Raw genomic sequence first — 144179 nt, forward strand, 5'->3', positions numbered from 1 at the left:
TACCTCATCTAGTGCACCAAATGCCCTGATGGAAAATATGTAGGAGAAACCAAACAACAACTGTACACCAGAATGAATGCACATTGAAAATCTATCAATGACAAGAATATCCAATTACCTTTGCGTGCACATTTCTCACAAGAAAACCACTGTATCTGAAATCTCTCAGTTCTAATCCTGAAAGGGAATTTACAAAATACCTTTAACAGATGAGCCTATGAACTTCATTTCATCAATCTACTGGATACAAAAAATTATGCACTAAGTATTAGGGCTGTGTGAAACTTTGGTTGCTGATTCGAGTTGGAGGAGATTCGGCCTGATTCGGTGGCTGAATCTCCATATATGAATTGAATGAGGAGACCAATAAAAAGGTCTGAATTGATTTGGAGAAGATTTGAAGATTCAGGCAGTTCCTGATTGCCACCTCAAGGTGCTGGACCCGGGCTCTGTGCTGGTAAATAGGGAGTGGGGTGGGGTGGAGCTGAAGGAGAGGGGAGGGGACCATGGGGGCACCCCTGCCAGGCCCCATCCTGTGCCTGCTCCCCCTCAGTGCCCTTGACCCTCATCTGCTCTCCCAGCCCCATGAATGGCTGCCCCGCCTGGCCCCAGCATCCTGGCACTTCAAACAAACAAACAAACAAACAAACAAACAAACAAACAAAAAAGCCCTGCACTCACTGGCTGCTGCAGAGGCTGTCAGGGTCTCTAGGGGCTCATGGCAGAGCCGCTCCATGCAGCACAGCGCAGTGTGGACCAGCGCGGGGCAGTGGGAATCACCCTCCCCCACCCCATGCCTGGCAGGAGCCAGTGAGTGTGGGGCTTTATTGTTTTCTAAGTGATGGGATGCTGGGGTTGGGTGGGGCAGATTTAACAGGGCTGGGAGAGTGGGCAGGGAATGGAGCCTATTCGATTTGGAGATTCATCTGATTCGTCAGCGGCCGAATCTCTGAATCATATTCAGCCGAATCAATTCAGGACAGTGATTCAAACTACTGAATCGAATCACTGTCCTCCATATCGGCCAAATCCAAATCTGAAGCAAATACTAGCTGCTTCGCATAGGCCTACTGAATATAGACACTGGATTTATGACACATTATAACTTGCCTAACATCTGATTCCCCAGGTAAATTCTGCACTTTTTACCAGCTCTTCTCATTCCCTTCCCACCCACACTCCTGTCTCTCATCCTTTGACTACAGCTACATTCATTCTCCCTTCCTCTCCCCCACACCTCTCTCTCACCTACTCGCCATCCCAATTTACATTTTAACTGATTGGCTTTCTTGAATATGTACTGGCCTCTGGCTGCTTTACCACGCCATCCAAGAAGAGCACTGACCATCTGCAGATACTTCCTCAGCCTGCTAAAAGGTGTTTGTGCCTGAAAGCTTGCTAAGAATATTTTTTCCAGCTATTTGAGTTGGCCTAATAAAAGATATTGGATTTACCCAAAGAACCTTGTCTGAATTTACACTAGCCTTTCTTATATATAAGCAGAGGCAGAAACTTTGATCATGTAGGGTGGCCTCTGTCACAAGTTAAACCTCAACTTTCAATTTAGATGCTGATAGAGTAGTTGCAGATATCATTTCTCACACCAATCCAACAGCAACATTAATATTACTATAGTATGTTCCATTGCTCTTCACAAGAAGCCATCCTATTGACAGAATATCTTTCGTAGATAAGATACCATGTAGAAGCTAATTCATATATCATATATGAGGACAGGAAGTGAATTTATCAATCCAAGAATTGCAATTTTGGGGGGACAGACTTCAATACAATAAATAGTTTCAACATCCACCGTGCATATATTTCCATTGCCACATTATGAAGACCCATATCTTTCAACTATATAATCTGAAAGTTTTGTTTGCTGGTTTTCATCTGTTCATTAAGTACCTATTGCAAGTCAATGTCTCTGTTTTTTCACCTCTTTAACTACTGTTTGGCTACTTTCCACTAGCAAGAAAAAAGAAGAATCTCATTTTACAAATGTTGTTGTTGGCCTTTGAATTTTAGCCCAAAACAATTTCCAGAATTATTTCCAAAGCAGGATGCGTAATCAATACCTAAAATACCAAATGGATTTTACCTGCAGTTTAGATCATGATTTTCTACTGCTTATCTCTTAACTATGTACCTTTGAAGATGCCAGAAAGATGCCTTACACTTTGTAAGCAAGTTGGTGCACTGGCCCCTGTGCAGGCAGACTTTTCCCCTTTAAAAGTCCTTCCAAAAGTCTAAACAATAGACTGTAAGCAATAGTGCCTGCAGCCTTGCTGTCTGAGTTTTCTCCCTGGGCAGCCCCCCACTTATCATAATATTAAACAATAACCCATCAGCCAAACAAACAAGTAAATGAATAAATATAACCTTTAGCTTTTACACAGGTGGCAGGAGAGGGCCCTTTTGCTCTAGCCCTTCCTAAATGCAAGTTCCTCTAGGTTTCAGTCTACTTAGAACCAGCAAACTAGTCTTTTCCTAGGTCAGGCTGTTTGATATTTCTCCCCTTGAGCTTTCAGCTGCCTACTAATCACTTACAGTTGGGTACCTACTTCAGGCCAATCTGCTTCCCTTAGTGGGCCACACCACCCTGTCATACACATGTGAAAACCAGTACATAAAATTTAATGAATCAACCCTATACATAGGTCTTAGTAGCATGTTATGACCTAGTTTAAGCACTAGATGGCATGTAAGTCCCCTATTTGGTACTCTATGAAACTCATAATTTAACTTGTCAGGGCTCTGCAAGATAATTTGAGATCACAAATTGGAACTTGCTTTATTTGTGATTTAACTTAAATGTCTACTTTACCAACAAAACCCTATGGAAGAAGATTATTTTTTCACATTTTTGATGCTAAAATTAACGCAGAAGTTAAAATGAACAGGAATGATCCAGGGGTGGGGTTTTTCACTTGGTACCTGGAGTAATCATGTTCCAAGGCATCTGATCATACCTTAGGCAAGTTACATCTCTCAAGTTACTTATTTTCAGTTCCCAACAGTAAAACGGGAAGTAACCCTGTATTTCATTTATAAATAGCTTGTGTAATTCTTGTTGGTTAAGACATTCTTAAAGATATAAAGAGATAGTTAAGAATATAAACAATGCCTCTACACCACAGAAATTATGCCCCAATATCAAGTTCTAAAAGCAAACCCAAAAAGAAAAATGGCCATTATAGTCATTACTAAGAGGGCTTGTCAGTGTCTTGTGATTAAAAATGCTTTACACTGATCTTAATAACAAAACTGAAAACAGGACCAAGACCCTAAAATAGGTGTCTGTCGCTCAACTGTTTAACTTTGTAGATAAGACCTATCTTCTCTTGTATGTAAGTGCTGATTTTCAAAGTAATGGGCTTTTATTATCTTACCACCCTTAAAGTCAAGCCATGTTTCTGAATTGTTACCTTTTGTGGTGTATTATGTGTTGTTTCTAAATTCATAAATCCCAGAAATAAAAATCTAGGTCAATGCACACATTCAAGATTCAATACCTCAGAATGAACACACATCTCAACTGAATCTAGCTGAGCCTGGCAGAAGCCTATCCAGTTTCTGTCCAGTTACAAGAACTGACTGCATTTCTCAGGGTTTTTTTTTTTTAATATTTCAAAGTCTTGCAAAACTGTATATAAATATTTTGCATAGATTTAATTAAATTTGCATCCAAATAAACCAATGCTTGATCTATGGTACTGACTATGCCTGTCTTTATCCTGTACTTCAGCTCTGAAACTTTTTGGCTCTGTTTACAGTTATGTTGGCTACAAATGTCCAACTTGGGATCCTTAAAATTCTAGTTTATTAGGCAGATTGAAACACTGTAATCATAAACCTTGGGGCTGGTCCCCACACACACACACATGCACACATGCACACACATACATACACACAGTAGCAGGCTACAGAGTTAGGTATACCTATCCTACAAGCACTGGAGTCTGTCGTTGAGGCTTCTTTCAGCATGGTGTTATCTTCCAGAAGGGGGTCGCCGGCTGGTCCTTCTGGCTGCACAGGTCTGGTTGAGTTGGAGATCGAGAGGGCGCTACTGAGGGTCACTTTTCACTGCCTTTTATCTGTCCTTGGCAGACTTTGGTGACTCCCCAGTTTTCAGGTTTGCCCAATCCAGGGGTCATTGACCCTCGTGGGACTTCCCCCCCCCCCCCCTCGGTGGCTACTGGACGGCATCTGTCAGCCCCAGGGGTCATCCACATGTACATGCAGGTTTGGGAGTCCATTGATGAATTTAGAATAGGGCTCTGGGAGTGGTTGATATGGAGATATTCAGCCCAAAAGTTGGTCTCTGGCATTGATTAACTCAGGCCAGGGCTTCTAGCCCTTGATGAGTGACGTTTAGAGATTTCCCAGTTGTTACATTGTCTTCTATTGAGTTCTTCCATTGGTTGATCTGCAGCTTCCAGGTGATAATTGCTGTCTGCTGCTACTGTGTTCCACATTCAATCAGGATACACATTCAATCACTGATTCACTCACTCTTTCAGGGGCCAGCCTGATACAAGGAAGAGCAGTTTGATTCCTGCCCTTGTTAACATTGTTACAATGTATAATTTACTTATGAAACTAAACACATTCGGTTGAAAGTTGAAAGGTGAGGAGTATAAAATATAAGCTACAAATGCCATGGCACACAAATAGATAAAAATACCAAACTACAAGGGGAGATACAAAATGCACACATACACATTTTAAAACGCAATTCCTTATCTTAAAGTGAAAGAGAGAGGAAGGAAGAAAAGGTAGAAAAAGAGAAACATATCCAAAGAGGGGAGAGCAAATGCAGGCAAGAGAAAAAGGGGGCTTTATGCTACAGTTACACAGTATCCACGGTTAACCTAACACTGGTGTATACTTTGAGTCTTCAAGTTGCTGAATCCACATAAGCCCTAAGCAAGGAAATGAATAAATATAACCTTTAGCTTTTAAAATATAAAGCCACCATTCATAGTTAATATTGCTAGAAGCCAGACACAGATTGGTCCCCATCTATAGTATGGACAAGGTTACAGATGGAACCCAGTTAACTTGTCACTGTATTCATACAACTCCTACTGTACTCACTAGCAACTGTACAAACTAATTATTCCATCAATCATACTCCCTGACTTTTTGTATTCAGTTTTGGGCATCACATTAGCAGAAAGATATTGCAAAAGAGAAGATGCTGCGTCCAGTTCTGGGTGCCACACTTCAAGAGGGATGTGGCTAGCATTGAGAGGGTCCAGAGGAGGGCCACTTGCATGGTAAAGGGGCAGCGGGTCAGGACCTATGAAGAGAGGCTAAAGGGCCTGAATCTATGCAGCCTCCACAAGAGAAGGCTGAGAGGGGATCTGGTGGCCATTTATAAACTCACCAGGGGGGACCAGCAGAAATTGGGTGAAGCCCTGTTTTCTCGGGCACCACTGGGGGTTACTAGGAATAATGGCCACAAACTGTTAGAGAGAAGGTTCATCAGGAGACATTACTTTATGGTTAGGGCTGCCAGGCTCTGGAACGGACTCCCAAGGGACGTGGTACAATCTCCTCCCCTGGGGATCTTCAAGAGGAGGCTAGACAGAGATTTGACTGGGGTGTTATGACCCCGGCACTCATTCCTGCCCAGGGCAGGGGGTCAGACCTGATGATCTGTTTAGGTCCCTTCCGACCCTAAGCACCATGATACTATGAAACTAAGGGTAAGCAAGCGATTACTAGACAGCGGAAAGAAACTGATAGATAAGAAAAGTTACAGGTCATCACAGAAGTAGAGTTCCATATAGTGATTATGAAGGGATAGCTAGAAATATGTAACAATATAAAGATATCCAACTGGTGTAAAAAACAAGGATTCTTTAGTGTGCGTTGTATTAATGTTTGTAACATAGAATAAAGGGGATTACATTAAGAAAGGGAAAATTATGACAAATTCAAAAAACCCTTCAAGTCAGATGCAACTGAGGATGGAACAGTGGAGGAAGAGCGGAGGAAGATCTGTTAGTTGGAGAGTATTAAAACTAAATTGGTCAAAAGAAAAAAGACAAAATGTCCAACTCTGTAGGGTTGTGGAGTTTTACTTCATGTTAATTTAAAGATTTATGAGCTTCATGTGTGCAATGAGACAGCTCTGGAAAAATGAAAATGTAAACCAATGTGTTGTGGAAAAAGTCATTATGAAAGCAGTTAGACATGAGTTCCATCTTCCAATAAGGTCCATCCACGATGTAATCTTCTGCCTTCCTCAGACAGGAAAGAGAGGGTGGAAAGTGTTAATGCTTTTTTAACCCTGAAGAGCGTGGGCAGTATGGGCTTCCTTTTTGAACTGTCAGCTCCAAAACACTAAGAATCTCAAGTACTATTTAAACCAGTGTAGCTATAACCAATGGGCAATTTCATTGTTAGCCTATATTTGTAAGTACTTGAAGAGTTACCCTCTAAAGTGAAGTTCATTATCAGTGGAGGTTTTTCAGATAAAAAGCTATAAAATTATCTCAGTCTAGTAACCAGTAATAGTTACTATGAGTAAATTGGTTACGTTCCCACTCCAAGAAGAATACTACTACTGGTGAAATATCCAGTAGTAACCAATTAACACAGTGGTGATGTGATTATCAGGAGCTGATACTAGGGATGGGAGGGTGGGGTTGCGGGGACAAGGTTTCTGGCAGGGAACTGAAACAATGCCAAATTAAACTGTAGTGGTGAATTATCCGACAGGCTAATTAACTAGAGTTTACTGTATTTCTCACTTTTAAGGGACTGCAGGTCTTCACAAAAGGGTGACATTCTGAGATGCAAAATTCATGCAACATAGCATACTGTGAAAGGGATGTTATCTTGTACTCTCCTCTCCTGAAGACTTCACATGCCTTTTTCCTTCTTTTTTGAAGGTTCTTCACTTCTCTTTGCTTGTGGACATACAAAATTTGAGTGGGTTTGGGGATGTGACTGATCAACTCTATTTCCCCTTCTACTGCTTTCTACTTGCCCCATCTCATTCATCCACCCACTATTGTTTCCACAGCTATCGCTCGGACTACCTCTCTCAAGGATCAGTCTATGCTCCTTCCTACCAGTTAAGCCCTCCAAGCTGCCTTAGCCACCAACCCCTCTGGGCCTGCTTAGATCCTTCAACCTTTCCTTCTCTTCCCAGTACTTAAATCCACTCTTTAAATCTCCTCTTTAATCCTTATTTTGGTTACAATATCCTGCCATCATGGAACTCAACCTGGTCTACTCACCTTTTCACTAAGGTCCAAAGATAAAGACGAGTCAGATAGGTGAGGTGAAAGGGGAAGAATTATTATTGTGAGGAACAACAGTGACTACAGAGAAATAGGGAGAGAAGACAACAAAGTAGCTATGGAAATGGTGAGAGGGCAGAAATTATGAGTAATTAACTGAAATCTAAAGCTGGAAATAAAGGAAAAAATATATCTTTTATTTCAGTTACCACGTGACTGAATACCCTGTCCCACATTGTAATGGTGGGCAGTTGACACACACACACACACAGACACACTGTTCACACTGGGCGGGCAACCTTTTTATCTGAGCAAGTGACCAACATTTTCCACTGATAAAATACAACAGGAAATTGCATGATAAACAATTACATTAATGCAAAAATTTGGATGAAAATTTCAACAGGAAATTCAATATTATGTTTCCCCAGCAGCCTGTATTTGTCTATGATGTCGTATGCATTTATCAAAACGAACAAACCACTATTCAAAGAAAAAAACCCAGACATCTTTACACAGATCAGGTGTAACATTTTTTCAAAATGTGTGAAGTGTGCAGGTATACATGACAGAGGTATACTGTATAGCAAACACTATTCCTACTCAGGCCCATAAACTACCAGACCTCATCCCTGTCACTAAACCATGACTGGATAATACTTCTACAGCACCTTGTATCAGCATGACTTTGGGAGGAAATTCTGTTTTGGGGCAAGGGGAAGGGAGAATAAAGTAAATTTTCTCAAAGTATCTTTTTAATGGAATGTGTTTAAAGCCGCTAGGAAGTTTGGATTATCAGTCTCAGTAAGGAAGCTGAAAGTGGGAAGTGTAGATGAGTTAAAGGAACACAGTAGGATCAATTTATCATAACTCTGGGGTCTGTCACATAACCCCTATCATCTCATGCAGAGGTATAATGGGACAGTTTTGCACCCTGGGCAGCAGTAGCATACAAGGCAGAAGCTACAACTGAGCTGCTAGCAATATAACAACCTAGAGAGCAGCAGCAATGGCTGCTGTTTTTGCACACTCCTGAAGTCAATACCTCAGGTTGGTTCCCTGGTTGCCCGCTTTTAATTAGGCTACCAATCTCAGAATTCAATACTTTATTGCTCAGGCTCAGGGTGGTGACCACTAGGCCTGCATATAAAATGCAGGAGAAATCATTACAATTTAATTTTAAAAATTCATTTAAACCTGGAACTTCTAAATATTTCCTCCGGTTCTAATTATGACTTTATATCACTGAGGTACTGTTTATGTATTGACTCCATAACTATATCTGAGCATCTATCCTCATGCACAAATGTAACACTAACTTGGTACTGTACCCTTGTGTATAAAAAATACCATACGCTCAGACTATGTACATATGATTGTAGAAAATACATGGAACTATTTCAGAGACTACTGCTAAGAGCTTGCATAACTGCATGAGCCAGAGGAATTTGTTTTATGTGTTATTTTACATGTTATTATTTTTACACGTTAGAAAGGTAAGGGAGTATTTATTAATATAAGTAGTTAATCTGTCATCTGGGGTGACAAGAAATGCAAAAGAAAGTTCCTTTATGTAGGTATTTCCTCATTTTTTTAGGTATCGCATGGCTACATTTGCACTTAAGCAAATTTAACTCAAAAGCAACAGTCTTTTTCAGGAATCCTCATGTATATACATGCACACAATACAGAGTCTAGGTACCAGTATATTTATATGGGTATCTCATGTAAATACACAACCCTTCCCACTTAAATTCAGATGAAAAGGGCTCATACAGATTTCACTTACATGCAGCAGGCAGAATATTTTAAACATGTTATTGCGCTTCCTTGTTTACTTATTTAGATTCACATATAAAGGAAGTGGTAAGCCTGACTAGCTGACAAGTTTTCTGAGAAGAGACCATTTTGTACTGAGAGGAAGCAGGGGCTCTCTTGAATGCTCTTACACCATAATTCAGAAATAAGAAGTCAGTATTTAACAAAAGAAGTTCTGAGCATGTATTAGGCAAGGAGATTATTAAACTTGCTGGAAGTGGTCTCAGACAAGAAGTCTATGCTGTTTCATCAATACTCTTGGCATGAAAATTCTGTAACCTCCTAGGAAATTAAAACTAAAATGGATTTGCGAAACATTCCTTATCGCTCAGATGTGGCTGCTTGGAACCCAGATGAACTAGCAGAGTACTTTAAAACAGTAAGTTTCACTGTGTTTTGCCCTCGAATAGTTGAAAAACAAATGACTGTAACATACTTTAAGCATGTGTGTGTGTGTACATACACACACACACATATATATAGTATGTATATGTATAGATATAGATATAGAACCCTGGGGAATCCTTCTTGATACCTCCTCTCAACTAGACATAACAAGTCTATAGATATAGATATAACCTGTCTATATATATAGATATATATGTATTACATGTTATGTCTAGTTGAGAGGAGGTATCAAGAAGGATTCCCCAGGGTTCTATCCTGGGTCTGGTATTGTTTAATATCTTCATTAATGATTTGGATGACAGGACTGAGTGTGTGCTTAGCAAATTTATGGATAACACCAAGCTTTGGGTGGAATTTCAGACACTCTGGAGGGCAAAGCTAGAATCCAGGATGACCTGGACAGACTGGAGAAATGGTACAGAATCAGTCAGATGAAACTGAACAGGGACAAGTGCAATGTCCTACACTTGGGACAGAATAACTGCATGCACAAATACAGACTTCATTACTGTAGGCTTCAGTAGTGCAGAGGCTTCAGTACTGCAGAGAAAGACCTGTGGATTACAGTAGACCATAAACTGAATATAAAGCAACAATGCGCCCTCATTACAAAACAATCCAACAGTATCCTGGGTTTGTATAAACTGGAGTATCACTTGGAAATCAAGAAAAGGGATTCTTCCACTCTATTCAGCAATAGTGAGAGGATTTACATAAATTAGTGTGCCTAGTTTTGGGCCCTGCACTTCAAGAAGGATATGGACAGTTTGAAAAGAGTCCAGCGCAGGGCAACAAAATTGATCGGGGCCTTGACAGACCAGACTTATGAGAAAAGATTGAAAAAAGTAGGGTTACTTAGCCTGAAGAAGAGGAGCCTGAGGTGGGATGGGGTGGGAGGGAGGGGGTGAAATTTGATCACAGTCATGGAATATCAGAAGGGCGATTATAGAGAGGATGGATGTAAATGGGCTCTTCTCTGGGGCTGTAGGGGACAGGACTTGGAGCAATGACCCCAAATTGCAGCAGGGGAAATTTAAGTTGGAGATTAGGAGGAACTTTTTGAGTACAGGGGTGTTCAGGCTTTGGAACAGGCTACCTAGAGAAGTCATGGAATCTCCATCCTTGGAAATGTCAAAAGCAGGTTAGACAGACACTTGGCAGAGATAGTTTAGTCAGAGATGATCCTATTTTGTGCAGGAGTCTAGCCTAGATTACCTTATGAGGTCCTTTCCAGCTCTACTTTCCTATGAGCCTACTCAGATGCACAAACGCACATTATTTAAAACAAGAGCACAATCTGTGGCACAAATAATTTCAAATGATCTTTTAGAAATCAAAACATGCCCCATAAAAAGTCATTGTATTCTATATTGATCTCATGAAGACTTTTTTAAATTCTGAAAATATATATGTTAAATTAATAGCAAAGAAACTAATAGCTTCTAAAGGAAGCAAGAAAAAAATGCTTTGTAAGGATGTCTCATTTAGTTTGGTGCTGTAAAAATTATACGCTTAACACAGTAACTCTAGTTTTAAAGGTAGAAAAGTGTTAAATGTTGGTCATATATGGTGTCTCCAGTAAGCTAATTCCTGTATCTAAATATCTTCAGTTTTAGGACCCACTATAAACTTGAGTGCATTATAAAACTGTGTTATAGCCTAGAGCTCAATTTAAAGCTATAGTACCTTGTGTTTGCTGGACTATAGGGAAAACCTGACAGGAACCCTGACACAAAGTGTTTCAGTATTTGTACTGCGATTTTTGGAAGCCTACAGAGTGTTAGATTCTTAAATTCACTAAGGATTTGCTACTCAGATCACTTATGCTCCTTTAAAAAGCCAGCCTGGAAATCCACATACCTAGCCTTTTAATGACCATAAAATGAAGCCTGCTTCTTTGTCAGGCAACACTCCCAATTAGTTCCGTAAACTTCCTTGGGACTTTCCATATGAATAAGTACTGCTCTGTCTAAGCAAGGGCGGCAGACTATTTGCCCTAGAGATTTATTCCAGTGCTTTCAGTAGATATTAATTCCCAAAGACAAATATATTTTGCTGTCTCACAACAGAACAATTCATAACTATATTTCCGCTGCTTTTTTATAAAAAAATGGAAGAAAAATTCTTGGAAGTTTTGATTCAAATAAAAAGGAGGGCAGCTTCAGGATCCAAGTGGACCTGTTCCTCACCCCAGTTCCCCCACGTATCATGTTCTCCACACTATTTCCTTAAGAGAGAGGGCCTTCCTCAGAATTCCTAGGCAGAATTTTTTAGCTACAGTAGCATTTCCTGTAATGCACTAGGCCAAAGGAGTGGAAGCCTCAAACCCCTCATTGCTTATGACCTCTTTCAGCTTAGCACTCTATAAAAAAAATTATAACATAATGGGCCAAATTCACTGCTGCTTTACATTCTGTGGAATCTTCCTGGCACTGGTGAGTTTGAACAGGGATCATATGAGTAGAGAATTTGGTTCATTCATGTTAAAAATTATATCTTTTCTCTTCCACGTATTTATTTCTCTATAGCTCTACAACGTTCCCTAATTTTTAATATTCAGCAGAAATATCCATCTGTGCTTCCATTTTAGCTAAGAATTACATTTACAAAAAAAATGAAATAAAAATCCAAAAACTTCCATCTGAAATTATAAACCAGATTGACCTAAATGTTTCTAAGGAGTTTCAAACCATATCAGCATACCTGGTCCAGTTTCAAGTGGACACGGACTAAGCTTGAAGAAATCTGTGCCAACTTAAAGTTGGTATCATGCAAAATTCATGGTTTCAATAGCTTTCATAGGTTGTCATTTGGGAAATTGGGGCAAGTTAGAAACTAAAATGCAAAACAAGCTTCAAGTGTAGTAGCCAAGAAACACAGATGAAAATTAAAGTAAATGTTTACAGGACCTCCTGAGAAGTGAAACTGCTAACTTGTTGCAAAGCTTTAGTTTCAAGTGTAGTTTTCTTCTGCTTGGCTGCATGAAAAAATATAACCAAGATCTTGAGATATTTTATATGTAATTCTAACCAAGAACTGGATTTAAATTTAGGTTCAACAGATTAATAAGGCGCCTCTATACATGCAGGTAAAGGCTCAATGGTCTCTAAGGCATGATTCATGCAATCATGCCTTCTGTCATTCGACACATGCATGGCAGGAAGCACAGTTGTGGGATTGTGCATTAGATCTTATTGAGCCTTATTGCTAGTGCAGGGGGAGCCTGAACTGGTCTGCCCCTGCACTGGCAAGAAGCAAGGTCCTGTGGCTGGGAGCCACACACCCCAGTTAGGATCGCAATCTCCCCACCCCAGAAGCTTACTTCCTCCGGGTGATTTCACCTGCCCCAGGGGTTCAGGAAACCCCTAAGGCAGGGGGAAATAGTTCCTGCAGCGATCCCCCAGCAACAGGTGTTTCCTGCACTCCCAACCCCTAGGAATCATGGCAACCATGATCCCCAGGGCCCAGGGGTTTCACGGTAGGCATGGTACACCTCTACAGTTGAGAGCCCTATCAGCTAACAGGGCTCCCAGCCACAGAAAAGACCCTGCTACACATGCAAATTAAAGATCAGTAACAACCAGCTATAAACTAGTACACATTTTTGAGGTCTAACTTTATAGATGACTGGAGTTTTTTATTGCGTGAGAGCTACTTTGCATGTGTAGCTGGTCCCCAGGTAATTGCACAATTAATCCATTAATTACACAATACTTGTAATATGTCGAGGGGCCTAAGAAAAACATACTGGTCCATGGCATGTTATATGATGATTCACTGAAGGCTATAGTAAAAAGGCTAATTGCGTTATGCACAGAAGTGTAAAGATGTTTTTGATATTTATACTAATTATTTGGCCAATATTACCATAGTATCTGAACATCTCACAATCTTTGATGCATTTATCTATAAAACACCTCTGGAGGAATGTGAATTATAATATTGCCAGGCCCCACTACAAAAGGAAGTAGTAAATGGGATATTTACTACTCGTTTGACTCGTTGCAGAAAAAAGAGAAACATTCATGTTTGTAAATTTAAAATTTAATATTTAACAAGGAAATGGATTTTTAGTTAAAGGAAATACCTTTAGGAATATAAGTTTAAGTTCCAGGCCTACAAATACTTCCTACCATGTGCACTACACATTTAAAGCCTTAAGCAATATCACTGTAGCCTGTGTCATGACAGTAAACACAATGCCAAGGAGTAATTATTTGAGGAACTGAGTCCTTAAATTATATAGAGTTTATATAATAACATGAACCTCAAAATGCTTTATAAGATCAGGGTACCACTTCTGCAAACCCTTACATATACAAGTAACTGGAACTCACTCACAAAGGTAAAAACTCTTCCATGGGTAAGTATTTTGAGTATTAGCTCTTGTAAAGGTGGTGTTACAGGCTACCTTTAAACCATGCTAAAGGCACTTAAAATGAAGAGTCCATGTATTAAAGGGTGTAAAGCTGTGCTAAGTACCCTCTAAGGATTTTAAGGTTACACCACTTTGTGTTGTCTTTGAACTGTTCTATCTAGCCAGAGCTAGGGTATTGTTAGTCTGCTCCAGTGAGATAAAGGCCATTTACAGATGAGTTCAACATTTTCTAAATTGTGTTAACTGATTTGCATCACACAGTTTGAATCAAATTTCAATTCAAATTAAGGGTTAATGGCTGAACATTGACCATCACATCAGGGAGCACTGGCCATACACAGTCTAAACACTTAACAGTCCCTTAACAGAGGTTGGAAATAATTAGGAGATAATAATTAGCCTGCTACATTATTGCAATTATGTGCTGTCTCAGAAGCTGTAATTGACCTGATACTTAGCTGGGTGAGGTGTTATTGGCACATTTGACTTTATAAAGGTGTTACTTTTGTGTCTGATAGTCAGGGACCCAAGTATTTTTTTGCCCTGGAAAAATGTGGTAAAACTTGGATTTTCTCATTTTAAGAAGAAAAACCTGAAGAAAAACATGGGAAATGGTGGGTTTCCCAATTTGCAGGCTGGCAGAGGTTTCAAGTGGGAGGAGTGTGGTCAGGCAGGGGATGGCATACACATGTGCACATCCACACATGCATATGGCCACCTGGCAGCCTGGAGAGCAGGTCCCTGCAGGTAAGTCTGGTGGCGGGGAGGTGTGGAAGATTGGGGCCCACATCGTGAGAGAGGGAGGGAGTTGGACAGAGCAGGGCAGGACTAGGGATAGGGCTGTATGCATGGACTTGGGGCCCAGGCCATGTGTGGCTGCAGAGCTCGTGTGGGGAGCAGGATGGGGCCATGGGTGGCTTCTTTGGGGGGTGGGAAGGGCTGGCTCCCCACCACTGTACACTCTCCCAGGGGAGACATGGGGGGGCATGTGCCCCCCAGATATGTGCATAGTGCAGGGACAGGTGCAGACTAGCCCCTGCGGGCTTGGGGCTCCCTGTCTGTACGATCCAGTGGGCAGGACCCAGCATGGCAGGGCAGAGTAAAGTGAGGAAGTTCAGTGCTGCTGCCATGAGTTCTGCGTTGCCATGATGAGGCACCCCTCTGCCCACAGCAGTGGGGCTGGCAACATGGAGTTGTGTTCTCCATGGCTGCTGGGTGGTCAGGGTGCACCTTGCAATGGTATTACAGAGATCCCAGCAGCGGCACAGTGCTTCCCTACCCGGCCCCACTCTGCCCTGCCATGCCAGGGGGCCACAGAAGCCCTGCCTGCGGGGCCACAGAAGCCCTGGGATGGGCAGCAGGGTGGACAGCTCGAGTCTGCAGCAGGCAGGCCACACTCACCCCCACCTTCACAGACTCTGCTCTAGGCATGCTGGCCACGGGGGAGGGGGAGCCAGGCTCCACACTCCACTCTGCTATAGCAGCTGGTGCCTCCTTCAGCTGGCAGCCAGAGCTCAGGTGCTGCTGCAGGGGCCAGGGGGCTGTGGACCCGGGTCCCTGGCCCTGTAGCTCTGGTAGCTGGGGCCCCCTGCTGCATGGCTGGGGAGCTGTGGGTGGGGAGGGAGGAGCACCAGCAGGGCCAGGGGGTTGTGGCTTGGAAGTGAGGGGCTGGGACCTGTGTCCTGGTGAGCGAAGGGAGCAGGGAGATAAAAAACCATGGTAAAAAACCCGAAATCAAATGCTAAAATTTATAGGTATTTAGAATTAATTTTATTATAGTGATTGAGGCACTGGTAAGCTATCAAATTGCTTTAAAATTGTAAATATATCAATAAAACATTGTGTTCAACTGGTAACTATATATATTAGACTAATCTAATGTACAGTAAAGTGTCACCATCTACATGTGCACTGGACTTACTGCATATTAAATTAGAATGGCATGTATTACATACATGCCATTTGCTAATACCAACACATACAGCGGTGCATTAGGTAATGCACAGTAGTGCACAGGTAGATAATGACGAGAAACAAAATTGTCACTGGTCAGCACAAGCAGCAGGATGCCACTGCTGCCTGGCTAAGTCCTGATGTGGTGGTAGCTGTGCTGGCTGCAGGGGCAGTTGTCTCCTAATCCCATGCACATTGGGACCCATCCTGATGTGCATGGTACTAGGAGAGCTGTGCTGGCTGTAGGGGCCTCCCAGCTCTGTGCTCATCAGGACCCATCTGACGTACATGAGGGTGGAAGACAGCTGCCCCTGCAGCTGGCACAGCTCTCCTGGCCCTGTGTACATAGGGACTGGCCCCCATTCACTCTGTCAGCTCCTGGGCTGGCACCTGAGGGAGCCTGGACCCCCTACCCTGGCTACTTTAGAGGGGCACAGCAAGGCAGGAGCAGTCCTGGACAAGGCTACACCCCTTGGGTGAAAATCTGTGCCTGACATGGTATATGTGTAGATGCGTTCATGGCCACATCTTATTGCACCTTGTTTTACTGCATAGTAACCTTACTGAGCATTAATTGCATATGTAGACACACTGATTGGGTATGATCCTAGCCCACGTGGTCCCATACTACTGACTCGAAGGACCCCTGAAGGCCCAATCCAGTCTCCTGAACTGGGGGGCAGGCATGTACTCCTTCCCTCAAAGGGCTAATCCTCTGCTCCAGATCCAGGCAGCTGTCCCCCAGCCAGGAGAGTATGGTGGGGGGGGGGGGGCAGGGAGAAGAGTGGCCTTCCTCCCCAGTTTCCTCCTGTATTCTTGGATGGGAAGAGGAAAAGGGATCCTACTGCTGAGCATGGTGAGAGCATAGAGCCCAGGGAGGCATGCTTCTACAGGGTCCACATGGACAGGATCCGTGCTGTCACCAGAGTTAATCACCAGCAGCAGAGCCAGTGGCAGTGCGAGTAATGGAGTTCAGATAGGCATTCTTCCCTGGACTCCGTGCTCTTGCTGTTTAACCTCCAGAGCTCCACTCCTAGAAGAGGGATAGAGTCCTGGCTTCTGGCCACACCCTTGCTCACTAGGGCTGTGCAAAACAGCACCGTTCTATTTTGACTTGCGTTTCAACATTTCGATGGAACAGAATTTCGTTTTGAATTTCATTTTGATTTGAAACCGTGGTTCCCTTTTGTTTCATTGAAACAGTGATGCTGTTTCAATGCTTTTTCAAGTTTCACCCATTGGCTATAATGGGGAAGCTCGAAACAGCCTCTCTTATCTGGCAGGCTGATCTGGGGCCCACAACCCTGGGAGGGCTGCGGGGACTGTGACAGTCCACCCAGGGTTGGGGGTCCCCGATCTTCCTGCCAGATGAGGGATGGAACCCAGGTGCTGCTGCCTGGGACTGGTGCCAGCATGTCACTGGTCCCAGGCAGAAGTGCATGCCTTCTCTCATCTGGCAGGCAGATCTGGGGCCGCAACCCCAGGAGGGCTGCGGGTGCTGTGCAATTGGGCTCAGTTCCCTTCCCCAGCCTGATGGATCGCAGCATTGGGGAGGGGAACTGAGCAATCTGGCTTGGTTCCCTTCCACACCCCAGTGGATCGTAGTGCTAGGGAAGGGAACTGAGTGATCAGGCTCAGTTCCCTTCCCCAGCCCAATGGGTCATAGCGTTGGGGAGGGGAACTGAGTGATTGGGCTGAGTTCCCTTCCCCAGCCTAATCCTAGTGCTGGGGAGAGGAACTCAGCTGGATCACTTCGAAACTCGAAACGTTTTGAAACTTTCAAAACATTTTGACTGGCCTTGTTTTGCTTCAAGGCTGTTTCGGGGCCCTTTGTTTAATTTTGATTTCACTGTTTCAAGTTTGAACTGAGTCTAAATAGTATTGAAATGATACAGCTGGCAAAATTCCTCACAGCCCTACTGCTCCCTAGGCCCTCTAGTAGAAAGTCACAGTTGTGCAGGTCACAGATGGCATTAAACCATAACCTGTGAGTGCTCTGAAACTATTTCAACACAGTCCATGGGTGACTGGTGCCTCCTGGGTCTGTGGGGGCACCAGATCACCAATGGAGGGGGGATCCCCCAGAGGCCAATTGCCGACCAGGGTGAGGTCCCCCAGAGGCCAATTGCCGACTGGGGGTGTGTGGGGGATGGGGAGTCCCCCAACGGCCGATCACCAAGTCAGCAGTGAAACGGGTGAAACCGGAAGTGCGCTTCTGGTTTTGTAGCTGGAGCTTCCAGGGGGTGCATGGCTGATCTCTGGGGTGCATGTGCACTTGCATGTACTCCCTACACATCAACAGTGACACAGCCTAACACACCACAGATTTAGAGTGGTTTAAAGATAACATGTAACAGCACCATAGCAATATATTAGTATATGGCTTAACTATGTTTCTTACAATGGATCTACATTAAGAAGTCCTTCTAGGAACTTAGTAGCTGGGTAATCCCAGCCACACAGGGCAAAATAGGTGGTTGTTCAAAGGAATTGTTATCTGAATGATTTGCTATGGTCTGGACAAACCCCTAGCCATGCAAGGATTTAGAGTTCAAAGGCAAGCGATGATCATATATGGGCCTGTTGCAATGTTCAGATAGGAAAGCTCCCTATCTGTTAAAATGAGAACAGTGTTTAACCATATAAAGTGCTTCTCTCACAATATGACAGTTCTGTTCAAATATAATGTTTTGGGCACCATCTATAAATATACACAGTCACTACATTATCCTCGTTCTCATCTCATCTCAAACGCTTCTTTGTCATCATGCTTACAAAATATTCAACACTGGGTAGACAGCTGGTACACACAGGTGCTGCTTTGATCACAACCATTCTTTGTTACCTTGTATTTCCTACCGCACCTGACTTTTGTACTCTCATCGATTTTCTCACCTTCTGGTTAAATTGTAAACTGTTTTGCATGGAAACTACCACAACAGAGTCTAGAACCATGCCCCAAACATTACCATGAAAGATGTCATAATGAAGAAGAAATTAAGGATGTTTACAAATAATTTATATGTTCTATTTCAGCTGTCACTGTATTCATACAACTTCTACTGTGTTCATTTGAAACTGAAGGTTTTGTTATAAGGGTGCTGAATGTTTATGGTAGCTATCAGAATATACTTTTTCCACACTTTTCAGGGTTTGAGCATACTTCCCTGCACTGGCCTAAGAGAAACACAGTCTTCTCAGAGCATCAAGGTTTTGTCAGACAAAATTATTGGTAGTAGTGTAATGAGAGCATGGCAACCAGGGCAGCTGCTCCAGATGCTGACTTAAGGTAAGGTAAGGGGCATAAAAATATCAGCACTACCACCCTAGCCATATGATTATGCTGGAAGCACCGCAGCAGCCAAGAGTCACTGCTGCCCCCCACATCCAACAGCTTCAGGTACTATGGCTGCTTTATTATGCCTCTGTTATTGGAGACTCTTTAAGTGGGCATGGAAAGTAGTTGCTTCTGTTTTAAAATCTGTAAACACAATCAGTCTAGGTAGCCTTTTCGTACAAAACTATATGCATGTCTGGGTATACTATTTAAGCACAGACCATGATAGGTGCAGCACAAATCTTCACTATTCAAACTGGGAGCAGAAGAACCCATTGTCTGCAGTTCTGCCTGGCCTTTAGTGGTTTGTCTTGGTTGGGATTTAAAGGTTACTTTCCAATTTACACGTTCTAACCAACATCTTTATTATAGACAAAGCAATGCACACTGCTGCATGTGCTGAAGAACTTCACCAAATACAAAGGAAACAAAACATTTCCTTGAACATGTGCACAGCTACTAGTGCTTTGCTGCATTTGTGCTTTAAACCATTCTCAGATTAATTCTCAGACATTTTTTTCTTCCTTCATAGTTAAAGTACAAGGACTGTGAGAAAGTTGTCAGAAAGTACAACATAAATGGACAAAGATTTTTGGTAAGTAAGACTATTCAGTATCATGAGAAAAATGTCACATGGTTTTCCTTGGGATTTGTATTGGGAGTGCTTTTGTTGGGATGATCTCTGCATTAGGTCTTGCCCATGTCCCATGGGGATGGGCCCCAGAAGTAACTCATCACATGGCCATATATCTACTATGCTCAGCTGCTTTCTGGCAGTGAAACTGCTGATTAAAATCCACCAAAGATTCTTCTTTGAAAACAGGACATTGAGTATCAAGAACCCAATAATAGTGCTTAGCTTACAAATGTGTTGAAACTAAAACTGATGGTGCACAGCTTCAATATTTTCCTTTCCAGAACATAATTGCTTTTCATATATTGGCAATAATAATCTGCAGTTTATCAGATTTCCAATAGCTACCATTATACAGAATTAGGTGGTAGTGGACTGCACAAGTTAGCATTCTTTTGGAGACATATATGCCAAGGGCTTCTACTTATGTCATGATAGTTAAAAAAAAAGTATTATTTCCCCAAACAGTATGCATACTCAATGCTTTGTTAAAATCATAACAAACTAACAGATAAGATCCAAATCAGTATGGTTGCATAGGGATTAATGATTTTTACCTCCTAAGGGCCTAGCTTAATATTTTTTTTTAAATGGCAAACCATTTTTCTCATTTGTACACCTATCATGGTCTAGTCTGAATTCCAACTCGCTGATATGTAGCTTAGCATTTTTATTTTAATGAAAACTCTCTGTGGTGCAGTTTAGAAACCAGAATACCCTTGAACCCCTGTCTCCCTGGGAAGGGAAAAAAAAGACAGCAGAATTTCCAAGCCAAAACTGATTCTACACTTCTGTAAATGCCCACATAAAAAAGACAGTAATATAGAAAGGAAGCTATTCTGCCCATTGATCAAACAACCTACAGAATCTAAACCCCCATTACTTTTGAATATCTGTTGCTACCATAAACATAGGGATTATTTAATCAGGAAATCTACAATCTCTAGAAATGGTAGTATCCCTTGTGGTGATATTTTTATTTGAGAGAGAGAAACAATAGAGATTTGACAGCAGGATCTAACTGTCATTGACTATCTTCTAGAGAAAAGTTTATACTCAAGATATCATACATTTCTAAACGAATTGTTGGCAGCCTCTACTTCAGGGGCAGGCAATTATGTTGGCTGGACGGCCACTTATGAGTTCTGGTGAGCTGTTGAGCCCCACCCTTGGCAGTTGCCCTCCCTCCTGGTTGCCACCTTGGGACCAAAAGTCCTGCCCCTAACTCCTGACCTTTGTCATCACAAGTCCCTCCCCTTGCTCCCCAGAAGTACGCCTTTTGGGAGGGGTGGGTTGCCATCTTGGAACCAGGAAAAAAACCAAATCATACACTAAAAGTCAAACACCTACTATAACATATTTTTAATTTCATTACAAAAAATATTTGCCATAATTTGTGTTTGTATAGTGGCTATACAGATGATTGCATAATAGCTCAAAATAGTCTTACTTTTGTATATTGTGTGTGAGAGTTGTGGGGATGGGGGGTGTATGGTGGTGTGTAGGGGGTTGTGAGGTGGTGTGGCTGTGTGGGCGGAAAATAGGGTATCTTGGGGGGTTTATATGAGGGAGGGTTGTGGGGGCAGGGTGTGGGTGTGTGAGGTTTGTGGGATGTGAGGGAGGGTGGAGGGCTGTGGGGACCCTCCTCAGCTCCTCCATGGCATACAGCCCCCACTGGTAGCAGCAGCAGCAGATGTGGACACTCAAGGCTCCAGCCACCACTGCACATGGGGGTGAGGAGTGCAGCCTTGCTGTCCACCTCTATCACAGGGGTTCCTCGCATGCATGTGCAGCTCCATGCTGTGCATGTCCCAGGTCTGCAGGGAAGCAGGGGTTGGGGCTCCCCTCCACTTCTACCAGAGTCCCAGGACCTCCACAGTGGTGGGGAGGAGGGGTGGGAAAAGGCAGCCAGCTTCTGTCCGGAGCTTCCCTTGGAGCTTCCCGCGAGTGCAGAAGCTGAGCATGTGTGTGGGGAACTCCCACAATAGAAGCAGCCCTACCAGGCTGCACTCCTCGCCAAAATGTGCAGCACTGGTCAAAGCTGTGCACTGCTGGGCGCCATCACCTGCACGGGGCATAAGCACCCTGAGCACCCATTGCCTACTGCTGCTGCTGGGAGTGGGGGCTACGTGCCACGGAGGGAGTGTGTGGGGGGGGCCCTACACCTCCCTCACACTTACACCCTGCCGAGATGAGCTCCACACTGCTGCCAGACCCCTGGGTGTGGACTCTGTACTGTCACCAGCCCCAGCCCCATTCTTCCTGCCCCCACTTTGATTCCATTAAAGTATTCAGTCAAAGGATAACTAAAAATCCTGTATTTAAAAAAATACTTTTGCAATAAAAACTTATGTTTTGTAGGTTTCAGCTAGTATTGCATAAATCTCCCTGGTTTCAGAATTTGTTGCAAGCATACAACTCCTACCTCAAGCAAAGCTCAGCCTTCTTAAGGGTTTCACATTGAAACTGTGCAAACTTCACATCTTCACATGAGTTTGCTGTGTAACCACAAGAAATGTCACATTAATTTAGCTTGGAGCTTTAAAATTTGTTCAAATTTCAGATTCATAGCAAAACTAAATGGTGTAAGCCTATGTGGAGCAAATTGGGGTGAACCCCTGAGGACCTAAACCACCAGGTGTAGTACACCTCTACCTCCCAAAACCAAGCATTGCTCTTTGTTTAGCACACTGATTTATTGCTAGTAAAATGTGTGACTGATTTAAAAAGTGTTAAAAAAGGCATTTCCTATTCTTCAGCATTCTTTGGAAGAAGCAGAAAGTTCATATATTGCCAGAAGGAATGCCATAGACCTTCACTTGCTATGTGAATTGAGCCCACAAAGATGGGGGTACCATCTAAAACAGGGGCGGGCAATTATTTCAGCTGGCAGCCCACTTACTGAATGTTGGTAAGCTGTTGAGGGCCACATGCATAAATTTTTTTATAAGAGATCATTTTAACAAATTATAGTTAAAAACCAAATCATATACTAAAAATCAAACATCTACTATTAACATATTTTACAAAAAATATTTTTGCCCTGATTTATGTTTTTTTGAGTAGTATATATAAAGGTGAATGCATAATAGCTCAGAATAGTTTTACTTTTGTATATTGTATGTGGGGGTGTGTGTGGTGGAGGATATATGTGTGTTTGTGTAGGGGGTTGGGGTGTGTGGGGGGGTTGTGTGGTGTGTGTGTATGTGTTTCGGGGGAGGTGGGAGGTGGGGTGTGGTGGGGTGTGCATGTGTGGGGGAAGCTACCCACATGCTAGGTACTGGGAGCTGGCCAGGGTAGAGGGAGAGAGGAAAGGAGGGGGATCTAGGGGGTGCATGCAGCAGAGCTCATCTGGGCAGTGCAAGTGCAAATGTGGTCCACCTTCCGCCATCTGGCTCATGACTGCCCCCGTGGTGCTCTGCATGGGGCTGAGCCCCACCTGCTCCAGTCCGAGGTATCCCATAGTGTGCTTCTGCTCACACCCACCCCCAGCCCAGGTCAGTGCACACAGCTTCCCAGCAAAGGTGTTTTCAGTGTAGCCTTTCAGGTACTGCTCAACTTCCGCTACCTCAAGTGGTTCCTCCTCCTCCGTCTGCCCCTACTGCACCACTCCAGGCAGTGGGTAATAATAGGAAATGGCAGCGATGGCTATGGGGACATGTGCTTGGGACCACATGCCCAGCCAGGCAGGGGGGAGGAGGGGAAACTTCAGTCAGGCAGCTCCTGCCCCAGTGCATGGGGCTCCCACTCCAGCTCCTGGCTGCCTTCCACTCACTTGGCTTCTCACAAGTGCCTGCTCATTGTGCCTGGTGGGCAGAATGGGTGGAAAGCAACCACAAGCCAGAGCTAGAGTCCTATATGCTGGGGTAGGAGCTGTCAGGTTGCATCTTCTTCCTGCACCCCACATGGCCACTGCTGCTTCCCATCATTACCTCTTGTCCAGAGCAGTGCAGCATGGGCAGGAGGAGGAGCTGCAGGGGAGCTGAGCAGTATCTGGGAAGCTGCAGCCTCACTGGGAACAGCTCCATTGGGAAGCTATGCATGCTGGCCAGGGGCTGGGATTGGGAAGCTATGCATGCTGGCCAGGGGCTGGGGCTGGGACTGAGGCCAGCAGGGGCCACAGGCATGAGCACAGTGTGGGTTGCTCCTGGATGGATACAATCAATTGTGGGCATTTGCCTGTGGGCCAGATCCAATCAGTTGGTGGGCTGCGTCCAGCCTGCTGGCGGTATTTTGCCCACCCCAATCTAAAATGGTATTTAGCTTTTTATATTTTAATATTAAATACACTGGAGATTAATGAAACCAGTACACTGCCCAGGTATATCACTGACTGAGGACCAACCTCCAGCAAACAAGAGACAAGAAGGGAGAGGAAAGGAAACAATAAACATGATTTAGTATTAAAATGCTCATTTTTGTTTTGAGTTGAGTTGCCTGTATAAGCCCGGGGGTAATTTGGAAGTAGTTTCCAGTATGTTTGTAATTTTTTTCTTTGCCCTATGTTAACTTTGCAGTGTTCAGGGAGAGTTTTTATTTCATGTTCTTAGGTTCATCAGGCTCAGGTGTGGGGTGAGGCACCATTTTAAATCACAAACAAAGTAACAACAGATGGTCAATTCAGCAGAGCACCAGCACGGACACTATTCAACAAATTACCTAAGCACATGCCTAAATTTGAGCATTCACATAGATGTGCCGATTTCATATGAATACTTAAAAGTTTGGCACAATAATATTCTTAAATTTAGTTTCTAAGCACTGAACAGAAACTTAAATACATATCTGCTCTGTATTAGTTTCTTGCCTACAGAACAAACTATTAACTATAACTTATTTAAAGCTTCCATAATTCATAAGCTGTTTCACAGACAAGTTTGTAAAAAACTATTGTGTTTCTTTTTCAGAACATGTCTGAAAATGATATTCAGAAATTTCCCAAACTGCGAGTGCCGTAAGTAAAATTCAAAACAGTTACCCTCTTTCAAAACAGATATTAAACTGAAAGGATTGGAAATATACCATCATTTATTCTGAACAATATGCACCCAAATAAAACATTCACTTTGTTTTCAGAAGGCAGAATGTAGAAAGAAAGATTTTTTTTCCAGAGTCACAGCTGACTGCATAACAGAGTAACCTGTTCCTTGGAACATAGCGTGTCCAGGAAGCGTGGCATCCCAGGACACAACCTTAAGCCCCAGATCCTTGCAAGAGTAATAGTTAGATTATTACTTCTCTACTGTTTCTGATTCTTAAATAATTCCTGTAAATAAGATGTTGTTCCCAAAGTACAAGCCTCATCAAGATATTACCAACAGTGCACTTGCTCTTCAAGCACAACCGACAGTGCTCAGTCACTAGCTGTGGCTGTTAGCAGGTTAATGCAGGACTCCACCCCTTCAGCTTTCTGAGCCAGCACAAGTGGCACCCATCTTGGTATCTGCATGGCAAAAACAGTGTCTCCAGACTTGCTTCTTTCCCCTTGCCCATGGCAGGGGGTTGGACTTCATGATCTGCTCAGGTCCCTTCCAACCCTACCAACTATGAAACAGTTTCCCCTCTTAATACATGCATCCTGTTATGTGTGGTTGATTAGGGTGTAAAATTGCATATGCATGCAAGAAAATATGGTAACTCATAGATAAGCATGAGGTTTTAAAATTATATTTTTATTAGAAAAAAGGTATCAATGAATTCTGCTGTTTGTAGAATTTAATTATGAAAAATAAATGGTTCTATTGTGAAAAATAAATTATTCTATTGAGACTGTTATGTAAGATACCTCCTTTTTTTAGTTTGATAAAATAGTTTTGTTATTTGATCATTTTTTCCTCTCTCGCTGTTTTGATCACCTTGGCTTGCATTCTTTTTGTTTTTCTTATTTTACTTCTTTACTGAGGATGTTTGCAAAGGGGTTATTCTTTTCAAAGTCTATATCACAACACTATGCAGTAAGACAGAGTTTAAAAAAACCACTCAGTGTAGACAAAGATATATGACTGTCTTATGTGAATAATATATAGTCCATTGGTTCTGAGAGGGTAAATTATGTCAGTTGTGTTTTCTTTGCCCATTTTTCTCATTGTGTTTAGTGTGGCTACTTTCTGCTGCTCACAAAGGTATTAAGAACTAGAAACCCTGCAAAAGAACTCTAAAGCTCTGTACTCAGCTTGGAAAATTGAATAAAGATGATGATGATGATGAAAAAGTCAAAATAAATCTAACAGAAAACAAATGTATGTTTAAATACATCATTCTACACGGTACATTCTAATTCATCCCTTCACTCATACATCTTTTTTTTCTCCATTTAGATCACAAGTCTGTTATGGCCTTGCCATCTTACCTGACTGTTCACTGTATAATAAAATATAGAAATAATAAGATATTAGAATAATAATCCCAAAGTGTTCTTTTGACAAACACACAGAGAAAAGCTAAAGGAGACAAATATGTTCTAGCCATATTAATGCTAGAGCAAGTGTGTTAGGTCATTATCAATTCTGATTGTCCATCAAACAGGCTATAAAGTTTCTTTTCTGGGTTCAGTAACATATCAAAAAGGGACAGGAATCATTTCCTACCTTTTAAGTCATGAAAAAAAATCAAAAAGAAGACTGAGTCATCTAGCTATTTCAGCTCCATTATCGTTATAAATATGCTCTCTGAACCCCACTGACATAGTGTGCAAGTGTTTAATGGTTTTCAACGTGTTTATTTTCAAGTGAAGTCAACCACTGATGCACAGAGAGCTGTGTACTATGCTAAGTGTCTCAAAGGAATCATGAGATAGATGAGGGAATTGAAACTGGGTCTCTCAGAACATTGATTTAATTATTAGACTATCCTTTCTCCAAACCTACCTGTTTTTTGTTGGGGGGTTTTTTTAACAAAATGCCCCCAGGATCAGTGCAAGCCAGAGATAAATGCATCAGCAGTCAGAGGATAGGTAGAAGTTAATCCCATGCAAAGAATTGTCTCGGATGTTAATTTTTTTTTTCCACACACCAATTTTAGGCAGCCATTGCTCAGTTCAAAAGGATTCTTCATTTCTTCAATATGTGTTTCATAAAGCATAAGAACATACAATACAGTATTGCTAGTAAGCACTTGAAACTGATCTTAATGAATGGTATTGTCTTGAGAGAGATGATTGATTCAGGGACTTCAGCTGTGTAGGTCACCTCAGAAAGAAAGAAGAGTATACACTCGTATATAACTATGCCAGTTTATAGAATCATGGAATCATAGAAAATTAAGGTTAGACGAGACCTCGGGAGGTCATCTAGTATTCTAGTCCAATCCCTTGCTCAAAGCAGGACCATTCCCAACTAGATCATCCCAGCCAAGGCTTTCTATAGCCAGGTCTTAAAAACCTCTACGGATGGAGTGTCCACAACCTCACTGGGTAACTAGTTTCAGTGTTTTATTAACTTTCTAGTGAGAAAGTTTTTCTTAATATCTAACCTAAACTTCCCTTGCTGCAGCTTGAGACCATTGATCCTTGTTCTGTTGTCTGCCACCATTGAAAACAGTCCAGCTCCATCCTCTTTAGAACCACCTGTTAGGTACAATTGAAGCCTGCTATTAACTCCCCCCTCAGTCTTCTCTTCTCCAGAATAAATATGCCCAGTTCCCTCATCCTCTCCTTATAAGGCATGTGCTCAAACCCCTTAACCATTTTTGTTGCTACACACTGAATTCTCTCCAATTTGTCCACATTCTTTCTGGGCAGGGAAGGACGGACTGGATACAGTACTCCTGATGTGGCCTCAACCAGTGCAGAATAGAGGGAAATAATCACTTGCCCAGTCTGCTGGCAATGCTCCAACTAATGAAGCCCAGTATGCTGTTAGCCTTCTTCACAACAAGGGCATGCTGTTGGCTCATATTCAGCTTAATGTCCATTGTAACCCCAAATCCTTTTCAGCAGAGCTCCTGCTTAGCCAGTCAGTCCTCTGCCTGTAGTGGTGCATGGCATTTTTCTGTCCTATGTGCAGGGCTTTGCACTTGTCCTTACTGAAGCTCATGAGATCTTTTTTGGTTCAATCCTCTACTTTCTCTAGGTCTTTCTGAATCCTAACCCTATCCTTCAGTATATCTACTACTACCCCCCTCTCCCCCCACAGTTTGGTGTCATCTGGAACTTGCTGAGGGTGTACTCTATCCCATCTTTTCTATGATTCTATGATCTTGCAAGGTCACTAATGAAAATATTGAACAAACCAGGCTCCAGGACTGACCCCTGTGGCACTCCACTTGATACCAGCTGACAATTAGACAATGAGCCATTAACTACTACCCTCTGAGCCTGATGATCCAGCCAGTTTTCTAGCCAGTTTAAGTCAATTCATCCAACCCATACTTCCTTAGCTTGCTTGCGAGAATGTTTTCAGAGACCACATCAAAAGCCTTGTAAAGTTAAGGTATATCATGTCTAGTGCTCTCCCCACATCCACAGAGCCAATCATCACATCATAGAAGGCAATCAAGTTGGCCAGGCATGACTTGCCCTTGGTGAATCTATCCTGACTGTTCCTAATGACCTTCTTCTCCTCCAAGTGCTAAAACACAGATTTCTTGAGGGCCTGCTATATGATTGATATATAAGAGCCAGACTGCACTGACATATAAATGAATGTTTACATGCTAAACTAAAAATTGTGGAATGAAGGTAGCCAGGGTACTCAATCATGTATATAAAACAGTTTGATTCCAAAAATATTACATTTAGTTAATTCTTCCAAGTTAAACAAGCTTACCTCTCATACTGTGAATTTCCTTAGTGTGGTTTTCCCAAGACAGAAAGCTGTATCCCACTGTGCTGTTCTTGTATTTGAACAACGATACTCATGATTATACTGAGTTTGGAAGTCTCCAAAGGGTTAAGGGAAACAATGTAAAACTAGATAATGGTGCTTACCAGAGGGACAAGGCTAGTTCTCAACATTGTAATGAAGCTTATGAGTTGCTTGTTTTTTATATTAATATTCATTGGATTTAATTGTTCAAAACCTATTTGTTCTGAGTAAAAGGACTGGGAATTTTGTTAACACATTTCACAGAACTAGAATCAAACCCTAATCATTCAGACCACAATTGAAATCCAACTCTCATTAAGATTACTTCTTTTTCTGCAGACAGAATTTTTTATTAGCATCCTAAAATTAGGTGCCAATTTGCCTCATTGCTTTGTTAACCTTGCATTTTTTTGCTAGCCTACAAACTTGTAGGCTGACTGCTAAAAGTGAGCTAGTTTCTCTTGTAGTATGTATTGAGGTAGCTCTTTTAACATTAAGCTGAGGTTGCTTTGCACCAGCTGGAAACATGGCCTAGCATTTTGAACCGTACTAAGTTTATTAACCACAGGCCACATCCATGAGCTGATCTTGTGTTTTTTTCTAAATACACTTGTGTGAGGGAACTTGTGTAATCAAGGTTTACAAATAATGAAGACAGTACTTTTGGATATTTCTCTAATTTTTTGCAGAAACTACTGAAGTGACTAATTTGATCATGGAAATCTTTTTCTGAGTATAATGCACATTTGTTTTAAACTGGTTATAAAATCACTCTATTATTTCAAAGAAAGACTTATACCAGTTGTGTCAAAAGCACATATTCATGTGCCATTTTGTCTGTCTTCAAATGTAAAAATGAATCTTGTTAATGTAATTATGAAAGCTTAACTATTTACTAAATATATACATGAATTTGTATGAAAACTATTGCAATGTACTGGTAGTATGTTTGAAAACTACCTTTGAATACTACCTTTTGATGGAGTTAAATTACTCACCTGTACATCATAGCACCTATTCTGTTAATAGAAACTCTGCTTTAAAGTTGTAGTGGTCTGTGAGGTCTGAAGTACAGCCACAGTTCTGTCCTCAGTCATTTTACATTCCCAGTGTTCAGTGTAAAGAGAACAATATACCATACTTTCTTGCATACAGCATGCCCCAGAATATAAAACATACTTTGGTTTTGAAAGGCAAAATAAAGAAAAACAGATTTTTTCAGGGTTATGGTTGCATAGAGCAGGGAGAGGGCCTAAACTTCAGCTCATTCACCCTCCCTTTTCTGCTTAACCAAAACTGAAACCCTAAATGCTACTGAAGATGGTCTCCATCCATCTATGATTTCGAAGAGCACTAAAGGATCTCCAAGGCTATGAAACAGGAGACCAGGGGCAGCTATCTGACAGCAAAATTGCCCTAAGGAAGGTTACCTCATTTAGTGGAACATCAAGACTATTAAAAAGGAGAAATGATTGTTATGACCTCTAGAGTGAAGAACAATGAGATGTTAAGTCAACTGACTCCCTTAGCTGCCTGAATAGTCATGTAACAACTGCTGCACAGTGGAGCAGGAATCAAAGCAGGGTGCTTCTATTCCAGTCAGAAAACCTTTTTCCCCTCTTAATACATACCCCCCAATTTTGGGGGAACTATTTTGGGGGGAAAGATGCAGGTTGTATGGAAGAAAATATGGTACCTGAGGTGGCAAAGGATTTGTTAGAATATTCAGCTGCAGTATTCTGATATCATACAGCAGACTGATAAGGGAGGTACTACTTTTGTTATGGACAAAACAATGTACATGCAGGAAGCTGAGAGAACTTTCCAACACAGAGTTTTACAAATTCCTGGCAGAGAATCCTATGGCACAATACAAGGAGGAAGTAGATAAACTCTTAAAGAATATACCTTGGGAAACACAGGAGAAGATTACTGCTTCCACCTCCCAGGAGTTCAGGCCAGCAACTTTGGCTTATTACCCCAAATCCACAAACCTGGCACCCCATGACACCCCATTGTTTCTGGAACTGGAACCATCATGGAGGGCTTTCTGGCTATATGGGCTCTATCCTGTTGCCAAATACCAGTGGTTCTCAAACTTTTTTGTACCAGGACCCATTTGTAAACATTGATGGGTAGTTTTGACCCACTAAATAATTTAATTAGAAAACAGTCCCCTGGCCCTGTTAGTGCTCCTCACTCCAAACTGGCTGACCCCACACCTCCAGGCCCCAGCTTCTCAGTGTGTGGGGCAGGAGGTGGGTGTGTAGGGCAGGGTGGATGTGTGTGGGGTAGGGAGGCCCCAACCAGTCCCAGCCAGGTGCTTGCAGGCTGAAATGCTGCCAGCAAAACTCACAATTTCCCAAGTTTTTCTCCTTTAAAGGAGAATCCATTTTTAAAGTTTGTTTGCAACTCTTTCACATATTCTTGCAACCCACTTTTGGGTTGCAGTTCACTGGTTGAGAAATGCTGCCATATGCCATTGAAGCTGCCAGCTATTTGAAAGACAAGGCAGCTTTCTTAAAAGTAACTGGCCTCCATTAACACGCTTCTAGCTAAAACCCTATTAGAATACATGGATGTCAGTATATACACCAGTATCTCCCATGAGACTGGATTGCAAGCCATAAAGAACATTTATCCCAGACGAGGAAACTGCTTCCATTTCCATCGTATTCTCCCACTTCCTTCTCTCACACAACTATTTCAAGTTTGGGGTCTCCTTGTATCTAGAAACAAATGGCACTCCCACAGGCATACATATGGACTCCCAATATGCCAGTATATTTATGACACAACTTAAAGTCCATTACCTCTGCAGCTGCCCTCTCAGCTTCCTAATACATCAGTGTACATCAGTGACATATTCATTGTATAGTCACATGGGAAGGAATCTCTAGAGAAATTTCATCAGGGCTTTAATAACTTCCACCCCCTACATCCACCTAACCAGAATACTCCACCCAGCAAAATCATTTCCTAGGCACTAGAGCAGGGGTGGGCAAAATGGCAGATCCAGATGACAGCCGGATTCCATTTTCCAGCAGCCCCTGCCTACATGGCTAACCAGTCTCCATGGAGACCCCAGCTGCAGCTGCACTGTGATAGTGCAAGGCTGGGGTTGCCATGGAAACCAGGCCTAGCCACGCTGGCAGGGTGTGTGGCAAGGCAGGGCAGGAGGCTGCTTCAGAGCCACTGGAATCTCACAGCGGGGGCAGCTTGGTTGGGGTCAGGACAAAGCCATGATCTGCAAGCTGTATGCTCCAGGCAGGGGCACACAGGCAGCAGATCATGGCTCTGCCCCACCTTGGGACCAGGCTGTCACTGCTGCAAGGAGCCAGGGCAGAGCCGCAATCTGCAACCTGCATGTCCCTGCCCAGAGCATGCAGGCTGCAGATTGCAGCTGTGTCCTGGACCCAAACCAAGCTGCCCCCACCACAAGATCCCCATGGCTCTGGAGCAGCCCCCTGCCCTGCTGGGCACCCTGCCAGTGCAGCTGGGGCTGGTCTCCATGGCAACCCCAGCCTTGCACTATCACAGCCCAGCTGCATCTGGGGTCTCCAGGAAGACCGGCCCCAGCTATGCAGGCACAGGCAGCTGGGAAATGGAGTCCACTGCTGGTTGGATCCAGCCCACAGGCCAGACTTTTCCCACCCCTGCACTACAGGGAAGGTTTGCAATGGCCACATTGCCATCACATTGTATCAGAACACAAATGACCACCATAGCTACCTTCATGCCACCAGCTTTCATCCCAAGCATGCCACTAGATCTGTTGTCTACAGACAAGCTCCACCTTACAGCCATATCTTCTCTGATTACACTAACTGGGATGTACACCTTTAGGGACTGAAGGAGGGATTTCTAAAATTATAATAAAATCCCAAATGTGTAGTCACTCAAATAAAAAAAGTCAGATATAGACCTCATTTCTATATACTACAATACCAACCCCAAGACAAGGACAGAGTCCCTCTGGTTATTTTACCACCTACAGCCCCCATCTTGAACACCTTAGACCATTAATGTCTTCCAACCCCTCTTGGGAAAGAATGACAATCTCAGGGTAGCCACATAGGGCAAACCTGTCTTCGCTCATAGGCAACCCTCCAACCTCAATTGCTAACTTTTAAGCAACAGGCTACCTAGCTCCCCGTCTCTTCAGGGTACCAGGCCTTACAATGAACCCAGATGCTTGTTGTGCCCCCACATCAGTATAGACCACATCATCATTGCTGAGCTAAATAACATGGAATACAACTTCCAAGGTTAATTCACCTGCAACTCTAACAATATCATATACACTATCACTTGCCATCACAGTGCCCCTACCCTTTCTACACTAGCCAGGCAGGAAAGTAACTGTGTGCGCTAATTAATGAACACCAATCTGAAATCAGGTCCAGGAAGTCATAAAGGCCTGTAGCAGAACACTTTAACCTCTGGGGCATTCCATCACTAACCTCAGAATAACTATTCTTGGGCAGAAAACCTTTAAAAACTAACTTGAACAGGAAGATGAGGAACAAGAAATCATCCACGGATTTGATTTGTTAAATACAGCTTAAATGGGAACTATGGGTTCTTATCTCATTACCTGGATTAGCTTTTGTGATCCCTTCGTCCCTATGGGTTCTTTCATGTTTGCCTCTCTCAACACTGCCTCCCACACCCTCCTACCTTCCTGCTTTTTGGATTCAGATCACTCTCTTCATTCTATACACTACTGCATGCTTGTTCTTCTGCAGTATCTGATGAAGTTAGCCTCACTTTAAGACAGTTTATGTTAATTTAGTTAGTCTATAAGGTGTAGATCTACCCTGCCTTCTAGTATAATACAGGACATCTTGCCAGCCTTGTTTTATCTGTGGCTGGTGTATTGTAGGGAAGAGGATGCAGATGCTTACTCCTAGAGGATCTTCATGGAAACTATTTTTGGCTGAGTGATCACTAAATTGTCTGGCCCATCCTACTCAGAGCTGCTATCTCCTCATTGTTGATGGTGGCTTGGCCAGCACCCAAAACCGCTTGGATGGATGATAGGGTGTGATAGTACTGTGTTTACTAGAATATAAAGCTAGGTTTTTTCTCTCAATCAGCACTAGGGAAAAAGCCTTTCATCTTATATTTGCGTACAAGGATTCAATGATTCCTGTTTCTTCATTAGCCTTAAATATTTGGCAAACATCACAAAATGGAGCTGCAAACAGTTCATCCAGAATCTTTGTTGCCCCTTCTCTCAGCCTGTTGCATATGATTAATGTGGCCCCACCCTTTTGGACTAGGTTGCCCTGTGCCTCATCTATGTACAAATTTTTGCAGGATCCCAGGGTTCCTGAAACAATATCCAGTTCCAGTCATGAGCAGAGGGCTAATTAGCACATGAATCCTTTGTGGGGTGTATCCGGAGTGCACACACATACTGAGCACTGCTGAGCTGTAGGGTCATGATGGCTTGAAATGCTGTTGACTCTGCAATGACCCAGCCCAATTAACTAAATTGTAAATCATGGGCTTTGTACTAATACTGCACATAGTTTATACCATATATAAGTAGGTGCCAAAGTGCTACTTAAAAGTGTTTTTATGCAGTGTTAAATCTTCCTGCAGTTTCAAAAAAGATAAAATGTACCAATTCAGGATTAATTAAGTTGGTACTATATGCAAATTACTACATCTATGTTTATTTCAAGGTCTTTTATTCAAATTTGTACATCTCTTCTATGTGCTAAGGGAAAGTATGGTATGACAGTAAGGATGTGGCAAAGAAGTTGGCAGGGCAGAGAGTAAAGGGGCTACCTGTTCCCCCATATGTTTTTTCTCTACTGTAGCAGTGGGAGGGGGACAAATTCAAGACAAACCTTCAGTTCTATACCTGGAAAATTGTATCAATAATGAGGAATGGCATAATGGGACTGTACATTGGTAACACATAGGGGATGTATGCGGGTGCACGTGCACCCCCTGAGATTGGTGGTGCACCCCCTGAGAGAAGCACTGCCAATGCTGCCGACAATCACTGGTGGTCACCGCAGCTGCCTGCAGAAGCTCCCTGCTCGCTGTCACCACACCTTGGCCTGCAGGCAGTCACCGTGCCCTCCTAGCCTCCGGGGGTGTGTGTTATTCATGGGACTGTTAATGGATTACCTAGCCTGCTGGTTTCTGTAGGGAGATTTTACTCCCTGTGGAGATTGTCAGTCAGTCCTCTCAAACCAAGGGCAGGCAAAATTTGGCCTGTGGGCCACATCCAGCCCACCAAGCATTTTCATCTGGCCTACAGCACCCACCAAAAAATTGTGCCCTGCCCAGCCCTTCCTCCTACAAGGGGCAGAGCAATGCACTTTAGCAGTAGAGGAAGAGTGGCAATTTATTGGTTGGATTACCTCTTATGTCACTCTGGTGTCACTTAAGACCTGTTCATATGGCAATGGCTATAGCCTATATAACCCTAAAAGTTAGCTAAACAATCATTAATAATTTAGCTGAGTTGTAACCTATTTAAAAAAAAAAATCATATGATTTTAAGTAAAATGTGCAATTTCATTATTCCATTCTGAGTTAGATGTTACATTTCTTAAGAGACCCATTTTAAATAATTAAAAGTAAAATATATTAGATACTATAGAAAATATATTTAAATATTTTAAACAAAACTTTTTTATTTTGTAAATTCTCAGAAAATTGCATTTTGTGTTCAAAGAGCAAGTTCTGTAAATGTGTGAGCATGTGGGAAGGGAAATATTCTCCATTTTATGGAGAATGCTGCAAGATGCCGCATTTCTGGTTAAGTGTAAAATGGAACTCAACTTTAATCATGCTTCTATAAATTCAGTAGAACAAGTACAGAACCTATTCACACCATAAACTAACAATCACAAAAGCAGTACCACCAATTTTTATGCTAATGTTTTATTTTTGCTAAACTGTATCTCTGTACTGATACATCATAATCCATGCTGTTTCTTCAGCAAATGTAAATGAACCCATCATAATATTTTCCAGCACTTTCAGAAAACTTGGTTAGATAACATGGTCAGAATATAAACAGCAATCTCAACAGCTACATACTGCTAAATCTGTCAAGTAGAATCTGTTTCCCAGGGCTGGAGTGCAATATAGGCAGAAATAGACTACAGTCTCTACACCATTAAAAGGTTGCGTCACTTGAGGGAAGGGTTTTTCATCAGTATTCCTCATTCATCTTCCCTCTCTGCCACCATTTCTATCAGGACTTTCCTTGTGCCTTTAACATTTGAAGTTAAACAAACAAAGCTAGTGTGAGAATATCTTTTTTAAACTTCTTGACAACCTGCCAATTTTCAAATGAGGAGCTGGTGGAGGAAGCAGAGAAAGAGATGTCTATGAGTAACATTTTCTGCAAATGTTGTTGCATCGTCTTATCCTGTCCTATAACTCATTCCTCCATCTCACAAAGCAATGTGGTTTAGAGACTTCCTTCCTTCCTTACCTAGTTTAAGACTATGTTATCTCAGTGAACAAATGTTCTGTAAAACATTTATTGCTAAAGGCACATACTTCTAAGCAAAGATTGCATTCTTTTTTTAATATCATACCCTCAAACTCTTGGCCTCAAGCATTTTAAACACTGATGAAGCAAAGGTGGTTTGTGGATATTAGATGTAGGGAAAGACTTTTATTTTGAGAAGAATAATATAGCTGTAAGTGTTTGAGGCGACAAATGGTTAATTCATTCCAACACGATCAAATGAGCAAATTGTTTACTTTCAGTCCCTCACAGACTGTCCTGCAGTCCTGGCTTAATGAAAGATCCCATGGTTGCCAGTGCAGATTCTGTTTTGCAAGACTCCATTTACACAATTCTTGTTAACATCCCAATTCATGGGATTGTTAAAACTAGAAGATGTACAGTGAATTTTGCTACTTAAACCAATTCAAGACCCTTCCTATATCCTTCCCCTGTTCCTACTTGAATTTGCCCATGGATGTATTTCCTAACCCTGATTCTCCCCCAGGTATAACATATATGAGTCCAATTTTGATGTTTTAACTAAGGTTCTACATAGGGAAAGGCATGTGCTGGGCGTAGTGTATTTCCTTATCAACTGCAACAGACGGAAGTTTTTTGCGATGATGAAGACTTTGTTGTTACTGGTGCTGACAGACTACGTGATCTAGAAGAGTTAAGAAGTGCCCTATAATTTGGTGTTCGTACGCCTTCTAGAATTTGTTCTCAGAAAGATGTCAGCCTCAACCAACTCAAATCTCTTAAATAAATTTGTGTTATCAAATTTTTTAAGGGGCAAATGTGTTGAAATTGCACAAAATCAGAGAATTCTAAACTGCTGGAGGTAAAAAAGAAAGTTGAAAAACTATTAAACTCTTTCCTCCATCTTTCTTCTCTGGAGCATACTTGTTGCGAAGACAAGGGTGCCCTTGACTTCAAAGTACTCAGCTTTGTAATTTTCAGACTGCATATTCATTGGTATTGCAAATTATTGTTACTTTTTTTACATTTGCTTAAAGTATGCTGTGTCTTCATAGAACATTGTATAGCAAATAAATGCCATTTTGCCCCTGAATAATAAGTAATTTAATTTAAGTGTAAGATAAGAAAAGATTAGGAGAGATAACAAGGAATACATAAAATGACATTAAGATTCTTTGGGTGGTACAGGATACAACATATTAGTTCCTTTTTAATACTAAGGTGTTCCAACTTTGCACTTATCTTTGTTAAGCCCCAGTGCACTAAAATACTTAAACATAACTGCATGTAAAATGATGTATGTGTTAAAATCTTTTCAAATCCAGGGTATCAGAGAAATAAATAGTTATTTCCCCGAAGAGTTCACATGACTGGTGTTGTTTTTTAAATTTGGAAGCAATTGCAGGATACTTGTTTAATGAACTATAGAAAAGGGAGAAGAACATGAAAAAATAGTCAATTATTAAATCTTACTAGCTGGTGTAATCAATGACTGTAATACGGATATGCTCCAAAGCCTGAGTGCCTTGTTTAAGTTTCATGGTGCAACTACACGGCAATAAATAGTGCTAGAATACTAGAAAATTCATAAAGTTTAATACTGTTGTCAAGCACAGATGAATAGGATCTTTAGTTTCTTGATATTTCCAGTAATAAGTTTATTTGCACCTGCTTTTTAGTGAGGTCTAAAGTTATATGTTTAAAAGTTTTTCAGTATTCATCAGATTTTTCTAACGGGACTTTCCTTGGGTTATTTCCTGACAAAATCATAATATGAATTAAGAATCAGACCTTGACTCATCACAGATCTGGGGTGCTGGGGAGAGTGGGTAGGGGGAAGTGGGCCCAATCTGGGCCAGCAAGGGAGGAGCGGGGTGAGGTGTTTACACTAACATGTAGCCTAGAGTGTAGCCTACACGTTAGTGTAGCACAAGCTGGGGAACATGGACCAGAGATAGTCCTGCCCTGGAGAGACATAACTTTGAGCTGTTTAAAGACTGCTTAAAACTAGTTTCAGACCTGGTGAAAGTTTCTCCACAGATCTACCATAAACAGCCATCCAGCTGGCCACAAATTCAAATCTCTGCAGTCAACAAATTTATTTACCACAAGGGGGCCTCAAAGGGGTTAAACAGATTGAAAAAAATAATCATTGACATAAAAGTACAAGAGAAGATAAATGTTTAAAGGTGATTAAATTTGTTTTTAAAAGCCATTTTTCTTTTAACAGAATTATAAGCAAATTAAGTCAGGAAATAAACAGGAACGAAGGCAGAATTAGTTTCTTTCCAAAACGGTAAGTAAATATTTTAGTCCTCTTTAATCTATTCCAACCTTTACAAACTAGGCTTTAGCAACTTATATCCCTGCTGGGATGTTTGCAAGCACACCCTGATAACCCATTCCTACACACACACTCCAATCTCATAACTACATCAGTAAACATGCTCCAAGGTCATACCCAGTTGTTGCTCTCAATCATGTTGGAATTGGAGATGTGAAGGATGGCTGCCAAGAACTACTCCAGAACAACTTCCCCGGGGGCTTCTGGATTTGGAGGATTTGTGTGGGAGTCAACAAAGAAGGGAATATTGGGAACAATCTAGATCAGTGGTGCTCAACCTCCAGCCAGTGAGCCAGATCCAGCCTACAGAGCCATGTCTCTGCAGGGCTCTCCACAGGTACATAAATATGGTGATAGGGTAGCAGAGGCAGAAATAATTTTTGCTTCTCTGCTGCCATATTTCTAGACCTGTGGAGAGCTCCACAGACTAGATAACATGCCCTGGGTGCATTTACACAAGACATTTACTATGCAATTGACTATTAACTAAGCAGTAAACACCTCAGGGTCTACACATGTTCCATGGAGGAGGGGGAAGGGGACCATGGGGGAACCCCCTCCAGGCCCCATCCTCTGCCTGCTCCCCCAGCCCCTTTGAGTGCCCCCTGGACCCCCACCTGCTTTCCCAGCCCCGTCAATGGCTGCCCTGCCCAGCCCCAGGATCCTGGAGCTTTAAAAAAAAAAAAAAGCCCCACACTCACAGAGGCCTCTGGGGGCCCATGGAAGAGCCCTCACACATAGCACAGGGCAGTGGGAGGCAGTGGGAATTGCCCCTCCACCTGGCAGGAGGCGGTGAGTGCAGGGCTTTTTTTTTTTCTTCCAAGTGCCAGGATGCTGGGGCTGGGTGGGACAGCCTTTGATAGGGCTGGGAGAGCAGGTGGGGGATGGGCCCTGTTTAATTCAGAGATTCAGCCCATTCAATGGCAGTGGAATCTCCAAATCAGATTCGACTGAATCGATTTGGGACTGTGATTTGAATCACCGAATTGAATCACTGCCCCCCACCAAAGCAGCCGAATCCGAAGGAAATACTAGTGGCTTAGCACAGGCCTATGAGCCAGCAGGCACTTGAAGCACTGTTGTGCCTCAGCCAGCTGCTCTGCAGCACTTGGAGTCCAATTTGAGCAGCTCTAGGCTGGCAGGCTGACCTGGGTCCCTCGCCAGCCTGGGCTGCTCCAACTGGGCTTTGAGTGATGTGCATAAATAAACTCTAGAGCAATATGCAATATTGCAATATTATTGCAATATCCATAGTTTTTTGATCCTGAGTACATGTTCAAACAGCATGCCTAGAAGCAAAAATCTCCGGAGCAAAAAGCTCCAGAGTTTATTCATGTGCATTAATCACATGTGTAGATGTGCCCCCTGAGCATTAGATCAGATCAGTGTGTGGTTGGATCAATGCACAGCCAAATTTGGGCACACAGGGTTGGGCCACATGCTGAGTTGGTCTGTGGATGCAATCTAGTGATCTGGCCCAACTGTACATGTGTCCCAGCCTTGCATGCCTGGATCCAGTTGTGCACTGGTCTGATCAAGTACAATCTAATGCATAGGGCCCATGGGGCTCCCCAAAGACCAGGGCATCCAGTCCAACAAACCAACCCCATGCCACTCATCTGGCCCCTGGGGCCAGAAGGTTGGACACCATTAGTCGGGCTGGAATATACTGCTGTCATGGTGTAGATAAGGAGCTCCAGATATTGGCAAGATTCATACTGTATTTTTGCAAAGGCAATCCAATTTCAATTATTACTACTATTCATATACCAACAGAGGTATGCTTTATAGGCATGCTAATCTAATGTGTAAAATTTCATATTTATAATACTTTATATGATGGTAAATGTACTGAATATAGTATATATTTTGTGTATTTTGTATAGTATATTTTTGTACAATATTTACAGTAATGTAAGATTTTTCTATAGGATTTTGCTATGAACTCTGTGCAAAGGAATGGCTACATTACACCTGTTTACTTTGAAGATTTGAGTGAGATTTGAAAGTGTGATTTTACTTTCAAATAGCTATTCCCATGATTTGAGGCAGTACTTTTTTTGTGTTGAACCGAATTATAATTAAAAGCCATCAGAATGTACTTCAGTCTTCCAAAAACAAAACAAAAATACACACTTGACTTAACTTCAGTAAGCAGCCCCCCCCGCCCTAATTTTAATGGAGTTACTTCCTAAGTGTGTGGTAGTATTGACGATTTTGAAGGCCAGGGATCAAAAAATAATTAAGTGTTTGAATAAGAATGAGGTCATATAGTGAAAGACAAACTTAACTTTGAAATACTGAACAATGCCAAAGATTGTATTAAACTTTACTTAATTTTTAAGAAATAATATTTGAAGGAATTTACTTTTTTGTTATCTTGTTACAGTCCTCCAACACAGAAATTTGCTGACCAGATGGGTAAATATGTGCTTGCTCTTATAAATTTATGTTGTTTAAAAAGATAAACTACTTTATTTCATGTTTATACTTTATTTGATAACTGCATGTCTTAACTCAGTAACAAAAATATGTTATCTATTTCAGTTTATTGATCGAAGTTTTCTTATTTACCTTGAGTTCAGCTTTACAAAATATAAAAGCTGTAACTCAGCTTGTATAACCAATCCATCCAGGGGCCCCTGGAGCCCCTGGTTCTGGGCTCCACACAGACGGAGCCCCTGGCTCTCAGCTGTGGGGGCTGCCTGTCCCTTTTTCAGGCTCTGGGGCCTGGGAGCATGGTTACCTCCCCTTGTGGGGTCTGCTCCCTTTTGGGGTCTCTGGCGCACCAGCTGGAGGAGCTCCAGGCCACAGTCCAGAGACTGCGTGCCATCAGGGACTGCGAGCAGGAGATAGACTCCTACTGCCAGGCCTTTCTCCCCCAGGAGGCGGAGGGTAGACCACAGTCTCCCTCCAGGCCAAAGGAGGACTCCAGGACCTCCCGCTCTGTCCAGCCAGGAGCATGGACCAAGGTGGTCAAGGGCCCTAAGGCCCACCGCACCAAGGCCCCTGCCCCGCCAGAGCTGAGCAACAGGTACGCACCTCTTGCTGCTCCAGCAGAGCCTGCTGAGTTGCCGGCTCCCACAGGCAACATGGGCCCAACTGCAGCTACCGCCCCTGCTCTCCCCAAGACAAAACATAAAGTGTTTGTTGTGGGAGACTCCCTCCTGAGGGGGACTGAGGGGGCAATCTGCCGCCCCGACCTCTTAGCCCGGGAAGTCTGCTGCTTCCCAGGGGCCTGTATCCAGGACATTGTGGAGAAGATCCCAAAGCTCCTCCAACCCACAGACCACTATCCAATGCTCCTTATTCATGTGGGCACCAATGACACGGCTCGGAGCGCTCCCAGCCAGGTCATGAGGCACTACAGGGATTTGGGAGCGGGGCTAAAGGGTCTGGGGGCACAGGTGGTGTTCTCGTCGATCCTCCCAGTCTCAGGCTATGGGCTGAGGAGGGAGAGGAGGATCCACGTGGTCAACCAAAGACTGCAGTGCTGGTGTCATCGGGAAGGCTTTGGCTTCCATGACCACAGCCCGCTCTTTGGTGAGAGAGGCAGTGAGCTGCTGGGAAGAGATGGCCTCCACCTCTCTCCCCTAGGGAAGAAGCTCTTCTCAGCCAGTGCTCCACTGGGCTTTAAACTAAGCCCGCTGGGGGACAGGGGGACTACCGCCACTGCTGGCCCACTGAGCAATCGTTGCAAAGCCAGTGGGTCAAGGCACTTAAGGGAGCCCACCCCTGCTCCAGCCCTGGTAAAATCTGTGGACAAGGAAGGAGCCCCCCAGGGAACACTTGCCTGCCTGTACACAAATGCCAGGAGCTTGGGGAACAAGCAGGAGGAGCTCATCCTCCTGCTCAATGCAAATAATTATGATGTCATAGGGATAACGGAGACCTGGTGGGACTCCACCCATGACTGGACCATGGGTATAGATGGCTATACCCTGTACAGGAGGGATCGTTTAGATAAAAGGGGGGGGGGTGTAGCTCTCTATGTTAAGAAAAGCTACACGTCCCTGCAAGCTGATATTGGCAACCAGGGTGGATGACTGGAGACCCTCTGGGTTAAAATCCGTGGGGAACACGGCACAGGGGACACAATGGTGGGAGTCTACTACAGACCTCCCACCCAAAGTCCTGAGCTTGACCAGGAGTTTGCCCAGGAACTGGCTGAGTCCTCATGCTCCAGGACCATGGTTGTCATGGGTGACTTCAATTACCCAGACATCTCGTGGGAGGATCGCTCAGCAAAATCCGAGCGGTCTCAAAGCTTCCTTTTGTGCGTGGATGACCTCTACCTGACTCAAGAAGTCTATGGGCCAACGAGAGGCAAAGCGCTGCTCTACCTGGTACTGGCTACTGGGGATGTCCTAGTCGGCGACCTAGTGATCGATGGGAAGCTGGGTGACAGCGACCACGAGCTGATCACCTTCACCATCCGCCAAAAAGCTGGCAAGTCAGTCAGCAACACGGAAGTCCTTGACTTCAGGAAAGCTGACTTTGACAAGCTCAGGAGGCTTGTCAGTGAGGCCCTAAGGGACCATGACCCCAGGGAGAGGGGAGTTCAAGAAGAGTGGTTGCTCCTCAAGGGAGCGATCCTCAATGCACAAACTAAGTCTATTCCATCTCAGAGGAAAGGCAGCAAGAAGGCACAGCAGCCCCCCTGGCTCTCCAGGGACCTAGCAGACCTCCTGAGGCTAAAAAGGAAGGCCTACAAAGGATGGAGGTTGGGAGTCACCTCCAAGGAGGATTATTCTGCACTGGTCCAGTCCTGCAGGGAGCATACCAGGAAAGCCAAGGCTGCAACTGAACTCAACTAGCTTCGAGCATCAAGGACAATAAAAAGTCCTTTTTCAGATATGTGGGAAGCCAGAGGAAAAGCAGGGGCACCATTGGACCCCTGCTGAACCAGATGGGGCAACTGACAACTGAAGCCCAGGAAAAAGCCAACCTATTAAATAGGTACTTTGCGTCGGTCTTTCATCAGTCCCATGGGACGCCCATGCCCGCTACGGGACAGGGAAGTCCGGTTGAGGGTGATTCCCTGCCCTCCATTAATGCTGACCTCGTGAAGGAACATCTTGAGAAGCAGGATACCTTCAAGTCAGCTGGCCCTGACAATCTACACCCCAGGGTACTCAAAGAGCTGGCGAGCATCATAGCCCAGCCTCTAGCATAGATCTTTGAAAACTCTTGGCGCTCTGGTGTAGTGCCCGAAGACTGGAAGAAGGCCAATGTGGTGCCTATCTTCAAGACAGGGAGGAAAGTGGATCCAGCTAAGTATAGTCCCATCAGCCTGACTTCTATCCCAGGGAAGATCTTAGAAAAGTTTATTAAAGAGGCCATCCTTAATGGACTGGCCAACGCTAACATCTTAAGGGATAGCCAGCACGGGTTTGTTGCAGGTAGGACTTGCTTTACCAATCTAATTTCCTTCTATGACCAGGTGACCTATCACCTGGACAAGGGAGAAGAGATTGATGTCATATATCTTGACTTCAAAAAAAGCCTTCGATCTGGTATCCCATGATCACCTCTTGGTGAAACTGGCCAATTGTCGCCTTGGGTCCACCATGATCCACTGGCTGGAAAATTGGCTCCGCGGTCAGACCCAGAGGGTAGTAATTGATGGAAGTCACTCATTATGGTGTCCTGTGACTAGTGGGGTCCCCCAAGGCTCTGTCCTTGGACCCATATAGTTCAACATCTTCATTAATGATGTGGACACTGGAGTCAGAAGCGGACTGGCCAAGTTCGCCTATGACACCAAACTTTGGGGCAAAGCATCCACACCAGAAGACAGGCGGGTGATCCAGGCTAACCTGGACAGACTCAGCAAGTGGGCGGACGAGAATCTGATGGTGTTCAATGCCGATAAATGCAAGGTTCTCCATCTTGGGAAGAAAAACCTGCAGCATCCTTATAGGCTTGGCAGTGCTATGCTGGCTAGCACTATGGAAGAAAGAGACTTGGGGGTCATGATTGACCACAAGATGAACATGAGCCTGCAATGCGATGCTGCGGCTAGTAAAGTGACCAAAACGCTGGCTTGCATCCATAGATGCTTCTCAAGCAAATCCCAGGACGTCATTCTCCCCTTGTACTCGGCTTTGGTGAGGCTGCAGCTGGAGTATTGCGTCCAGTTTTGGGCTCCACAATTCAAAAAGGATGTGGAGAAGCTTGAGAGAGTCCAGAGAAGAGCCACGCACATGATCAGAGGTCAGGGAAGCAGACCCTACGATGACAGGCTGAGAGCCATGGGGCTCTTTAGCCTGGAAAAGCGCAGGCTCAGGGGTGATCTGATGGCCACCTATAAGTTTATCAGGGGTGACCACCAGTATCTGGGGGAACGTTTGTTCACCAGAGCGCCCCAAGGGATGACGACTAGGTCGAATGGTCATAAACTACTACAAGACCGTTTCAGGCTGGACATAAGGAAGAATTTCTTTACTGTCCAAGCCCCCAAGGTCTGGAACAGCCTGTCACCGGAGGTGGTTCAAGCGCCTACCTTGAACACATTTAAGAGCAAACTGGATGTTTATCTTGCTGGGATCCTATGACCCCAGCTGACTTCCTGCCCTTTGGGCAGGGGGCTGGACTCGATGATCTTCCAAGGTCCCTTCCAGCCCTAATGTTTATGAAATCTATGAAATCTATGAACTTCCATGATTAAACTACAACAAAATTATCTAAGCTAGTGTTGATTTTCAGAGATGAGCATGAACCAAACCTCATTTCCCAGTTAGAAATGCCCTCATTTGTGTTACCAAGCCAAGCATGTTATGCTAGTCAATACTTAAATTTTATAAGGTTCTTATCTCAGAGTTATGGTTAAAAGAAGGTTTCATCAATAAGCACTTGAGTAAGAAGATACTTGGCAGGGAGAATCTCCAAAGGGTCTCATGCATTCCACCCATGAGACTAGAAGCACATTCATGTTGGCCTTGCTATGTTGATGTGTTTCTTGAACATGTATATGAGAAGATCATAAATAACAATAGGGGGAAGACAGATAAGAGTGTGTGTGTGAAAGAAGTAGGAAAGAGAAAATGTGAAAAGCAGGAGGAGAAAGTGGAAAGGGACTGAAAGAAGGTAAAGTAGCAGGTGAAGGGCAAGAAGAAGCAATAGGCCATGAATGAGTTGGGAAAGACAAGAAGTGAAAATTGCAAAAAGTGATAAAGTGTATGAAAGGAAAGCAAAAGGAAAAGAAGTAAACAAAAGGGTTTTAAGAGTAAAAATAAGTGTGAGGGAGGAAAAGGAAGTAGGGAGATAGCTACATGAATGCTTCCCCATTGTACCTATGTCCTGCTTCTTGCAACAGTTGCTCATTATTGGCTAGACAGTCTCTCACTCAGATTTTACTTCAAGTATTTTATTAAATGGGCCAAGAGCACCTGCGTTTCCACAGAGCCACCTGTCCTTCCCCCCCTACCAAAGATTAGGCCTGCTGAAAACAGACAAAAAAGGACACATACAAAAGCTGAGTCAGTTTTGAAAACACTTCAGCTAGCATTTAAATCCAGAAGAGCAGGGCACATTTTAGGTAATAGCATGTATCATGTTACATAAAGGTTGCTAAACCAACTACTATCTTTGAGAACATGCCTGTTAAATTGTGTACAAAATGCCTGTTGGCATCTATGGGAACTGCGTGCACGCTTTCATTTGGATAACATGGCCTGTTATTGTGGCATATTAATGGCAGCTCAGCTGCTGTTTGGATCTCTTTTTTATCAGATGAAACTTTAATACTTTAAAGCCAACATGATGTGCTAATGAGGGACCACCAATATGTTTCCTTACACAGGATACAGTCAAGAAGAGGATGGGGGCTGGTCTTCATTTGTAAGTATTATTATTTTCATACACTTAACCCCCCAAAGCAGATCCTGTGGTCTAAATTTTATCATAAGTTCTATCATTTCCTGCCTCTCCCTCCCCTCCTTCCCAGCAGAAGTAGAAGCAAAGGAAAATTCTGAGGTTGTTTGGGGACAGGGAAGGGAGAACGGAAGGCAGAGAGGACTGGAGCTCTCTTATACCTAATACTCTGACATCAGCAATGAAAAACACAACCCCCTCCCCCCCCCCCCCCCCCCAAAAAAAAAAAAAAAAAAGCTTTGTGATTGTAGCCCTAATTCTAGGTTCAGTTTGGATCAAGAGAACACAGCCTGCGCTTTGCTCAGATGGATTTATAGCCATATTTTATAGTTATATTTCACTCCTTTGGAAACAATGATTAGTAAAGAAAGTGTGGCTTTGTAGCTTAAAAGAAAAAAAAAATGTTGCCATTCTGGCCATTATGATCTGCATCTTTAGAAGTTGAAGGAAACATTTTCCAGCTGAAAACATTGCCACCCTTACATGCTTCTCTTCATGTACAAAAGTGAGTCATTGTCTCTATCATAAATCATTTGTATCTGTTCTCTCCATTTTTTGTTCCCCATCATGGAAAAAAACATCTAGACTGAAAGTATGCATTTAACCTTGTTTTTGTATGGAAAATGTAACAGGAAGATAACAGGAAGAAACCTCAGTTGGTTGGCTGAATATAAACAAATTGAGAAACATACACTCTTACTTTGTGCAATACTGACTAGCCCTGGAGCCAGCACCAGTGTTTTGAGACATTATGACACAGCTTTAAAAATGTTCAGTGCTGATGCAATTCTCTCCCTTGAAACAAGTGGCAGTTTTACCACTGCCTTCAGGAGAATCAAAGGTTGGTCAATGCTGAGCATTTTTGCAACTCCCACTCTAGAAGCTTGTCAGAAGCTTAATATCATGGCCTTTTTATATCAGTAACAAGTTACACTGACTCTGATATAGCTAGAGTCATGTCACCATGGGCTGAAATTCTGTTATAAATTACAGAATATACAAATTAGACTGGGTTAATACAGGGCTATAAGACTCCAAACAAAATCCTAGTTGCTTTAGGAAATGATGTTAACAAGATGAACAGCCTACTGATCATGCCACCACTGAATGAATGCCTCAGCTTGCTCCCAAGAGGTACTATTACTTTCAAATACCACCATTTGGATGAGATGTAAAAGTGAGGTCCTGTACCTGTACCGTTTTATGCCATTCTTTCTAAGAATTAAAATATTAATCTATGTGATTCCAATGCTAAGGTGGTGGAAATTGTATAAGAACAAAGGAAAGAAAAAATTCAAATGGATAACTTTTCTATCTCAAACTTCAGCTAATGCTGCTATTGTGAAAAGATACAACAGTTTAAGACAAAAAGCGTTATATGCTTTTTGTAAATAATTACCACTGGCTAATTCCATCAGTGCATCCCATCACTGCATTTCAGTAAAGAATCAAATCGTTCCTGTGTGATTTGGTATCTTCTACGGCAGTGGTTCCCAACTTTTTTATATTGCAGTCTGGCACGGGAATGGGACAGGCTGCATGGAGTCGGCTGTCTCCCACCCAGAGCTGCACTGCTGCCCAACTTTAACCCCACACATGACTGTTGGCAACAGAAGCTGCTTGCTCAGGTGGACAGATGAGTGTCCGAGCGGGGGTGGGGCATGCCATGACCCAGCAGCCAACCCTTCACAGCCTGGTACCAGGCTGCAGCCTGGTGCTTGGGAACCTTTTTTCTATGGTGAAGGGCAACACCTTATAGAGATTTTTATTAAGCCATGCAGTATCCAATGGTTACATCAGGTTTTCACTCACATATGACAGGATGAAGAAGAAGATGACTATGAGAGCCCAGACAATGAAAATGAACAGGATGATGGAGCTGACTATGAGTCTCCAAGTGAAGAACCAGGTGAAGCAGGACCTGATAGTGATGATTATGAACCTCCTCCGTCCAATGACGCAGCACACCATAATGTAATATTTCCTGCCAAATCAATTCCAAGCAACACCGACTATATAGGTAAGTAAAACAAAGTGCTATTATGCAAGTGACTGGATGTCTTATGGGGTTGGTAATGGAATTTAAAGGGTATCATCTCACAAGCAACAGTACAACTCATGCCAACGTTTGTAACAACACTGACTTACTAGAACCTGAAGGTTGTCTGGCCTAATGGACTGCTTACAGACATTAAAAAAAAACCCCAAATGCCGCTTTATTTGAAACTCCGTGTGCCCCATACTGAGTCCAGCGCATGCCCAGAAGAGGCATCATGTTAGTTGAACCCAGCTCACCCAGTGACTGTATAGATCAGGCACTCTAGTGCAGGGTTTTGGTGCTTTTATCTAATAGATGACTGAATCAGCTCTAGATAAAAGCGCCAAAAAGCCCTGCTGAAGTACTTGATCTATAAAGCTGCTGCAGAGCCAGGTCAAACTAATGCTCTTTTTCTTCCAGTCAAGCCCTTTTTTTTAATGTCTGTAAGCAGCCATGAAGCTTAGCTCACCATTTCAGCCAATGTCCATGCATGTAATTGGGAAGGTTAACAAATACTGTGCATGTCACAAAACTCACCATGCTTCCAGCTGGCAGTCATAGAAGACAGCCCAAAGAGTGATCAAAGATTAAAAGTGAAACATCCTCTTATTCCTGATCTCAGTGGTGTGCTATATGGGTACAGTGTTCAGCAGCATCACCTATGCACATAAGTACTTTCACTGAATACGCATATACAGCAAAATGTCAGGTAAGCAACATGTAACAATTATTTTGGAACCTGCATAGAATTAAACACACTTACTTTCTTTACTTGTTTTGGTATTCAACTCCTGGATAGTCAGTTATAACAAAAGAGTTGTAAGCATCCACTGAAAACAGGTCTAAGTGGGATCACTTTTCTGCAGTTATAATTTCTTGGAGCTGATTCTCCATTGACCCACAACTTATTTATATCCCTGCAAAACACTTCTGTTTGGACTGAGTAGTACATGTGCACGGTAGAAAATTGGGCTTAACATTTTTATCCATCAGGACTGAAGAGGACTTGGTAAATAAAGCAACCATATATTTAGTTTATAGTACATTAAGAGAAAGCATGAGAGTTGATATGAGGCCTCTTTTTTCATAAGACTGAGTAGCAGATACATGAAATAACCCTTTTGTGTAGTTGTTTAGTTTATATATTTTTCTTTTTAGATAGACCTACGACTGCTAGATCATCTCTCCAGCCTCCTATTCCACCACAACGCCCTGGTTCATCTCCCACACCATCACCCTATGGAGGGAGAGGCCTTCCTGTATGTTTCTTTTCCTTTTATTAGCTCCCTTACTCAGCACCTCATATAAGGTCCAGGTATATTATCATATCCAACATGAAAGATTATGCACTTAATTTCTATAAAAATTATAATTTTTGTGGGAAAAATCAGAACTGGTTGCCAGTAGAGCTTTGCCATTTACATTGTGAGAATTTTGTCAGTTCTCAAGGAAATTTCAGCCTTGAATAGATTCTTCTGGATTACCCCAGTAGCAGATTTGCAGACTCAACCCTATATACTCTTATTCAAATCCCAGGGAATTCCATGGAACTATATAGAGGTATAAGTGTTTCTAAGATCTGGTCCTTAATGATATTCAAGAAGTGAGAATTGAACTGATCTGCAAAGAAGCAGGCAAAGATAAGAAAGATGTGAGAGGTAACAGTCCCTTCATTGCTTTTCCTCTGCTGAAGACTGGACAATTTTCTCATATTGTTCAAATCCACTAACAGCCATTGCGGTAACAGAACTTTTGACACCATTTTTTTCTGCATAAATCTGGCCGTGCAGTATCTCAGTATTCTAGCCCAAGTGTAAATGAAAGCCACAATGGACACAAGTTAATTACTAAACATGGAAGCTCCTAACAAGTGGTATGAATTGTCAAGCCTTCTGTTCTATACCTCTGCTGTATTACTTGAAATCCATATAAAACTGGGGCACAGAATAGGTGTCTGAAGATACCCAGGCTTAATTGCAAGCAACTTCCACAGCAGCTCCCTCAATGTCCTATAGATTCCTATGCCCCCTCTAGGCTGCTTAGTAGGGGTGTGCAAAACAGGCTGTCTTCAATTCAGATTTGGATTCTACCTGAATCGGGGCAGTGATTTGATTTGTTGATTCAGATCACTGTCCCCCATTTGATTTGGCTGAATCTGAAGATTTGGACATAGACACAGCTTTAAAGATTTTTTCTACGTACCTCGAGGTACTAGGTACGGCTCGTGAACGCTGCGGTGGTGGGGTGGATGGAGCATGGAGGGAGGGAGGGGGGCAGCTCGCTTGGCAGCAGACCCAGAAGTGGACTGGAAGTGCTTCAGGTCTGCTGCCAAGCATGCTGGGGACCACCCCATGCTCCTGTGGGACATCATCTGCCCCAGAATCTAAGCATTCACAAGCCACCTGGTACCTTGAGGTATGTATAAAAAACATTTAAAACTGAGTCTATGTCCAAATCGTTGAATATTTCAAATCTCTCTGAATCATTTCAGAGGCTCTGATTTGATTTGGAGAGATTAAAGGGTCGCCTGACTCAATTTGGATTTGGAGATTTGGCCACTGAATCAGGCCAAATCTCCTCCGAATTGAATCAGTGACTGAAGCTTGACACATCCCTACTGCTTAGCCCTCCTGGCCCTGCATTTCTCTCCTCAAAATTCTATTACCAGAAATACAAAGTGTACTATCTATCATATACCCCAGCTGCATTAAGGCAAAATTGCAAGATGTAAGACTATTCTCTCTGTTCTTCCCTACTGGCCCTGGCTTGCTCACGCCTATCTTTGAAGGTACCTTGCACTGTGTTTTCTGCATCCAGCACATAGATAGATGTACAGCTGCCAAAAAGGAATTCCACCAGATAGCCTTCTGCAGCAGAGCACAAGGGGCCTTTAGGTCCTAAAGAACACAAAGGGTGACAGCTGTGATGTGGTGGGTTTGAGAATGACTTATACATAGAATGGGAATGCTGAGACTAACTTTAACCATTTATAAAACAATTTATTTTAGATGCCATCTTTCCCTCCTCCATCAAGCAATAACGATGTGACTAGAGATAGAAGCACCAAACCTTTAAAACGTAAGTGCAAACTTGTCTCAGGTTAAGCTATGGCCTAGCACACATTTAAACTGTCTCCAGCTATAGAATATTAGTAGTTCTTTCTACCTGCTAATCTGCCATGGATTGTATATCCCATTCTGAAAAATATATACAATTTAATCTCTGCCTGCCTCCTGGTTATTCCTTCCAGTATTTTTTAACTACATTATTGTATTGTTTAATTTGAAGAAGGGAAATCAGTTCACAATAGATATGGTATATGCTTTATTCTGTATGGCATTTATGCATTAGTTTTACACAATATTTTTATTTAGCTCCAGCCCCTTCTATAGACAGAAGCACAAAACCCTCACTGGATCGTCCTGGGCCACCATATGAAAGAGAGAGCCCAGTACCAGGTCAGTATTTTATTACCATCATATCAACTGCTGATGTTTGTTGCTCAATTTTGAAAATTTAAGTTTTATTAGTAGAAGTTTTTTTTTCCACGGAACATGTTTTAATATGCCGTATTTGCATACCACACTCACCATTTTTCCTAAAAATTAGCCTTCAAAGTCCAAGACAGTTCATGTCTTAAGAAAGAAACTGATTTTTCTGCTCTGATTCAAAGCACCCCTCAAAAAATGCCAGGTCTACTTAGCACTTGGTTTTTGACTATGGAAAAACAGAGCAATTTTTCTGTTGCAAAAAACTCAGAGAGACCTTGACAGGTCAGAATGCTTTTGATAATATGGATTTCTATTTGAAATCTCTGGGTTTAATCTTGTGAATACACCTTAAAAGGATCTTGTGGCACCCTTATTGAGAATCGTTGGTATAAGAAAAGAGAGAAGATAATACAGCATTGTTACTACTACTTCTGTGATGTGATATACTATATCTGGGTTTGCTGTCTGTATTTAAAAGAATGTTGAGAAATTTAAGAGAATTCAGAAGGGAGTTATAAAACTTATTTGGGGACAAGAAAATAAATGACGATTGTAGACATAAAATGTGATGCCATTACATTTAAAAAAAAAAGGCTAATATTAATGGCTCCTTAATCTATCAATTAATGGCATGAAAGAGCCAATAACAACGCTGAAGATAAACGAAAATACTTTGAAAATGAGATGCAACTTTATATACCAGGTGAGAAATTATTCACTGTAATAACTTTATAAGACTGTCATGATTCAGAGCCCAAGTATCTTTTCCTACACTTGCATCTTTGGGGACTTGGGTCTTTGAATCCATTAAATTCACTGTGCAAACAAGATAGTCAAAGACTGACCTTATGAGCCTCCACTGTTTTAGAAACTTTTATATTGATTACTTTAAGTTTGTTTTTAGAAAAAAAATATTTATTCTTTTCAGGAAAGAGGCCACCATTTCCTGAAAAGGTAAGAGGACTTCTGGTTGGTACTTATTAGTACATTTCAATCCCCATTGAAACATACTTATGTGTTCTTTTAACTTTTCCTTACTGTTTTACAGTCTCTGACACCAAATCTAAGGTAAGAATTTACACTACAGGTTACATACATAAATGCATTATGAGGGTTACCAAATGATACTACATTAAACAATGTCTGATCTCACAACATACCTCTTATATTATAGATCTCTGGGGGAGCAGTTAGCAAAGATACAAAAACCTCCTATACCACCAACTGAGAGATATGAAAGAGGTCACCCAACCCCTGGAAGGAAGTTACCACCCATAAGGTAAGAATAATATTTTTTCATGTTAAATTCAAATACGAACAACAACAACAACAATGAAAATGCTACATAAATTAATGTAATGAATCTCTTCAGAAACACCAATACCTGTAAATGTTGCAGGAGTGTTCTCAGCAGTGCTTATGAGTTGTATTCCTTATTGTAAAAGAAAAAAAAAAGCCCTGTACTTTAAGGGCCCACTACAAGAAATCTCTCAGCCAAACATGAAAGTGAAGGGCAATGTATCACAGAGAAAGAGGAAAATTCTCCATGATGGGCTTCTTGTTAGAAACCTCTGTCTCATGATCCACATTGCCACACGCAAGCCCACATCCCTTTTATAGCATACAGGAGAGAGGAAGGTTTAAACCATTCCCCAGCTCTTCAGTTCTGCTACCCTACAAGCCCCTACATTCATGGCCAGCTTCTAAATAGGGTCTTATGTTTTATTAAGAAAAAATGTGTTCTATTAACTGACCAGTATAATCTAAATACTAGAAATGAAACCATGTGTCCTTATACAAGACTGTCAAACACTACACCACTCTGGATAAAAGTTCCAAGGGAGCAATATTTTTTCATTGCTCAGATGAATTTAAAGGCCAGATCATGTTTCCAGCTCCGCTACTGGGAATCAAAGATTGCAGATGCAGTCACCAATGTAGAGCTGCTAGACTATGCCTCAGTCCTATAATAAGCACATCAGAAATGGCCTACTGCATCTGTACAGAGCTCATTACAGGGTCAGGGCCTTATACTACCTTTGGTTATGATTTCAGATCAAGAACTCAGGTGTCTATCTGAGCAAAAAAAGAAACTAGATTAGAAGTTACACCTGTGTAATTTTGTGCCTGAAAGAATTGATATAATCAGAAGTCTCTGCTAAAATTATAGCCATGTGTATAAATAGAGAGAAAGTGAATGATTGATTTTTCCATCCATCTACATTTTTTTTCTTCTTTTATTTCAATTAAGGCAGGGTTGGGCACCAGAAAAGAAACCTGAGGTAAGTATATTTCAAAGTAAATATTTTAATGTAATTGTAATACATATACTTAAATGGCATAAACTCTGTTTAAGATGGGCTATCATTTGTATATATTAAAAACCCCCAAACACTAATAATTCTTTCTTACCATAGGCCTTTATTTTTAGTTGGTTCTTCCAGACAAAGTTCAGTGTATTCTCTAGATACATGATCTTAGAAATTAGAGAAGCAAAAATTAAGGCCAATATTAATTTTAAGTCACTACTGGCTTTGCATACCCCTGTTTTGGCTTCTCTGACTTGAGCTGTCTTTTCAAAGAGTGCTAATTAACTGCTTCTGCCTTGGGAACTATGACAGCTTCTACCTGCTGAATATCTTCTCCCTGCATGTTCTGTTGAACACCTTATGGGTTATGCATTTCAAAAAAATCTTGACCTTTGATTTCCTTTCTTCACAATCACAACTTCTAAAATAATATGGCATTTCCAAGAGAAATATCAATGTAATGGGTAAAACAGTCAGCTACTTTTGGTTTTCTTACATACTGAAAATGTCACTGACTTCTAATTTTTAGTTTTATTAATGGGCAGTACAGTTGTGATCTTATGAACTTCTAAACATCTTTTCTTTTTCTACAGGAAGAAGAAGAGAGTAAGTATCTAAAAATATATATTTAATATATCAAGGAATTCTTTGTATTTTGTTCTTAAAATCTCAAATGAATTAACAGATATGTGCATACTTATAAAAATATATTATATCTTGACAGATAACTCAGAAAAAATCACACACATTTAATGATCAGAAGCACAAAACATGAAATTAAGGCAAAAGTTCTTTCAGTTAGCCAATTATAACACTTGTTTCTTATCCTCATTACAACTGAATAACAGTTAATTTAATATATTTTCTTTATAAAAATGTACAGTTTGAATATACAACCTATCATTTTTTATTTCTTTATATATTGGGCCAAACCCTGCTTGCATTAGTCACACATGTAGTATTGCTGGCAGAGGGCTCCAGGGTGAGCCCTGGGCTGGAGGCAGCCTCCTGCATCACTGTCTACACATGCATTTAATCTCACTAATTTATTGTGCCATCAGATTGTACTTGTATCTGATGGGACTATCCAATGGTGCAGTAAATTGGTCTACACTGGTCTAATTTCTGCGCATGTGTAAAAGATGACACTTTACTGTGCAATTAATTAGTCTACTGTATAGTAAAGTACACATGTAGATACGTTCTCTATACTGAGGGTAGTGCCAAAAGAGATGTTTAATCCTTTTGTTGAAGCTTACAAAGAAGACGGTGTCAGAAAATAAACATGACACTCAAGAATGAAGCTTCAAATCCAATGGTCAACAGTGGCATAACAGATAGAACTGCTTATAGTGCTTTATCTTTGATCTGCATACAAATTTACTTTATCCAAAGGACTTCTAAAGTTGGACTATCATTTTTCTAGAGTAGAGCTTCCAAAACTATAATAAAAAAACCTTAACATATCAAGATTAGTATATCCCTATTAAGGGCATTTTAATAAACCATTTGCTCCATTAATTGTACCTAATTAAACAGTCAACTGCAGTTAGGCAGTATTAGTTCAGTAACACTGTCTTTACAAGTTACTGTAAGAGTGTTATATTTAACTTCCTGTTAGGTAGTTTTAACTAGTTTCATTTTTCCTTTCCACAGCAGTACCACAGAGGTCAGTGCCACAGCTATCTTTACCTCCCTACAGTTCCAACACTTTCCCTTCGAGATCTGCCAAACCACCACCTAAACCTAGTCCATCAGGATCCAACAGTATGCCTGGTGCATATGGAGAAAGGTGTGTTTTAATAGTTAGTCTCATTCATTTTGACCTGCTCACTATTTTTGGGCAACAGCAGTAAGTTGGTGCTTTAAAAGACTCAGAAAGACACAACAATGAGTTTATTATTAAAGTTAGATTTTTATATCTGCTCTCTTGACTTGTAGTCTTTCCCAGTAGTGAGGGACCAAGGCATCAGCCGCAGGCTTCCACTTAGAGGGTGCACAAGAAAGGCAGCTGCTACTGCTGCCAGCTCAGCCACTGCAGCTGGTCTGTCCTCTGCTGCTGCCACTGCAACCCAGGGCACAAACTCTGAAATTTCCACTATCACACAGAAACCCCCAGCATTTTCAGGGTCCCAAATATCCATGAATTTCACTAAAGCAGATAGCATGCATCGGACAGCCTGTGGGATCATTCCGTGTTTAAAAAAAAAAGTGGCTCTTACTTTAGTTTGAATTTGTTAGCTTTCTGGTTATAGAATCATAGAAAATTAGGGTTGGAAGGAACCTCAGGAGGTCATCTAGTCCAGCCCCCTGCTCAAAGCAGGACCATCACCAACTAGATCATCCTAGTCAAGGCTTGGTCTAGCTGGGTCTTAAAAACCTCCAAGGATAGAGTCCACAACCTCTCTAAGTAACCTGTTCCAGTGTTCTACTACCCTCCTAGTGAGAAAGATTTTCCTAATATCGAACATAAACTTCTCTTGCTGCAACTTGAAACCATTGCTCCTTGTTCTGTTATCTGCTACCACTGAGAACAGTCTAGTTCCATCCTTTTTAGAGCCACCCTTCAGGTAGTTGAAGGCTGCTATTATTAAATTCCCCTCAGCCTTCTTTTCTTCAGACTAAATAAGCCCAGTTCCCTCAGGCTCTCCTCATAAATCATGCCCCAGGCCCCTAACCATTTTTGTTGCCCTGCACTGGGCTCTCTCAAATTTGTCCAGATCCTTTCTGTAGTGGGGGACCCAAAACTAGACACAGTATTCCTGATGTGGCTTCCCCAGTGCCAAATAGAGGGGGAAGAATCGCTTTATTTGATTTGCTGGCAATGGTCCTATTAATGCAGCCCAGTATGCCGCTAGCCTTCTTCACAAGAAGGGCACACTGTTGGCTTCTATTTGGCTTACTCTCCACTCTAACCCTCAGGTTCTTTCTGGCGGAGCTGATGCTTAGCCAATTGGTCCCCTATCTGTAGTGGTGCATGGGATTGGTCTGTCCTATGTGCAAGCCTGTGCACTTGTCCTTACTGAACCTCATGAGATTTCTTTTGGTCCAATCCTCCTACTCCCCTAGCTTGTGTCATCTGTAAACTTGCTGAGGGTGCATACTCTATCCCATCTTCCATGTCATTGATGAAAATATTAAATAAAACTGACCCTAGACTGACCCTATATTTTAGAGAAGAGTATTTTAGGATCTAGCTGGCATGAGCTTCAATTAGGCACTTATTTTAGGATACTTTAGTTTGTAATTGCCTGATTTTAGGAATGTATTTCTCTACACTTCATCTGTCATGCCTGTCTAAATTGTAAACTTTTGGGGAAGGGGCCTGTCCCATATTGTCTGTACACCACCTAGCTCAATGATGTTTGGTCTTAGAAGGGCTTCTAAGATCTCAAAGGGGCTTCTAGACACTACAGTGGAATTTTCAGCTCTCTTAGGCTCACAATTAGAGACAAGTCAGTGCCTCCAAAGGCCAAAAAAAGGAAAAAAAAAGAATGAAAGAAAAAAAAAGTGCAGTATTACCACATATGCACTAGGGCTGTGTGAAGTTTTGGTTGCTGATTTGATTCGGTGGCCAAATCTCTGAATCCAAATTGAATCAGGAGACCTTTTCGCCTCTCTGAATTGAATTGGAAGCCTCTGAATTGATTCAGAGAGATTCAGAGATTTATACATAGACAACTTTAAATGTTTTTTCTACATACCTCAAGGTACCAGGTGGCTTGTGAATGCTGAGATTCTGGGGGAGATGGAGTGTCCCTTGGGAGCACAAGGCAGCAGACCCCTAAATGGACCAGAAGCACTTCCAGTCCACGTCCTGGTCCACCCACTGGGGAGTGCGTGGGGGACAAACTCAGTGACTGGTGCCTCCTGGGTATTGGGACCACCTGGGGTCCCTCCACAGCCGATCGCTGAGCTAGAGGGGTTCAGGGAGGGGGGGTGGCCCTGTGCACTCAGCAGCACAGAGTACTTTCAGTCCACTTCCAGGTCCACCTCTCAGCATGTGGGAGCCCTCCTGTGCTTCTGAGATGCTTCATCTGCCCTACCATCTCAGTGTCCATTAGCCATGCCTGATACCTTGAGGCATGTAAAAACACATTTAAATACGTGTCTATGGCTGAATCACTGATTCTCAGAATCAGCATCAAATCTTCAGATTTGGATTTGGCCAAATCAAATCGAGACAGTGATCCGAATCAACTACTTAAATCACTGTTCCTGATTCGGGTCAAATCCAAATTGAATACAGCCTGTTTTGCACACCCCTAATATGCACTTCAGATATATATAGTTGGACCCCCCAAATTTAAGCTTTTGAAAAATAAAAGGAACCTAAACTATGGTAATAAGTGTTTTAAATTAATAGAGTAAGATAGAAAGGGGTCCTTGTGATCACCAAGCCTTACCTCATGTATTACATGGGACAGGAGGCCACAGGATTCCCATCAATTAATCCATCTCCAAACTGGGGGTTGGCTTTTGAAAAGCATCCAAAGATAATTTAAAATTTTCTAGCGATGAAGAATCCACTCTGACATCTGACAAGTTTTCCCAAGGGTTAATATCATTCATTGTTATAAAAAAGTTGATCTTACTTTAGTTTGAATTTGTTAGCTTCAGGATATGGAACTTTTTGTACTTTGGTCTGCTGGACTGATAATCCTGCTGTTGAATTTATTTTCCACATACAGAGTGCAAAGAAGTCAATCCTTAATCTATTTCTGATAAACTAGACAGATTGTACTCCAAGAACCTTTCACCATAATCCAGGTCTTCCAATCCTATAATGATTTTTATAGCTCTTGTCTACTCCCTCTCCAATTTATCAGCATTGATCTGGAAGTATAGACATCAAAACTGGATTCAATATTACAGTGGTAGTTGCAACACTGTCAAATACAGAGGTAATATTACCTACTTATCCATACTCAATCTTCTTACAGACCTAGTACCAATGGATAAGAAAAAGGAATAAAGGAAAGTGAACAGCACTACAACTCCTATTTCAGGACCACTAGAGTCAAAACCCAGGTTCCATGCCATGCTGATATCTTTGCTGTGTTTTTAGGCTATGCCTTCTATCACATCTGAATTACTAATCCCTAGGGGAGAAACAGGGGGCATAATTACCTTGCTGATTTTCACAGGGGGCAGAGCAGGCCATGCTCATCTTTCATGGGTCCTTAAAGAAAAAAAAAGGATTGAAGATTTTGGAGATATGCCCTACATCTGAGACACTGTCCATACAGCATAGAGCATAAAAATGCCAGTTCAAATAACTCCTTTTGACATGTGTCATAGGCTATGTTTCTGTGTTATACTATTTATGCTGATCTTCACTTTTTTCCCTCCCCAGTACTAACAGCCTGTCTTCAGGTGGCTCATTACCATCCCGCTTTCAATTAGGTTTGTATAATTACACTCCTACATTTTAACTCCTAATATAATATTTTATGAGTTCAATGCAGTAAATATGAGTGTCTATATCACAGATACAGAATTCTACATGCATTATTAATAGAAACATTTTGTTTGGTATCTCCTTTAATGTGCTTACCCCATGTTTAAGGTTTATTTTTCTTGTTAATTTTGGTTTATTGTCTATTAAGCCATTATAGAAGAACTTCAAGTATCTGTTTCATTTCAGCTATTACTTAAAACCACTTATCTCTGAATACTCTGTAAGTGGGTCATTTATCATACTAGCTTCTGCAGAATTCATTCCTTTATCAACTCCTCAGACACCTCTGTAAGGAAAAGTTCAGTAAACACATAAACAAAACAAAATCTTATATGCTCTTCCAGACAGTAGGGGCTCCTACAGGCATGTGAAAATGCAGCATGTCAGAGCAGGCTCGATTCTGCTGAAGCATGCAAATGAACCCACTCTAGCATGGACATGAGCTGCCAATGCGAGGAAGTGGTCAGTAAGGTTAACTGCACCTTGTCGTGCATCTACAGATGCATCACAAGCAGGTCCAGGGAGGTAGGTGATCCTTCCCCTCTATGCAGCGCTGGTCAGGCTGCAGTTGGAGTATTGCATCCAGTTCTGGGCACCGCACTTCAAGAGGGATGTGGCTAACCTTGAGAGGGTCCAGAGGGGGGCCAGTCGCATGGTCAGGGGGCAGCAGGCCAGGCCCTACGAAGATAGACGAAAGGGCCTGAATCTATTCAGCCTCCACAAGAGAAGACTGAGAGGGGATCTGGTGGCCATCTATAAACTCACCAGGGGGGACCAGCGGAAAATAGGTGAGGCTGTGTTCCCTTGGGCACCACCTGGAATAACAAGGAATAACAGCCACAAATTGATTGAGAGTAGGTTCAGGCTTGATATCAGGAGGCATTACTTTATGGTTAGGGCTGCCAGGCTCTGGAATGGGCCCCCAAGGGAGGTGGTGCTCTCCCCTCCCTTGGGGGTCTTCAAGAGGAGGTTGGATAGATATCTGGCTGGGGTATTATGATCCCAGCACTCGTTCCTGCCCAGGGCAGGGGGTCAGACTTGAAGGTCCCTTCTGACCCTAGAAACCTAGAAAGAAACTACAACAGCTTTCCGTATCACGTGTATCAGTGTCCCTGTGCATCTCCATGCTGAAAAAAATGGTGGCAGGGTGCTTTGAAATAAAACATGTTAAATGAACTTTAGTTCAAAGCATACCTCTGCCATTTTTTCAATGTGGGGACACACGGGAACACTGATAGACACAATGTACAGGAGCTTTTAATTAGTGTGGCTTGCTAATTAAAGTTCCCAGAGCTGCGTCCCAGAGCACATGTAAAAATGCCCTAAAAGAAAAGTCCCTTTCTGCTCTGGCTGCTGCTTGCAACAAGCTGTTTCCTTTGCAACTTGTATCCTTTCTCTTCTGGGAGTTCCTAAAGTTTCCAGTGGGACATTCCCTTAATCAAATGCCCCACTTATAAGAATAAGTTCTCTTGGCAAGTCTGCCTGTTCCTCCTTAAAGGAACAGCCCACCCTGTTGTAACTCCTTATTTCACATTTGTTCTGAAGGCCCCATAGGTTTATATTATGTTTTGTTAAGAACAATACTGGATGTTTCCGATACTGTACTAATATATTTATTGGGACAGGAGGAGGAAAATTTTCCAGGGAGAAACTTTTTCCTCAGTTAGAATTAAAATTGTACAGTAGCAAACTCTAAATTTATTCTTGGTATATGCAGACTTATTGTTGCTACTACTATGTTCTTTTGGTCTGATGTCAGGGAGGGTATGACAGGGCATGGATTACACCAGACATGCCCCGTACATGTTATCTCCTTCTAAAGCATCTATTACTTGCCACTACCAAAGATAGGATACTAAGTTAGATGGACCACTGGTCTACCCTAGTATGGCATTTCTTATGTTCTTATGTTTTCAATAACGTGGTTGTTTTTTTAAAACAGTGTAAGTTAAGAATAAAGCAAAGCTGGAAATTGAAAATGTCTTGCTTAACAAGGCAGTAAAAAAGTGCAAATCACAAATCATAAAGTCATCTTATAAACTGTGGAAGTGCAACACTGTGGTTTGTAAATATTAAAATTATATGTAACTTGAGATACTCTCATGGTTAAATGATGGCTGTACATACCCTAAAGAACCATAACTTCTAGTTTGGCAATAGTCTTTGAGATACTAGAGTCCCACTGAGGTCTGGGAGAGTGGCAGCCATGCTGAGCAAGAACAATTTGTTACTTTCTTTTAAGATACCGATACCAGATTCTCAAACACTAAGTAAGATTGTAAATTTTGCCCTTTTTCAGGCTCCTTTATACTTCAAAGTGGTGTAGACAATTACTCTGTGTTCTAGTATCTACTCCATAAATCTTTGTTTCTTTTCTAAGATTTCTTGTAATCTATTATGGATTTTTAAAGGTCATATCAACCGATCTCCTTCACGAGGCACAGCAGATAGCAGACCCCCATTACCAGTTCCCAACAGACAGATGGCCCGGTCCCAGAACACAGAGGAAAATGAGGTATAAAATGTCATAAATATTAATCCAAATTGTTTTGCACAGCAAAAGAACTAATTTTGTAAGACATCCTTTTTTCTAAATTAGTTTTCAGAAATAATTTGATGGTATACACCATGGAATTTACTTTCAGTTTCTCTTACAATGTCAAAATGTTTTTGCTTTCTTAATACATAGAAAAGAACAGGAAAATACACAAAGATAGATTGCTTCCTATTTTGCAAAGTTGCCCTAAGTATTCTAAAATCCTTTGGATTCAGTTCTCCTTTAACAAAAAAGGCATGTAAAGCCAAGAGAAGAATAATCATTCTCTCTGAGAATAATTGTGCTCTACAGTTCTTTGAAGATTATCTGCCTTTAGCAATCAATTTTTTATTATTTTTGACAGCTCACTTAGAATAAGTCTGTGTGAATACCTTTAGGATAGGAGATTCACATTAAGTTACAGTTCTAGTCTAAACTGCTGGTACAAAATGGAAACGTTGCCTGGTTGGCATACAGACAACAAATGTTACAGAAATATTGTATTCAACAAAAAACATTTTAGAGCCCATGATGTTTCCCTAGTTTCCATGCCAGCAATGTGTCAAGGTACGCAATCACCTTGTGGAGTGTGGGTATTGAAGTGATCAGTGAGTTTAAAACCCAAGAATGTTGCAATATTATCATCCTTGCATCTTAAATGTTCAGATATTCAGTAAATACATCCAGAATTTTTCTTTATTCTATGAATGTATTTGTCTGTTTATTTGTATAAATTTGTGACCTCACATAAATTAATTCACTGATGACCAACTTTTTGTACTCTGCTGTACTCCCCCGCATCTCCAAAAAATTTAGGACTTGCTGAATGAAGAATGGTATGTTGCTTACATCAGCCGAGCAGAAGCAGAAGGAGCTCTTCGGAAGATAAACAAGGTATCCATAAACAAAAATGGAGACACTTTAACACTTGTTTAAAGGGCAAAGTTTTATTTCCCTGAATGCAAGGGGATCATACCCCAGATTTTCTTCAGACTACTATTAGTATATGTGAAAACTGCATAAGTGGATATGTCATCACAACACCCTGTCCTTTGATCCTCTATTTTTGTATTTAGACAAAAGGACAAATTTGCAGCAGGAAAAGAAAATAATGTGAATTTAATGTATTAGTACATTATCTACCCACTAAGATGCTGATTAACATAACCTACATGCTGGGATGATATTTTTGGTACATAGTAACAAATCCTGAGCTCCTGTCCTTTTCAGATAATTTAGGTCCAAATTCTGTTTTACCTATTAGGCATCTAGGGCATTTATACACTTGCTCTGGGATAGCGGGGGAGGCACTTTAATTAGCACTGATCCGAGAACCACGCTAATTAAAAGTGCCTGGAGCATCACATGTTTCAGCATCTCCACCCTGAAAAATGGCAGTGGGGCACTCCTCAAACAAGCTTTAGTTTAAAGTGCCCTGCTGCCATTTTTCAGCGCAGGGACACTGATACACGTGACACTGGAGGCTGCTAGAGCAGGGCTAATTTCCATGCTCCAGCAGTAATTGAGTCTGCTCCAACACACTGGAATGACACCATATTGGAGCAGGATCTCTGCATATTTATAGGAGTCCCTAAAATGGCCCTTTCCCCCATAAGGGAATACATTTATCCCCCATACACATACCACAAAGACAGGAATGTAACTTCATCAGCTGGCTGGAGAGGTAGCCTATGACTATAAAGGAGACACTGAGTTCTTATTTAATGACCATTGTTGACACAAGGGAAATATGAAGATGATACTCTGGCTCAAACAACTTGTAGTGCACCCAGTGCTGTGGCAGTAATGTTGCCCCTCCCTACTGCCATCTGGATCCCCACCCAGATGTCCTTTCTTCCCTCTTAAGATTCTGCCCTGTTATCTCACCTGCCATGCCCTAAGTTCCCAGCCCCCACCTCCAATCTCACCCCTTATGGGCTCTGGGCCCCTCATCCACTGGTCTTGCCCCATGCATACTCTGGGCTGCTCAGCTACAATTACACCCTTGTGGGTTCTATGTTCCTTGGCCTTTGGTCTCACCTTTGTGGGCTCTGGGCTCTTCAGCCCCTAATTTCACCTCACGCCGGCTCTGGGCACCTCAGCCACTAGAATTGCCCTTGCAGGTTCTGAGTTTGCACTCCAGTCCTTGCTGCTGAATATCTCAGTCTTCCGACAAACAGCTGTACTCCTAAAGTGATTGAGCTTCTGCCCAAATGCAGCCCACTGTGTCCCAGGCCATGAAAGGGCTATGAGCTGGGTGCCCCTGCAGCACTCCTGTGACCTTCAATTCACCCCTTACAGCCACATCAGGTCCTCAGGTTTAAATGCAAATGGAAAAAAAAGCGAATGTCTGCTTTCAAAATAAGAGGCTTCCCTCCCAGGGTTAATCACAAATTGTAGTAACATTACAACACAGGCTTAAAGCTTGTTGCTTGGTGGTGCAGAGTTTCTTCCTGGCTCCTCTGCAGTCTGGAGTCCTTCCTCCGTGAGCAGTCCCAGCCTGACTCTTTCCTGAAGCTCTGCCTTCTGCAGCCCATATAGCCAGACTGCCTTCTTTGGCTCAGGCCTTAGACTTAGCTGCTACTCCCTGGGTCACCTAACTCTCCACTTCTGCCCCAGGCCTATCAGTCACTGCCTGCACCTAGGATGGTGGCCATTTTGTTCAGGGGCCCTTTGCCATTGTCTAAGGGGCTGGGGCCAGTCAGCTAAACTTCACCTCCCTCTCACCTTCTGTAAAAGTGAAGGGGCCCCATTACACAGGTCTAATGTGAAAAAGATTCCATCCATATGCTGGAGGAGAAATCATCACATTCATACCACAAAGGTGAATATTAAAATAAAATACATTTTTATGCTACTTAGAAATAGGTCACAAGTAAAAAAAACAACGGTTTGCACCTATAAAGGATGAACTCCTGGCCTAACTGAAGCAAGTTGAGGTTTTTCTATTTTTGCCACTGAAATAATACTCTCGCCCCTACTAACAGGCAGTCTCTCATGCCGTTACTATTATTCTTCCCTAGCTTTTGACACAGGACCTTTTAGAAATCAGATTGCAAGGCTTAGTTAGAGTTTTGTTTGTTCTTTAGAGAAGTGGTCTAAAAAAAACTTCTTCAAGACCCCTAGTTGAAATTACTCTTTCCAAAAATGTATATTTGAACATGCAAACACATTTGAAAGCATATGCAACTTGTATGTTGGTCAAAAATAGAAATCTTTTTCATGTGTATTCTTTTAGGATGGAACTTTCTTGGTGAGAGACAGCTCTGGAAGAAACAGTACACACCCATATGTACTAATGGTACTATACAGAGGCAAAGTGTACAACATTCAGATTCGTTACCAGGAGAATGAGCAAATTTATATGTTAGGAACTGGATTGAAAGGAAGAGAGGTATAGTATGTTTCTTGGCATCACTGCATTCCCTTTACCTAGCTTCCAGTCTATATCTTCTCAGAATGGTAGGCAGCTTCTCCTCATAGCAGTTCTCTCTCATTCTAGTTTCTGCTTTGGAGATACAGATACAAGCTGGTATAACTGAGTGACCCAAAATCTAGATATAAACAGAAGGCAATATATCCCTATTACAACTTAGCTGATTAGGTGTAGTTACTGGTTAGAAGTGTTCTGTTTCCCCTGAGGTATCAGGTATGGGACAGCTACGTCTAGAAGCAAAAGCTGAAACGGTGCTGGATGATGTATTGGCCTGGTCCAGCAAAGCAACTTGTAAAACTTAGAAGAAAGCATTCATAGTCTAAACTAGTGGTTCTCAGCCTATTCGTCCTAGTGGGCCACGCTTGCAGCTCTCAGTGTATTATGTGGGCTGCACCCACACAACTTACTTCCTGTGTATCCATTTAAAAATGTTTAACAGGAAGTCATATGGGCCAAGGCAGCATGCTGATTGGGCAGCATGTGGCCTGTGGTCCGTGGGTTGAGAGCCACTGGTCTAAATAATTACTTTTGGCTTAGATTTCTCAGTTGTAAATATTGTGATAACATTTTTCATCCCCTTCCTCTTGTTTTTTAATCCTCAGGATTTTTCATCTGTAGCTGATATAATTCAATACTTCCAAAAAACACCCCTTCTGCTGATTGATGGAAAAGATAGAGGTTCAAGAAACCAATGCATGTTAACATATGCTGCAGGACATGCTTAGAAGGAAGCTTAATGAAAGTCATGTTCAGGATCAGCTGCCCACAGGAACATGCAGACCTCAAGAATTTCTATTCAATGAACTAAAATGATGAAGAAATAATTAAAATTACTTTTGATTTAATGAAAAAGAAGATTTTCATTTTAAGATATATTTTAGAACCAATTTGCAAAGTACTTTTTTACTACCACCTATTTATTACTTCCCACTGTTCCTATACACACATATGTTTATGTGACAGATGCTACACCCAACATGAACATGTTGTAGATATAAAATGGTTTCCACATCAAATTACAGAATCTCATGCAATTTACATTGTAACACAAACTTAGGAAGAAAACTAAACTATTGTTCATGTCAGTGACATGATATGTGCCACAGGTTTAGGTTCATGTCGGGTTTATGGTACCCATTACATTAACCTTAAAAACAAAATCCGGTTTGTTTGTGCAGTCCGCAATAGCTGTACAGCACAGTGTCAGTGTTTCCTACTTGTTGTTATTATTACTGAAAGATTGTATTGTTTACTTGCATGTATTTTATGGAACTTGATATACATTAGACTCGTCTTGTATAAATTAAATAGTTGTTAATAAAAATCTCATTCTTCTCAATCCATTTTCAATAGAGACCTCATTATAAACTTACACTTATAATAATAGCAAAAACCTCAAGGAGTATCTGGGTGCCTAACTCCTGTTAATTTCAGGAGGTGATAGGCCTATTGTGATCTGGGTCTATGTGACTTGTGTGTTACCATGTCATGCCTCTCCCACCTTTACATGATTTAGAGATGCTTTTTATCCCCATGAGCCTAATTCTTCCAACAATGGATGTTAATACCATTTAAAATATTACCACCCTTCCCTTCAAAGAACAGGTTTTGTAAGTAGCAAGAATAGACTCTCCTTAGCTGGCATCAGACCTCTAACACTGAGTCGGTTTCCCTGCTGAAGAATTTGAGAGCTCTAGGCTCTTGAGCCTAACCAATAAACACCCTTTCCAAAATGTATTAACAGACTGAACATAAGAACAAAAGCAAACATAGAGCAGCCACTACCAGGTCTTCTGTTAAAAAAGAAATGAACTCACAGGGGTTCAGTCATCTCCTATATACCCTTGACTTAAGTCAGAAAAAGATAGACTTTCTCTCAACATCTACAGAAATCTCTGAACAAATATTAATATCACCCTTTAATACCAATCCACAATAACCTGTACAAGGTTCTATTCTAGAAACATCAGGACCTCCTCATTTTATCTTCAGGGTTTTTGTCCTTCAGGATAGATGGCTTCAACTGTACTGCTGGGGTCCATTCTTCTGGATCAGAAAGAGGTAGCTGCTGCCAAAGAAGTGGCCAGGCAGGTAGCTTAACTCTTCCCTGCCTGCTTCCTAGGACAGACAGCGCAGCCAGCCACAGGTAATCAGCGCGTGCTCTTCTGTAGACCTGTGCAACTTGGATTCCCCTGGTTCTAGTTCCCATTTTCCAATTGGGAAAGAATGAACTAGATGGTAGTTATGAATCTGGATCATTTCCTGTTTAGGCCTGATTTAAATCATTTATAAGATATGAAATTCTTTATCACAATATACAATGTCCTGACACATTTAGTTTTTAGTTACTTTATTTACAATGAAGAAAATACAAAAACTATGAACCAATTATTTATCTTTTTATTATTTTAATTAAAGCTGTCTATCAGTAAAAATGTCTCAAAACAGTACAATATTCATGCATTTTGCTCTTCTACTTTTCTACTTTAGATTATGACGTTTTTAACTCATTAAAAAAAGAGAGCAGAAAACCAGGTTGTAATTTAAGAGCTCAAATAGAAGAACTGTTAATGGAAGAAGATACATGAAAGCGGGCAGAATTATTGAATTTTTTAAAATCTGTGTTCTTTTCCTCAACTTCTCTTAATACTTTTGTCTTTACAGGATGACTGAAATTGAAAGTCAGGTCACAGAGTAACAGCTGGGCTTCCACTGTAAGATAAAAGTCAATCTTCAAGTATGAATTGGTTTTATATAGAAAATTTACTGCAAAGATGTTTTATATATACATAATTCAATTGTTACATAACTTGGAAAAAAAGAGCAGCTTTGGCACAAGGCAGGACAATAAAGTTTGGTACCGGTGTGTTACCATACAAATCTTCAATTGGGAGACTAAAAGCATATTTGTAGAGAAATTATAACAGGTATTTCCATGTTTGGCGAAGATAATTCTATTTTTATGTATCATAAATACTGTTTCTTTAATTTTTCACTAAACAGGATTTTTTTTTTATTAGGAAGAAGAAATAATTTTACAACAAAATAGCATGAACCTATTTTTTTTTTTTTACAATGAACTCAGAATTACCATTTAGTTTCTTCAGCTCACAGGACATTTTATCAATGCTTTTAATTGCAGCTTCAAGGCTAAATTCTTGGTCAGCAACATTCTTAAATCTCTGTAAGAAAATACAAATCAAAACAGAAATGGTATTATTCATGTGTGATTTTTAGGCATTAATAGTTCTGTTGGTCAACATTTTTTCATTCAAAAAATTTAAATGGTATTTTTAAAACCTAGATTTATACACACATTTTGATTTTTCCACTTTGTAAACACTGAATATTTGGATTTTTTTCTTTCCCACCCAGTAACTGTTTTCTATTCCCTTTGCTTCATACAGGATGCATCTACATGTGTGCTTTACTGAAGAGCTGACTAATTAGTTCCACAGTAAAGCATCACTGTCTACACATGTGCCCATATTAGGGTGCAGTAAATTAATTAACTTTGATACAGGATAGTACTGTCCAGGACAAGTACTATCCTATAGTGGAGTAGTTACATGCACTGAAACACACATGTAGATGGTGATTGGGCCTGGCTGTGGCCTGAGGGTGCTACAGTCTGTGGGCTGCTTGCCAGCTAGCTCCCTGGTATATCACCCTTGTGCCACAGCCAGCCCCTCCAGAGCAGTTACAGGCTGGCAGGCTGACCCTGCAGATCCCCTGCCAGCCAGGGCTGTTCCACCTCAGCAAAATGTGCTGCAATTCCAAGAAAACTGCACTGGAGTTTATTCCTACATGCTAATTGCATGTGTAGATGCACTCACAGGTAATAATTCCTTGCCTAATATCCTACTACTTATTTATAGTAACCAGAATTTATTTCCCCTTTAATTTTTTTTTTCAAAATGAAAATTAAGAAATGAGAATATAACCATTTTGAAAGCTAGCAGTAAATTAAAACTTTCTCTGTGTATAGCACAGTAGTATTACAAAGGACTGTGCTTTGTTAAAAACAGAACGAGTGAAAGAGAAGGATTCGTTTCCACAAATATTACACCCAAAATTTTGTATTTATCAAATTTTTGGTCAACTCTAAAATTATATATATGACATCTGAATTTAAAATCTAAATCTCAAATTTCAGCAATTAATCTGGAAAAGTTCTATTTCTACATATGCTAGTGGTTGCAAGAATAAAAATGAACATGCCTTTATCACAGATGCTTCATCTAGCTCTTTTTGCCCTTCAATTTGGGGTTTGTCACTATGCATGTCATTACTTGGGGTTAAAGGAAATCCTAAATGTGGGGGGAAAAAAGTTTGTTACCTACTCACCCAGCCTTACATTATAAACAAAAATAAGATTTGGATTTAAGATTTAAGGCTTAAGAACTTATATTGCCTTTTTTGCCATTCATGTTATTAAAAGGGCTGGGCTGATGAGTTGTACTTCTGTTAATCTAATTTTGTATTATATAAAGCTACATATTTCTATTAGCTAATATGCTTCAATTAGCCTATTAGGAGTTAAACTCCTAACTATAAACTACTGAAAAGGTATGTTTGCAGTAGATCTCAGCCATTTCCTCATGAGCAAAACCATTTGAATGCTTTGAATGGTTGGACCTCTATTCTTTCAACATTATAAAATGCTAATACTTTGTGCTTATATGAGAATTTTAATTTAAGATTATAAAAAAAAAAATGAAAATGTGGATATTATTATTAATTTATGGATGTGGAAAATAAGGCACAGTTTCATTTATGTAACAGGGTTATGTAAGTTGTACAAGATCATATAACTAGTCAGTGGTAAAGCGGGAAATAAAAAGGAAACCTTTTGATTTCCATTCCACTGGTCTTACCACCAAGGATCCGGGTTCTCTCTGATTTTAAAAAATCCCCAATTTCCAGTTTAAAAAAACTGGGAAGAGAGAGACATGCTTTTTAAATTGGTTGGGGGGATGTGTTGAAAACAGTTATGTTCTGGGTGGGTTATATATGGAAGCAAGATTTTTTTGTTAGGGGATGAGTCGTAAATAGAGGTACAGTTTCTTTTGAGTTATGGGAAATTATATACGGTGATAATCTTGTTTTAATGATTTGTTTTTATGAGAATATTTGTAATAAAATTAAAAAAATAAACTTGCAAGGGCCCCTGTGGAGAGACTGGGATATGAACCAGCAGTGAGTCTCTGAACACACACACACACAGAGTTGGGGCGGGAGGGGCAGCAAGACAGAAACTTGCTCCCACCAGGACAAGGAAGTGCCATGGCTTCCTCTCAGCTCAGAGCAGAGCAGAGCAGGCTGGGAGCTGAGCACTCTGTGGAGCAGCCCCTCCCCCCCGGGTTCTTCCAGAAGCTTCAGTGTGTGCGGGCAGCCGCCCCTCCCCCACCCTCACCCGGCAGGGCGCTGTGCTAGCATGTGGCTCCACCCTGTGCTGGGACAAGGGACACGGGACCGTGTGGTCCTGCACAAACCAGTCTTTTAGAGATCACGCCTAAGTTTTCCTCTGCAGCCATGACAACTGGAGAGTCACGCTAACTCAGGAGGCTTCTACTTCACAGGGGAAAAAACACAGGCCAGCCAAACAAAGGAGCAGGAAGAAAAGGCTGAGGTGGCAACTACAGATCTCTGTCAAAACTATCAGCCACACAGAAGGTCTCATTTCATCCTACTGGAACATTATTTTTACAAACCCCCAGACTTGCTTATAGGTATTTCAAAATTGTTGTATGCTGCAGCAGCTGGCTTGTTTGCACTAGACTATTTCCCTGACTTTATAAATAGAGTTGGAGCAGCTATAATTTCTATTGACTTGAGGTCTAAATAGGGACTGACCTGGAGAAGCAGCTGGTGGTCTGTGGTATTGTATCAGTTAGAGAAGGTGGACACTGTTCTCTCAGGTGCAGATATATTGGGCGCTCACGTGTTAGCAACAGAAATCAACAGGCAAGAGCAGAACGTGGGACACAGAAAGAAGGTGCAGCAAATATCCCTGAGACAATGCAAATGGTGTTCAAACATGGGACATGAATTGTAGAGCCTTTCAAAACTTACTCGCTGGCAAAGGGTAATTCCTTTCTGTGCAGAGCGTGTTGTCAGTGACTTTGCAGAATCGCTTTTTCCTCTCTTCAAAAAGGAATGGTTGTTAGCAGTTTTGCTTAATTTATTGCAGCCGCTATTCCTGCTGCTCAGAGTTTATCTTTGCTTCAAGCTTCCTGTTCTGACGCTAAAGGAAAGAAGGATTACTGATACTTCAGAGGAGACTGATTATCTAGAGTTACTTGTATGTAAGACATACTTTCCAGAGAAAAGGCAGCTGTCTATTGTTTGTTCACTCTTCTATTGCCTTTTTTCTCTTTTCTTTGAATCAAAGACTTAACACTCTTAACACTTCATGAATTTATTGGAACCTAAAATATAACACACTTTCTGTTGAGCTGCACTCTACCTATAGCGAGAAGACATGTCAGACTAAATGTTTTGGAAAATAAGAAACGCAAAACAGGAAATACTTCATGCATACACTAATTCCTTTGTGACAGTCTTTCAACTTCAGCAGTCCACATGAGACTCCAATGCCAGTGAATTCGTTTTGTCAATTCTATGAATCTGTAAGAAAAAAAAAGGTAGCTTCTTATTATTAAATCTAAGGAAGCTGGCAATTTTTTTCCAGGCAGGTGCATGAGTTTGGTAGTATAGTGTATGAAAAAAGGAAGATGATGAGCTACGGCTGGCAGTCAACAGCACTTGTGAACTGAACAGTGGTGAAATTGAGCAATTGCCTGCCTTGTTGCACCGAGGTGGTCTGAGAAAGAATTATCTCACAGAGAGATGGAGAAGTGAAGGCTGGAAACTCTGCTTTTTGGGGTAGTGAGGGAGTCACTCACAGAGCTGGAGTAGGTTTGAGCAGTTTATTTAATTCCTTGGGACTTTCCCTCCAGTTGCAGCCCACAACCCATGTAGCCTATCATACTACATGCGAACTCTTACACATACAATTATTTAATAAAATAAACCAGAGAAAAATGTGGGAAACATTTAACCATCATAAAATGGGAGTTCAAACTTCAAGAACTATGGGGTCAGCAAATGTTTTTCCTGTACAAGAAAAGGACTTACATATTCAGATCTCTGAAAAAAATGCCTTTTAAAAAATATCCTGAAGTAGTTTGCTACAGCTACTATCAAGTCGACTGTGACCTTCGAGAATTGTTAGTACATGGTAGGTTCTTTTTGTTTTGCATTTAAGGAAAGAGTAAGACTGAGAAGTCACATGCTGTTCAGTTACTGAGAAAAGAGGCCTCAAAGTTTACCTAAAACTTAAACTGAAATATTTTTTGGCTTGTTGTTATGGGCAATATTTTAACATGCATATTCTGAAATCACAACTTTAAGTGCATGTTAGCCATCTTCTATGATATGTTGTTTATGAGGTGCAAAAGGCATGATAAGAATATAAAGAGTCTACAAATCATATTCTCAACCCTGTATTAAGGAGACCCCCTGGGTTTAAAGGTGCAGATAGCTGTGGGTGTCATTTACTTCACCTACATTTTAGAGTTGGACAAGCTGGTTGTGCATGAGATCCTGAGAGGTAAGCTGTCTCTCTAGAATCTTTCTATGAACGCATTCAGTTGTAAAAAACATAGTATTCAGATTACTCAACATGTCTTTATCTCAGTTTAGGAAAGATTCACTATCCAAGAGGTCTTTAAAAACAAAATAATTAGAAATAATAGGGACCTTCTGTGGTTCAATATTTAGAATAATAAAGTAAATCAGCTAACAATGCAGGCAGAGAAAACTGGATATCACTTTACAGAACTACCCTGCCATCACCCTTCACACGTAATGAGAAAAAAACAGAATGCCATAAATAACAAAAAGCTATCAAAACTAGTAAGATATGAAGTGCCTGTCACATACGGTGATAAATGAAATGTGAGATAGAACATGCTCTTAAATGCTGCCTCTTTATTTGTTAAGCTTATTTTGCCAAAAAGTGTTTATCAATCTTTAAAATGCAGACACTGGTACTATTCCAAGTTAGAGTTTTCTCTTAAAGTGGCTCTTATAACTACGAGGCAGCATTTAAGAAAAAAGTGTGAATAAACAGATCAGTCTGTTTCAAAGGCAAGGGTCTTTACTAATATTGCAAATAAGATCAGGGAATGGAGAGAAAATGGTAGTGAGTATTTTTTTAATAGTATGGCTTCAGAAAGCACATTTGAAGCTGCATTGAGATAACAGCACCAGAAATCAGTATCATGAGAAGCTATTGCAGTTTTTAAATAAGAATGACTTGTATGTCTGAATAACCATTTTTTTAAATTATAGCTAATTTCTCTTCTGTATATTTTGGAAACTTTTGACACCAGTATATTTATCTGTGCAATCTGTGTTTTAGGCATGCCATTTACCAGTGGACCAGAGGGACTTTTCTAGGGGTCATGGAGTTTTGTTAAACAACCACCCTCAAACTAACACTATTTAAAGCAGGGGTGGGGAAAATACGGCCCACGGACCAGATGCAGCTCGCGAGGCCATTCTATCTGGCCCACGGGGCCACTAAAAATGTAGAAAATTAATATTTCTCTGCCCTTGGTTCCTGTCAAAAATGACAGGAACCAAGGGTAGTAGGACCCAAGGGAACCCCGGCGGGCTCCAACAACAGTGGGGCCCACCTGGCCCCGCCTCCCCCCAACTGGAAGCCCCAGCTAGGGCTTCTGGCCTGGGAGCACATGGGTGCCCCATGCCAGAACTGCAGGTAAGTGTGGGGTGAGAAGGGCGGGGGGACCCCGGGCAGGGAAGGAGTGTGGGGGTGGGAAAGCGGCCCCTCCCCCACCCCATGGCCAGCACCCTGTGCTGCAACTGCTTGCAGCCCACACGGGGCTGCCTGTGCCCGCTCTGGACAGCCCCATGTGGGCTGCAAGTGGCTGCAGCAGGGAGTGCCAGCCATGGGGCGGGGGAGGGGCCACTTTCCCCCTCCGACCCATGCTCAGCTTTTTCCTGGGCTCCTTCCCTGCATGGAGAAAAGTGGCCCCTCACCTGTCTCATGGCTGGCGCTCCCTGCTGCAGCCACTTGCAGCCCATGAGGGGCTGTCTGGAGCAGGCACAGGCAGCCCCAGGCGGGCTGTGAGCGGCTGCAATGTGGGGCACCAGGCATGGGGTGGGCAAGGGGCTGTTTCCCCCCTACACTCAGCACCACCGTGTAACCCGGCCCCATTGCCAGGCTGGCAGCGGGGTGGGTTACAAGCTGGTGCTGAGTGTGGGGAAGAGCGGCCGCTCGCCATGTAGCCGGTGCCCTGTGCTGCATCCACTCATAGCCCACCTGGGACTGCTTGTACCTGCTCCAGACAGCCCTGTGTGGGCTGCGAGTGCCTGCAGCAGGGAGTGCTAGCCATAGGGTGGGTGAGGGGCCACTTTTCCCTGAGCTTAGCACCAGCTTCTTCCCTTCTGGTGAGCAGGGGGTTGGAGCTGTGTGCTGCCCCCCGCCTGTACTGTGGGGCTGGGGGGCACTGGGTGTGAGTGGACAGGAAGCCAGTGGGAGCACGGGGCCCACACCAGTGCCCCGGGGTCAGGGCCAGTGGGGCCCAGAGCAGGGTGGCAGGAGCACGGGGCCCCAGCTGTCAAGGGCTCTATGGAGCTGGGTCAACTCCCCCTCTCCCTGCTGGTGCAGCCCAGCCCAGCTCCACAGACCCCTGCCAGCCTATGCCCCACTTTGGGCCCCACTGCTGCTGGCCCTGGGACATTGGTCCCAAGATGGTGACCAGGGGGCAGGGCACCTGTCAAGGGGTGTGGCCCCTGTTAAGGGGCCGGGCTACCCATACGGCCTTCGACAGCCTGCCAAAACTGGGTAAGTGGCCCTCCACCCAAAATAATTGCCCACCCCTGGTTTAAAGTAATGGGCCTGTCTCTAAAAAAATAGTTAATACTGCATGAGGATATTACTATGCAATACCCAGCAGGATTACTTTATGGGGACTCAAAACATTCACAAAGACTACATAACTGATTTAGTTTTTAAACAATTCAGGATCTGAGGAAGTTTATTCAGTTTTAAGAATAATTAAACAGCAAAATATCAATGCTTATGTTGCTTTTATGGATTCTTGATATAAATGCTCATATTTAGAAAACAAATTGTTTAGATCATGCTATATCTTTCACTTGTTCATCAAAAGCTTTCTTGAATAATTACATTCTTGACTGTTGTTTTTGCCAGTTTGGATATTAACGCTGTGTGAGGAAACTGAAACATAATAGAATTATTCAATAAAATAAATGATGAGGTATACTTGAGAATCTGCTTTGCCTTCTAAGTGACCTGCTCAAATAAGGCACAATCATAATGTGTGGTGGGTACTAAGTGGAAAAAGTTTACGACTGTCTGGAGTCTTTCCTCCTCCTACTGCTAGACTTATTGTCTTGTCAATGCTGTGGTTTTTAAACCCAGGGCATCATGCTTTAAAATCAGAGTTTCAATTTTATTTTCTTTTTTACCTCTGTCTAATTATATTAGAGATATTTGATGATATCACATTGTAGCCAACTCTTTTTTATGTAAAAATATATATTTTTAAGCAGTATCAAGAGTAAAAGCACATATTTTTTTATGGATGACTCAACATTACCAGAGATAGACGATGGACTTCCTTTAATTTTTAAAGAGTACTTTTCAATTTAGGGCCATGGAAATTTAGACTAAAAAGGTGTTACATTAAATGTGTAAATATTCCATACGTCTTTTAAGACATGCATATGCCATTATTAAAGACAGGTATAGTGTCAAATGAAACTACCCAATGACAATATTTTCTATTTACTGTACAACAACCTCACAATGTTAGATAAGACAGAAATAACTTCACTACTTTGCAAGTCAATTCAGGCAAAGGAGTTATAGTTTATTCACAGGATTCAGATGAACAGTGATGGGTGGGCAAGTGAGGCATAAGCCCTTTGCAATGGGTAATGGGGTGGGGGAGTCAGAATGGAGCTGGTGTGGGGTGCCTCACTTTCCCATCCCCCCTCCACCCTGTACATATCTTGCTCCATATCTTGCTTGCTGTGGCTGTGGCTGTGGCTCCGGCAGCGGGGAGGACAGAGCAGCAGCAACTGCACAAGATGTAGAAGCAGCCAGAGGTTCGCTGCAACAGGGGAGGAGATGCAACCTTTTCCTGCTGCTGAAAATCAGTGGGTTTGTTGGTTGTTCAACACATGCGTCAGTGTGGGGAAAAAAGCCACCCACACTGCCCAGCCACTGCTCAGGAAATACTGGGCAAGGTAGTGTGGGTGGCTATGCCTCCCCACCGACACCTGCCCCATGCTGCTGCCCACCTACCTCTGCCTGCAGTGCCACTGACTTGTTGAGGGGAGTGGCAGAGGGGGACACTAAAATACAAGTTTCCCCAGTGTACCATTTTCCCTAAGGCTGGCTTTGCCTTCAGCCATTGCCCCTGCACCCTGCCCTGCCACTGCCCAGGGCACAGTACTTGCCAATTATACTTCTGTTCACAGTGATTAATAGTAGATAAAGTATATTCTGTGTGGGAAACCTCCCCAGTAGTAAGACAGTAAGATTTCTTTTCTTAAAAGTTTCTAGCATAGTGGGAGCCATTCTTCATTGGTTATTATGCATGTTGGCCATCTTGGTTTGGGGTATTTCCTATCATCCTAAGGATTTCTTGATTATGGAGACTCATCCTGGAGTGTAGCAGGAATGTAGGGAGCAACCTAAGAGGACTGAGAGGTGCCAAAGTCTTAAATGGTAGTAAATACATTCTATTGAGTATTTCTTCAATCAAATTATAGCTTTCTGAATGACCTGGAAGTTTATGAGACACTGACACATAAGAGAAAAGAACAGCATCTAGCTATGTGTATGTGTGATTGGATGGAATGAATCTATGAATCTATGGAACAAGGAATGAGGTATGTATACATCTTTATTTCTGCAGAAGAGCTTTGGATTGTATGTACTCTGGCATTTATCTCTGCTGTCAGCTGGTGTAATGATCCAAGTAACAGTGACAATAAAGGCCATTTGGTTTCTACTCATTGAGGAACCTACAGCAATGGGACTGGTAGGAGTATCCCTGGAAGTCACAACAAGGCAATGCCATACAGAGTTTGGTGGAGAAGAAGGAGGACTGAATTTTGATTAGTTCTGAAGACTAACATTTACAGAATTATTCTTATAGTTATTAATCAGCAGTTTAGTTCCATTTTTATTTATTTATAGGCCAACAAATTGTTTCCTACTTGATCTTGATTTTGCTGGTATGAATATGAACAACCTGAACTATCAGTTTTCAGGCTAAAATCTGTTTGCTAGGTGTTTGTTGTAATACTGTTTGGTATTTGTTATTCATGTGGTTTATTGCATCCCAAAAATCATAGCATTATAATTGTTCCCTGATTGGATAAACTTTTAAAACTGAAAAGTCATAAATAGCTATCCATGTACTTCCACTCGTTCCAGGATGAATTTTCTGACAATTAATCATAAGCAGTGCAACTTGTGCAATTTTGGGCATTTGCAAATGTGACAAAGTCCTCTTAGCCAGTACATTAGAGACTGAAACAGGAACTCCAGAGTAAAAACATGAGCTTCTACAATTTTAGCTAAAGTTCCAAAGCTCTGAAGCTACAGATCAAACCAGGATGGGGATATGTAATGCACACAAGCCAGGGAGTTATCCAGATGTTTTCAAGAAAAACAGAAGTTTTATGAATAGATAAGGAAGTTGATATCCTAATAATTAAATTAAGGGTTTTGATTGTAAAATTAGAATGAAAAGTCATACTGGGTTTGCAGTTTCTCTTGTTACTGAAACAGCATTATGTATATATTTTCCAACCTAAATTTATATATATTTCGGTCAGAAAGTATATACATAATGCTGTTACTGTAAGTTTCCTCCAATTTTCACACACACACACACACACACATGAGGAATATAATATATATAGGAGGAAAATTGGAGAAAACTTGCAGTAATAGCATTATGTGTGTGTGTGTGAAAATACACACACACACACACACACACACACACACACACATATATATACACGTAAATATATATATAATAGATTGTTAGAAAATTGGGGGAAATTTACAGTAACAAGTTGCAAGATTATATCATAGCTGTGAGTCTTACCTGGGAAGACCTTAGGAAAGCAGAAGTTCTGCTTCTACTGCAGTGGCCCAACTCATAATATCTGGAGGTGTAACTCCCACCTGGGACTCTATTTATGCAAATACATTTTAAATCCACAATGCCTGATCAGACATGATGGGCTTGCGGGGTTAATATTGCCATTCCCTATGGTTTATTTGATACATAGCAAACATAACGGTGTGTTACCAAATATTCCAAACACTCAAATACTCCTCAGTTCAGGTTAATATCCAAGCTAGCCACAATTACTGAATTACTGAATCCTATAAAGTACTATGGCCACAAAATGCCCCCTGGAAAATGCTGACCACTTCATTTCAGCAGGCTTCAAAGAGAGTTGAAGGCATTCCAGGATAACCTGATAACTCACTTATTAACCTTTTTATCATTTTTGCCCAGATTTTCATAGCAATTATAGTAAAGTGACTGAGTTAAGTCAGTGCATCAAATTTTGGTTTCAAGCTTATTATTTGGTACATTAAATGCCTTGTTAGCTTAAAACCATATCATGGCACATACCTTAATAGTTAGTCAGAGTAGAAATATTGCATTTTGTACCAGCTTTTTCTTCTGTCATTCTTTACACAATTTTTTCATTCACTTATCTATACAGATCAGTACCTGGATATGTATCATTAAAAAACATAAAACTGACAATATAAGATAAGCAAAGTTGTAATACACTAGTCAAGAATATATTAGTATTGTTTTAAAATTACATGTTTAATTGGGCTGGTCATATTGTTTGAACACTTGCTTTTATGATATGATAGAATATCCAAGAAGAGGCATAACATGACATGCTGAAGTAATTCTCTCTGCAGTTACTTACTTTGTAGCATTTCCCTGTAATACAGAGTTTTCATAAAATGGGATGGATGTAATAAAGAGATACTATCATAATTTAATCTTTGCAATTACAGCCATGCTGTGTAAATAAAACACTATCATGATTCCCAAATAATGCACTGTGAGTAAGTAACATGATCTCAGAAAATTAGAATGGTAAAATTAGTGAGTAAAAGAGAAAGCCACTAGAATATCTTCCTCTCAAGAACATAATTGTGCTTGGCTTAAGAGTGTAGTACATTATTATAATTGTGAAATTATCAAAGTACGCCAATGTCTTTGCATTAAACCTAGCACAAGGTTTTGAACCTTGTCTATTACCATCTGTTTTTTCACTGGAGAAGAAAATGTATGAAGCCAGTTCCTTCCTGACTTAGCTTCTGAGATATTCATTGGCTAAAACATAAAAATATAAGCTGTACCATACTGGGCCAGACCAGTGGTTCACCCGACCCCGTATGCTGTCTCTGGCATGGGTGGATGCTTTAGAGGAAGAACACTGAACCAGGTATATCTAAAATAATTTATTCCCCATTCATTATCCTTCCCAGTATGCACCATCATTGCTTTAGAGATGCCAGAGAAAACATCTACAGCTGTTCTGTTTAACAGTTATTAATAGATCTACTGTCCCTAAATGTATCTAGTACCTTTTTGAACCTGGATATAGTATCTGCCTCTACAGTCTCCTATGCCAATGAGGTCCACAAGTTAGGTACATAATGCATGAAAAAGTACTTTTTCTTGTTAGTTTTAAACCAGTCTCCTAACTATGGGTGTCCTCTAGTTCTAGTATTCTAGGACTTGGTGAACAACCATTCTCAATTCACTTTGTCCATGCCCTGCATAATTTCACAGACTTGTATCAACACCCACCTGCCCCACCCCAACCCCTCAGCCATCTCCTTCCCAGACTGAAAAGCCCTAGACTTTTTAGTCTCGCCTCGTATGGCAACTGCTTCATACCCCTGGTCATTTTGATTGCCCTTCTCTTGTACCTTTTCTAATTGTACTACATCCTTTTTGAGATGACAGAACACAGTATCCAAGATGTGGGCACACCATGGATATACATAATGGGATGCTGATGATCTTCATTTTGTTTTTAGTTCCCTTCTTAATGATTCATAGATTTCATAGACACATGGGCTGGAAGGGACCCCGGAGGATCATCGAGTCCAGCCCCCTGCCCCACAGGCAGGAAGTCAGCAGGGATCACAGGATCCCAACAAGATAAGCATCCAAATGTCTCCTGAAGGCATTCAAAGTGGGTGCTTGAACCATCTTTGGCGTCAGTCTATTCCAAACCTTGGGGGCTTGGACAGTAAAGAAGTTCTTCCTTATGTCCAGCCTGAATCAGTTGTGGGGGAGTTTGTGACTGTTTGATCTTGTCATCCCTTGGGTCGCTCTGGTGAACAGATGTTCCTCCAGATCCTGGTGAACACCCCAGACAAACTTATAGGTGGCCACCAGATCACCCCTGAGCCTGAGCTTTTCCAGGCTGAAGCGTCCCATGGCTCTCAGCCTCTCTTTATAAGGCCTGTTTTCCTGACCTCTGATCATGCATGTGGCTCTCCTCTACACTCTCTCAAGCTTCTCCATATCCTTTTTGAATTGTGGAGCCCAAAACTGGATGCAGTACTTCAGCTTTGGCTTCACTATGACCGAATACAATGGGAGAATGACGTCCTGGGATTTGCTTAAGAAGCATCTATGGATGCAAGCCAGCATTTTGCTCACCTTACTAGCTGCAGCATCACACTGAAGGCTCATGTTCATCTTGTGGTCAATCTTGACTCCCAAGTCTCTTTCATCTGTAGTGCTAACCAGAGTAGCACTGCCGAGCCTATAAGCATGCTGCAGGTTTTTCCTCCCAAGATGGAGAACCCTGCATTTTTCAGTGCTGAACACCATCAGGTTCTTGTCCACACATTTCATGAGCCTGTCAAGATCTGCCTGGATCACCCTCCTGTCCTCAGGTGTGGATGCTTTACCCCAGAGTTTGGTGTCATTGGAGAACTTGGCCAGTCCGCTTCTGACACCAATGTAAAAAATTATACCCAACATTTTATTGGTTGCTGTTGCACACTGAGCTGAGGTTTTTAGAGAACTACCTACAATAACTCCAAGGTCTTTTTCCTGAGTAGTGACAGCTAGTTCAGCATTTTGTAATATAGATGAGGTTATTATTCCTCATGTGCATTACCTTGCACTTGCTTGTAGTGATCACTAGGGCTGGGCAACACACCTGTTTCATTTCGGTTTTTGATTTGGCATTTCAGAGGGACAGTGATTTGCTTCGGTGTTTTGAATCACTGTCCCATTTCATTTTGGCTGAAACTGTTTCAGAATTTCAACGGTGTTTCGGCCATAGGGTATAATGGGGGATTACAAAACTGCCTATAACTTTGTCATTTCTTGCCTGACTCAGATGAAACCTCCAAGGATGGTAGCTCCTTCTGAGGCCATAAAGTATGCCAGGTTTCAAGGAGAGAGGCACAGGGGTTTCCGGGAAAGTGTATCTCAAGGTGCTGACAAGCAAAACTCATGACATTTGTGACTTTGTGTGTGTGTTAAGGTGCAGTGGGATGAAAACTGCAGGCATGGTAGCCCCTGTTCTCACCCTCACAACTTCACTGCAACCAGTAAGCCTCAGGCCTCTCAAAGATCTGACAGGTCTGGGCTTTCCCCAGCCAGGACGGTGCAGTGGCTGGAGGTTATTAAGTGCCTCTTGCTCCTACCCACCTTTCACCAGGGAGGTTCGCGGTTCTGGCATTTCCTGGGGCTGCCACACCACTGGCTGTCCCACCCAGGCCTCCCTACCCTGGCAGGGTGCAGTTTTAGGTCATGCCCAGGATGATGTGGGCCCTCCTGCTCCCCATATAGCCCCAGCCCTTATACCTCCAAGTTCTTACTGGCACAGGAGCTCAGCAGGGACATGTTCTTCCCCAGCTGGCTGGTGAGAAACTAAACTGCCGCCTCCAGCTGAGAGTGGGGCATTAAGTGACTGCCCTCATTAGCACCTGTCCTGCCACATACATTGCCCCTCATGCAGGCATAAGGGAGGCCTGCCAGGTTTCAGGAAGAGTGATGCAGGGGTTTCTGTGAAGCCGCACCTCAAACTTCTGAAAGCAAAATTTGTGTCACTTGTGTATGTTAGGGAGGGTAGGTTGTAGCTGTGTTGGTCTAAGGACATAGCCCAGACAAGGTTCTTAGGGTCATTCTGATATTTTTTATTAGACCAACTGAATAGTTGGAGAAATTCTTCTTTGCAGGTTTTCAGGTTTAAAATCCCTTTGTTAGGCTGAGGAAGCATCTAGTTGTTGTGTGTGTGCTCTTCCTGGATGGAAGGAATAGTAAAGAAGCCAGAAGCTGGTTGCAATACAAGCAAGAAAGCCAGTCAGTAAAAATGGAAATGGAGGAGTCAGGGGGTGAGGGACAGACTGGGGGGGAGGTGGGGTTGGAAGGGGGATGTAGCAGGTAAAAGTGGAGCGGTACCTGCTGCTATCTGGGGAGCCAGATGTCAGGCAGGTTGTAGTGTGTCATAAATCCAATGTCTATATCGAGTCCATGAGTTTCTGTATTTGGAGGTTGATGAAGTGATGTTCATAGGCACATCTGTGAAGTGGTTTGTAAATTCAAACAAACACCAAACCTCGCTAACCTCATCACCAGAAGCCAACTTCCTACAGTCCAAAACACACTGAATGGATCCAGACCATGACATAACAAGAAATACAAAACCTGGCGACTTATCTCCAATACCCCCGCAAACTGCGCACCAGAATCTATTACAGACAAGAATAGCCAACTATGTGTGGGGATACATTTCTTACAAGAAAACCACTCTGTCTCCAGTCTCTCAGTCCTGATCCTCAAAGGGAATTTACAAATAACTTTTCACAGACGGGCCTATGAACTTCACTTCATTAACCTCCTAGATACGGAAACTTTTGGGCTCAATATAGACACTAGATTTATGACACACTACAACCTGCCTGACATTTGACTCCCCAGGTACCTCTCCACTTTTACGTGCTACATCCCCCTTCCTCCCTACCCCAGCCTGTCTCTCACTCCCTGATGCCTCCATTTCCATTTTCACTGAATGGCTTTCTTGTCTGCATTGCATGCCAGCCTCTGGCTTCTTTACTATTTCTTCCATCCAAGCAGAGCACACACACATCAACTAGATGCTTCCTCAGCCTGATGAAGGGTTTTAAACCTGAAAGTCCATGCCTCGCAGATGGCATCCCAGGCAGCTAAGCTGAGCTCACCTGCAGCCTCACAATTCCACTGCAACCAGCAAGCCTCAGGCCTCTCAAAAATCTAAGGTGTCTGGGCTTTCCCCAGCCAGTACCCTGCATGGGTGTGGTAGCTGAAGGCATCTCCTACCCACCTTTTACCAGGGAGATCCTCTGTCCTGGTATTTCCTGGGGTTGCCACACCACTGGCAGTCCCACCATGCAGGGTGCAGTTTTAGGTCATGCCCATGACCTGGAGTCTCCTCCTTTCCCTTAGGCCCAGCCCATACCTCCAAGTTCATCCTAGCACAGGAGCTTAGCAGGGAGATGTTCTTCCCCTGCTGGCTGGTGATGCAGTGAGTGCCACTTCCAACTCTGAGAACGGGCCATTAAATGGTTTAAAAAAAAACACCCAGAAATAGGTGCAGATGGAGTGAGGTGGGTGGCACTCACTCCGTATGCATGTGGAGCTGGGGAACACTGGTTGGTAGACAAGACAGATGTTCCTAGGCAACCATGACCAGATCCTGCCACATCTGGCTCTGGTTGCCCAATAGGCCAAGAGGTTGCTGTGCAGTGGCTCCATGTCCTTGGTGAGATAGGTAGCCATCGAGACACCGGTGCTACTTGCCCAATGCTGAGGTCTGGTGCATCTGGACTCCACTATTGAAGCCATGCCATTGGTCCACATTTGCAGCACCTGTCATGGAGGAAACTGGCTGCTGCTGGGAGTGCTGGCATGGGAAAGTGAATCCCCCTCTTCCATGCCCCCCCACCTGTGCCCTTCTGCCTCTTGGACTCTGTTCACCAACACCTTCATCCAGTGATCCAGGGTTTTGCTGGTGCATGCACTCCCCTTCACCCTCCGGTCACACATGGCCACCAGCACGTGGACTGTACTGGACCGTAATGGATCCAGCCATTTCTTGATGCCCTCCTTCAGCTGCTTCACCAGTGCCTGCACCTCTGGTGACAGCGGTTTGCCCTAGCCAGGAACATAGAGCACCTGGAACTTCTCTATTTTGCTCTCAGGTTCCCTCACTATGGGGACCACCTGGCTAAGGAGGGCATTGCCAGTGCTGAGGGTCTCAGTGGCCTTGAGGAATGGCTTGAGGACCACCAAGATCTGAGAGATGGTATCCCACACTGTTTTGTTAAGCAGGCCACTGAATCCAATCTCCGCGACCAAGGCCATCTCATGGATGGCCTTCTGTTGCTCCACTAGCCATTCCAGTATGAGGTATGTGGAGTTCCACTGAACTCCACATCCTGGATGATTTTCTGCTGTGGAAAACTCAGTTCTGCTTGTTTGTCATGCAGCATCTTTCCCCGCTTGATGCTGCAGTGGAAGTAGCCCACCACCTTCCTGCACTTTGAAATGAGCTGGCTGTTTGTGACAGCACCGTCACCGGCAGCCCTGTCCCCCTCCAAGGTGTCCCTGACTATGAGGTAGAACTTGTGTACCACACAGCAGATGCCAACAATCTTGGCATCATGGACCGCCTTGACCATGTTGGCCTCATTGTCGGTGAACATGAACCCGTGGGTGAGCTCACCCTGCCCAATGAGCCACCCCTGCGTGATGTGGTTCATGGCTCCCATGATCTCCATTGCCATGTGGGACTCATCCATCACCTTGGCTTGAAGAAGAGCCCACCAATGGCCTGACTCAGGGCACCAGTGCCCTGTGAGGGAGAGGTAGGCATGATCTCCACCCTGGCTGATCCAGATGTCCGAGGTGAAGAACAAGCCCACCTGCGGATCTGCCTTGCACAGCTCCTCCCTCAAGTACTCCCTGCATGCCTTATACAGGGAGGGCACCACCATTCTGCTGAGGGTGGTGCATGCGGGCACTTGGTAGGATGGGGCCATGAGTACCATGAGCCACCTGAACCCTGGTCACTCAACTAGGGAGAAAGGATGGCCATCCAGAGCAAGCATCTCCCCGCTGATCTGGGTGATCTCACTTGTCTTTGCAACATGCCGTCCTGTGTGCTCACCTTTCCCCCACTGTTCCAGGGTGGCCTGCCTCTGCTTTGGGGGGATGGGTGCTATGGAGTGAGAGGGGTACTTCTTTTTGGGCACACTCCCGCTGGTGCCTGACTGAGGAGAAGGAAGGGCAAGGGGGTGGTGCCTCCAGAGATGCATCAGCATCCCTCTGGTAGTGTAGTGTTTCTCCTCCTTGCCCTGGCTGGTCTTACATTGGCAGTGCAGGCAGATAGCAAACCTGGGATCATCTACCACCTCAAAATGATCCCACACTACATTACCCCCTTGCTTCTGGGGTGCAGGTGCAGATCCTGCCTGATCCCCCTCCTCAGCAGGCAAAGGCACAACAACAGGAACAGCTGACTCAGCTGAACCACTTGCCTCCACAACCTCAACATCAACCTGAACCTCAAACTCCTCCAAACTGCCTTCTGGGGAAGGAGACCTGGCTCTAGGGGAACGTGGAGAGGAGTGGAGCACAAACTCAGATTCCTTCTCGGTCCCCAGAATTTCTTTTGCTAGGGTGCTTGGATCCCCTGCTTCCAGATCCAGCTCCTCCTCTGGCACTGGAAGGCTCAGGCTGGGAACTGAAATGGAGGTGGAGAAGATTGTCATGCTGGTGGTGCTGGGGGTTATTATTATGACTGGTGTTATTGGAGGGAGTGCAGATGCAGGCACTGGTCCCACCTCCTTGCTGCCACCCGCACCAGAAGCCTCATGTTTGCTAGGAAAGAGGCTGAGTCTAATTGGTGGGTGGGGTTTTTTCCCCAGCCAGAAGACCTGGCACCTGCCTTTCCAGCACGCTTCATATTTTGTGTGCTGGAAAAAAATGTGCATCTGTGTGAGTGTGTGTGTAATAAATGTATGTGTATTGAGTGTTTTCCCTGCAGTGCACTGTAGTAAGTCACTACCAGGCAAAACACTGCTTTCTTTTTTCTTTGGGGGTGGAAAAAATAAGAACAAATAGCAGGATTTTAGGGGAAGGTTAGACAAGGGTAAATAAATAGGAAAGGATTGGCTATGGCTACAACTTGGTAGCATGGCACTACCAAGCTGCAAGCTTACAGATACTGCTCTCAGTTTCTGCTGCTCCTGCTGCAGACACAGACAGATGCAGCTGCAAAATGGCAGACTCAGTTCACAAACAGCCTTTTGCTGCTTCTCTGTCCCTCCCCCAGAGCACTGGGATTGGAAGGTGACCACAGGGACAGATTGCTGTCACTGGTCAACTATAGATGACAATATCAGAGCAGTCCTCCCCCCACTCCTCCCTCTCCCTCTTAATTTCTATTTCCCTGCAAACCCACCACCGAAACAGCTCTGAAACAGCTCAAAACATCCAAAACATTTCAGATGTTACGGAAACTTCTAAAACATTTCAGATGTTTCGGAAACATCCAAATAGTTTCAAAACATTTCTGAAACGTTTTGGATGGCCCATTTCATTTCAGAGCTGTTTCGGAGCCTTGCATTTCATTTTGGATTTGCTGTTTTGGCCACCAAAACACCCAAATATGAAATGAAACGCAATGCCTGCCAAAATTTGGCATAGCCCTAGTGATCACCTAGTTCATGAAACACAGGCATATGTTAATCAGGAGAACCTACACATAGCAAGCAAGTTTCTTTGAGTAGATGCAATATCTTTTTTTAGACCAACTGAGTAGTTGGTAAAAAGTTCTTAGCAAGCTTTCAGGCACAGTAACCCTTCTTCAGGCATAGGGAGTCTCTGCTGTTCTGAGACTCCAAGAAATGCAAGAAGCTAGAAGTGTGGCAGGATGTCAGTGAGAATGTAAAAAGGTAGAAATTAGAAAGACAAAAGGTAAAGCAGAGAGGGGAGGGAGAAGAGAGCAGGGGGAAAAAGGCTGAAAAGGAGACATTCTAGTGATAGAATATAAGGTGGAAAAGAAGCTGTCAGTGAAAAAGAAAATAGTTGGAAATCAGGAAAACAAGAATGAGAGAAGCTCAAAGTGTGAATGGATGTAATGAAAATATAAATAGGTAGAAAGGAGAAACAAATGGTAAAGCAGGGGAAGGAGGGGAAGAAAGCAGGGGGAAAAAGGCCAAAAGGAAATATAAAATATATCACATCTAAAAATAAAAAATATCATATGTACCCAAAAAACCTTGCCTGCCTATGTGCTTACACCACCATGGGTACAACCAAAAACCCTACACACAACAGGGGGGGTTTTCTTAGTACTCCAATACTTGTTACCCTTCACATCTCTTGCTAGCTGCAACTCCGATTGTGCTTTGGCCTTCCTGATTTCATCCCTGCATGTCTGAGCAATACTCTTATACTCCTGCATAGTCGTTTGTGCAAATTCCCACTGCATTGTCAACAGTGGGAATGAACAAAGTTCATCTGACTTTTTTTTTGCCCAGTTCCTTAGTTTAGTCTTTCTGCAGTTTCTCTCTGTCAGCTTGGGATATGACTACCCAGAATAATTTAGTATGGAACAAGTATAAAGTTATGAAAAATTTATTAGCATTTACTCAATCCCAAAAGTTAAGATTTTAGTTCTTACCTTAGTAGATCCTCTTGCATTTTGGATTCTTCACAGGTACAACAATAGTGTTACTTAAGCAACTCAACAGAGGCAAGCCTATTACAAGGGAGAATAAAAAGTATTCAATTTTTAACATGTTACTCAATTCATAGCATTAAAATATAAGTGATATCAGTGTTTGAGGTACAACTGCTAGTATTAATATTAAACACTTTTAAAGGAGTAATAGAAGAGATGAGTTTATAAGTGAGGAAAAGGATACAATCCATCTATACAGATGTAATAGAAATAGAGACATAATACTTAGTTGTCTCTGATGGATGGCAATGCAGTACCTCACATTACTGTTTAGTTATGCAAGGTTTTCAATATGAGAACTCGCTTAGCTCACGAGTAACTACACAGAAAAGAATCCTTTAAAATAGACATCTAATTAAGCTGTCATGATGAGAAAGAGCCGGTGACGGCACAAACCAAAAACTGGTAGGAACCAGTGAAAGAAAAGAGGGAGCCTCATTTCCGGAGCAGCTACTCAATGAAGATAGAGTGGTCCCAGAGGGAGAGGAAGGAGGGGAGAGACCTGGATGAAAACAAGAGAGGGGCCGGGACATGGGGAAACATGAGGAGAGTCAATTGGGACAGTGCGGGTGAGGAGGAGTCAGCTGTCATCTGGCTGGGGAAGAGAGAGAAGAGCATCGAGCCGGGAGATACCGGTTGAAGAAGCATTGCCGGGAGCATGATCTGGGAGAAGATGCAACTGCAGAAACCAGAGGGCTAGCCAGGAAGAGGTGACTGAGCCTCACAGTGACAAGTAAAATGCTTCTTATTTTTTTTCAGTATAACTAGATAGGGCCAGGCAGGAGCATCATTAGAAAGGTGAATCATAAAGACAATAAGCCCTACACCGTTTAGTATGCTTAAAGAAGAAGACATGTTTTTTGTTGGACTTATACCTTTAAAAAAAATCAGGCTCATTGAGCCCAAAGGACTCAAAACTTATTTTTATTGATCTTACCTGAGTTTATTTTGGGATGCTTTGAGAGAGGTATTGGATATTATACTTACCTCCACTGTAGAAGTCTTTGATCAGTAGCTTAGGGAACAGGCTTCTGTCATTTCCTCCACCCCTGAATGCATGATACCTAAGAAACTAGAGAAAAAAATGTAAAAAGTGAGATAGATACCTAATAAAAAGAACCTTATCAAAAAGAGCACGCTGTGAGTTTCATCTTTTATGGTCTACCAGATCATTTTATGAAAAAGTTCAAAACCTCCAGGGAATTAATCAGTACCGTACCACCCAGTGGTGTTTAAGTTACACCCTCCCAGTATAAACCTTTTAACATCAAGACACGGCATGATGGATTCAGGTCACCACTGGAAAAAACAAACAAACAAGGAATAACCTTGTAATGTGAGGCCCAATCTGGGAGACTGTGATTTACATACACCAATGGATTAGATTGAATACTTCACACAAGCCTTGACTCCCTGCAAAGAAGTACAGAAGATCTCATTAACAACTCAGAAATCTGGCTGACACACAAGCTAACTTAATGGTGTCAATAGTATTTTCCCAGTATTCTGAATTTTAATGATAAACACCAAAGGAAATCTAAGCATGTACTAAATGCTTCTTCATGTTATACTAAATGCTTTTTCATGTTACAATTAAGGTCTCCACACAACCTAAACTTTGAATATAAATACAGTAATTATTAGCAATATCCTTGATAATATTTCTAATACAATAATGCAGAAGAAGGAAACAATTCCCACAATGAATTCGTGGTAAATAAATATGACATTGTAAAACCGAAGCTAAAGTTTTGCTTCTCTTCAGAATTTGGTTTAGTTGGTCAGATTGGCTGTTTACAGAGATTAAAAGATTTAAAAAAAAACTCGCTTTACCAGAAGAAGCAGTGCACTAGTTTGACCCGGCTCCGCAGCGTCTGTATAGATCAGATGCTTCAGTATGGCTTTTGGCACTTTTATTTAATAGCTGATTCAATCAGCTATTAGAGAAATGCTCCAAAAAAGCCCCACTAAAGCACCCAATCTATACAGATGTTGGGTGAGCCAGGTCTGACTAACACAATGCCTCTTCTGGGCATGTGCTGGGCTTGGTGCAGGAGCACACTGAGTTTAAAGTAAAGTGCCTTTTCTTGTTTATTTTTAATGTTTGTAAGCAGCCATTAATGATACATTTGTGTGTGTGTGTGTGTGTGTGTGTGTGTGTATTATTGCTTTCATTTTTATCATTCAATTTTTTTGAACTAGTTTCTTTGTTCCTTATGTAAAAATTAAACAGGTGAAATCAGGTAAACATTTTCAGTGGGCCAAAGCTGTATTTTGTGACATTGTGGCTAAGTACAGACAGTCAAAAAGCCTGAGGCTGAATCAATTCAATCTAGGCAGCTTTCCCTAAGCTGCATAGGTTGAACTGATAACCACCTGAACTGACAATCAGCTTTCAATTGGGAAAGTCAGGGAGAGGCCTGCAACTGTCCCAGACCAGTAGGCAGGGGGCACTAGAGCACATCTCCCAGCCTGTGGGACATTGCCAACTCAACCAAGTGTCCCCAAACTCCTGCTGCCCCCCCCCCCCCCGGGAGTTAAGAAGCCCCATGTCTGGGTGTTGCCCTCAGGAGGTTTCCCCCAGCCTAGGTTCCCCAGCCCAGGCAGCCCTGGGGAGCTGAGGGGAATTCTCTCCATCCCCCCACACACTTCCCAGCTCCTGATTGCTTCAGCAGTTGCACCAGGAAGGAGGGAGAAGTCCTCCCAGCTAGGTGCTTGCCCATGTAACCCAGCATAGGAGCACTGGAGAGCCCCCATCATGGGGGGGGGGGTTCCCCCACCCCAATCCAGGGTCCCCAAGCTCTAGGCAGTCCCAAGAAGCTGAGGAGAAGTCTTCTCTTCCCCAACTCCTTGCCTTAGCTGCTGCGAGTCTCAGGGAGAGCCCAGAAAGTGGAGGGAAATTCCTCTGCTCCCTTGCATTATTTTTGCCTAAGACTTACAGCAGCTAAGGCAAAAGTGGCTGCACAGGAGCAGGAGACTTTCTCTCTGCTTCCTGAAGCTGCCTGGGACTTGAAGGGGCTAAGGCAAGCAGCTGAGGAGAGGAAGAATTCCTCTCAGCTCCCTAGGGCTGCCCTGGGCTGGGAGACCCTGGGCTGGGGTGAGGGGAAGCCACCCAAGGCAGGGGCTCCCTGGTGCCCCCATGCTGGGCTGCATGGGCAAGCATGTTGCCTGGAGGCTTCTTCTCCTCTCTCCTGTGACAGCCACTGAAGTAATCAGCAGCTGGGAAAGGGGAGGGGAGAGGGCTGCCAGGGTCTGAAAAGTTCCCACCACAGGGGCATTCCCTCCCCCATGTATTTAGTAGACCCAGGCAAGGGTTGCTGGGGGTCTGTTCCCATGCTGCCATGGCCTTATGGGCTGATGGACACAGATAGGAAGCAGGCTAAAGAGAAAAGGGATGAGGCATCCCCTGCTCCACTGGAGCAGGCAGCATAGCCCAGGGCTGCAAAGCATCCTGGGCTGCTGAGGGACTGTGAGTTAACGTGAACCAGAAAGGGATCTGGGACAGAAGTTCCATAAACCAGTTTGACCTAAATCAGTTAAGTCTGATACTACATCCATCTAGGTTTATATTAAACTGGTTTTGGTAATTTTGAAAGTCGTTTATGTGCACTGAACTTCTGTTCTGTTACAGGTTTAAATGAGTTTCTGATCACTTATGTGTTACTTCTGTCCCTAGCCTGCAAGATCTCTACAAACCAGATAGAATGTTTTTGTTTTTTTTTAACAGATAAAATTCACATGAGGTATGTCATCATAGTCTGTGGCTATATCTAATATCTACTTCTTCATACCCTGATGTGTCAGACAAGGGGAGCTCAACACCTCGCTGGTGGTCCAGATCTGGCCCAGAGCACCATGTCATCCCAGGATGTGTGGCAGGGAGCGGGCAGTACTGGGCTCCAGGACCCAATTCCAGTATATAGGGCTTGATCTGGCCCGCAAACTGGAGCTGTGCCACTTATCTGGATCACAGGGCCAAAAGGTTGAGCATCACTGTGCTAGAGAGTATGGACATTTACCTACATACCTTACCATTATGCTCACTAAGAAATTTGGATGCTCTATAGGTCATAAAGAGCCAAATAATTTAGCTACTGTATAAGGTTCTGTTACCTAGGGTGCAGATACACAATATGATAAGATGGAGCATACAGTGGGTGCACAAAACACAGTCTCACTATGAAGCGTCTCTTTTACAATATAAAGCAAAGCACAGCAAGGCAAGGTGAGGCAAGTTACTTTAATTGGGGGTAGCTTATTACAAACTAAGGGTGAAGTTACATAGTACACTTGGACCACACAATCTGTGGAATGTGAAGTGGTGTTAAAGTTCAAAAATATTGGGATCAGTCCCATGTTAATAATTAATACTCTTTATTACCTGCACAAGATCTGATTTGCCCTTAGAGGGCTGGCAACCAGAGGTGTGGCTAGAAGCCAGGACAGCTAGGCTGTATCCCTCCTCTGGGTAGAAGGGGAGCTGGGATGATGAAAGACTGCAAATTGCTCATTTTATCGCTGTAGAGCAGACTGAAGTCACATACAAACTAGGTAGCGCAGCTCAGTTAACCTTCGTTTGGAAATGGCGTAATTTAGAGATGCTCAGAAGGCACTTAATACAAGTTAACAAGCTTTAATGCACACACCCTCATGTTTTAAGTGCCCGTATATATGAAATTACACCCAAGTGTAAAGCATAACATGTAACTACACTGGTGTTTGCTTTCCCAGTGAATTTCATTCAAGGGTGCTTGTTTATTCAAGGCAAACAAGCTATAACCTGCCTCTCACACCTAGTGGTGAGGCTCTATAATTGCATTCACTGCATGCAGCTGAGGAGAATTGGTCTTTTTTCAGCTAGTTACTGGGCATGTCTACACAAGACATTTACTGAGCAGTTGACTAATTAGCTGCATAGTAAACATCGTGCATCTACATGTGTGTCCCTATAATGCTGGAGTAAACTAAAAAAGTCAGCAGAAGTGCACATGGCCTGACAAGCAACTATGTTCATAAAAAGCCATGAAACCATTGACTTGGGAAATTGACAATCTAGAAGAATGAGGAATAAGATCCTGCTTATGAAAAAGCACCTGAGTGGAAGGGTCTGTAGAGAGTTGGTGCCCAAGAAAAAATGGGACAGCTTTATTTATGGTCACTAATTAGCAGGGGTGGAAAATTCTTTAGGTTATGTCTTACTTTATGTTTTCATATCCTGGTAGTAAGTGAATGATTAAGTAATTTCAGCAACAGAACACTGCTAAAGGCTGTGTGAATCAATGAGGACTCAGAAAAAAAAATGGTGATGAGACGTCTGCTATAGCATGTAATGCCAGAAATAGATGCCCTCATAGGCCCTCATTTACAAGCCTGCTGGATGTCTTCAGAATGGTATCTGTGCAGGGCATCTTTCAATAACAAAAATGTTCATTCTTTCATGTCATATGACTGAGAAGTTCTGACCAAATTGAAAACGTACTGAACAAATTGAAAACGTACTGAACAAATTGAAAAAGCAGAACACCTGATCCTAGTGTCTTAATTCTTGCCCTTTCTGAGGCACATTTATATTAAGAGTTAATTGCTAAGTTTTGACTATCACACCCTTGTGCTTATCATTTTCCTACCTTTTTTCACTGTTTGTCTCTGGCTTTGTATTATGGAGAAAGATCAATGTGTTTAACCTAAGCTCTTGGAACATTTTAAGATGAAAAATTATGGTATTTTTACTGCCCAAGGTATCTATAGTGCCTAGTATTTGAAGAAACGCAAAACCCTAGAACTCTTGGTTCAGAAATAATACCTTTTATTAGACCAACTAAGAAATTACAAAAAAAAAAAAAGTATTTTTATGGAAGCTTTAGGGCACACACACCCTGTTTCAGGCTCAGGGAAAATTAAAGATGGTAAAATGTTCCCATAGGTAGGAAACAAACTTAATTCACAGTATTTGAAGATTATTTTGTTTTTGCTTTTTTTCAATCTTACCTCCTTTGTTTTCAGTGCTTCAGCTGGAATTGTTCACCTTAGCGTTTCTGTCTTCATAGTAATGCAAACACCAGTATTTGGGACAAAAAGTACATTGAATAAAACACAGAAAATAATTAAAATGAAGAGCTCTGGAAAATTATGCCCCTTGTTTAAGGGGACAAAAAGATATTGGTTTGGGTTGCAGACTAAAACCATTCAGTGACACCATTAATTATGTACCGGTGTAAGGAAGATTATGACAACAGACAGCTTAGTTATTTTAGCATGCTGTATCTTTGAAAGAATATGCACAATAGTGAGTACTCAACCTGTTTCTTCAAGGGAGAGAATGAAGAAGGATGAAAAGGATCTGCATTATGTTTGTGACAACATGAGTAGTTAATTATACTTTTTGAAGCCTCTTTACAGCAATGCATCAAAGATGCCTCTTTACCAACAAAAATGTCTTTAAGTGTATCTTTGCTCTTAGAAATAACCATGTTGATGTTTCACCTTCTGATTGAATCACTTTGCGTCCTGTATATACTCAGAGCCCTATCTTCTCATTTAGTCATTTTACTAAGATTTATTTCCTGCAGAGGCAGCACATGATCTGAATTGTAATCTAGCTTTTGCACTTCTGATGATTATTAATTTAATTCCTCCTGTAGTGTCTTTGTTATTTGTAATGGGCAAGCTAGTAAGAGCCCACTGTAGCTCTCAGATTCCAGGCTAGGTTTCTACAGCTGGTAGGCAGAAAGCAGACTTCTTACTGGTGACTGATTAGCAGTGATTTTCATCCCAGATGCCAAATAGTAATTCAGAATGTCAAAAACATTGTGACCTGCTGTTATCTTTCTGCGTTCTTTCCAAGAGAAGATTTTCTCTGTTATTTTCCTGTGATAAAAAAAGAGTAAAAAACTAAGAGCTAGCATTTTCTGAGGGATGCATCAAATCTGTTGAGGGGGTGCCTCGAATTTATTAAGGGTGCCTCAAGTCCAAAAAGCTTGAGAGCCACAGTGCAAGAACTTTCCACGATTGGTAGGCTGCAGAAAACAGTCGAGTTAGGGTTTCAAAAAGTGAGGATGCAGTCACGATCAGGCCCTTTACCTTTGATGCTAGCAGAACATGGCAAATGCCAGGGTGATTTGGCCCTCAGCTCCTGCAGGTGGCTTCATCCACTCCTCTTCTTCCCAAGATCCACCCCTTACTACATCTAAGTCCTTCCATCCCTACGGCTAAGTTCTCTGCTGTGCCTTTGACAGGCAAAGCAGTGTCTCACCCATAGGTTTTAAGGTAAAAAAGACCATTATTAGATGGACCATAAAGAATCACAATGAAAACATTACAGTCAGATTTTGAGCATGACACACACCCTTGAATTTTGCCAACTAATTGCTGCATTGAGCCTAAAATGTGTGATTCAAATAAAAACTACCTTATAGAAAACCCTCCAGTCTTGAAAGTAAGGGGCTTTTCCAAGACTTTTCTGTACCAATCCCCAGGAAGTTCCTTGTCAATTATCTAAAGGTCTTTTATGCACTAATGTGACTGACTAAAGCACATCTGTCCAGGGATGAATATTCAGCATAACATTTATATTAAACAAGTAAAAATTGATGTTTTGTGACAATTAAAGAAATAAAATAATTCAAAATATGATAAAATTTTTGAACACTCAAGTACTATATGCAGCTTTATGATGTGATATTGCACATTCATACAAAAGTATTCTTTTATATACACAAGATGGCTTTATTTTTTAAGGCAAGTAATCTACAAGATAAGAGAATCCTGTACTGTATGTGGAAGAAAATTATCCTGATACCAAATGGCATGGTGATGCTTCTGGGTAATAGTGATGGATTTAATGTGCATCTCTGCATTGTGATGTCCCAAACCTGCAAGCTGCATTGAAATTTCCTTACCTAGCAATAGCACAATGCTGTCAGCAGGGTTCACTGTTTACTTTAGCTTTTCCTTCAGTTAAGAAACTTGCTAGAGAGAAAGAGCTATGCTATAGATCCAGTGCTTTTAAAAAATAAACTTAGAAACTTACCTCATAAAAGTGGAAATGTTCTTTTCTCCTGCCTGGTTAGGACATTTACTTGAATCAGAGATGCCCTCGCTCTTTCCCTTACTCAGCTGCAATGCTTCTCATCTCCTTAGGTTTAAGAACTCTGATTTGATCAACACAAAATGTGGTGCAAGGAATTGAAAAGGTTTTTATTTCTAAATTTATTAACAAATACTTCAGTACACCAGTACTCCAGGAACTGGTTTTTATTTATAAATTTATTAACAAATACTTCAGTACTCCAGGAACTAACATAATAAAACTAAACTAAACTAAACTTTTGGGACTCTTCTCAGAGGGTTAGGAGACAGGACCTCCTAACCTCAAACTATAGGTCTCACATAAAAAAAAAGTCAGCAGATCAGCTGTGTTGGGCAGACTCAGGATAAAGGGTCCTTCAGTGAGAAAGCTGTTTTGTAAGGCAAAACATTTCTATTTGAGATTTACACTTAACAATCCTACTTCAAAGGCTATTGCTACACAAATCTGGAGCAATATCCAGACAGTAAAATATTGCTTGCTGGACTTTGACATATTTTAACAGTAAGAGGGGAAAATATTTTTAGTCATTGTGGGGATGAATTTTCAGCTGAAGCCTGAAATTACAAAAATTATACAAGTACAATGCATTCTGTATCTATTTCATAATAAATGCCACGAACTCTGCTATTTCCTGTCCCCTGTGGTTAATTAGAACAAGTAACTGTTGCCCCCCACTCCTAAAATCAGTTGTTTTTTTACAAGTTAGACTGAATATTGCACACAACCAAGCTCTACAAGCTTACAGGTGGTAAAAGCTCATTTGCAAAACTCATTTACTCTGGAAATTGGATGATTGAAAGCAACATGACTGATTTTTATCTCATACTTTTTAAATTCTTCCTGGGGTTAGTTGGAGTTACTCCTAATATGCACCAACACAAATGACAGCCCACAGGTCTAATTTTCAGCAACATTTTTTTACAGTAATAAGTAACACTAGATTTGTAAAGTTTGTGGAAAGCTTGTTACATGAAACGTGGCTGTTTCTTATGTAGTTCATTCTGTGCTAATATTTAGAACAAAATAGAATGATGGCGACAGCTTACACCAAATAATACATTGACTTAATTTGGAAATGTACTGGTTTTTCAGCAGGAATAATAAAAAAACCAACAGTGAGTCTCACTTTTCACTAAAAATGAGGGCTGTTTGCCTAGGCAGCATTTGTGGAATTAATCCAAAACTATTTAATTCAGTCTTTGTCTATGAATATATGTGGAAACACATTTTAATAAGGGGGGGGCGGGGTTGTATTTAAGGACAAGAAAAGTACACAAGGAAAATAATAACCACATTGGTGGTTAGCCAAAATTCAGGATTTTGCAAATGATTTTTGTTAGAAGGAAAAATTGATGGAAAAGTCAGTGAACAGGATCTTTGCTCAAATTCTAGGTCTCTCTCCTGGTAGCACTCTGTCCAAATCTCTCTCTTCTTAGGTTCTTTTCAGGGTCACACTACAAATGTTACTCTGGCTGTGTCTAGTGCTCCTTGCTGTGTATTTTTGTGACATTTCTGTTTTTTTCCCTTTCACATACATTGAAATATGAATACAGACAGAGCTAGGGAAGACTGCAAGACTTTGGATGTCATTTCTTCTTTCTGGTTTGTGTCTAACTTCAAGTTATAGAGTAGAACAGTGTATGAAAAGTCAACAGTCTGGCTGGAAAGGGAACAGAAAAAAATGAAGGTTAAATCTGCAGGCTGTAAATTCAGGGTTTGGTGAGGCCTATGAATTTATAGCTGGGCCTGAAAGGTGACAGACTAGGAGAAGATTGCTTGATATTTTTCTGTAAGGCCTAATATTATTGTTTAAATACTGTCTTCCCTTCCCTCCCTTCTCAGTTTTTTGGTGTCACAAACAAATCAGTATCCTAAATCAGAATACTCGTATCTGGGGGAGGAGCAGAGAGAGGGTTGTTTCAGTTCATCCTCCTAACCCTCCCCCCCCCCAAAAAAAAACAACAACAACAAAAAAACCCCTAAACATTTACAGATGTCATTCTGGGATATTTCTCTGTTTCCAAGCTTCCATCAATCCCACAGAGACATAATCATGAAGAAGTACTCAGATGGCTTTTTTTGTGCTGCATTTTTTTTTCAGATGGCATTGGCATAATCTAACATTGCTAATCTAACATGTGCTACTTGTGTAGTTAAGGCACAACAGAGTTGCTGCCTGTTCTTAAATTAATGCCTGTATTATGAAAAATCACTGAAAATGTCTGTGAGGAGCTCCATGTTTACTGTTATTCAATGATTTCCAGACCCAAGGTGCTTTTGTCCATAGAAATAAGTGTGTAACTCAGTTTAAATCACAGTAAATTATCCCCATATGCAGATTTCCTATAGCACATTATTTTCTTTGTGTTAATCTGCCAAACTCTGGCCTTTTCAGATCAGCTTCTATCTTTATTTCTATGCATTTGTGGTGAATAGCAAACTATATTGATGCTAAACAAGTAAACAAAACATTCTCATTTCCTGGTAAAGAAAATGACACACAGACAGTTTTAGGAACAGTCATTTCAGAATCACTCTTTAAAATGTGAAGATCAATGATAGCTTAACCTCTAGTCTATACTAATAAGTTTATATTTATTTTTGTTTGGTTTGTGTAAAGACAAAGGTAATCCAAAAGGAGCAGGCATGATCGCAGCTAATGACCTTCCTTTGCAAGAACATCCATAGAAGTGGACACAAACAATTTCAGCTTCGGCATCTTGCAAAGGGCTATTTTGCAAAGAAACATTGCATGTTAGTTGTTGAAACTTTTTTGTGCATTCCCCGAAACAAATGACACTATTCTGAATATTTTCTTTTCTGGGCAGTAAATAAAGTCTTGCATGTTGACAATGCTAATATTATATTTTAAAATATATTTGCATCTGTATATTTTGTTGATTTTTATTGCTTTCTATAAATCCCAGAGCAGGGACTCACTAAGCTTCACTTTGAGAAAACCTAATTTCTCAGGATGATGAGACAGTCATATTGGTGATCCTACTGTACCGCACCTATGGATTATCAGGTGAAAACCTATGGAAAAAGTATTTTCAAGAAGAATGTGGATAAGTATTGTGAAGGACAAATCAAGAAGGATTTTTTCATTTAATGCGATTTCTTGTTGAATTATTTCATACAAGAGGTTTGGAGGATCAGCATTGCTATTGCTGTATGATCTCAACACATTTTGGTACAGTCGGAGCTTTAAATCTCTCAGCCAATCCTTTTGGGGTGCATGTGGCAGATTTCAGCCTTCCTCATGATTTTGGCTTAAGCAAAGTCATTGGGATACATGACATAGCAATGAAGCTGAAAAAGGACAGGGAAAGAAACCCAATGGTAGCTAACAGTCATCTGGGTAGTCATCTATAATGCCAGGAATGGCCTTGCATAATTTGTGCACTTGATAATAAATGTTTCTTAATTAATGAAGACATGTTGTAATGAATGGCATCTACTAACACTTAAATTGTTGTAATTATACAGAGAACAGTTTAGCTAGCAATTTGCATTGATAGCAAGCCCTTTATTAAGAAGTTATTAACTCAATATTTATGGAAATACTGATTCAAATTAATGCAGCTTGACTAGTAACTTCAAATTATTTAATTTGTTTTTGTAAAGGTCTCTTTTCATTTAAGGATGTTTACACCAGCAGAATTGATTTTATGTTTTCAGCCAATATAATCATATTCTTCACTAGGTCTGAAGGACAGAATCTATTTCCAGATATGTTATTAATACTTTTTTTTTCTTCTGTAAATTATATATTTTCAATACCATAAAAGCTAAATTATTTCACACATCTGAAATAATAAAAAGATGGATTCTATAAGCTTATTAAAATAAAGTAGCTTCTTGGAATTTTTTTGAAAATATTAAATGCTTTTCCTTAGATAATTTATTTCATTCAAGTAATGAAGCAAGGACAAAAGGAAAATCATGACATTTCTGCAAACAAAAATTCTGTGCTTCAGTTTTATTTTCAGTTCAGGGTGAGGAAATTGGTTTCAATTTTCTACATATAAAGACCATGCAAACTCAGATTTTAATTTATCAGCAAATTGACTATTTGCTTTGGGCCAAGTTTTTCAATTATTTTGAAAGTCCAACCTGAGGTTGGCTCCCTAATTTTGAGAAGGTGTGCGCCCAAAAGTTGAGACACCTCAAATCACTAATCACTATTTAAGCTCTTGGCCTTGCAGTTTAACTTTTCAAACAATTCCAGTAGGGTCAGTACTGCTTTTATCAACCCAAGTCAATGTTGTTACTTGGGACAATGACTTGGCTCACTTGGATAAATTATACATAAGTTGACTGATTATAGGGTACTCATTCTGTAAGCATTTTTGTGATAACTGTGAAGCCTGTTGAGAGACTCATGGAATGTATACAGCCTACAAAGACTTTATTTAGACACAATCTGGCCGTCTCTGGCTGCATGCACTTAACTTCTAATCATTACTGCTTCCTGTGGAAGGATGGTTTGTTTTATGGTTAAAAACAGTAAACTGGAGTGAGGATTTTAATATTTTGCTACCCATTATGACAATGATTTCTTGTGTGACTTTTGTCAGGCCATCTAAATCCTCTGAGCCTGAAAAAAGAATAACTAACCTATCCAGTTAATAGAGATATTGCAAAGTTTATTGCACTGTTGTCTGTAACATGCTTTGAAATTTTCAAATGGAAGATGCTACTGAGAAGTGTATATGCCTCCAGATAATTCTCTCTTCTTATATAGGTAACTCATTTTGAGAGTGAGTTTAGAGATTTATGACCATATATTCTTTTTGTTTTGTGTATGTACCTCTTCAAACCTTAAAAAAAAGACTTCTACAATAGATCCAGAGCACTATAATTAAATATCAGTTTAATCATCATTCTTAGTTGGCTAAAATAAAACTGTACTATTGTTGTCTAAATAGAAAACACACTTTTTCTAACTGATTGGGGAAATCCTACTATGTACCTTTAAAAGAGGAAGCAATTAGTAATTGATTAATATCAAGAAAAATAGGTGTGGAACATTCTTAAGAAGATATATAAACCTGAAAACAGGCACCCGAGGAAAAAAAAATAATTCTATTTATGTTAATTAGCCTTGTTTAGTTTTTATTTTATTAAGAATTTGGCAAGCTTTTGGTGATGTGGCTGCATAGTTGTGATTTAAGTCACAGAAGCCACATTGTTCAAGAAATTTGATTAATTTGAAATATAATTTCCAGTAATATAATTTAAAAGAAACCTTTTTCTTACTATGGCAGCTGAAAAAAGAAAGTTTCTAATACTACTTCCATTGTAAAGAAAGGGACCTTGGGTATAAAGTTTGGAGGCAAAGGGAAATGTTGTTCAGGGATCAAATAAGCTCAGTGTGACAGGTTTAAAACTTCCATTTGGGATAATAAGTGGCAGTTACAAATGTGTTCTTATTTCAGGAAAAAATAGAAACTCCTTAGTCTCTATACCTTGCGAAAATAATGTAATCTATTTCGCTTCCTGTTTTCAGCTTTAAGTGGTTGATCCATTATCAATGGTTATACTTCCACTGACTTCAGAGTATGTAGTATTAGACCATAAAATGAATGGCCAGATTCTGGCAGTGTTTCTCACTGCGTAAGGCTATTCATTTCAGTGAAGATGGAGAGATGTAACTGAAGGCAGAAATTATTTTACCATTATTTTCCTTTACACAAGACATAATTCCCATTTGTAATCATCACACCCTTATGACAATCAGAGACAAATATACCTCTCAATTGTAAGTGACACAGAAAATATGCTAAGACATATGGGCTGATTTCTGCCTTCATAGATGAGCGCGTGCCTAACTTAAATAAACAAGACCTATCTACCTGTGTTAAGGTGAATGCTTGGTTGCATTTATTTAACTCTCTGGTTAAGATATTTCTTTTTTTAAATGATAGGTGTTTTCCTTTACTCTTCATGGTAAGCAGAACTAATTGCAACAGCAAAAGTGATTCATTCATTTCAGATTCCAGGAAAGGCAGGAGTTTTAGTTGAAGCTGACTCAAATTCATTTGAAATTTCCATGGCAATAATTTCCTATAATTTGGGCGGGAGAGGGGTGGGATTATTTTTGTCTAATTAACATTTGGTAATGAGTGGTATTAAGATACAGAATGAATTCTTTTTAATCTTAAAAACAGAAGTAAAGGTCTACAATGCATATATAGCAATAAATACGAGGGTACATCAAAAGGCAAAAGACATAACTTTTCCTGGTATTTGCAACTTTTCTGTGGCAAGCATAGCTGTCCTCTCACTATATTTGCTGGAATAACTTGTTTACATCACAGTCTAAAAAGCAAATAACCCAGATAAGAAGTAATATGTAACTGCTAGTAATAAATGTTTTAACATAATTTGGGTTGTCTTTCCATTGCACAAGGATTTTTGATAATACGGATAAGGATGTACAGTATACCCAGATAAAATAAATACTTAATTTAGGAAATCTAAGTTTTACCATGAATGGAGAAGATGGTGATGGAGAATTCATTTGTTCTAAAAAATTATGGTTTTATATGTATTCTTTTTGTGTTCTTATAACCAAAAAATTTACAGTAATGATGCTTCTATCAGTGATTTTTTTCATACACGTAGGAACACAATTTTTGCCTCATCTATTTAAAAGTGAACATGAAGATTTGTTTTCTAAAAAGGATTTCTATGGAAATTAGGACAGTTAGCCACTCTCCTAAATGAAAACACTTGCAGCTCAAACCTAATAACTTACAAACTACTTTCACTTGATTCCATGTGGTCAGAGTCCTAAAGAACACAGTCCTTCTATAATTTAGGAACTGCCCATAATTTAATCATCACCAGATTTGATTGCACTTGAGAAATTCAGTTTTTCCCATGTACTCCTATTTTAGACAACAGTTTGCTATTTGCTTTACCCAGATGAATTTCAAGTACCACAAAAAAAATTTAAGAGAAGGAAATTTTAGTTTTGTACAAAATATGCTACCTTTCCTTCAATATATAGATGCTGCTTTTCTGTGAGTTTCTCTTTTACTTATGATCAACACTTAATCAAAGATTTGTCTCATTTTAGTGTGCTGCATTATGGGCTACTGAAATAGGTCTTAGAGTATGTTGCTCCTTGTAACATATTTCCTTGTTTTTTTGTGCAGAAGGGATAGATATTCGTAAAAGCTTTCACATTTTGCCATTTTATTTTGTGAAATGTATTAACTCTCAGAGATTGTGATAATTAATGTAAAATAGGTTAGATCACAATAGTTCATTTTCAATCCATTTAAATTTCTGGAGATTAAACATAATTTAATATTTTTCTTATAGCAGAGCATGATATTACTAGTCAAAACTAACTGTTGGCTGAGCACCAGTCACTGCTATAATTCAGCTTCCTATATGATTTTTTCCTTCCCTTCCTGTCTTCTTTTTGTTAGGTGAATTCATTGCACTGTTTTTCTCCAGAGTTGTTTCCATCCTATATTGTAAGGGATGATCTTGGAAGACGGAATAAAATTAGATTTCCTTGTGACAATCTCAGAATAAGAATTTTTTTGCCTAATGCAAAGCTTCCATTTAATGAATGATGCAGATATGGAATTTATCTACACTAGACATATCAGTTCTACATGATCTTTAGGTTTCAGAAAGTGAGAAACTGCTTTAGACTCAAACTTTATGTTTTCTTCTACACTAAAGCAAGAAGCATCTTTAAATGCCACAGCCTAGGTAAAATACCTTCAATTTTGGTACAAAATGATGTCTAGGAAATGTTGAAAGGTTTTACTCTAAATAGCATAATACATCTTCATACCTCTAAAAATACAAGACATTTATTTTTCTGAGTATTAATTTCAAATGTCTCTAGTACCAGGGTACAAGTATTTTCCATTGTTTGCACTGGCTTGACAACCTTTTTGCCCTTCAAAGAGAGAACTCTTGTGCTTATTTACACAAAAATAAAGATAGCTTCACTTCATAGGTTTAGTATTTTGGGCAAGCAAAATACCATTCCACTATCCAGTCTTAGCAGGAAATAATTCTGCTACTGGTCACAAGGAGATGACTTGTGGGATCAGCTCATTTTGAAAAGTTTAGCAAACATGTTATCTCTAGCAACAAGTCTGATGTAATGTTTATAAAAGTTCATTTTGTTCTGTTTGCCCATTGTAGTGATACAGCTGTTACCAAAACACTTGAGTAAAGTCATTTTTCTCCCACCATGACCTCCAGAAGATCATACAGAGATGATACTTCAACTGGAATGTAAATTAAAGAGAAAGCCCCAAGACTATGTTAGGACATTTTTTCCTAAAACTGAAAAACCCTTTCTCCTCCTAACTTTAGTTTATAATGAAATCTCAAATATTATATTGAAAAAAATTACTTATAGTCTAGTCTTGGTCTTCATTTAAGTACCATTTATTATGACTGGGTTATTCACATATTTTAGATGGCTACAAATGATTATGTAAAACTGTCATTTGTTTATTAAAGGGCATTATGTATTTTCATACATAGTCCATTTGATGTTGGATCAGAATCAGAGGAAAATTACAGGGAGGTACAAGTGAAAAAAAGCAAAGCAGTTTTAATTTTCTGAAAATATATCAATTTTTTTAGCAATTATTTTTTTTCTTACAGTTTGTGTTTAATTTTCTGAAAAGATGTCAGTTTTGTTAGCAATTATTTTTTTTCTTAGAGTTTGTGTTTTCTTCTGAAAAGTCTCTGTATACTTATGGCATTGCTTTTAGGCTAAATGGTTTCCATATGAACAGTGCTCAGTTTATAAATAAAAAATATATACTTTTCTAATTGTTAACCTTGCAAACTCTCAAAGTAGGTTCTTTTTATATCATGCATCATCATCAACAGTAAAGATTCTACAGGTCCAAATCAACCTTTGTTAGCCTGGGATCTGAGCCTAAAGTGAGGTAGCTGCAGACAAAATTAACTGGCCTCAGTGATTAAGCCTCATTTTATGCATAATTTTAATTTAAAAATAACAATGTTATATCTATATCTCGCTATAGATCTTGGAAGACAGAATAAAATTTTTTAGATATCTATAGCGAGACATAGATACACACACACACACACACACACACCACTGTTCATTCCTAGTGTTTACTGATACATGTTTCTACTACATACAAAAAAGTCTGTGTTTTTAAGTACGACTGCATTGTTTTTTTCAAGATATTATGACGGTAATGTGGAATAAGGATAATGGTGTGATGTGATATGCATGTCCACACACATGTGTACACACACTGAAACTCATATAAAAAATATCTGTTTCTAAATGTAAGAGATTATTTTAACACTTCTCATAAATTTTGACACATTCTCTTCCAGTGAAAAATACAAGCACAGGAAACACAGGAAGGCCTAGAAAAGTTGGGGTAGGGAGTTTGGGGAAGGGACAGGGGATATGTGTAATTCAAAGGGCTAGATTTTCAAAAGAGAGCAACTTCCATTTAGGTATCAAAATTAAGGCCATTTTTTTCTGTACTCTACTTCCTCAGTCCAATACACATAGCCAGATGTTCAGGAGTTCACTTTTTTCAATGCCAAGCAATTTTGATGAATCTGGTTCCATGATGATGTTGATTTCCCTGGAAAATCTGGTTCATAGACAGCACATACATATTCTGGGTCACATATTAGAATCGTTGACATTTTTGCCCAGAGCAAAACTTATCCTTTAAAAAACAGTATTCTCTTTTAATCACAAACAATCACTATATAGTAAATAGTATATAGTAAAATTATTTTAGCTATGTAGGCTGTTTTATGGTCAAAACAATTTACTGCAAGCATTAAAAAAGTTAGAATTCATCCATAAAATGATATAATATCTTGCATTTTGTAAGAACATGAACCTGTGGATTAGCCATTTCAATGATTACACATAAGACATGATTAATTGGTTAATCACATTTTAAGTAGTGACCTGTTTACATGTTAATTCAATTAATGGCATGATAAAATCAGAAATAAGTAATAAACTTATTGTACAAGATATGTATAATAACTTTGTTGCTGACTCATATCACACTTCTAATTGAGTATGTGGCCAGTGCTCCCAGCCTCTGGAGCTTGCTCCCGTGTGCATGTGCCTGTGTACTCCAGAGGCTGGGAGCTCTGATCAACTAACAGGGCTCCCAGCACTGGGGATGAAGACTGCCAGTTCAGGGAGGAACCTGGGATCATGATCCTGGGCTCCCCCTACATCAGCAATATGGTGTGATGGGATCTCATGTACAATCTCACAATTGCACCTTCTGTCGTGCACATGTGGGATGGCAGGAACCCAAATGTTGGGACTGTGCATCAGAGCCCATCGTATCTTCTTTTTAACACCTGTCAGTAGCCTAAGATAGTCATCCCTTATTATAACATTTTTTCCAGTCCATGGTTAACAGATTTGTTGGTAGATGCTAGGCAGTAGTCTCTTCAGTGAATTGAAACTCAGAAAGCAATCCTACAGAAAGTGGAAACTTGGTCATATTATGAGGCAAGAATATAAGATTATTAAATGGGCATGCAAAAGAAAATTAGGATGGCCAAGACATTATTTGAGAGGCAACTAGCAGGGGATATAAAAGGCAATCAAAGGGGATTCTACAAGTATGTCAAAAGGAAGAGGAAGACCAAAGAGACCTTGAGTCCCTTATGGAATGTAGATGACCATCTAATTACGGATCATGCAGAAAAGGCTGAAGTATTTAATGCCTTTTTACTTCAGTCTTCACAAATAGGGGAAAATACCAAATCATGAGTACAGTGCTTGGCATGTTTAATGTAACAAAATAAATGTTGAAAGAAGATAAGTTTGTTCGTAAATCCATTAGGGCAGAGGTGGGCAAAGTAGGGCCCGCTATCTGGATCCAGCCTCCCAGGTGATTTCATCCAGGCCTCAGGTATCCACCAGTTAATTGTACCCCGCCCAGCCTGCATGCTTCACTCCCACCTTCATGCACAGGAAGGCCCATGCCTTGTCCCCAGCCCTGGCTAGTATGCACAGCTTTCGGGGCAGCTACTGCTGCCACTGCTGCAGCTGCCAAGGGACCTACTTGGCCTTCCCAGCCTCCAGCAGCTCCTCCTCATCCCTGCAGCAGTGCTTGCTCCAGGCACCAGGTAGGGAAGTGGCAGCAGGCAGTGGGGGGAAGCTGCAGCTGGGGCTGGGGCTGGTGGGAGCACTGAGCCTAGGCCTAGTGAGGCAGTGGGAGCACAGACCTTGGGTGGGCAGGATGTGGGTGTAAGTGTGTGGGTTTTCTGGGGTGTGAGGGAGGGTGGAGGGTGTGGGGACCCCCCCACAGATGCCCCCATGGTGCACTGCCCCTGCCTCTGGTGGTAGCAGTTGCAGGTGGTGGGGCCTTGGGGTGCTCATGGTCCATGCAGGCACAGCCACCCAGTGGCACAGCCACCCAGTGGCACTAGCCCCAGCCAGTTCCAGGAGCTGCACAGGGCGGCAAAGAGCGGAGCTAGGCCAGCCTGCCTATATCACACGGAGTTCCCCAGAGGTCATGTGCAGCACCTGAGACTTGTGTGCCACTGGAAGGAAGCCCCACACAATGGAGCTAGCTGCCTTCCCTGCTTCCACATGCAGCTCCCAGGATTCCTCCAGAAGTGGCACACAACTTTCCTCCAGTGGCATGCAAGTCCTAGGATCTGCATGTGAGTTGTGGGGAGCCCCATGCAATAGAGGCAAGCTGGCCTGGCTCTGCTCCTTGCCACCACATGCAGCTCCTGGAAATGGCTGGAGCTGTACACTGACAGGTGCCTGCACCTGCACAGCCCATGAGCACCCAAGAACCTAACACCTGCTGATGCTGCCACCAGTGTCAGGGGTTGTGTGCCATGTTTGTGTGGAGATCCCCACATCTCCCCACTCTCTCTCACACCCCACCCCCACAACCATGCCCCACACACAGCCCCACACAAAATATACAAGAGTAAGACTTTATTTTTAGCTATTATGTGATCACTGCTATATACAGTTTGCAAACACACATAAATCAAGACAAAAATATTTTTTGAAATAAAATGAAATATAGTAGATGTTTGACTTTTAGTATATGATTTGGTTTTTTTTCCATTTCCAAGATGCCCTCCCCCCACCATAAAAGGAGTACCTCCAGGGGCAAGGGGAGGGACTTCTGGTGCAAAGGTTAGGAATTAGGGAGTGAGACTTCTGTTCCCAAGATGGCAGCCAGGGGGCGGGGCACCTGTCAAGGGCAAGGCTATCTTTGTGGCCTTGACAGATCACCAAAACTCCAGCTGACATAATTGCCCAACCTTGCATTATGGGGTAAACAGCAGGGAAGGAAAGGAACGATTTAAACATACGTCATAATCAGTATGCAGTGGTCATGGAGAAATTTACCTGGAAATTAGAAGGTTTTTGTTCAGCAGAGGAGCAATATTCTGAAGAAACCTTCAAATAGGAATTGTGGGGGCAAACAACCACACTAGTTTTAGGACCAAACTTATGACAGGATTAAGTGATGTTTTCTGCAACAGCTGGAGATTGGACTGAAAGACCTAGGAGGTCCATCCCACTTTTAGGTTCTTACATACTGAATTCTTATATGTATTCACACAGTCTAATTAAACTTTATTTTTTCAAGTCAGAAGTTGTGAGGCATCAGCTGGTTCTGTAAATCTTCAAAATTTTGTTCATAAATAAGGCACCATTTATGAGTTACATAAATATATACCTGGGGTATAATATGAGTAAGCAAGCCAAAATTTTTCAACTGCCAAATATGCACTTTAATGCAACTATAAAAATTCTCCCTGGAGTGCTTCACTGCTTACTTTATTTATTAAAACATCAGGTAAGAAAAGATACGGCCAGCTATGGGGAGCTATTGGAAGCAATGATCAACCTGGTGGGCCTTCTGGGGGAAAATTAGAGATTTTCTTCCCTAACAGGTCACTTATGTAGGTGAATTGTAAGGGCCAGCATGGAATTTGCAAGCCCTCATCCAGGTCATAATGCTGCCCAGCCCTGAATATACATTTTTATAGAAACACTAAAGGGCTGCAATGCATTTTACTTCGTAATGGCAAAGCTAGATCATAGTTTTCTGACTAACGGGTAATGGGTCCTGATTCCAAAACATCAATTTCTTCCATCCATTTCAGGGAAATATCTCATTGCTTATTTGCATTTCTAGGCCCCTATGCATGTGAACAATGTAAGCCTTTTCTTTACCTACAAAGTTACAAACTGATTCAGCTTTTAATCATTGTATAGTTGGCCAACTTCTAAATATTCTGTAGCAAGACTTGTTGATTTTATTATAGAGCACCAGCAGCAGAGGCATAGCATGGAAAAATGTACTCTGGGCAACTGTATCTTATACTTCCCTGACTCTAACACCCTCCCTTCCTTCTATCTTTTTATTTGCAGGTATAGAAACCAGACAGCAGAGTGCTGCCCAGTTTCATAGAGTGAAAGTGTTCTGGGAATTGTTGGTCTCTAGCCTGGTGGTAGGGTTTGCTGCTGCTAGAGGGGAAACTTTCACCCCAAGTTTATCCATCAAAGCCGATGTCCAGAGGGCAAAAAAAACCCCAAACTGAATTTGACAGCAAAAAAATGGGGTTGGTAACCCCCTGCCCCCCAACAATAAACTCCATTGCTGCTCTACAAAAGTACAATTCCAGGAATGCTTTGTGGTCTATGACACATATTGGCAGGCAGTAGATAGGCGGCCAGCAGGTATCAAGGCAAGCAGTAATCCTGGGGTGAAACACCCCATCCCTTCCTTCTGGCAACCCTTCCCTTAGGCAGTGCCTGGGATGCATGTCTTGCATTATCCACCCTACATTACGCTAATGTCCAACAGTATGCTATATGCATTACAGACAGATAAGGTTATCTGTCCCACTAAAGCTTGCAATCTAATTAGGCAATATAATGAAAGTGCAGATGATTGAGAAGGAGATACATAAAATCTGTGTTCTTGAGGGATGTAGGTTTAACACTTGTTTTGCTAGTCCCATTTAGTACCTATCATATTTACTCAAATATAAGATGACCTGCCAATAATTAGATTTTATTTATGAAAAAGTTATAAATTTGTTACAAGTTTCCAGGTGTAGAATCTAATTATTGGAGCTTTGCCTTGAATTTGTCCCCCTCCCACTGCTACAACAGGGAAAATAAATCTGGGGGGTCACCAACTTGTTCCCCCCAGCAGCCCCTTCCCGCCACTCTTTATTGTTAGACTCTGCTCTCCTTGAGCACTGAGCACATAGAAATGAGGGGAAAATTTGAAAACACTGACTTTGAAATAAACATACATGCTTATAGGCAAATTACTACAGATACCCATGAATTTAGTTCATCCAGAATTGGCACCTTTTACCTGTTTTGGAAATTGCTCCAAGTTTTAGCACATTTATTCTACTTTTAAGCAACGGCTTTAGTACAGTACTTACTTACATATATAGTACAATAGTACAAACTAGGCAATAATGGAAAACTGCCCGAAGGGGGGACTTGGTAGCCAGCTATAAGTATGTAAGGGGTGAATATTGGGAGCTGGGAGAAAAACTGTTCACTGGGCACCCCAGGGGAGGGCAAGGAGCAATGGCCACAAACTAGAAGATGGTTTCAGGTTGGATGTAAGGAAGAACTTTTGGTAAGGGTGACCAGAATCTGGAATAGACTTCCCAACAAGGTGGGTCAGTCCTCAACCCTGAAAGTCTTCAAGAGGAGACTAGACAGACACCTTGCTGGGATCATTTGAGCTCAGCAGTATTCCTGCCCAGAATACTGGGCAACCTGTTCCATTTCATGGAGGGTGAGGCCACACTAATCATATGTAACAGGCTGAGAGAGGGAGTGACAGAGAAATTCCAGGTGAATTATTTAGGTCCATATTTGGTGATGTTTCAGAGCTGTCTTCACCTTCTCTGATTGTCAGCCTGGTATTGCAGCATCTCCAGGCCCAATAAGCATTCCCTGCCCAGTTTTTTTAAGGGCCACACAACACCATCACCAAAAAAGATAGGTTCCCATCACCATCTTGGCCTTTTCACTAAGATGAAGCATTTTTGGCACCTAGGGGAGGGTGTCAGGGCTGACTTCAGGTGTCAGCCCAGGGTCAGTTCCTAATGGTGGGAAAACCCACCCCCTTTTTTTTTAGGGCCAAAAAAACCCCAAAACCTCCCATCAGTATGCTTGCCTAATATGGGCCATGTATTTTAGAGTCATGCACAGTGTTGGTTACATTTAATCCACTTTATATTTGATTTCCATTACTCAGCACATGCTGCTTGTGGCAGGCAGCAGTTTAAAGATAGACAATGTATTTGATGAAATTTCCTTGTATGCAAATATAAGACAAGGGGTTTTCCCCCATAATGATAGGGGAAAATAACCTCATCTTGTAATCAAGTAAATACAGCACTTTGCTTTGTTAGTGTTTTCACATAACATGCTTCTTTGGATAATAGGATTTGGGTGGGTATTTTAAGATTGCCGTGCTTCTTTGAAGAAATGATTTTTTCAAAAACATTGAGGCTATTGAGGAGGAAGCATATCAGATAAGGGCAAAAAGTGTTTCTGATGAATGATATTCTGTGGAAGGAAAAAGTTGTATCTATTATGCATTCGAGAAAGTGGTATGATCTTACTTAATTAAAATGACTGTATATGCACATTCTTTATTGTAGAACTAAGAATGTACAGACAATGTACAAAGAAGAACTTGTGTTTTTGTCTCAGCAGTCTTGCCTCTTAAATTATTTCCAGATCCATTATTCCCTACTTGAAATAAATGGCTTTCAAGCTCTTCTAATTTCCATGCATGGTTGATGTCCATGTCACACATCCTGACTTGAACATATTCATTTATTCATTTGAAATTTCATATGGGCAGTGTATTTGTTCAGTTTTCCATCATGCAAGCTGCATACAGGGAAATTATTTTTTTCCTATTCATCTCCACACTTTGTAGTTTACTTCCATTTAGTTTGTGCTCATTGGCTTTGCTGTTTTACTCTTTAGATGTTGTACATGGCTACATACTTGGAATTATGTATCAGGAATTGAAAGTAATGTTGGCCTTGTAACCTGAAAGCTAAAGATACATAAAGTCCTGCTAAAGTTTGCCTACCCTTGAAATATTATATACTTACATAAATAATTGCTTAGTTAACAATTTTTACAGGAGAGGCTATGAAAGTCTAGGAAAGGGAGTAAGTATAAAATGGGTGAAATAGCTACAGCAGAGGTTTATGTGCTCTTAAGAATAATGCCACAGAGTTCTTTACTTATGCAGAATAAGACCAATGATCCCCAGGAGCTTTTTAGGGAAGTGTACAAATTAGGCATTCTCTGTGCACAGGCCTAACATGAAACACAATAATGGGTCTCCTGGCACTGCAGATAGATAGGAGATGGAGTTCTGGAATTTGTGGTCTGTCTTTGAACAGCTGGAGATGAAGATAAATAGTGCAAATGCTAGCCTCCAAGAACCTTTTGGCACTCCTATAGTGACTGTTAATCAATCCAACCTTCATTTGCCAGGTAAGTGATATCTGCCAGATATCATTGTAGTATCCAGATTACAGCAAGCTTAACTAATTACTAGACCAACTATGAATCCTCTTTGTTGTTAGCACAGCACACACTTTAAGCAAATCCACTGGGATGTAAGCAGACAATATATCAGATGAGTTAAAAAAATAGTTTTACTTCTTTTGCAACAAGCTCTGCTAAACTTGCCCCCAGTACAAATCACCCCTCACATATTTGACCTCTGCCTCCAGCCTTCTACCTTATTCAGGATCATTTTAGAAGGATCATTTTGTACCTTCTAAAATGCCATGGACATTTTCTCTTTGCCTACATTTTTTCCATGAGGACTCCATTATCTCAAGGACTGATATTTCCTGTAGAAAGAAAATGGTTGGCTGGCTTCCCCATTGTGAACAAAGACCAAGATCTAAATGTTACCATAAATATGGAGTGTCTAATTCTTTAGACAGACTGAGGACTGATTCTGATTATATTGGTGTGAGAAAGCAATAACTTCATTGATTATAGTAAAGTTACCACTTTTCTTAGGCCTATAAAACAGGCCTGAGAAAAAACACTTTTGATCCTCATGCCTGATTCTCTAGGACGGTGGGCATTCAACTGTAATTCATCAGGACTATGCTCAGTACCTTCACACAATCAGGCCCTAGGTTTATCAAGTTGGTACCCAAATAGCACAGCAGCTAAAATGAGTGGCCACTGTTGCAAAATGAAGCAAAATCCTTTCTTTGTTTCATTATAGTTGTGATGCTGAAGACAGCATGGTGTGGCCTGAACACTAAGTTATTGGCTCATAAGATCTGTAAATGAGAATAAATTGCTGACTTTGTCTATCCCTCTGTGCAGAACTTGCTCCCTATGGCAACACCTTCATTATTCAACCAGTCTTATAGTTATTAATTAAAAGAATACTTGCACTGTCCAACAGAGGTAACTTTCCTGTTTTAAGTATTATCTCAGAATTTCCAGTGGCACCAAAAAAAGATTTCTTTCTTTCCTCTGGGTCTAATATTTTCAAACTCTTCAATCAGTTGTTTCACGCCCTTTAGTCAGGGCCAGCCCACAATTTTTTGGATCCCTCTGCAAGGAACAGTTTTGGGGCCCCCTGCACCAAAGAAGCTGGTGGTGGCAGCAAGGGTAAGGGGGAATAGTGAGCAGCCAAAGAACCCAGCAGTGGTGGCAGTGGTGGGGGGCTGAAGGTGGCAGTGGTGGTGGTTGTGGTGGGGGGTGGGGATGTTGAGTAGCTGAACAAGCCAGCAGCGGTGGCGGGGGGACATGGTGAGTGGTTGGAAGTAAAGTCAGCAGCAGTGACAGTGGCGGGAGGGAGGAGCGGGATGGTGAGAGGCCAGACATAGCCTTAGCTGTGGGGCCACCTGTAGCCACAGGTTTTGCAAGATAGGATGAGCTCACCCTGCCTTGGCCAACTTCCCTTCTAAAATCAGCCCCTTGAGGCCCAGTTGTTGGAGAAGCTGCCAGAGAGCAAGACGTCTGTTCTCCTTTCGTGTGTTGAGCATAACAGGATTTGGCTCTGCTTGTCCTGTTATAAGCTTATTATTAGTAGTAGTAGTATTATCATTATTATTTTGTAATCACTCCTCCTATTATTTTAGATTAGTTAAAGCAGTTTTATAGAGAAGGAAAATGCTACCCTATTTTTAAAAATATGTTATTGAACTCTAATCTTGATTACTCTTAGGAAGACGGTGTGACTATGGAACATGCTGGCAGATTTTAAAAGCCACATTCAGGTTTTAACCCAGTCCCCTTTAGTCAAGCATGTAAATTCTATAGGCAGTTATGAAAATATCTCTCAAACCATTTATTTCAGTAAAATATACATTTGCACAAAGGATATATTTCTTCTCAGTAATCTGGTATAAAAATATTATTCAGCCTCTAGAGGGCAGCCTAGCATTTCAGGAAACAGCCCAGAGAAGTTAATAATATACCATAATCTATCAGCAGATCATAATGGTAACGTAACATTGAAATTGTGATACAACCTTCCCTCCCCCGCAAAAAACTAAAAAAGATGGGTACAAATTTGTGAGAAGTCCATGACAATGAACTAACTCAGATGTTTTATTGCTGTGTACGTTAGCAAATATAATCCTCAGCAAAAGATGGATGCAAAGTTATAATTTTGGAGATTTTGTACCTATGTGCTGTTTCATGTACATTAGCATACTGTTCATTGTCAGAATTCATTGTGGTGTCCAATGCATTTTGAAATCATGCAGTTCAAAATGTTCTAAATACTATTTCTAGTGGAAAGGACAGTTCAGGTGTGAGATAATAAAATTCTCATATGCAAGATTCAGTAATCTTGCTACTGCTGTTACACAGTACATATTAAAAAAAAAGAACACAGGAAAAAACCTGGGTTACTAGGTTCAAGTCAAGTTCTTTCACTGATGCCATAGTGCAAAATTCCTTACATAAAACTATTAAGCCAAATCTTAGAAGTATGTAGGTTATTTTTAACAGCAGGTCTATTGGCAAGGTATTCCATTACCTCCAGAAACTTCCACTCTAAATTTATTGATGGCCAGTTTATACCCATCCATTTTTTTGCCAACATTGTCAGTACATTATTAACATTAATATATTGTTAATCATAAGCAATATATTTAACTTAAACACCTCCATGGTTTTTTCTGTCCTGATATATTTAAACACAGCAATGTTTCCCCCATTTCAAGGACTGTATTCATCTGTTTCATGGCTGTGGTAGACTTAGCGATGTCAACATTCCCAAGCATTTCAAGAGGAAATAAAATCTAGGTATTTGAACAGAGTCCTGTCTCCAACTCTGCTATGATTCAGTCGGCACATCTACATGAGATGCTATGTCACCATAGTGACAAGCTACAGAAACATAGCTTGTCACTACAACGATGTAGCATGGGCAGGCACTGTGATGCCACCGCTACCACACAGCAGGTTCAGAAACAACCTGTGCACTGCTGGGACTGTGAAGTACCGGCAGATACTATACAGTCATTTAGTGGCACATGTAGTTTCCAACGCTACTGTCCAGTAGCGGCAGTATCACGGTTACTGGTGTGCTAAAGCAAGTACTAAATGACTGCACAGTACCAACTGTGCAGTGGGGCACATGTGTAGACATGCTCAGTGTGTGCCTTATTTCATGGCCTGACCTGTCAATGACTCAAATTCCTCATCTCTAAATTGACAATAATACCCACCCATGCAAAGGTTTTAATGCTGTCAAATTGAAACATATCATACAAGCATAAACTGCACAACATATGCTTCAGTGGATGCATCTACACATGCATATTAAGGCAGCCCTGGCTGGTAGGGGACCTGGAGGGTCAGCCTGCCAGCCTATGGCTGCTCTGACCCAGCTCAACATGCTGCAGAGGGGCTGGCTGGGGCATGAGGTTGCTCCAGTGCAGGGCTAGCTGGCAGACAGCCCTCATGCTGAACCACCCTCATACCCCAGCCAGCTGGGTCAGCATCTACATATGCATTGCTGCACACGAAAAAACTCAGCAGCAGGATAGTACTTGTATTTACAAGTACTAACCTGTTGAGAAGTTTATTACTTTACTGCAGTATATGTGTAAATGCCAAGATGTTTACTGCAGAGCTAATTAGGCAACTTCACAGTAAATGTCTCATGTAGACTTGCCCAGTGTCATTTTTCAGAAGGACTTTTGGGTGAGCTGTGGGCTAAAGTATTATGTATATAGCTGTTCATAAACTGTGACAAATCTGAGATCAACTACTACTTTTGGTTAACTCAGGTTAGATGAACAGAATTCACAGTTAACAACATAGTAAGTGATCATTGGGAGGCTGTGCATGGGAGAATGTACTCATTATAGTGGTAAGTAGAAAAACTGAAAATGTTAAAAAAAATAAGCCTATGCAAATTAATATGGAAGGATATTATAAACTACCCCTGCAACTAATTGTGTGCTTTTCCTTGCATATAGCTTTTTGCCACAAAGTTCTATTTACAACACACAATAATTCATACTAGAGTCTTGTAACTTGATCTCAATCCCATTCTTGTGGAAGGCAAGGTTCCTAGTAGAATAGGATAAAAAGAATAGTATAGACTCTGTTCTAAATATTGTAGTTCACAGCCTGCTACAACAGAGGCTGATTAACAGGAACAGTTAAGGAACAGCTAATGGCATGCTGCTGCAGAAACTGAGTAACAAAACAACAGGAATTAGGTCTGTGCAAATGAACTTTGCAGATATGAACTCCATCCATGCTTATGCGTAGATCCAAATAGAAGCCTGTTGGAACCTTCAGAATCAGCTTGTCCATAATAGACTTGTTTCAGGACACAGGAAATTGAGCCTTGATAGGGATAGTGTTGGCAGAAGGTTGGGTCAAAGTTAATTCTTTTCTGCTGTTTTACCAAACTACAGGATTAACCTTTTTTAACTTTTCCATTTACTGCCCTTAAGGTGTGTCCCTTTAAAAAAGCAAATTAGTGTTATCATGGATCTAGCTTTAGCTTTAACATCCCATATTTTCCTATGCTCCATTCCTGACCAACTGCTAAACTGGATTTAGCACAGCAGTTTTCTGAGCCCTCTTTTCTTATAACCTTGTTCACTACCTATTTTGCCACTAGCTGGGTGTAGCTTTTCAGTGGTTTGGTCTGGGTATACTTGGAGAGTTTGACTGATTTTTCTTTTACTACTTTTTGCTGTTTTGTGATCTGTTGAGTTTTTATTCCACTCAGGATATTGTGACTGGGATGAGTGTAAGATGTTCTTTACTTCTTCTTTATAAAGACTCTTATCTCCTTATTAAAGCCCCCTTAGTGGGACTATTGTGAATACTGTGATATGTTGTGATATATTAAAACTGCAATATTTAGCCAGTGACAGTCCCAGCCTAAGGTTTGTCCCTGATATTTCAGTTTTTGAAAATGTTGCAGATGTATACATTCCATTTAAAATATTATGGGTTTTAATATTATATCATTATAATATTAATGCCTCTATCGGGCACTGGTCAGACCACAGTTGGAGTACTGCGTGCAATTCTGGGCACCACACTTCAAGAAGGATGCGGATAACCTGGACAGGGTCCAGAGAAGGGCCACTCGTATGGTTAAGGGCCTACAGACCAAGCCCTACGAGGAGAGACTAGAGAAACTGGACCTTTTCAGCCTCCGCAAGAGAAGGTTGAGAGGCGACCTTGTGGCTGCCTATAAGTTCATCACGGGGGCACAGAAGGGAATTGGTGAGGATTTATTGACCAAGGCGCCCCCGGGGGTTACAAGAAATAATGGCCACAAGCTAGCAGAGAGCAGATTTAGATTGGACATTAGGAAGAACTTCTTCACAGTTCGAGTGGCCAAGATCTGGAACGGGCTCCCAAGGGAGGTGGTGCTCTCCCCTACCCTGGGGGTCTTCAAGAGGAGGTTGGATGAGTATCTAGCTGGGGTCATCTAGACCCAGCACTCTTTCCTGCTTATGCAGGGGGTCAGACTCGATGATCTATTGAGGTTCCTTCCGACCCTAACATCTATGAATCTATGAATCATCTTTATTACTTCTGCATAATTCCATTTTCATACTAATAGCACTAGTGAAGAAAATGCTCTAGTACTATTGATATGCCAAAAGATGCCATCACATAATAATTGAAATATTCTCTTATTTTTACTTTAGATTTCAAGAGATTTCACAGGTTTTTAAAGCAAAAAAAAAATTCCACAAATAATTCTTAAGGAATTTCCACTGGAATTGATAAGATTTATAGTTAGCTGTTGTTTAGGTTGATTTTAATTCTTATTGTTAGATGAGTCATTCAAGAAACATGGTACCACTCTTAGAAAATTCTCTCCAATGCCTGAAAAAGGGTGTTTGTGCACTAATGCTGGCAAACAACAATTTTTCCAACTATTCAGGTGGTCTAATAAAAGATACCATATTTACCCAAATAACCTTGTCTGCCTATGTCTTTACATCAACATGGCTACAACCAACAACCCTAGAAAATTCTTAGAATTCTTAGTATACAAAAACTATCCTTTGCACTATTTGACCACTGATGTTCATCTTATGAAAGCAGAAAAGCAAAACAAGTGCATTTGGTATGTACTTAAAGTAATAATTGAATAAACAAATCTACTGTAATCAAATATTAAGACTATGTAATTAAGCAGTCAGTAGTCAGTAAATGCCACATGCTGTTTTAATTCTGTTCCATTGTGCATATGCTTCATAATACATTCCTAAATACATAGTTATAACAATGCCAAGGTTTTAGACAGCTTCTTTCTCATAGAGTTTTTATATATAAAGGTTTATAAAGGGTTATCATTACCCCCCCTTCACAAATTAGGAAAGAAGCCCAAGATCACTCAGTAGGCAAGCTGTGGAGCAGGGACAGAACCTAGACTGGTTCCCATATTTTGACTGCCTCAGCATGAAAACTGGATGGTGAACAGTGAATGAGAAAGATATTGCATAGCTACATCCACTAAATGAACAATGAGAAATGACATTGGACCCACTCACTATACGCTGTGTAAACTAAACACTAAATGAAATGGGGAGTCTGTGGAACTGTGACTTAAATTATGGTATCAGTACAAGGACTTGATTTGTGTAGGGACAGTGTCCAACAAAAGCAAGTTCTGGTCCATGATGGGGTCCTATGTGCTACTGCAGTAATGATATACTCTGAGGGTGCAAGGGTCCCGTCACTCATGTAGGTGAAAGCTTGGATTTCCTTCAGACTTACACATGAACAAGAGCAAACAAAACTTGGTTAAAAATAAAGCACAAATCTGTGTGATCCTTGCCTCTTGCATTACACACCTTTGCCTACTTCAGTACAGACAGTCCATGGTGACAATATTCTCCATCCTCCTCAGTTAATTCTGAGACAACAGGTGGAACTTTATGACAAAAACATCTCGGAAATCTATTTAATTAACAAACAACTGCAGGGTAATTTCAAGAAAAGCCTGAAGGCGGACAGTGAAATAGCAAATTCTACTTTGAATAATTTTAAAAGGAAAAAGGAGACTTAAGAACAAGAATGAAATGGCAATAGGTACAATTGAACTGAAGATTGTAGTCAAAATGTAATTGTATAGGATGGAGCTGTGGATGTGAACTGCCAAATATTTTATCTACATATATAGCTTTCAAATATTCTTGACTTTCACCTGCCTGAATTTTAGATTCCTGATTCTTCTCTTAATTCTAGAAAAGTGAATCTTTAAGGAAAATATTTTAGTGAAAACAGTAAGAGAAAAAAGGAAATTAGAATATAATTGTCAACTTAGTTCTTTTTCTAGATGACAGTTCTGAGCAGTCTCAGTTGAGAAAAAAACATTTCTTCTTAGTCAAAAAGCATTTTTATGAATTAAGAATTTGTTTATATGGGATTGGAGGGATACTACTGTCATGGTGCTTTCTGTTAAAAGAGATGGAAAGATGGGCAGTAAAGAAATCATTAGCAAGTCAATGGACAATGGTAGGACAACAGCTATAGGTATTGCTGTGACACTCAGCTTTAGAGATCTGAATTGGATTATACAGAGAACCAGTGGTTGTATTATGGCTAAAGGAAATGATCAATGCTTCAGAAGAAGGAGGAAAACTCCCACAGTGACTGCCAATGTGCCATAGGGAGAAATTCTTTCCTGATCCAGATTTGGCAAATGGTTCAACCTTCTGCATGTGAGAATGAAATAGCACACTGTGGCTTACCATCTGGCAGTGCAGAGTATTTGGAAACAATTGGGCTGATTCAGTACACAATCCATTGGCTCTCTGCATGAGGAGAATAATGCTTACTGTACTTCAATACAGAGAGCTCCTCAAGGTACGTAATATAAACATAGGGCTTTATTTCATGCTTTCCCTAGAGTATGTACCCAAGAGCTACAATTAGCCTCCTACCAATAAAGATAGGATGCCCTCAGTAATTTTTTCTGAACAGGTTGAACTGTTCAGATAGGTTGCAAACCTCCTTGTCCTTTCAAAACATCTCTGTCTTTTGGTCCTAATGTCTTTAGTTTGTTTAAGAATATGTTCTAACATATCAACATTTAAAACAATGATCCTGCCCAGACTATATTACTGTCAAAAGGTTTCCTTTATTAGGTGGTTTAAACATTAAATGTAGTACCAAATAGGAATACAGTAGTATTTGGGGTTGAATTATCATGTAATAAGAAAAAGAAGAAAACAGGACAAATCATTAATTAAAGAAGTGGGTAGATCCAGGCTTCTTTCTTGTCCTGTGAGAGCCAGTGCCCAGGCGACTGTCTGTCCAGGTTTATATAATTACACATTGCTCTCTGTTAATGATTTTAATGTTCTATTACCATGTTTTCCTAAATCCAGGACAACCCCCAATAATTAGATTCTATCTGTGTAAAAAATTTAGAAATTTGTTGTAAATTAGATTATATGTATATCATCTAATTATTGGGGAGCCATCGTAAATTCATCCCTCCACCACTGAAACAGGGAAAGCAGCAGGAGGCAGGCAGCCCCTACCACTTGTCTTATCTCCGCACCCCTTGTCCCCCCTGCAGCAAGCCCCTCCAGCAGTGCCTGTGTCTCTGCTGCCTGTTTCCCCTGCAGCCTCTGCCCTCCTATAGCCTCTGTCCCCTGCCTGCTCCCCACAGGTTCCACCCTCACCCTTTCCTGCAATCTCTGCTCCATGCCTACTCCCCTACAACCTTTGCCATCTTCAGACTCTTCCCCCATCTTCTCCCCACAGCCTCCACCCACTCCCCACTACAGCCTCTGCCCTCATCTGGTCCCCACAGTCTCTGCTCCTTCCCACCATGCAGCCTCTGCTTCCCTGCAGCCTTTGCCCTCTCCCTGCCTGAAGCCTCAGCTCCCTTGCAGCCTCAACCCCTTTCCTGCCCCCTGCAGCCCTTGCCTCTTCATATACCCTCCCCTCCCCTGTTGTTTAGTATCAGGCCTGGATCCAGCTCTGGCTCCATTCCCTCCTGGACATAGAGCACATGTGAACTCTGGCCCCTGCTCAGCCACACAGCAGTGTTCTGGGACTGGAACTGCTGCAGCCATTGCTGTGTGACCAGACTGGGGCCGGGGCTTACATGTGCTCTTTGCCTAGGAGGAAATGGAGCTAGAGCTGGAACCAGAACCAGAGCCACATCTGATAGTAATACTCTCCTCATCTTGGATTTGAGTACAAGTGTGTGTGGGGGTGGGGTGGGGCGGTGGGCGTGCAGATGGCTGCTTCAGCTTTGACTCAGTCCCTGACCCAAGCTTGGGACCAGTGTCAGAGCTGCAGCAGCCACCTGTCCCCTCCCCCCTCCTTGTACTCAGATTCAATAAAAGGGGCTTTTCTCCCCATGTTGAATAGGGGGAAAACCCCCTGGCTTGATTGAAGTAAATATGGCATTTATTACTTTGACACTGACAATGTACCATTCATTTAAAGAACACTTAGTCCTCAAGCCAAGCAAAGAAAGTCACATTTAAGGTTGATATTATAGTAGAAGGTTGTCCAACTTTTAAGTAGCTGATAGCTACATATGCATGGGCTGCACCAGCAGGGACTGAAGGTCATGAGGACCATATCAGCATAAGCCATTTTCCCCCAGGCATGCACTGTGCAGGTGCTGCCCCCTGCACCATGCACCAAAGACAGCACTCCTAGCTACACCATGCACATGGGAGCCCCTCAGGCTCCTGCTACACAATGGACACAGGCACCCCAGTCCCACCCTAATCTCACTGTATCATGGGCTCCCCTGGCACTTCAGGCTCTGCTGCACTGTCCCCTGTGGCAAGTGCAGGAAGCAGAAGCTGGAGGAGAGAGGGGGAAGGCGGAGACCCCAACTGCTCCTGCAGCTGGAGCAATGGGGGCCATGGTGGCTGTTCAGGAGTCTGAGGGCTGCAAATTAACCCCTTGTGAGCCACATGTGGCCCATGGACCACCACTTGCACAACTCTGTTGTAGTAGGACTTGGACTGCTTTCTTAACATGATCAGATGTTCTCTGATTTGGGAAGTCCATTAATCAATGTCTTGATTCTGACTGGCTTGTGTCACCAGCTTGAATATTCTTTTAAAGTAAAACTGACCCCTCAAAAGAGGGTATTTGCAATATTGTCTGCATTGCTGAAACTGAGTAGTAAACTGGCTGGAGCTGGGAGGGTATAAATGGAGATAAGGCATAGATTTACAGAGGAGGAGGTGTCAGCAGGATCTAAGGAAGTGTGCTTTTTGGCAGTCCAGTACTTACCCATCTGAGAGCCCAAGGTGAGAGGGAGGGCTTGCTTAACAGTGTGTGCTCCAAAATAAGAGTCACAGGGCAAAATAATACAGAGAAATTGAAATAATGTGGGAGTTCTCTTATTTAATATGTGTAAAGATTTCTATCATGGCTGGTGTTAATAATTTACATGTAGTACAGTAAGCATGAGATAAGAATAGTATGTGGGTTTGAAACCCATTTGGTTCTCCACTGGGTAAGAGATATCTGGTAATGAAGGCTAGATGGCCCTCATCTCAGAGATGATTTTGCTTCAGTGTCTGTCTTCTCCAGAGCCACCTGCTAAGCAGACATGGATTTTTGAAGTCAGGGGTTTCCTTTCCAGAACCAACATTGGAAAGGAAACAGGGTATGAATTTACTGTTCATGAGAGAGATATTAATAACTCTAACTTGAGCGAGTCATAGTCCAGGAAGGCATTGTGCAAGCCCCACTATGCAGTGCTCCCATCTCAATTTATGAACTGGAACACAGCAGTTTTTACAGCCCTGAGCATACTGCCAGATATACCAAAGAGTGCAGTGGCTTTGTAAATAGAGAGACAACAGGTGAAAGCACCAAACATACTTTCACTGTTTAACTAGATTTTAAGGTGAACAAAGCAATGATTCACTGAGCTGTCTTGACCTCTGGATCAGTTATTCCAATAGTTGAATTCTGTGTCTCAGCTGTAGGTACTGAGCACAGCTGAATTTGAATTGAGTTACATGTCAGCAGTAAGCTCAGGAATAGATTCACTGTGTCTGGTAAATATGGGTCCAAATTACCCTCCCAAACTTCTGGGGCCCCCTTTATCCTGAACCTGATTCATGCCCTGATGACTGGAGAAAGTATTGTCAACTTCCCATCGTGTTGCTGACAGAACTAGGCATTTCTAATTTCCTCCAAGGGCTCTAGAGAATCCCTGCCAGTGGTGGTTGCCCAGAAGCAGTATATGACCTGTGTCCACTTTTGGCCAGCACCACTACTCTTGCTATTGCCAACTACCAAATGAAAAGACTATATGGTGATTCTCCATAGCCATAACTTCCACTTCTTGTCTGCCCCACTGCCAAAGACCCTGCTTTTTGACTTACATTGCCAGACTATCTTAAACCAGGTAAATCTACCTTCTTATATGACAAAAGCTGTTGCTGTTGTTTTCCCATACCTCTTATCTTACAGTTTGTAATTAATCACCACCCTGGAAATCAAACATGAAGGGATTTGTATGTTCCCTTTAAAATATGTATTTTGGTTCCCTTTCAGCTGAACTGCTTTGGCCTTTGTCACACCTGTTCAGTATATTATTCTGCATAGCACATACTGCACTTCACAAGTCCCACTGATTCATGCTGAAAGGACAGGGAGCAGAGGCACTGTGGCAAATGCAAGAGGCAAAAATGTGGTACAGTTACAGATTGCTGGGAAATCTGTTCATCAGTTAGTAATCAAATTTGTATGCTGATGATAGTTACAGTACATTAAAGCTGAGAACCAAGTTCTGTTCTTAACAACACTGCAGTTCTCAGTGTGGATTATATGAAAGCAAAATCCATACTAGGCACTATACCTATGCACAGGGAAAATTGTAAATTGATCCACATGTATCTGATAGTACGTCTATATAATTAATTGTTTGATACTTGTTAGTTTATCTTTTGAAGTGCAATTGTTTAGATTTAGTTTATGCTCTTGTTTTTCTCCTTTAATATAAAATTCTGCCCATTCCTGTTTGAGTGGGTTGGGGAAAATGAGGTTATAGGAACAACAAGTTAACTAGAGTGGATTCAAATCCACTACTTCCAGTGAAGGTAGGGACTGAAGTCAATACATCATAGAAATCATATAACAGAAATCATAGAAATTAAGGGCTGGAAGGGACATCAAAAGATCATTGAGTCCAGCCCCACCCTGCTCTGGGCAGGAATACTGCTGAGATCAAATGATCCTAGCAAGGTGTCTGTCCAGTCTCCACTTGAAGACTTACAAGGTTGAGGATTGTACCACCTCCTTGGGGAGTCTATTCCAGATTCGGGTCACTCTTACATCCAACCTGAAACCATACTCTAACAGTTTATTAGGCCATTGCTCATTGTCCTCCCCTGGAGTGCCCTAGTAAATAGTTTTTCTCCCAGCTCCTGCTAGTCACCCTACATACTTATAGATGGCCACCAAGTCCCCCAGTCCCCCCCCACCCCAAACTCAGCCTTCTCTTCCCCAGGCTGAACAGACCCAGATCCCTTAGTCTTTCCTCATAAGGTTTGTCCTCCAGGCCCTTAATCATTCTTGTGGCCGTTCTCTGGACTCTTTCAAGATTCTTCACATCTTTTTTGAAGTGTGGTACCCAGAACTAGACATGGTACTCCAGCTGGGGTCAAACCAGTGCTGAGTAGAGAGGAAGTATAACTTCCTTATCCCTGCTCATGCTGCATCGGCTAATGCATCGCAGCATGCCATTAACTCTTTTGACTACAGCATTGCACTGGTGGCTCATATTCATCCTGTGATCAACCATAACCCTGAGGTCCCTTTCAGCCATAGTGCTGCCCAGGACATCTCCTCCTAACCTATATTTATGCTGCTGATTATTTTTCCCCAGATCAGGCACTCTGTGTTTATCCTTATTGAACTGCATCCGGTTTCACCCACCTTTCCAGCTTGTCCAGGTCCACTTGGATCTGCATCCTATCCCCTAGTGTGACCACCTTCCCCCATAACTTAGTATTGTCTGCAAACTTGGCCATCATGCTTTCCGCATCTTCATCTAAATAATTGATAAAGATGTTGAACAGCACGGGGCCAAGAACCGACCCCTGTAGGACACCACTGGCCACCTCCCGCCAAGACAATACAGACCCATCCACTAAGACACTCTGGGTTTGACCCCTTAGCCAGTTGCCAGCCCACAATCCCCCAGGTTTTTTTTTATAAGAGTGTCATGGGAGACCATATTGAAGGCCTTTTTAAAATCCAAATATATGATATCAACTGTATCTCTAACATCTAAGTGGTTCACTACTTGATCATAGAAGGAGATGAGGTTGGTCAGATATGATCTACCTGCAAAAAAACATGTTGGCCTATCCTTAGCATCAAGCCCTCAGCATCAGTCTCAGCTCATGTGCAATGTGTTCATATGTGGCCATAAGCATGAAGTCATAGTTTTAAGTGCACAGTGCTCCTTACAATAGTGGTAAATAAGTAAAACCTTTAAAAAAAACAACATTCCAAACAATGGCATAGACTTTATAGTTGTCTGTTAATGATATATTACTCCTTTATATTACAAAGCACAAGATTGCCTTTTAGTATTATCACTACAATGTTTCACCATTCCATGGTATGTCAAATCATGCATTGGATGCTGCAAAATGGGTATTTCTTGGGGTACTTACGTTCTTGGGGGATTACCTCAAGTATTTTAGGTGTGTATGAACAAGGAATTGTGGAGATCTGCACATCTTTTCTTGTGTCACCATTCTTATGCATACTTAATTTCTGTACTTTCCAATTTATTCTATAGGAAGGGCCCCCAAACACTAGAACACTGTAGTGTTACTATAGTAGTACTATAATTTAAGCAATTATTATAGTATTTCTATAAGATTATTTTACCAACAGGACTCCATTGGTATAATGACATGCAAGTTTTCATATAAACAGAGGAGAATTCTTGGTACTGAACGGTAATAGCTGATGAAGTAAGCTTCAGCTTCTGATATATATATATTTAGAGAGAGAGAGAGAGAAAGCTCTATATATATTTGAACTTCCATATTTCTAAAGTATATTTGTCTATATTATTGTTGTTAGTATTATTACTATAGCCATTTATTTATATCTGTTTAAACCAAGAACATTTGTACAATTAGAAACCCCACAGTTAAGAGAATAAAAATGAACACTGAAGTCTAGGAAAACACCATTAGCCACATAATTCAGCTATTATTATTTATTTGGCATTGCTTGGTGTTCTTTAATACAGCTACAGTGCTGGACACCAAGACCTTTAAAGCTCCTGTGACTTTCTGAAGTTGCTCAGGGGAAGTGACCCTTTGATCGTTCAGAAAAATTCATTTGGTTTGGTTTTGAAGAAACTAAAGTCAAAATTATCTTAAAATCAGGCTGTATTTTCAATCTTAAATACTGTTGGAATCCTAAATATTGTACATATTCATTTCTGACCAGATTATGTTTGTAATCTTCGTATAATTTATATCCTACTAAAATGACATTGAAACTGCTGTTCAGGTTTGCTTAACATTTTTGGAAGAAAAGAAAATGGACTAACTATCACTGTGTTCAAAGTTTTGCTGGCAGCTTGTCTGATGATTTAACTGTTATTTACACTGAAACCAATATACAGGAAGATTGCAGCCTACTACTCTAAAGGGAGCAAGCCATGGAATTTTTGCATTCTGCACAATGTTATGGGTTGGCAGCCACTCCTGTGTGCTACACAGATCGCCTCCATCTCTTGTGTTTATCCTATAAACAAGAAAGTGCTCCACAATGTTGTCCTAGAAAAACCCCCCAGCCGAAATCTAAAGCAGCTTGGTCCTGTTTAAGCCATCCATAGACATGCTGCCTACCACGCGGGTTTGTTTTTCATTTACTTGTTAATGAAAACTGGCAGCAGATGCTACACCTTTATTGAGCACATTAATCATAGAGGGAAAACAATATTTCTGCTGCTCTGGCAACTTCTGCACCTCACCTAACTGCAGCCTGCTGCTTTTCTGTTTGACCCTGTTCCACAACACATAATCCCCCAAACCACTGGGCTTCTGTTCAAAACAATAAAACTCCAGTTAGAAACTAGATGCTTCTGAGGATTCTGTTGGTACCTGAAACCTTTCATTTTGATTCTGGTTCAATATCCAAGACATGACAGTATACACCAAAAGTCGCCAGTACATGGTACCTGACTGGGAACTTGTCAAAAGAGTTTGCAACCCTGACTTCTAGTGCAGTGTTTTCTAAACTTTTAATATCTGGGGCACACTTCTTTTCCAGATAAAAATTGTAATCAAACTTCATTCTTAAACCCAAAAGGGTGTGTGTGTGTGTGTGTGTGTGTATCTCTATATCTATGTATATGTATATATGTGTAGACAGACACACAGATAGACGGATGAAAACTTACACAATGATGATCAACCTTTTGGCCCCATGTGCTGGATGAGAGGTGCCAGATGGGTCTGATTCTTCCATATGGGTCCACACCACCCAAACCAGCCATGAGGGGCGGGCATGGCTGGGGCCCAGTCCAGCTGTCTGGGGTGTACACAGCTGGACCTCAAGCCCTCTGTGTGGGGTTGGCCCAGCTGGGGCCTGCTCCAGCCTCACAGACCTTGGAAACTTGGTGGAGTGCTCACTGCCTGTGGGAGCCTCATGGCCAGACAACATGGCTCTATAGGACAGATTTGGTAGTGGTAAAGCATCATTTTTCACACCGTGCTTCCGTCAATCTCATGGCACATTAGTGTGCTGAGGCATACCCTTTGGGAATTACTGTCCTAGTTTCTTTACCTTCAAAAAATGTTGCTTCACTATTGTCCTTCTAATTCTGTCCTTCCAAGCATTGCAGTCTGAGCAAAGAAGCTAATGGTTAATTACTTATGGAAACAACATAACATGTAAATTATGTCTATGTGGTACAAGGTAGCCCAGTGCTGTGAAATTCTGCATTATCCCTGTGTGTATTAGCACCTACAACAGTCCAAGAGCATCAGCCTGGCATAACATACACAATCCCTGAGATGGCCCTTCTCTATTTAGAATAAGGTATTTGCAAAGCTTGGTACAGAACAACAGGTTATTCACTGCAAATCAAATTTCATGTAGAAATTACTTTTTGCAAAAAAGTAAAGGCTTTAAGCCTTTTTACTGAGAGTTTTTAGCAAACCTCAAACTCTTCCTGCAATGTAGAGCACCAAGAGGAAGTATTTTGCTGTCATCATTGTGAATAGCACATTAATAGTAATTCAAACATATTAAATGACATTGGGAACTTTTCAGATCAGTGTGCGACTTAGTCTTTTTATTTCTCATAGATTAAATTCAACCAGGGCCTGTTTCAATACGGAAAAAACACAACCAAAAAAATTCCCACACACTAGGAGAATAAAGACATGTCTGCACTGTGGCAGTGGTGTACTTTGGTTGGGATTACCCCAAGTAGTTTGGTGTACATGGACAAGAAATTGTGGAAATCTGCACATCTATTCTTATGTCACCGTTCCTTTACATACTTAATTTCTTCATGTTCTAATTTATTCTATAGGAAGGGCCCCCAAACAGTAGAACACTGTAGTGGTATTATAGAAGTAATTATCATTTAAACAATTATTATAGTATTTCTATAAGACTATTTTACCAACAGGACTCTATTGGTATAGTGGTATGCAAGCTTTCACATTAAGAGAGGAGAATTCTTGGTACTGAACAGTAATAGCTGAAGAAGCTTCAGCTTTTGCTATATATATCTCCTTTGGCTAGTCTATAAAATACAAATCTACCCCACCTTCTACTTGACTTTAGACTAACTAACTTCAGGCTAACTACATCTCTCCACTAAAGAGTAATGCTAAGCAGTGTAGGCCATCAAAAGATACTTCAGTGATACCCAGATCTTTTAATCCCAATTTCACAGATGGGAAAGCTTGAAACACAAAAGGTAAAGTGATTTGCCCAAGGTCACCCAGCAGGCCAGTGGCAAAGTTGGGAATAAACTGCAGTTTTGATGAATTTCAAGTGAGTACTATGTTTACAAAACCATGAAGCTGTCCTTAAAGCCATTCTAACTGAAGGGCATAAATTTTTAGGGAGAGAGATATTTAAATACTTTAAAGACAAAGTAGGAGTATGACATCCCCCAGGGATTCACCCTTGCAAACATTTCTCTAAAATTTCAACAGCTTATTTTGTTCCTACAGTGCCATGGCCTGGTTCTGTTTTTAAAAGATTTCCTGGGTATATTTTGAGGTCTAAAAGTCTCTATATCACGTATGGTTACAGATGCTTTGATCCAAAGCATCCTGAATCCAATGGGAATCTTTCCATTGACTGCAACAGACTCTGGATCAGGCCCTAATGAAAGAGTCACCTTTTTCTGCATAGGCAGAAACCACTAATGTCAGTAGGATATCACACAGACCCTAGTGTCTGCTCACATGAACAGGCTCAGGACTATAAAGCTTATCCTCAGTATACCTTAGGGGTGTGTGAAATGGGTCATATTTGATTCGGAATCGGCAGGGACAGTGATTCAATTAATTTATTTGGATCACTGCCCTGATTTGATTTGGCTGAATCTGTCAATTCAATGATGATTCAGAGAATCAACTATTTGGCCATAGACACATCTTTAAATGTTTTTTCTACATACCTCGAGGTACCAGGCTTGGCTTGTGAATGCTGCAATGGTGGGGCAGATGGAGCATCCCTCAGGAGTTCCAGAGGCCCCCATGTGCTCAGCAGCAAACCTGGAAGTGGACCAGAAAGACTTCCGGTCCACTTCCAGGTCTGCTGATAAGCATGCTGGGGACCCCGCCACACTCCTGTGGGACGTTCCATCCACCCCGCCATCTCAGCATTTGTGAGCCATGTGGTACTTTGAGGTATGTAGAAAAAACATTTAAAGCTGTGTCTATGTCCGAATCGTCGAGTCTTTCTGATTCGATTCAGAGAGATTAAAGGGTCTTCTGATTCGATTTGGATTAGAAGATCTGGCCACTGAATTGGGCCAAATCTCCACCGAATTGAATCAGCGACCCAAGTTTCGCGCAGCCCTAGTATACTTTACAAATATGAACTAATATAGCCTTGAAGTGTCCCTGTGAGACCTCAAGAGTCCTAGGCTCTGAACCCTGTGCACAGATTATCCCACTACCTATGCTGTGGCAAAATTGCTGAACTGTGGAATGAGAAGTGTGGTGGTCAAGTTATGTAAACCCAACTACGAGATTGAGGATCTAGTCACCATAGGGCATGGCTACACATTTATTAATGTACATTTGGTAATGCACATTAAATTTAGTACAAGGGCTTGCATACGCATGAGTGGGGAGGCTGCTCCAATGTGCTGGAGCTTGGCAATTACCATGCTCCAAGCAACTTCCCACACACCTCATATATAAGCATCCCCGCACTTCAAATGGTGAGAGGGGCACTCAACGAGCTTTAGATAAAGTACCCCCATTGCCATTTTGAAGCACGGGGACGCTGATACATGAGATGGTCCAGCAGCTCTTGGAGCTGATCTAATTTAAGTGCCCTCCCTGCCCCCCACTCCTGGAGCATGTGTATAAACATCCTCCATTGTGAGGTACTAGATAAAGGTGTATTAGCCTATTTTAATGCACATTAGTGAAAGCACACCATTTTTTGTGGCGCTTTAATGATCATTAAAATAGACTAATGAGCATTGAAACACACATGTAGACATGCCCACAGTCAATTGTACAGCTTAAACAACAGGAACTAGAATTGTCAGGAATTGCCACAAGTCTTATTGGCTCCTAAGGAAGGCTACAAATGGAGAGCTTTCTCTTGTAGTGCTACAATACAGTCATTTCAGCAAAAGTTCTAAAAAGAACCTTAGCATGGCTCTCAGATCTCTAAGGACCCAGCCATATAATGGCTAGCCTTTGTAGCTAAGGAAAAGATACCTAGTAATAATATATAAAGGACACATCAAGGGTTGGGGTTTTTTTTAATCTTTACCCTGTTCTTTAGCTCTTCTAAATCAGAATGGTTTTATTGGCTGCTAGTACATGCCATGTGGGTTTAATTCAGTTTAGCTTTCCCTAAATTGAAACTTTGGGTTTTTAAAAACATCACTTCAATTTAGGGAACATTAAACTGAACTAAACCCCTGTGGCATGTACACAAGTCTGCCTCTTCAGTGGTGGGAGCAAGGCAAGCTGCCAGCAGGCCAAGCTGTCCCTGAGCTGTGTGAGGGCTCCCTAGGTGGCACCTGCCTGCTGGCACCCTGCCCGGGCGGTCCTGGGGGGCACCACAGCTGTGGAGAGAAGCAACCCCCACAGCAGATGCAGAGGGAAGGACTGGCTTTCACACAGCTCAGGCAGGCAGACTCTAGGAAGAAGGGAAAAAAAGATCAGGTTCACCACTTTTCTTTTTCTTCAGTACAGCCTGCCTGCACAGGCTGCTGCTGGGTCCCACAGCCCCTTAGGTACACGGGGCCCACCAAGCCCAAAGCATGTCAGCTTCCAGGGCCCTGTACACTGTTCCACTTTGTTAGGTAGCAAACTAAAATACCTCAGAGGTGTTTTATCTTGCTACATACCAAAGTCATTTAAAGTGGAATACGCCGTTGAGAGTGCAAACAGCAACGCCATTAAAGTGGTGCAAAAGGGTATTTAAAGCCACTTTAAAGGCCAATTTTGTGGCATGTACAAAGGCCCATTGACTACACTGAAGCTATCTTACTTTAGCTGATGATCTGGATCTTTACATCCAAGGTCTTAAATTTAATTTCTGATCCGAAAGCTGCTCAGGATGGGAAACCACAGGAAATGTCAGAGGACATTTCTTGGAATTGTGGAAGCTTTAGTCCAAGAAGAGGTAGCTGTAACCTCTTTAATTTTTACAGATCAAGCAACCTGTGTGTGACATGATTTCTTCCTCTCCTCCAGCAGAACAAATTAATTTCTCTTGTAAATTCATTGGACACATACAAAAGATATGTTTAACTCTCTGAATGGTGTTTTTTTACATTGCATGTAAGTATGGGCCTGGGCACTGAACCATAATTGTTTGTGCATATGTAAACACAGACAAGGATTCTAACTGCTGAGAATATTTGAGACGACAAGAAGAATTTTTGTATGTTCACAAAGAATGAATCACCATCAAAGGCACTATAGAACTCGATACTTAAGTGTGTTTGCTTAATCATAGAACTTTTTCTTTCTGAGCCAAGCTTCTGAATTCTATTCTAAAATCATCCCTGCATCTTTCTTTCTCCCTATATCTCCATTAGTTTCTGTAATAAAATCAATGCAAATTTTTAAAAAACTACGTAAAATAATCTGTTGGTATACCACTTGGGATTTTTTTTAAACCATCCCTCCATTTTTATTCAAAGATTCTTTCCACTTGTATAAGACAGTGGGGTTGATAGACCACATCAGGTACACTCTTAAGCTGGTGTTGCCAGTCTATGCTACTTTCTATACTGATTTGTTCTCATTGCACTTATGGTGATCAAACTTAAAATTTTTATTCTGACAGTTTGGCTATGTTAAGAGAAATGGTGTAATGTATGTCCTAATCTATAGAAAATGCTAATCTTTCTAACTGTATCTGCTTTGCAGGTAAATTCAAGTTCAAATCTATCCACTGGATATTAAGTACTCTTGCTTAAAACAAGTTTTTTTCTGGCAAGGAGTCTGTTCTAACTGGTGTTAACATGAATTCACATGCAGCATAGACATTATTCACTTGTACTTCAGGCTTCCTTTTCATTTTCCCTTGTCAGGCAAGTTCAGCCTAATGGTTTATGTTTATTTCTTACAGTATTTATTAAGTTAAAAGAGTGACAGCTGCACCTGCTAGAAAATGGCATTATTTCATTCTCCTCTCTCTCTCTCCATGAATGATTGTCAGATCCTTTATGCTTTTATATATAATATGTGGGACAACTGCAAATGCTGGAGTATTGATTCTTTCCTTTTTACTTTTTTATGATCTTTAAAACAGAAAAAGGAGAGTGAGTTTTTAGAAAACAATTTCTTCCCAGGCTTAAAACTAAGATTGCTTCATTTTTCACTGGAACAAATTGTTTTGTGGTTTTTTGTAGTCAGTAACAAAGAAATTCCTTTACAGTGATGACACAAATCTGTACCCTTCTGGGTTATTTGTTACTAGTAAAGAGATTTACCTTTTGATGAAACTGAAAAACATGTGTATTTCACAGCCCTCCCTGACATGGAGGTGTCTTAAAAAATAAACCCTGGGACCCAGAGGAATTTCTAGGTCTAAGTAGCAATTTACAACATTGTAATTGATACTGAATTAGGATTTTCAGTTCAAAAGTTCAGAGGATGACAATTAGCACAGTTATGTCAATTAGCACAGGTGACAATTAGCATTAGTTTTAAATTAATTTAAATATTAGTAGTTCTATTACTTGTTGCTTAATTGAGGGTAATTAAGTTACATTTAGGACTGTATTTTTAAAGACTTGTTATTTTCCTCTTGAACATTGTGTAAAGCTTTTCACATGAACTAAGCCATATAAAACAAAACACTTGTGCAAGAAACTAAGCATAATTGGTTTTCAATGTAAAAGAAAAATATTTCAAAATTACTAATGCAGCTATGAAGTTAAGCACATTATATCCTTCATCAGTAGTCTACCCCAAGTAAAAAGCCCGTAGCTGTTACAAGCTAAATAAATTAAGAATTTGGGTTGTGCAGTAGAGGCTTAGTTTGTATGCCTTAATAATGTTAGTGCAAAACACAATACTGTACATCTTAAGGGAGACCAGTTTTTAGATCAGTCACAACACCTGCTTACCAACAAACCAACATTTAAATTAAATATAGTGTCCCAAGTTCACAATCTAAAATAACCCAACATGTTTTATGGTCTTATCCTCGAGGTTTTCAGTACTGGAAGTCCTTGCTTCTTCTCTACAAGGGGTAGTAGGACTTCTGCAGATCTGTAGATGTATGGTAGCTGTGCAGATCTCCACAGCTTTATGTAGGACCTAAAAATCAGGTTATGTCATATCTACCAAGTGTTATGCAATCCAAAAAAAAAGAGTTGGAAAATAGTATAAATGAGAACTGAATCCATCTAATTTCTTAAGAATCTTAATTTCCTATTTGAGTAAGAACCTACTTTTTCACTAAAGTAGACATAAATTAAAGGCACAAAAATAAACAGGTGTCATTTTTACTTAGTTGCTTTTCTAATTAAAGCTCGTGGTTTCATGACATTTCCCTTTCAAATGACAGCTGAAGCCAGTGCTTGGGCTTCAACCCTGATAAGGGATAAGGACCCTTAAAAGATGTTTCAGGAACTGAGTATTTTCAGAATCTTTTGGGGTTAATCCTCCAATTAGAAAAATGTATTGATTCATGAATCAATTCCTATACAGGACGAACCCAGCTACTTTAGAAACCTTACATTCTATCAGTACAAGAAAGATACTTCTGATCCTAAACAAACATATAAAGCTACATCAAAAGCATTATGGTTGTATTGTCCAGACCTCCTGACACATGCTTTGCCCGTCTACTATCACGTATATTTTATTACTGCTTTCTAAATACAATACTCACAATGGGTGGGGTCTAATATAGATGAAGAAAATTATAAGATCCCCATTCAGAGGAGTTTATAATTAAACAGGTTATCTAACAAAAAATGAAATCAAACCATGTCATTATAGAGGGAAGGAAATAGAAATAGGGAAGTTAAGACAGAAGACATAGGTCCTGAGACTTGTAAAGACCTGGTGCTTAGCCCCATGGGAATCAATGGGTATACCAATGTATAAAGCTAAAAATGTGTAGATTTACAGGAGGTATTTGTTGAGTTCTTTTCATTGTAGACAGAAGTGTTTTCACTCTTAGCTGGAATAATTTATTTGTTAAACAAGGTTCAGTGCACCTACATACACTCATTTATAAAACACATTTGCAATATTATTGTAAAACAAAAAAGGTATGGATGTGCAATGAGCTTCCTTTGGAAACCAAATAATTGACTATTTTGAAAAAAAAAATCTTTCTGTAAAATATCCTTCAGTCCTGTAAGACTTTTCTAATGGATTTTCTTTTTTTTTTTTCTTAGAGAACTGACAGTCCATTAAAATATCTTATAAGTCTACTTTTTGCTTCTATATTCCTAAAACACATATTTTTAAGGAAAATCTTTTAAAGGAAATTACCAAATATTAGACCAGACTAAATACTCATCCTTAGTTTATCAAACCCTGAAACTACAGATTAATAACAGATACTGGCAGCATCTAAACAGAGCAGCCCAGCCATCACTGATGTTATTACAATGGTAGCAGTTTCCATTTGAACACAAAAAGGATCCCATTGACTTGAAATGATGAAGCAGTACTTCATGTTGAAAAATATCAGTAATGCTCATGACAGTTCAACAAATAGCTTTTTTCAAAGCATTACAAAAGTTTTCTTTTTTTTCAGCTGTTGTATACTTTAAAGCACGCTGACTGTAATAGGCATTTATAGTGCAGTCATCATTACAGGTTTAATTCTAATATATAGTGTAGGATTAACTTGTGAGCATATGTTAAAATAACTGAAGATTCCCAATGATACCCATGATACTGTACGTGGATTTGATCCATAAACCCAAAGAGGAGTTAATTGAAGTTTTACTGCACTGGGCTTTACTAGGCCTTGTAGGATTGAACTTTGCAATTCTACAGCAAAACAGAAAGCAAAAAAACCCAACCCAATTAATTAAGCAATTATGATTGCCATGAGTTGGTTATTGTCCTTCCAGAGCACAGAGTTCAATGACATGCAAACCTCTAAAAATCTGAAAAAACAATATTAAGTTCTACATCAGTACAATTTTAACTCATTGACATGTCTGTATAGTGAAAAAAATCCATCACTGGTGTAAATCATGATGTATATGTGGTCCTTTCCTAACAACCAAAGGAACAGACTATATGCAACCTAGGAAAGGGACTACAATATTTTGTTCAGTAGTATGAGTCTCTTATTCTGGCAAACTGAAGGGCATTGCTACTAGCTCAGGCAATATAGCAGCACTGAGACAACAATGTAAGAAACATATATATATAAAGAAGATCTTGAATGCAACAAGATAGATGACTAAAGTGAAGTTAAGCAACTGCGTGAAACATGTTTGCAAAACATATGGGAAATATATGCAGAGCATGTGTTACAGAAATGGGTGTACACATCATCCAGATGGGAAATATATTCAGAGCATATGTTATAGAAATGGGTGCACACATGCCTGGTGGCTGTTCCACTGAACCACAAGATACATATCAAAATGGTAGGCTTAATAGCTGGAGAAAACACCAGTGTTTTCTTTAGCCTATACAGATGAGTCCTAATAGCAGCAAAAACTTTTTGTAGGCATTTAGGGCTAAAACAGAAATTAAACATAAACTGGTATCAGTGACTGGAAACCAGTTCAAAGCTGTAACAAAACATAAGTTCAGTGCAAATAAACTGCTTTCAAAACAGCCAAAACCAGTTTAAGATAAACCTAAATGGATGTAGTATTAGGCTAAACTGATTTAGGTTAAGTCACTTTATTGAACTTCTGTACCAGATCTCCTCCAGATTCAAGTTAACTCATAGTCCCCCAGCATCCCAGAATGCTTTGCACCTCCCCTGCAACTCCCGCCATCCCCCTCGCAGCATGGGTGGGATAGCTTTGGCCCAACCTGTCTGCTCCAGCCAAGCAGGGAGACATGTTCTAGCACTCCGCTTCCCCCAGCTTCTGGCTTGGGCCACTGCCGGCATATGGCTGTGTTTCCAGAATCAAAAGTGAATGTCTGTTCACTTGCTTATCAATTCAACCTATGCAGCTTAAAATAACGTACAAAGATTGAATTGATTCATCCTCAGGCTGTTTGACTGTCTGTACTTAGCCTAAGATTCCAATTTGTTCCTCTTAAGCTTCTGCATATAACCCCAAGATAGCAGATAGCACATTGGAATGGTAGCCAAGTTGGTTATTCAAAGCAAATGTTTCAGAAAATGCATCAGGTATGGTGAGAAAATGGAAGTCAAATTCTTCTATCATATATGCAGATGAGAAATGGACATGATTTCTCTCTTTCTGTACCTTTACCTATATGAATACCCTAACATGCATATCAGGGAATTTGTCTGTGTGTACATATGGATTAAGACACATGAGTCAAACTCTCTGCTCTAGTAAAAAAAGAAACACACTTGTAAAACACCCCAGTGATTTTTAGTAAACCAGACAAGGTTATGCAAATAAAAAGACAATAGTTTTACCATTTCAGTAAAGCCATTTACATCATAAATAACCATAATGTGGAGGTGTGAACTGTTCTTTGTCAGTTGCTCATTAACAAATCTACCATTAATCATGGGAATCATGTGAACACCAGCCTTTAATTCTATATAGATTATCTCTCTATCAGCTATTGTTTAGGTGACTTCATTTCTATATCCTTGTGCCCCCTTTAAATTACTAGATTTTTCCAACTACAGCTCATGACAAAGTTACTAGAAGGATCAAGACTTGTTACCACATACATCTTCAAGCAGGTTAAAATTCATATTTCAGGTTAAAATAAAATTTTGCATATTATGATGAGAGGCAAGGAAAACTTGCACTTACTAGAGAAGAAATTGCAGAAGAGCTTTCTGACTTGCAAGCATTTGTGTTTGTTAAATTTGGAAAGCTATTTTAAAATAAATGTCTCCCTGTCACTATAAAGTGAAAATAAACTAAAAAGGCAATTAGATATATTTCACTTTTGGAAAAAGGATGACAAAGAAAGCTTTGATGAAATACATGAAGCCTCTATGCACCCATGTTTTCTGACAAGTCTTAGGTCAAAGTTCCATCTTAACACACAAAAAAATCTGTTTTAAAATGTATCAAAATTCATGTAAGTGGGAGCAGAATGCAGATGTTTGTAATTCTTATTAAAAAGGGACTTTGCCTGCCTAAATTTTAGTACCTGTAATGACTTGCAGACTAGCACCACTGCTGTGTCTTATGCCCTAGAATCACACAGTGCTATCCAAACCCCACAATATTCTTTGGCATCAATAAATCAATTCAAATTAAGGGAGAAAAAACAAATTGAGCAATCTATGCTAATTAAGTAAATAAAACAAATTTGAGACTATAGTTTGCAAAAACCTACAATCAATGTACAAACAACAAAAGGTGTTCAGCACACAAATTGCGCATGCCACATTTCTGCTGCTTATAAACTGTTCAGCCTGTGTTTCAAGTACAAAAAGTGTATCCTCTATGAAAATCGCTGCTTAAAAGTTTAGGAAGGAAAATTGTAGCAGGTGAGATGACAAGATAGATCTATTCAGACTAGTTCTATATTCTTATGTTTTTCTTTTTAAAATTGATATACAAATACATTAAATATGGGCAAGTAAGGTGATGCAAAGGGACCAGGTCACTATCCCTCTATAGAGACTAAGTATAAAAGATAAATTGAGGAATAACTCCAAAGATTATTTCATTAAAGTTTTGCTTTCCCCCTGACTCCAGAAACAAGTTTGGAGCCCAGAAAGAATGCACCTGAAACCATCTACTAAAGGCAATCTACCCAGAGCTTCATGCATCTGATCTACCTTCTTCAATATCCTTGGCAGGAGATTTCTCCAGAAGCACTCTCTCAAAGGTTAGACGGGTGCCCACAGTACATACAGACCTCTGAAGATATGTTAATGTCAGCAGCATCACCTGAGTGAAGGGTGCAAGTGGAGTGTCAGCCCTTGGGACCAATTCAGTGCTAGCATGGCAGCCCTCAGGAAGCCCAGGCTACTGTCACAACCCCTGTACAAGAAGTTTGTGCTAAGGTGGCACCAGGCCATGCCAGTGCCACAAATGTGGCACCTCTGTGCAGGGGGAGGGGGGGGGGGGCGGTAACTGCTTGCTTCCTCCCACTCCCTGTGCTGCCCAGGGTCACAATATGTCAAGTTAGGCCTCTGTGTAATATTACAAAAATATTTCATGTCTGATTCTGCTGCTAGAGACAGCCACAAAAAATCAAGAATTCAGTTTTTGAGCTGACACCAAAATTGAAGCAAAATGGAAAGACGTGGTTAGGAAGACCTGAAGCACAGATTTTAGCTTCTTCATGGAGACCCAAGAAAGCAGGCAGACCAGCCAGTCATCCCATTCCCATCCACTATGGCATCTGAAATTTATCCAAGAAACATTCTTAGTTGCATAGAAAAAATCAGGTAAGAATAGAAGAGAAATGCCCTAGATTTGAGCTACAAAACCTACTGAAATTCAAAGAAAAACTCCCATTGATTTTAAAGGAAAATATAAGATATTACTGCAAATGCTATATGCATCTGTGTGAACAGCCTGTCTACAAACTGAATTGAATTATGAAACAGCTATAAAAAGTAGAAACTCAGACTGAACTCTGCTCTGAGTTACATATATGGTAAAGCCAGACCATTTCTATTGATATGAGCCAATTTACTCTTGATTCGTGCTTATGTAACTCACTGCAAAGTTTGACCCTTTAAAATACCATATTTACTCAAATTTAAGATCATAGAATCATAGAAAATTAGGGTTGAATGGGGCATCAGGAGGTCATCTAATCTAACCCCTTGCTCAAAGCAGGACCATCCCCAACTACATCATCCTAGCCAAGGCTTTGTATAGCCAGTTTTAAAAACCTCCAAGGATGGAGAGTCCACAACCTCTCTGGGTAATCTGTTCCAGGGGTTTAACACCCTCCTACTGAGAAAGTTTCCACTTCTTATAAGCTTCCTTTTTGTGATTTATTTTACTGCTAAACCAAGCTGGTCTTTTGCCATACCTGCTAGTCTTCCTGCACACTGGGATGGTTTGTCCCTGCACTCTCAGTAAGACTTCTTTGAAGTACTGCCAGTTCTCCTGGACTCCCCTCCCCCTCAGTGGCTTTTTAGGGGATCTTGCCCATGAGTTCCCTGAGTGAGTTGAAGTCTGCTTTTCTGAATTTCAGGGTCCTTACTCTGTTGCTTTCCATCCTTCCCTTCCTCAGGGAAGGATTCAATCATCTCATGGTCATTGCTGCACAAGTTGCCATCTACTACTACATTGCCCACCAAGTCTTCCCTGTTTGTGATCAGCAGGCCAGAAGAGCCTTGTAGTCACTTTTGATCTGCTCGGGGTCTCCTCTGGCTGTATCATTGGTGTCTACATGGATGAGCTGCATGGGGTAGTATAGAGGGCCAGATGAGTCTCAGTAATCCTTCTGTGACATCTTGGCTCCAGGCTCTGGGAAAGCACCAGACCTCCCAAGACAACAGGTCAGGCCAGTAGATGGATGCCTCTGTCCTCCTCAGAAGGGAGTATCCAATCACCACCACTCATTGCTTCTTCTTGATGGTAGTGGTCTTGGTCCTTCCAAACTTGGGGAGGCCTGTCCTGTCCTCTGTTGCTAGGTCTCCATATCTATTCTCCAGGAAAAGTGCTGCAGGTGGAGATGAAAATTTTGCTTATTCCAGAGGTCACAAGCTTCCAGCTTCCTCCTTCTGGGGAGTCCATGTCCTCTCCCTTCTCTAGTGTTGCCTTTGGCAATCCTTCCTCCACAGTCCTAGACATCTCCTCCAGCACTAATTCAATAAAGTCCTCATGGTGGAGAATGCTGCAGAGCCTTGCCACCTCCTTCTGTAGCTTTCTTGCCTTCTCCCTGAGGGACACCAAAAGAAGGCACCATTCATCACAGGCTCTCCCCCACCTAGCTATCACTGGAAGGAATCTGCAAGCCTCAGTCGCCACAGTGTCAAACCAGAACCTGGGTGGAAGCGGTCCTCCTTGGACAGACACCTCACAGGTATAAGAAGAGGCAGTGGTAGTGGCTCTGGCATTGTGATGTCCTTCAGCCATTTCTCTGGGTTTCTTAATCTGCCACCTCTTTCTTGCTGCCCTTCTTCCAAGCAGACCTTCCCTAGCAAACTCACCTATAAGCTGGCCTTTTTACTGCTCCTTGGTCCCAAAAGGTTCCTTTATCTCTGCTTCCTCTCACCAAGCTTAAAGGCCAGCTCTCACCAAGCTTCAAAGAGTGGGTTTGCAAACTGACCTGCAAAAGTGACTGAGTTTTTCCCCCCAATCAGCATGTGGGGGGGAACCCTGTGTTTTTAATTTGCATACAAAGAAGAAGTGGGGTGGGCAAGCAGCTGCTGCATATCTAGCTCTGACCCTGAGCTCAGGTCAGGGCCAGAGTAAGATCCATAGCAGTCTCCAAGTCCCCCATTCCCTGCCTCACTTGCCCACTGCAGTTTCTGACTCCCTTTGCCCCCTTTCCCCCTTACTATCAGGAACAGCTGAGCTCTGACTCAGGTTGGCTTCCGTCCTGGGTACAAAGCACCGGGAAACTCTGTTCTCTGTCCACCCAATCAGCAGTGATGGCCCAGCAAGAGCTGTTCTTCTACATGCTGTGCTCTGTGAGATGGCACGGAACAGATACTGAGCAACAGTGGCTAACAATAACAGGGTGAGGGGATGTGGAAGAGACTGGGGGCATGGGCGGGGAAGGAAGTGGCAGAGATTGTAATGAGTGGGTGGGGGCAGAGATTTTGGGGAGTGTGGGAGAAAGAGCAAAGATTGTGGGGTGCTGCAGGTAGGGAGGTGGTAGGGGGGCAGGAAGGCAGAAAGGGGAGAATGTGAGAAGAGGCAGAGGGCAAGGAATGCTGCCTGATCCACCCCAGCTACCTAAGTCCCCCCTACCCCACCCAGCTACTGCTCTACCTACTGTAGCAGGGGCAAATTTAAGAAAAGGAAGAGCATCTTCACAGACAGGCGTGCTAACCTAGAGAAGTGGGCTTTAAACTAGGTTGGCTGGGGGGATAGAGACCAAAGCTCTGAGATAAGTGGGGAAGTGGGTGACCCTGAGGAAAACAAGTAGGAGGCGGCATCAGGGGAGGTTCTTCTCATAGTTCCTGACAAATAAGGACAATCAACTAGTTACCTTAGGAGCCTGTACATGAATTCATGTAGCCTGGGAAATAGGAAAGAAGAATTGGAAGTCCTCACAGTTTCTTCAAACAGCTAGTGGAAGTTTCTCAATCACAAGCCCCCATTCTCACATGGGACTTCAGTCATCTTGACATCTGCTGGGACAGCAATATAGCAGTGTACAGTAAGGGTGTGTGAAATGGGCCGTATTTGATTTGGATTCGGATTTGGCCCAAAATCAGGGACAGTGATTTTATTCGTTGATTTGGATCACTGTCCCTGATTCAATTTGGCTTAATCTGAATCTGAAGATTCAATGCTGATCCAGAGAATCAGCGATTCAGCCATAGACACAGCTTTAAATATTTTTTCTACATAGCTCGATGTACCAGGCGTGGCTCATGAATGCTGCCATTGTGGGGCAGATGGAGTTTCCCACAGGAGTGCGGAGGTGCCCCCCACATGCTAGGCAGTGAACCAGGAAGTGGACAGGAAGTACTTGATCAGCCATGAGGGGACCCTGGGTGCTTCCCCAGACTTAGGAGGCACCAGCTGGGGGGATGCAGGGCCCCCCCTGCTTGCTCTCCGGCAGACGCAGAAATGGATTAGAGTGCTTTCGGTCCACTTCCAGGTCTTCTGACAAGCAGGGTGGGGACCCCCTCCCCCCCCACACACACACTCCTGTGGGATGCTTCATCCGCCCCAGCACCTCAGCATTCACGAGCTGCCTGGTACCTTGAAGTATGTAGAAAAAATGTTTAAAAGTTGTGTCTATGGCTGAATCATTGAATCTTTCTGAATCTCTCCAAATTGATTCAGAGGATTTCAATTTGATTTGGAGAAATTAAAGGGTCTCCTGATTCAATTTGGATTTGGAGATTTGGCCACTGAATTGGGCTGAATCTCTGCTGAATCAAATCAGTAACTGAAGCTTCATGCAGCTGTAGTGTGCAGGCAATCCAGGAAGTTTTTGGAGACTGTTAGGGACAACTTCCAGGTGAAAGTGCTGCAGAAGCTAACTAGGGGCCATGCTCTTCTTGACCAGCTTCTCACAAACAGGGAAGAATTGGTGGGCAATGTAATAGTGGATGACAACTTGGGCATCAGTGATCATGAGATGATTTGAGTTCAGGATCCCGAGGAAAG

At 41.4% G+C, this 144179-nt stretch overlaps 2 protein-coding genes and 1 non-coding gene across 3 annotated transcripts; 1 reads left to right on the plus strand and 2 right to left on the minus strand.

Annotated features, from left to right (window-relative positions):
* Positions 1-9153: 9153 nt before the first annotated feature.
* LCP2 (lymphocyte cytosolic protein 2) lies at positions 9154-66891 on the plus strand. Its single transcript, XM_006271965.3, has 21 exons — positions 9154-9459; positions 19689-19751; positions 24698-24744; positions 38293-38358; positions 40796-40827; positions 46211-46248; positions 48103-48301; positions 49478-49578; positions 51328-51397; positions 51694-51777; positions 52739-52764; positions 52859-52878; positions 52985-53089; positions 54062-54092; positions 54713-54725; positions 55776-55911; positions 59476-59525; positions 61992-62095; positions 62933-63010; positions 65355-65510; positions 66155-66891. The coding sequence occupies exons 1-21, from the start codon at positions 9382-9384 to the stop codon at positions 66275-66277; spliced, it is 1620 nt and encodes a 539-aa protein (XP_006272027.1). The 5' UTR covers positions 9154-9381; the 3' UTR covers positions 66278-66891.
* Positions 66892-67914: 1023 nt separating this feature from the next.
* C9H5orf58 (chromosome 9 C5orf58 homolog) lies at positions 67915-71869 on the minus strand. The gene is made up of 4 exons (XM_059713062.1): positions 71820-71869; positions 71628-71760; positions 68644-68734; positions 67915-68264 (listed from the first exon to the last, which is right to left on the minus strand). The coding sequence occupies exons 1-4, from the start codon at positions 71867-71869 to the stop codon at positions 68104-68106; spliced, it is 435 nt and encodes a 144-aa protein (XP_059569045.1). The 3' UTR covers positions 67915-68103.
* An 88-nt stretch (positions 71870-71957) lies between these two features.
* On the minus strand, positions 71958-89645 carry LOC106738065 (hypothetical protein). The gene is made up of 3 exons (XR_002090119.2): positions 89418-89645; positions 88371-88448; positions 71958-72182 (listed from the first exon to the last, which is right to left on the minus strand). It is a non-coding gene; the product is annotated as a hypothetical protein (transcript).
* Between the last annotated feature and the right edge of the window lie 54534 nt (positions 89646-144179).

Source organism: Alligator mississippiensis, chromosome 9 (assembly GCF_030867095.1).
Source record: "Alligator mississippiensis isolate rAllMis1 chromosome 9, rAllMis1, whole genome shotgun sequence".
NCBI classification, from domain to species: domain Eukaryota; kingdom Metazoa; phylum Chordata; order Crocodylia; family Alligatoridae; genus Alligator; species Alligator mississippiensis.

Coding starts and splice junctions, on each gene's coding strand:
- LCP2 (XM_006271965.3), top strand. CDS start 9,382: ATGGATTTGCGAAACATTCCTTATCGCTCAGATGTGGCTGCTTGGAAC. Junction 9,460..19,688: donor TAGCAGAGTACTTTAAAACA/GTAAGTTTCACT, acceptor CTTCCTTCATAG/TTAAAGTACAAGGACTGTGA. Junction 51,778..52,738: donor AAGAGAGAGCCCAGTACCAG/GTCAGTATTTTA, acceptor TATTCTTTTCAG/GAAAGAGGCCACCATTTCCT.
- C9H5orf58 (XM_059713062.1), bottom strand. CDS start 71,869: ATGTCTTACATACAAGTAACTCTAGATAATCAGTCTCCTCTGAAGTAT. Junction 71,761..71,819: donor CAGTCTCCTCTGAAGTATCA/GTAATCCTTCTT, acceptor ATAAACTCTGAG/CAGCAGGAATAGCGGCTGCA. Junction 68,735..71,627: donor GAATTACCCTTTGCCAGCGA/GTAAGTTTTGAA, acceptor ATTTTCTTACAG/AGATTTAAGAATGTTGCTGA.